Raw genomic sequence first — 144,179 nt, forward strand, 5'->3', positions numbered from 1 at the left:
ATGACGCCGCGGTCACATGACCGTGACGTCACGAAGGTCCTTCTCGGCACAGCATCTTTGGAACCGGACCGCCGCGTGCAGCGCCGAGGAGATCGAGACCTCAGAGGGTGAGTATATAACCAGTTTTTGTTATTTTTAACATTACTATTGTTGATGCATATTGCTGCATATGCAGCATCAATAGTATAGGAGTAAACCCGTAGCGGAAACCGCGGAATAAACCGCGATAAATCTGCAGGGATAACCGCAGCGGTTTTGCCCCCGCAGAGAACCCGCAGAGCACACCGCAAAGTGTGCACATAGCCTAAATGCTTTGTGAGGTTGCCATGCTTAACGAAACACTCCCATCAAATTTGTTATCCTTTTAATATATTGAAATCATATAATAGGGCACTCTTTACTTACAATTGCTCATTTCATCTTTCTACCCAGCTAATTCTTCTCTTTTCCATTAGGTCTGACATCACGTGATTAAAGGGAACCTGTCACCCCCCCAGTCGTTTCAAACTAAAAGAGCCACCTTGTGCAGCAGTAATGCTGCATTCTGACAAGGTGGCTCTTTTAGTTCTGGGTGCTGTAACTAGAGAAATAATCCGTTTTTTAATTTGTAAGAAATACCTGGTCTTCAGTCAAGGAGGCCGGCATTTCCCCCCTGCTTTAGACGCCACACAGCTGTCACTCACATCTTCTTGGCGCCGGGCGCTGCCTCCTCCTCACCGCTGTTTTCAAAATAGCCGGCGCCTGCGCTCTTTTCCCCTGCCTGGTGCAGGCGCAGTGAGCGCTGCCCGTCTTTCATCATATGCAGCCCAGCTGGCTGCGCCTGTGCGGCCGCCCTGCCTGTGAATCCCAGCCCCGCAATGTGAATAAATCATAAGTCACTGCGGGGCTGGGAATCACAAGCAGGGCGGCCGCACAGGCGCAGTCAGCTGGGCTGCATATGAGGAAAGACGGGCAGCGCTCACTGCGCCTGCACCAGGCAGGGGAAAAGAGCGCAGGCGCCGGCTATTTTGAAAACAGCGGCGAGGAGGAGGTGGCGCGCGTCGCCAAGAAGATGTGAGTGACAGCTGTGTGGCGTCTAAAGCAGGGGGGAAACGCCAGCCTCCATGACTGAAGACCAGGTATTTCTTACAAATTAAAAAACAGATTATTTCTCTAGTTACAGCCCCCAGAATTAAAAGAGCCACCTTGTCAGAATGCAGCATTACTGCTGCACAAGGTGGCTCTTTTAGTTTGAAACCACTGGGGGGGGGGGGGGGTGACAGGTCCCCTTTAAAAACGGATGGGCTGAATCCTTCTGAGCTCTATGTAGGAAGAGGAGGTCAATCAATTTCATGAGTCACTGCAGAAGTCAATGGCTGAAAGAGGGGCTGAGCAGCTGTTCAGGAGTTGAAAAAGGGGTCGATTTTTGCAGGGACAAGAGACTTTCTGTTTTTACATAGAGCAGAGAAGACTGAAGAATTAACTTGGTAGAAGGGCAAAATGAACAATTGTAAGTGCACACTGCTATATAATATGATTACAACATAGTAGGAGAAAAACCGATGGGAGTGCTTATATAAAAATGCAATTGTCACACTCTGCAGCTATAGGGCCTATCTCGTATGAACGCTACAGTGAGTGGTTCTTCAAATTGCTCTTGGCAGCTATATGGCCCCTCTCCTGAGCTATGATGTTTAGAGTTCATTCATGGTACAAAAAGTCTTGCTACACTCCTATCAGGAATAAAGCCAGTCTCCTGTGTGAACTCCATGATGTCTTGAGAGGTTGCTCTTTGTAAGAAGGCACTTGTCACACTGAGCAGCTATATGGCTTCTCCCTTGTGTGAATTCTTTAATGGCTTTTCAGATGGCCCTTTCTAACAAAGCACTTGTCACGCTCGGAGCAGCTATATGGCCTCATCTGTGTGAACTCTTTGATGTTTTGTTAGTTCACTCTTAGTACTAACATTTTTGCTACACTCTGAGCAGCCATTATGCCTCTCCCCTGTGTGAACTCTATGATGTTTTGTTAGGTCACGCTTGGTACTAAAAGTCTTGCTACATTCTAAGCAGAAATATGATCGGACCCTTGTGTGAACTTTATGATGTTTTGTTAGGTCGCCCTTTGTACAAAAAGTCATACTACACTCTGAGCAAGTATAAGGCCAATCTCCTGAGTGCACATTTTCATGTTTCTCCAGCCCTTCTTCTGTTAAGTAAGACCTGTTACACTGTAAGCAGAAATAAGGCTTATCCATTGGGTTTTTTTTATGATGATGCTCAAGTTCATCTTGGCTTACTAATGACATATTGCAGGAGCAAGAGTACAGTTTTGTCTGTCTTTTGTGTGCAGAAAGCTCTGATTTGGTCCTAAAAGCGGTCCCACATTTATGACAGAACGCCATTTTTTCCCCAGTGTGGATTGTTTGATGATCAACAAGATTTGCTTGATTCTTAAAAATCTTTCCACATTCAGTGCATTGAGGTAAATTCTGAGCCATGGGGATGCTCTGATGTACAGCAAGGGATGATTTACTAATATATGTTTTCCCATATTCCCAGCAAGAATATGGCTTTGCACCCTTGTGGATTTTAAGGTGTCTGCCAAGGTGATGTTTAAGAGCAAAAGACTTTCCACATACAGTGCACAGGTATGGCTTTTCTCCGGTGTGAACTTTGTGGTGACGAAGGAGATGTGATTTATCCATGAAAGTTTTTCCACATTCACTGCAAGAAAATAAACAGTCTTCACTGTGAATTTTCTGATGGTTTTGAAGAGCAATGTTAGTAGGAAAACATTTTGTACACAGAGAACATTTAAAGGATTTCTCTTCTATATGAGTGCCCTGGTGTTTAGTAAGGTTCCATTCCTGACTGAAACTTTTACCACATTCAGGACAAATGAATGGTTTCTCTCCTGTGTGGACCTTCTGATGTCTTGTTAAATCTGCTTTACAAATAAAGGATTTCTGGCATTCAGAACATCTGTACGGTTTTCTCCCAGTGTGGATAATCTGGTGTCTTAAAAGTTTGGAGTTTTGTTTAAAAGACTTCAAGCATATTGGGCATGTAAACTCTTTCTCCTTCATATTGGTTCTTTGAGGTTTTCCAGTTGTAGCATAGCTAGGAAAATCTGGGGAGAGAAAAAAAAAAAAAGAATCTCACTCTTTAGGTTTACCATCCACCACATGAAGAGACATTACTTATTTAAGTTACATGCCCACCAGTGCCATCAAGAATAGGAGATGCAATGAGTAAGAAGAGTTCAAAACAACTTAGCAATGTGAATGTGAAGCGCTACCAGGACGGTGAGCAGACTGCAAAGTATGTCCTACGAGGAACGGTTAAAGGATCTGGGAATGTTTAGCTTGCAACAAAGAAGACAGGGGACTTAATAGCAGTGTACAAATATCTGAAAGGATGTCACAGTTTAGAGGGATCATTCTTATTCTCATTTGTACATGGAAACACGGTAAACACTGGAATGAAACTGAAAGGGAGAAAATGCAGATTAGATATTAGAAAAAACTTTATGACAGTGAGGGTGATCAATGAGTGGAACAGGCTGCTACCAGAGGTGGCAAGTTCCTCCTCAATGGAAGTCTTCAAACAGAGGCTGGACAGACATCTGTCTGAGATGGTTCAGTGAATCCTGCATTGAGCATGGGGTTGGACACGATGACCCTGGGACGTCCCTTCCAACTCTAACATTTTATGTTTTTATGTTGACATGATGTTTTGTTGAAGAGAACCTGTCATCAGGATCATCCATGTTAAAACTATAGGTATGGGAAGAATTACGCTGACATATTGATGTAATGCCTTTAGTGTAAAAATCTGTAGCCTGGTATTCGTTAAATCATCATGATAAATTTTGGTTTCTTCGGTCCTTCGGGGCGAGACTTGTGGGCAGCTCAGAGGGCTCAACCACGGACCCTCCGCTGCCTGTGTTGCATTCATCATCATACGTTCATTTAAGTTTTGCACTGGCACAGTGTTAGCTCTTGGTGGCATTCTTGCTGGTTGCGGTCTCTATGAAAATGGCGCTGGCACATGTGCAGATCGACCACTAGCAGTCTTCAGGAAAATGTGCTGGAAGAGTACATGCACCATTTTCGGCGCCGTTTTCCTGAAAACCGCCAGAGGTTGATAATCACAAGTGCTGGCACCATTTTCATGAAGACCCCCACCATTGAGAGCTTGCAGAAGTTCAATCAGAGCGGCACCGATAACAGAAAATGATAGCGGCTGTATATATATAATACTAGGGGCAGAGAACTTAAATTTGTGGTGCTTTAAAAGGGTTGTTTCACAAAGTACATTTTAAACACTATATCTGGGAATAAAAATACGTTCCACAATTGGATGCATTTACATTTTATTTCTTGTAGTGAGATAATCTTATACAGTAATTTACTACCTCACAACCAGGAATGTCACTTTTTTGTGGTTTTGCATCAGTTTACGTAAAGAATATGCTTACAACTGAACATTTGGTTTTCTTTTTATATTGTGAATCAAACAACAAACAGGACAAAAGTACTGAAAACTTCAGTGTGCATAGGTATTCTCCCCCTAAAGTCAGTACTTTGTAGAGCCTCCTTTTGCTGTAATTACAGCTGCAAGTCAGTTTGGTTAAGTAACATAGTAACATAGTAAGGCCGAAAAAAGACATTTTTCCATCCAGTTCAGCCTATATTCCATCATAATAAATCCCCAGATCTACGTCCTTCTACAGAACCTAATAATTGTATGATACAATATTGTTCTGCTCCAGGAAGACATCCAGGCCTCTCTTGAACCCCTCGACTGAGTTCGCCATCACCACCTCCTCAGGCAAGCAATTCCAGATTCTCACTGCCCTAACAGAAAAGAATCCTCTTCTATGTTGGTGGAAAAACCTTCTCTCCTCCAGACGCATAGAATGCCCCCTTGTGCCCGTCACCTTCCTTGGTATAAACAGATCCTCAGCGAGATATTTGTATTGTCCCCTTATATACTTATACATGGTTATTAGATCGCCCCTCAGTCATCTTTTTTCTAGACTAAATAATCCTAATTTCGCTAATCTATCTGGGTATTGTAGTTCTCCCATCCCCTTTATTAATTTTGTTGCCCTCCTTTGTACTCTCTCTAGTTCCATTATATCCTTCCTGAGCACCGGTGCCCAAAACTGGACACAGTACTCCATGTGCGGTCTAACTAGGGATTTGTACAGAGGCAGTATAATGCTCTCATCATGTGTATCCAGACCTCTTTTAATGCCCCCCTTGATCCTGTTTGCCTTGGCAGCTGCTGCCTGGCACTGGCTGCTCCAGGTAAGTTTATCATTAACTAGGATCCCCAAGTACTTCTCCCCGTCAGATTTACCCAGTGGTTTCCCGTTCAGTGTGTAATGGTGATATTGATTCCTTCTTCCCATGTGTATAACCTTACATTTATCATTGTTAAACCTCATCTGCCACCTTTCAGCCCAAGTTTCCAACTTATCCAGATCCATCTGTAGCAGAATACTATCTTCTCTTGTATTAACTGCTTTACATAGTTTTGTATCATCTGCAAATATCAATATTTTACTGTGTAAACCTTCTACCAGATCATTAATGAATATGTTGAAGAGAACAGGTCCCAATACCGACCCCTGCGGTACCCCACTGGTCACAGCGACCCAGTTAGAGACTATACCATTTATTGCCACCCTCTGCCTTCTATCACTAAGCCAGTTACTAACCCATTTCCACACATTTTCCCCCAGACCAAGCATTCTCATTTTGTTTTCCAACCTCTTGTGCGGCACGATATCAAACGCTTTGGAAAAATCGAGATATACCACATCCAATGACTCACCGTGGTCCAGCCTATAGTTTACCTCTTCATAAAAACTGATTAGATTGGTTTGACGGGAGCGATTTCTCATAAACCCATGCTGATATGGAGTTAAACAGTTATTCTCATTGAGATAATCCAGAATAACATCCTTCAGAAACCCTTCAAATATTTTACCAACAGTAGAGGTTAGACTTACTGGCCTATAATTTCCAGGTTCACTTTTAGAGCCCTTTTTGAATATTGGCACCACATTTGCTATGCGCCAGTCCTGCGGAACAGACCCAGTCGCTATAGAGTCCCTAAAAATAAGAAATAATGGTTTATCTATTACATTACTTAGTTCTCTTAGTACTCGTGGGTGTATGCCATCCGGACCCGGAGATTTATCTATTTTAATCTTATTTAGCTTTTGGGTTAGATTGGTGACCCTTAATATAGGGTTTTCATTGTTTCTTGGGATTTCACCTAGCATTTCATTTTCCACCGTGAATACCGTGGAGAAGAAGGTGTTTAATATGTTAGCCTTTTCCTCATCATCTACAACCATTCTTTCCTCACTTTTTTTTAAGGGGCCTACATTTTCAGTTTTTATTCTTTTACTATTGATATAGTTGAAGAACAGTTTGGGATTAGTTTTACTCTCCTTAGCAATGTGCTTCTCTGTTTCCTTTTTGGCAGCTTTAATTAGTTTTTTAGATAAAGTATTTTTCTCCCTATAGTTTTTTAGAGCTTCAATGGTGCCATCCTGCTTTAGTAGTGCAAATGCTTTCTTTTTACTGTTAATTGGCTGTCTTTCTTCTTTGTTTAGCCACATTGGGTTTTTCCTATTTCTAGTCCTTTTATTCCCACAAGGTATAGACAGCTTACAGTGCCTATTTAGGATGTTCTTAAACATTTTCCATTTATTATCTGTATTCTTATTTCTGAGGATATTGTCCCAGTCTACCAGATTAAGGGCATCTCTAAGCTGGTCAAACTTTGCCTTCCTAAAGTTCAGTGTTTTTGTGACTCCCTGACAAGTCTCCCTAGTGAAAGACAGGTGAAACTGTACAATATTGTGGTCGCTATTTCCTAGATGCCCGACCACCTGCAGATTTGTTATTCTGTCAGGTCTATTAGATAGTATTACGTCTAAAAGTGCTGCTCCTCTGGTTGGATTCTGCACCAATTGTGAAAGATAATTTTTCTTGGTTATTAGCAGAAACCTGTTGCCTTTATGGGTTTCACAGGTTTCTGTTTCCCAGTTAATATCCGGGTAGTTAAAGTCCCCCATAACTAGGACCTCATTATGGGTTGCAGCTTCATCTATCTGCTTTAGAAGTAGACTTTCCATGATTTCTGTTAAATTTGGGGGTTTGTAACAAACCCCAATGAGAATTTTGTTACCATTTTCTCCTCCATGAATTTCGACCCATATGGACTCGACATCCTCATTCCCTTCGCTAATATCCTCCCTTAAAGTGGACTTTAGACAAGACTTTACATAGAGACAAACCCCTCCTCCTCTCCGATTTTTACGATCCTTTCTAAACAGACTGTAACCCTGTAAGTTAACTGCCCAGTCATAGCTTTCATCTAACCATGTCTCGGTTATTCCCACTATGTCAAAGTTACCTGTAGATATTTCTGCTTCTAGTTCTTCCATCTTGTTTGTCAGGCTTCTGGCGTTTGCAAGCATGCAGTTTAGAGGATTTTGTTTTGTTCCAATCTCCTCGCTGTGGATTGTTTTAAAAATGTTCTTACCTCCCTTCTGAGTATGTTTTCCTGGGTCTTCTTTGTTCGAGTCTAATGTTTTTCTTCCCGTCCCCTCTTCTTCTAGTTTAACGCCCTCCTGATGAGTGTAGTGAGTCTTCTGGCGAATGTGTGTTTCCCAGGTTTGTTGAGGTGTAGTCTGTCTCTGGCGAGGAGTCCATCGTACAAGTAATTCACACCGTGGTCCAGGAATCCGAATCCTTGTTGTTTGCACCATCGTCTTAGCCAGTTGTTCGCATCAAGGATCCTGTTCCATCTCCTAGTGCCATGCCTGACTACTGTCTCTATAAGCTTTCCACATCTTGCCAATGGGATGCAAAACTGCTCCAGCTCCTTCAAGTTAGATGATTTCCTCTGGTGAACAGCAATCTTCTAGTCTGATCACAGATTCTCAATTGGATTAAAGTCTGGGCTTTGACTAGGCCACTCCAAAACATTTACAAAAAGATAGCGGTTGGTATGTATATTACTAGGGTAAGAACTTATATTAGTGGTGCTTTAAAATGGTTGTTTCACAAACAAAGTACATTTTAAAACACCAGATCTGGGAGTAAAAATAAGTTCCAGAATTGGATGGGTTTTAAAAAAATGTCCCTGTGCTGAGATAATCTTATAAATGTGCCCTTGCGGTGTATTGTGTAACGGCTGTGTCTGACCGTGGTCAGATCATAACAGTTCCTGGCTAGGAGAGGAAGCAAAAGAGTACACAGACATTACAGCACAGGATCGCATCTGATTCTTTCTTTGAGTAAAACATTGCTTAAAACAGGCAGGGAAATATTTACAGCTGATTCTTTTTGTTTTGTGAGGTAGTTGTCTGTATACTGCTTTCTCATATAGGGCCTACATTTTTCACATGCCCATAGAAGCAAGAACAAGGTGGAGGTGTGATTTTCAGGTAATCTCTCCCAGTACCCTCGCTTATCTTCCCTTCTCTTGAAGTTAACAAAGTCAGACCTTTCCACCCCCTTCTCTCAGTTGTGTACTACCTCATGGCCAGTCCCACTAGTTCCTAGATCACTTTGCAACTTGGCTTTCTCACTTTCTACCCTGAGACATTACTACTCTTAATATGGAGGACTTTAGCATCCTTACTAATAATCCACTCTCCCCATTTGCCATTCATCATCTATCGCTAACATCATGTATAGGCTTTTCACAACTTACTAACCCTCCATCCAACACATGAAGATGGGAAAAAATGTATATGCTTAGTGTATGATCTTATTAACTCCACTCTCCCACCACTGATTAGCTCTGTCAAAATTTGTCACCTCACTAAGGCCATCCTTACATACTACACATACAAATATCTACGTGCCATCAATACCTAGCAGCTTATTAAGAATTTGCAGTCATCATTGGCCCCACTATCCTCCCTCTCTTTTCCTTACTCAACGTTAACCCCTTCCTGACGTCGGACGGGATAGTACGTCCGACGTCAGGTCCCCTGCTTTGATGCAGGGCTCCGCGGTGAGCCAGCATCAAAGCTGGGACATGTCAGCTGTTTTGAACAGCTGACATGTGCCCGCAATAGCGGCGGGTGAAATCGCGATTCACCCGCCGCTATTAACTAGTTAAATGCCGCTGTCAAACGCAGACAGCGGCATTTAACTACCGCATCCGGCCGGGCGGCCGGAAATGACGTCATCGCCGACCCCCGTCACATGATCGGGGGTCGGCGATGCTTCAGTATTGTAACCATAGAGGTCCTTGAGACCTCTATGGTTACTGATCGCCGGTAGCTGTGAGCGCCACCCTGTGGTCGGCGCTCACAGCACACCTGATTTTCTGCTGCATAGCAGAGATCTGATGATCGCTGTTATGTAGCAGAGGCGATCGAGTTGTGCCTGCTTCTAGCCTCCCATGGAGGCTATTGAAGCATGGCAAAAGTAAAAAAAAAAAGTTAAAAAAAGTGAAAAAAATAAAAAAAAACATAAAAGTTTAAATCACCCCCCTTTCGCCCCAATCAAAATAAATCAATAAAAAAAAAAAAAATCAAACCTATACATATTTGGTATCGCCGCGTTCAGAATCGCCCGATCTATCAATAAAAAAAAAGCATTAACCTGATCGCTAAACGGCGTAATGAGAAAAAAATCCGAAACGCCAGAATTACGTTTTTTTGGTCGCCGTGACATTGCATTAAAATGCAATAACGGGTGATCAAAAGAACGTATCTGCACCAAAATGGTATCATTAAAAACACCAGCTCGGCACGCAAAAAATAAGCCCTCAACCGACCCCAGACCATGAAAAATGGAGACGCTACGAGTATTGGAAAATGGCGCAATTTTTTTTTTTTTTTTAGCAAAGTTTGGAATTTTTTTCCACCACTTAGGTAAAAAATAACCTAGTCATGTTAGGTGTCTATGAACTCGTAATGACCTGGAGAATCATAATGGCAGGTCAGTTTTAGCATTTAGTAAACCTAGCAAAAAAGCCAAGCAAAAAACAAGTGTGGGATTGCACTTTTTTTGCAATTTCACCGCACTTGGAATTTTTTTCCCGTTTTCTAGTACACAACATGGTAAAACCAATTATGTCGTTCAAAAGTACAACTCGTCCCGCAAAAAATAAGCCCTCACATGGCCAAATTGACGGAAAAATAAAAAAGTTATGGCTCTGGGAAGGAGGGGAGTGAAAAACGAATACGGAAAATCCCACGGTCATGAAGGGGTTAAAACACTGTAAAACACTGGAAATTGCCCTCATGTAGCAGCATCCCTTACATACACACAGAAAGAAGAACCAAGACGAGAACACCGGACACTGGTCAAGGAAAGAGTGTGGGACACGGAACAGTAAAGAAAACACCTTTATTAGACAATGGAAAGAAAAAGGAGGAAGTAAATCTCCAGCGTGAAACTTGGATAAAAGTTCAATTTATTTAGACAAATCCATTAAAATCCTTGTTTCATAGTGGTACAGCAAATGATGGGGTATCATCACCCCATCATTTGCTGTACCACTATGAAACAAGGATTTTAATCCTAAAGTGCAGGCCCCTGTAACCAACCTCAGTACCGACGATATGGTCAATTATTTATAAGAGAAAACTGACCATATCTGACTGGAAATTTTTTCTTAATCTCTCAATATCATGGATCCTCTTCCCTCCCGAACATCATCAAGTTCAGGTTCTCTCTTTCAACCGGTCACAAAAGAGGATACCAGGCTCTACAATCTACAACAGTGATTCTAATCCTGATAACGTCCTCCAGTCCCTCTCCCTGGCTATCATTGCCCACCTAATCATTGCGGAAAATGACACATTTTTATTTTTATTTTTTAAAACAACTGTGGATTTTTTTCCACCGTTTAAATAAAAAAGAACCTATACATGTTTTGTACCTATAAATTTGTAATGACCTGGAGAATCAGTTTTAGAAGGTCAGTTTTAGCATTTGGTGAACATGGTAAAAAAAAATAAAAAAAATAGTGGAATTGCATGTTTTTTTAGCAATTTCATAGTAACATAGTTATTAAGGTTGAAGGAAGACTTTAAGTCCATCTAGTTCAACCCATAGCCTAACCTAACATGCCCTAACATGTTGATCCAGAGGAAGGCAAAAAAAAAACATGTGGCAAAGAGTAAGCTCCACATTGGGGGAAAAAATTCCTTCCCAGCTCCACATACGGCAATCAGACTAGTTCCCTGGATCAACGCCCTATCAAGGAATCTAATATATATACCCTGTAACATTATACTTTTCCAGAAAGGCATCCAGTCCCCTCTTAAATTTAAGTAATGAATCACTCATTACAACATCATACGGCAGAGAGTTCCATAGTCTCACTGCTCTTACAGTAAAGAATCCGCGTCTGTTATTATGCTTAAACCTTTATTCCTCCAGACGTAGAGAATGGCCCCTTGTCCCTGTCTCAGATCTATGATTAAAAAGATCAGCAGAAAGGTCTTTGTACTGTCCCCTCATATATTTACACATATATTTATACATTAAAATAAGATCACCCCTTAGCCTTCGTTTTTCCAAACTAAACAGCCCCAAGTGTAATAACCTATCTTGGTATTGCAGACCCCCCAGTCCTCTAATAACCTTGGTCGCTCTTCTCTGTACCCGCTCTAGTTCAGCTATGTCTTTCTTATACACCGGAGACCGGAGACCAGAACTGTGCACAGTATTCTAAGTGTGATCAAACTAGTGACTTGTATAGAGGTAAAATTATGTTCTCCTCATGAGCATCTATGCCTCTTTTAATGCATCCCATTATTTTATTTGCCTTTGTAGCAGCTGCCTGACACTGGCCACTGAATATGAGTTTGTCATCCACCCATACACCCAGGTCTTTTTCATTGACGGTTTTGCCCAGAGTTTTAGAATTAAGCACATAGTTATACATCTTATTACTTCTACCCAAGTGCATGACCTTACATTCATCCCCATTAAAGCTCATTTGCCATTCATCAGCCCAAGCTTCTAGTTTACATAAATCATCCTGTAATATAAAATTGTCCTCCTCTGTATTGATTATCCTGCAGAGTTTAGTGTCATCTGCAAATATTGAAATTCTACTCTGAATGCCCCCTACAAAGGTCATTAATAAATATGTTAAAAAGAAGAGTACCCAATACTGACCCCTGTGGTACTCCACTGCTAACCGCGAACCAGTCCGCGTGTGCTCTATTGATAACCACCCTTTGTTTCCTATCCCTGAGCCAGCTCTTAACTCACTTACACATATTTTCCCCTATTCCCATTATTCTCATTTTATCTATCAGCGCACTTGGATTTTTTTCCCGTTTTTCAGTACACGATATGGTAAAACTAATGGTGTCTTTCAAAAGTAGAACTTGCCCCACAAAAAACAAGCCCTCACATGGCCATATTGATGGAAAAATAAAAAATGCATGGCTCTGGGAAGCAGGGGAGCAAAAAACAAATGCAAAAGAAAATGGGCTGCGGCATGAAGCGGTTAAAGATCTGGCTAGTTCAGATCTTGTCTGATGTATGTAGCCCTTGTAACTAGGGAGATTTAAGTTCTGTGGGATTTCTATATCTTAAAAGGAAAATGACATTGGTCATATGCTCGAAATTCAGGCTAATTAATAGCCCTGGCTTTCACTGGTTGGGAGGTTTAAGTGTAACTTTTGTGTCACGGTTCATACCGTACTGCCAACAATATGTCACGGATCCCAACAATATATCAGGGATCACGGGGAGGATATCTTTATCATCCCCACTACTCACACCAATTTGTCTCGAACCGGGGTTGTTTGATTGCCCCTAGTTCCTTCTGAAGGTGATTTATCTATATCCCTCTTTCCAGTTCCAGTTTGGAACTTGCAGCTCTCTGGTGCCCCCCCCCCCCCCCTCTTACCCTCAGGTCAGTTTAGATACTGCACCTAGGGTAATTAGTCACCTGAAAGGCTGCCTGCTATGTACTGGCTATTGGGCACGCTACTGCGAGGGCGAGATAACTACTCCCTCACAGGCGAAAACAATAATTATCAATGCCGCTGGTCACTGCAAAGAAGCCCAATCGCACAGTACAAAGTCACTGCCACCAGCTCCGATTCCACCAAAGGTTAACGGGTCCGGAGCCAACCCAAATCAGTAGCGTAATTCACCTCAGAGGAAGAGACAGTTCGTTCAGAACTGCAACTAGTTCCTGCAAAAACAAGCCCTCGTACTGCTAATTGGACTGAACTAATTTGTTGTAAGCGTAATGCAACTATTAAGTTACTAACACTCCAGAGAGAGAAGACCACGGGTGGGTTGGCAATACTAGATCCATGCATATACTTTAAAGCTTCACAGATGTAGCATTTTCATGGCTGGGAAACAAGGGATTCTATGGGCAAGGTTGGAAGCCTGGTCTTTCAAGACGAGAAATGCTTTCACCTATTCACATTTTAGAGAGGAAGGGGGGCTGCCGGGAAGGAGATAGACCAACTTTAGCACTAATGTACAAGGTGTGGGATAGGGAAAAGATTATTGGGAATTACCGGTTGTTCCAAATTTACTCCGTTATAGAGTAATCATAAGTTGGGGATGGGAGCTGAGGGGAATACAAACGGTGTTGAAATTTACTAGAAAATGGTACACTTAAGAGCTTCAATAAACTTCAACCAGCGTATGGATTTTCCCGGGCTTCCTTTTTACAATAGAGGCAAGTGTTAGTTTGGTGATGCAGCACCCATACTTCAAAAAAGTTATGCACGCGACCCATTAGTAGCTGCAAAATATACAACGTGTCTAATCTCTAGAATGCATCAGCAACTACTGCAGTCCCGTTCCAGCGGCCATAATTGGACAGTAAAACTAAAATGGGAATAGGATGTGGGGCAGGTTATGGAAGAGCAGTGAAAGGAGTTATTGGAGCATGTTCCTAGACTGTCCCCATGAGAATTTCAGAGACTCTCACAGATATACCTCATGAATGTGGAATGCCCTAGATGTGGTGCAGAGGACGTGCATTTAATGCACATGTTTTGGGAATGTAGATGTTTGGGCTCATATTGGACAAATACCTTGGCCCTAATAGAAAGGATTTCGGGTTGCAACTTCAGGCGGACCCCAAGATATGCGTGTTTGGGTATCTGGGAGAGTCGACAGATTTTGATTTCCCGTTGGCTATTGGATTATCACAAATATTTTACCAAGCTCGCAAACTAATTGCATTGCATTGGTTGGATGCTCAGCCTCTGTCAATTAATGAATTAATAAATAGAATAAATTATAACATATGGTTGGAAAGGGGGTATATAGAAAGAGAAAAGCAATAAAGAAATTTGAAAATATATGGGGACCCAAGTTGAGAGAGAGAGAGAGAGAGAGAGAGAGAGAAAAAATAAATAAAAAAAAATAAAAAAAATAAGGGACGGATCTGGCACAAAGCGGATGAAACGCATGTCCATCAGGCACAATCCGGCACTAATACAACTCTATGAGAAGAAAATGGATCCGGAGTGTAAAAAAAACGGATCAGTTTTTTTAAAAAATTGCCGGCTTGTGCAACAAAAAACCTGATGTGTGAAAGCAGCCTCATCCAACATCTTGCGACCACCTTCCGGGCCATGTAAAGTAGTCTAGCAATCGCCTCCTTCAAGGCATTATCCACCACTATATCCTCCACATACCCCAGAAGGCACACCACCGGCTCTTTTGGAATCACACATCCATATGCCCCCTCAATTCGACTCAGGATAACTATCCAAAAAGAGGCCAGTCTTGGACACGTCCACATCATATGATATATCCCTGCACCATCATTCCTGAAGAAGGTCTCAGGCCAGCTTTAACCCCTTTACCCCTAAGGGTGGTTTGCACGTTAATGACCGGGCCAATTTTCACAATTCTGACCACTGTCTCTTTATGAGGTTATAACTCTGGAACGCTTCAACGGATCCTGATGATTCTGACATTATTTTCTTGCGACATATTGTACTCCATAATAGTGGTAAAATTTCTTTGATATTACCTGCGTTTATTTGTGAAGAAAACTGAAATTTGTTGAAAATGTCGCAATTTTCCAACTTTGAATTTTTATGCCCTTAAATCACAGAGATATGACACACAAAATACTTAATAAGTAACATTTCCGACATGTCTACTTTACATCAGCACAATTTTGGAACCATTTTTTTTTTAGGGAGTTATAAGGGTTAAAAGTTGATTAGCAATTTCTAATTTTTACATCACCATTTTTTTTTTTAGGGACTAGATCACATTTGAAGTCACTTTGAGGGGTATATATGATAGAAAATACCCAAGTGTGATACCATTCTAAAAACTGCACCCCTCAAGGTGCTCAGAACCACATTCAAGAAGATTATTAACCCTTCAGGTGTTTCACAGGAATTTTTGGAATGTTTAAAAAAAAAAATGAACATTTAATTTTTTTTTCACAAAAAATTTACTTCAGCTCCAATTTGTTTTATTTTACCAAGGGTAACAGGAGAAATTGGACCCCAAAAGTTGTTGTGCAATTTGTCCTGAGTACGCTGATACCCCATATGTGGGGGTAAACCACTGTTTGGGCGAACAGCAGAGCTCAGAAGGGAAGGAGCACCATTTGACTTTTCAATGCAAAATTGAGTGGAATTGAGATAGGACGCCATGTCGCGTTTGGAGAGCCCTTGATGTACCTAAACATTGAAACCCCCCACAACTGACACCATTTTGGAAAGTAGACCCCCTAAGGAACTTATCTAGATGTGTGGTGAGCACTTTGACCCACCAAGTGCTTCACAGAAGTTTATAATGCAGAGCCGTAAAAATAAAAAATCTTTTTTTTTCACAAAAATGATCTTTTCGTCCACAATTTTTTATTTTCCCAAGGGTAACAGAAGAAATTGGACCCCAAACGTTGTTCTGCAATTTGTCTTGAGTACGCCGATACCCCATATATGGGGGTAAACCACTGTTTGGGCGCACGGCAGAGCTTGGAAAGGAAGGAGTGCCATTTGACTTTTCAATGCAAAATTGACTGGAATTGAGATGGGACGCCATGTTGCGTTTGGGGAGCCCCTGATGTGCCTAAACATTGAAACCCCCCACAAGTGACACCATTTTGGAAAGTAGGCCCCCTAAGGAACTTATCTAGATGTGTGGTAAAGCACTTTGACCCACCAAGTGCTTCACAGAAGTATATAACGCAGGGCCGTGAAAATAAAAATTCTTTTTTTTTTCTTCCACAAAAATTATTTTTCAGCCCCCAGTTTTGTATTTCCCCCAAGGGTAACAGGAGAAATTGGACCCCAAAAGTTGTTCTCCAATTTGTCCTGAGTACGCTGATACCCCATATGTTGGGGTAAACCCCTGTTTGGGCACACGGGAGAGCTCGGAAGGGAAGGAGCACTGTTTTACTTTTTCAACGCAGAATTGTCTGGAATTGAGATCGGAGGCCATGTCGCGTTTGGAGAGCCCCTGATGTGCCTGAACAGTGGAACCCCCCAATTCTAACTGAAACCCTAATCCATCACACCCCTAACCCTAATCCCAACGGTAACCCTAACCCGGTTTCTCTAACTGTTTCGATCTCGACTTACATCTGCTAATATCTCTAAATAGCAATCCTCTCAAGTATGCCTTCATAGCATCCCAAACAATAGATATGTCAGCACTTCCTTCATTAATAACAAAGTATTCTTCCACTTCCCGCAATATATTCTCTAGATCTAAACTGTGTAACCAAGCAGGGTGAAACTTCCACTCTCCCCTGTGCCCCGCTTGTGTCCCCGCCGACCGCAATTCTACCTCAATCGGACTATGGTCTGAAATAGCTCGAGACAGATATTTCACATCCCTTACCATGGAGTTCAACATCCCATTGCCAAGGGCCTCTCTTTCTTATTGTTAAATAAAAAAGTAAAGTGTGTTTATTTAAAAAAGAAAGGACTTTATTCTGGCTGTGTGTTTATTTACAATACAACTATAGGATTATTAATGAATAGGTGTCTTGCTAAGCAGTGGGCCTTCATGTCACTGGACAATACAAATGTGACCCCACTTGCCACCGCCACAGGGCAAGTGGGAAGAGCCAAAATTGGCACATCTAATACATGCGCCTTTTCTGGGTGGTTGCAGGCTGCTATATATAGGCTGGTAAGGTTGGGGGGGGGGGCAAAATCCATGGCCCCTTACCAGCTTGATAATACCAGACCCCAGCTGCCTGCTTTAGCTTGGCTGTTTGTAAAAAAAATGGGGGACCCCACGTCTTTTTTAAATAATTAAAAAAAAAAAAAAGGCATGGGGACCCCTCTATTCTTGATAACTAACCTTGCTAAAGCTGACAGCTGAGTGTTGCAGCCCGCAGCTGTCAGCTTTGCCTGCTGGTTATCAAAAATACAGTGGAACCCACACGGTTTTCTTCCTTTTGTTTTTAACTTATTTATTTAGAGCACAGACGGCAGCTGATGAATGCTCTCATCAGCCGCCGCCAGCTCTCACTGTGGCAGCAGGTGTAGGCTGATGCGAGTACTTGTCCCATCAGCTGACGTCAGTGACCAGAGATAAACATTTCAACTTCAGTCACATCAGCGGACTCACACTGTCATTTGATGATTTTACCGCCAACCAGAGGCAGTGATTGACGTACTGTCATGCAGTGGTAAACACTGGTTGTTCGGGCCCCTATTCAAGTGAACTGTACTGTTCTGGTATCCGTACCAAACTATTTTTTTGTTTTGTTTTTTAACTGTTTGGTCAAACTTGCCGGACTTGAACATCCAGGGGTCACCCATCACTACTAAGCACTAGTGGTGGGGCGGTGCAGTAGCAGTAGATACTGCATGTACTTAAAACCTGAGCACTGAGGCTGGACAATACGTTTAGGCGCTTTCTCACTACTCAGTGGAAAAGAACATATTAGCACAAAATACAAGTGCTTCTGCGTACGCCTGAACATAGAGAGAGGGCATGAGAGGGAAAAGCTTGTTCCTCGACCTGTTAAACTTAAAACTACTACAGGTACATATCTAGGGAGTACAGCTGAGCTGCAAAGCCTGGGGATTGTGTTCTAGTGGAGGTGAAAACTCATTACTGATTTTTTAAAAAGCAATGTGTTTGCAAACATTAAGAAATGTTTATTTCCAAAGCTATTGCCAAACATTTAAATCTTGAGACAATCACTTTAAATAAAACAGATCATAATATGAATTGTAATTAAATACTTGCTTTTATCTGGTGATGTAGGGAGTCGGTCATTTTCCATCATGACGTCCTTGTACAGATCCTTGTGTCCTTCTATATATTCCCACTCCTCCATGGAGAAATGGACAGTGACATCATCGCTTCTTATAGGAACCTGACACAATGATACAATCATCATCCGGACACATTAACCCTTGTGTTACTTATAATGTCCCACTATTCCCAGCAGCGCTCACCTCTCCAGTCAGCAGCTCAATTATCTTGTTGGCGAGATCTAGGATCTTCTGCTCATTGGTTTTGTCGTGAATTATTGAGTTAAGTTGAGGCTTCGAAATGGACCTGAATTTTTTCCTTCGTTTTCCTGATATTTGGTGGCGAATGCTTGATTTCAAAATTTTACTGTCTTTCTCCAGTATTGGATATTGCTGTGCATAGTAAGAAAAAGGAGTTAATTTCTTTTTCTTATACAGCACTATACCTTTTGTCAATTGTATGCAAAACTATTAAGCCAAACATTTAGCATTGTCTGCAGTTAGATTGAACCCCTTTCTGACATGGTGATTTGTCCTTTCCTTCTTCAAAATGCCGTAACTTTTATTCTTCAGTCCAATTAGCAGTACGAGGGCTTGTTTTTGCAGGAACTAGTTACAGTTCTGATTGACACTATTCATTTTGCCTTTCAATGTACCGACAAAAAGTTCTAAGTGCGATAAAATTGTGAAAAAACAAAAGGCAATTCTGCTATTTTTCTGAGGAGGTAGTTTTAGGGGAGGGGTGGGGAGTTGTTTTGTGACGTTCGTCAAGTGGTAAAGATGAACTGGCAACATGATTCCTGGGTCACTACACTTACAAGGATACCAAAGATATATAGTTTAATTTTTTAAGTTGTGAAAAAAAAATGTGCTGTTATACGAGACTCATAATGTGCTCCTTCTTTGTGGATGAAGATGTAAAGGCTGTTTTTTTGTGTCACCAGCAGATGTTATTACTGATACCATTTTAGTGTAAATGTGACAGATTGCTTCAAATTGCATTTTTTTTCTTTTTTAAGGGGTGTTACGGCCACCGGCAACCAAAAACAGCAATGCTTGTGTTTCCATTTTTTTCCTCTTCACAGCGACCACCAATATGGTAAATTTTATATTTTTGACAAATTGGAATTTTAACCCCTTAACCCCCAGAGCTTTTTTCAGTTTTGCATTTTCGTTTTTCGCTCCCCTCCTTCCCAGAGCCATAACTTTTTTATTTTTCCGTCAATATGGCCATGTGAGGGCTTATTTTTTGCAGGACGAGTTGTACTTTTGAACGACACCATTGGTTTTACCATGTTGTGTAATAGAAAACAGGAAAAAAAATTCCAAGTGCGGTGAAATTGCAAAAAAAAGTGCAGTCCCACACTTGTTTTTTGTTTGGCTTTTTTGCTAGGTTCACTAAATGCTAGAACTGACCTGCTGTTATGTTTCTACTGGTCATTACGAGTTCATAGACACCAAACATGTATAGGTTATTTTTTATCTAAGTGGTGAAAAAAAATTCCAAAATTTGCTAAAGAAAAAAATATATATATTGCGCAATTTTCCGAGACCCGTACGTTTCCATTTTTCAGGATCTCGGGTCGGGTGAGGGCTTACTTTTTGCGTGCCGAGCTGATGTTTTTAATGATACAATTTCAGTGCGGATACGTTCTTTTGATCGCCCGTTATTGCATTTTAATGCAGTGTCGTGGCGACAAAAAAACGTAATTCTGGCATTTTTTTTTTCCTCGCTACACCGTTCATTGATCAGGTTAATTCTTTTTTTTTTATTGATCGGGCAAATCTGAACACGGCGATACCAAATATGTGTAGGTTTGATTTTTTTTTTTTATTGTTTTATTTTGAATAGGGTGATTTTAACTTTTATATTTTTTAATATTTTTTTTTAAACTTTTTTTTATTTATTTTTTTACACTTTTGCCATGCTTCAATAGCCTCCATGGGAGACGAGAAGCTGGCATAGCCTGATCGGCTCTTCTAAATAGAGGCGATGCCTATGTAGCAGAATTACTTCATTGCTATGAGCGCCGACCACAGGGTGGCGCTCACAACAATCTGACATCAACAACTATAGAGGTCTTCAGGAGACCTCTGGTTGTTATGCCAACGCACAGATGACCCCCGTGACGGGGTCAGCGGTGCGTGCATTTCTGGCCAGTTGCGCTTGTGAAATGCCGCTGTCAGCGTTTGACAGCGGCATTTAACTAGTTATTAGCAGCGGGTGGATCGCGATTCCACCAGCCGCTATTCCAGGCACATGTCAGCTGTACAAAACAGCTGACATGTCCCGGCTTTGATGCGGGCTCACCGCCAGAGCCCGCATCAAAGCAGGGGAACTGCCATCGGACGTACTAATAGTATTAATAGCACGTCCGATGGCAGAAAGGGGTTAAGGATTCAGCAATACCACGTACACTTCTCAACATTGAAATTGCAGCCAAGAAGAAATTATGGAAATCACAGGATGTTAAGTATATGCAAATGATGAAAAAAATTTAACCAACTATTTCAAGACATCTCGACTCATTCAGTATTGAAGTTTCTGCACCATGTGTAGAAATACGCTTGCATGTCTTAAGGCATGATATCAATTATGTTATTAACCCCTTCACCCACCAGCCTGTTTTCACCTTCATGACCAGGCCAAATTTTACAATTCTGACCACTATCACTGTGTTAACTCTGGTACGCGTTAACGGGTCCCACTGACTCTGTGACTGTTTTCTCATGACATATTGTACTTCATGATATTGATAACATTTGTTAGATACGACTTGTGTTTATTTGTGAAAAAATTAGGAGATTTGATGAAAAAAAAAAAAAAATCCACAATCTTGAAACTTACGGTAAATTTTCATGCCCTTAAAACAGAGTTAAGGCACACAAAATAGTGAATAAATAAAACATTTCCCACATGTCTACTTTAAATCAGCATAATTTTTAAAGATTTTTTTTTTGGTTAGGAAGTTAGAAGGGTCAGATTTTTTATTCTTAGCTTTTTATGGAACACATCACAGTTACAGAAAATACCCAAAAGTGACACCATTCTAAAAACTGCACCACTCAAGGTGTTCAATACCACATTCAAGAAATTTAATTACCCCTTCAGGTGCCTCACAGGTAGTGAAGCAATATGGAAAGAGAAAATGGACAACACTTTTTTTTTTTTTTAATCCACAAAACTTTTTATTCTATACCCTTATTTTCATAAGGGTAACATGAGAAAATGGACCCCAAAATTTGCTGTGCAATTTCTCCTGAGCATGCCAATACACCGTATGTGGGGAAAATCTCCTGTTTGGGAACAAGGGAGAGCTTAGAAGTGTTAAAGGTTGATCAGGAATTTGTGAAATTAACGGAACATTTTGAAAATGTTGCAATTTTCAAAGTTTTCATTTTTATGCCGTTAAAACGAACCCGTCAGCAGGATTGTGCACAGTAACCTACACAGTGTCAGCACACGGCAGGGCTCGGAAGCGAAGGAGCACTGTTTGACTTTGTTCTTTTAGCCTCCATTTTTTATTTTCACAAAGGTAACCAGGAGGAAATGAACACCAAAATGTGTTGTGCAATTTCTCCTGAGTATGCTAAAACCCCATATGTGGGGAAAAACTCTTGTTTGGACACACTGCAGCGCTCAGGATGAAGTGACGTTTTAGGCTTCTTTCACACTTCCGTCGGTACGGGGCCGTCGCAAACCGTCGGCCCGACGGATGTTGTGCTAAATTTAGCACAACGTGGGCAGCGGATGCAGTTTTACAACGCATCCGCTGCCCATTGTGATGAGCGGGGAGGAGGCGGAGTTCCGGCCGCACATGCGCAGTCGGAAATGGCGGACACGTCGCACAAAAAAACGTTACATTGAACTTTTTTTGTGCGTCGCGTCCGCCAAAACACGACGCATCCGTCGCACGACGGATGCGACGTGTGTCCATCCGTTGCTTATACTAGTCTATGGGCAAAAAAACGAATCCTGCAAGCACATTTGCAGGATGCTTTTTGCCCATAACGACGGATTGCGACGGAGGGCAAAAGACGGAAGTGTGAAAGAAGCCTTAGACACATATTATGATGGAATGTTCTGCGGGTGTCATATCATGTTTGGAGAGCCCGTGATATGCCTAAACCGTAGAAATACACCACAAGTGACCCTATATTAGAATTGATTTAGCGTTATCCCGACAATTTTATAATGTGGTGGCATATATAAATTATGTAGAGTGCATAAGGTTGGTATACGTGAGCTGTGTAGCGTACGTCAGGTTGGCATACGTGAGTTGTGCAAGTCAAATTAATTTAGTAGTCCATGGATGTGTGCAGTTTGAAGCATTCTTTTATACACAAGCCAAGTTTGTAGGGGGGCAGGTCTCACATTGCCAAATGGTATCCTTGTGTACCCCCCCTTCTGTAACACACTCTGCAATTCTTTTGCGACCTTCCTTTCTTTGATGTTTGAGGGACCTCACGGGGGAAAATTTGGCCTGGTACGATACGAGCACCTTCAGTTCTGGAAGTACTGAGGCCCACTCCTTCCTGACTGCCAAATATTATGGTCTTAATTACTACCTCCTGGAATCGACGGTACGACTTATTGGTCTGGCCTGCACATCATGATGGCAGTGTGCAATGCTTTTGTGCCATCTGTACAATGTGCACAGCCAGCTTCTTGTACCACACCTTGGCTTTTTTCATGGAAGTGTACGGCTAGAGGATTGGATCAAAGATCTGTTTTCCCCAAGTTCTTGTTGTACCCTAGTACACAGTGTGATTTGTGAATCTGTGTAGAAGTACCTCATACAGTTGTAGGGATGCGGTCATCACCATGCATGGTGGTCACCCTTTCTGAGCAGCAGCCCAATTACCAGCTTAGGGAGGAATTTCTGATTTTTGCGGACAGTACCGCAGGCTATGGTAGCTCAAGCAGAGAGTAACTTGAACAGTGGGATGCCGGTATAAAAATTAGCTACATAGAGGCAATATCCTTGATCCAGCAAGAAGTGCACCTAATCCCACAAATTTTCCAACTCACTCCCAGGACAGTGGGTATTCAGGGGGTTGAATCTGGGTGTCCCTCCCTTTATAAATTATAAACCTGTGGGTGTACCCCGAGGTACTGTCGCTCAGCTTGTAGAGTTTAATTCCGTACCTGATCCTCTTGCTGGGCATGTATTGTCAGAATTTGAGCCTCCCCTTGAAATGTATTAGGAACTCATCCATGCAGATGTCCCTTTGGGGAATGTACACCTCAGCAAACTTGTTGCTGAAGTGCTCAATGACCGGTCAAACTTTGAAAAGTCGGTCAAAGTTAGTGTAATCTCGGGGATGGCACCGTGCATTATCGTTATAATGCAAAAATTTGTGGATGGCCTCAAAACGTTTATGGGTCACAGCTATGCGGAACAGTGGAGTGTTGTATAAAACATCAACACTCCAATATTGCTGAAGTTCTGGCTTCTTCACTTAGGCCATGTTAAGAAAAAGGCCCCAAAATGTCTTCATTTCTTCTGCATATACAGGGGTCCAGTTACAAAAGAAAGTAATTATGTTTTGGGCCAAAACTTGCTGGGCGTATGAATTTGTAACTATGCCACTTCATACCTTCATAAACTTGGGAGTTGGACTGGTATGATAGAGTTGTGAAGGCCACTTCATGGCGTTGATCACATGTTATGCAGATGTATACTGGAGTCTGGAATAGAGGTCTATCCTCTTCAGCAATGGGTCCTGCTTTTACCTTGGACTCAATGATAGTCAGAAATTGGTCTACAGACCAAGTGGGCAAACAATGAAGAGGCCTTCAAGAGGGAACGTCACATAGGTCCTACTCCTTGGATTATGGTGTGGGGTGAAATAATGTTAGGTAGCCGGACTCATCTTGTCTTCATTGCAGGTACACCAACAGCTGGATGTTACATTGATTTAGTGGCAGAACCAGTGGTCCGAACATTTCTCCACAGTGTTCAAGGATCCATTTTTCAATATGACGACAGGTCACATATTGATCAAGCTACCATGGCCTGTAGCGTCAAAGGACTTGTCTCCCATTGAGCACATCTGGTACGTAATTAAAACCACTAGTGGATCTTGAGGATTTTCGTGTCCCAGTGCTTTCCGTACAGCACCATCCCTCAGGCAACCAGTAAAGGGGTTGTCCGGTGTTTTGTTAAAGGTCTGTATTCACTCATGTGACTGCAGACTCTGGAATCTTTACAGCGTGCGCATCTGTAAAATGGACTCACAGATGGCATACGAATTGCAAAATCCTCTTCTAAACTAAATTTCTGTTCAATTAAAGTAATCCCATTGTTATTCAGACCAAGTTGACAGCAATAAACATCTTCGTTTATATTTTCAGTCATTACAAAAAGCCATAAAGAAGGAACATTTTGGACTAGAGGAACCCACAGATGGAAAACTGGGTCCCATGAGAATGGATAGGTTTACTGGTCTCATAAATCAGGGCTACTAAAGTTGTAGATAAAGTCCTTTACAATTATATCTAGCTATAAGATTTATAACTATGTTATAACCACTAAGCCTCACCTCCCCTGTGAGATGAGCAAATAAGTCCTTCGTGAGATTTAACATCAGCTTTGTCAGGTGACTCCTATTCTTGTTCACCTGTGAGCCACGTGCGACTTTGACACTGTCCACCATAATGAAATCCTTGTATAGACCCTTTTGTCCTTCTATATACTCCCACTCCTCCATGGAGAAATGGACGGTGACATCATCACATCTTATAGGAACCTGACACACAATGATACAGTCATCATCCAGACATATTAACCCTTGTGTTACTGTATAATGCCCCAGTATTCCCAGCAGCGCTCACCTCTACAGTCAGCAGCTCAATGATCTTGTTAGTAAATTCTAGGATCTTCTGATCATGGTTTGCTTCATTTAAGGACAAATGAAGTAGAGACTCCTTTATGATACCATAGGTTTTCTTAGTTATTGTATAATCCTGTGTAGAGAGAAAGACACTGACATAATTATCTATATAAATGCTCAAAAAACACATTTTGTCATGTCCCTGTTTTGGACTATAAGACGAATCACAAATTTAGAGGAGGAATCTAGGAAGAAAAATATTCTTTAATGTAAAAATGGGGTTCCATCTTATAGTCCGAATTTAGCTCACAGGGAGGTGGCAGTGGAGAGGGGGTCACAGGAGTCAGGGCAATATGGTCACTACTGCAGGATTGAGCCGAGATCTAAAATTGTGCATGCGCCGACACCAGTGCCACTTTCCTGAAGCCTTTCCACCGGGAGATCAATATGCGCAGCGGGGAACTCAGTTCCTGCCTCGTACTGCCGACTTATTCCTGAAGCCCACCGAAAGAGATCAATAGCTCCTGCCTCGCACCACCAGGACACCCCCTCCTCCCAGCCCAGTGCCTGCAGCATCGCCCCACTCCTACCGCCAGCTTCTTACAGCAACACCCTGCGTCCTGTGATGCCGCTTTGAAAGACATCAGTAATGATCCTAGGGAATCTTAATTGCTGCTGCCTATCAAGTTGAGAAGGAAATAAAAGACCATTTACAAAACAATTTATATAGTCCATCACTCTACATTGAGGCTATGTGCACACGTCCTGAATTCCGCAACTGTGCCGCGGGTATAATGCATGCGGAATTGGCATGCGTTTTCCCGCTAAACACTAGCGTTTTACAAGTGTAATTAGCTTGCAGATAGCTCAGGATCCATGCTATGAGTTGAAGACTGGGTTGTGGTGGAGAACTGGGCCCTGGTGGAGGAGGTCTCTTCTTAGAAGGAGGAAGGGATCTTCTTCCGTCATTTTCCTCAGCAGAGGGAACCAACTCCTCTTCGGCCAGAAGGGCACCACCAAGACAACCTTCCTCCTGAGTACCCTCGGAACTAGAGAAAGAGGTGGAAATGCATAGGACAGCCCCTATTCCCATGGCTGGGATAGTGCGTCGACTCTTTCTGAACCGCCTAGAGAGTTTAGGGAGAAAAACCTTTTGACCTTCACATTCTCTCTGGCTGCGAACAGATCCACCCTTGGCACCCCCCAGAACTGACATAGCATACTGAGCACTTCGTCGTTCAGCTCCCACTCCGTGGGGGGATAACTTCTGTCTGCTCAAGAAGTCTGCCAGCTGGTTTCTGGACCCCTCTAGGTGTACCGCAGAGACGGATAGAACCGTTGCCTCCGCCCATCCAAAGATCCTCTTGGCCAGGTGTTGCAGTGCAGGATGTTTTGGTCCCCCTTGATAATGTAGGAATGCCACCGCCGTCATATTGTCGGACAGGATCTTTGTGTCTGCCCCTGACTATCAACTGGACCTGAAGTAGTGCCATCCATACTGCATACAGCTCCCTGAAATTCGAAGACATGGATACCATCTCCGAATTCCATTCTCCTTGGAAATATCTCCCCTCTACATGGCCGCCCCATTCTAGCTGACTTGCGTCGGTGGTGACCACGACGCATGGGGAGAGAATCCATGGAACCCCTGCCTGGAGGTTTTCCGGAGCGAGCCACCAACGTAAGGATGCCCTTACCGGGAGGGATAGGGATATTACTTTGTTCAGCGACCATTGACATTTGTCCCAGGTGGAAAGAATTACGCACTTAAGCTCCAGAGAGTGGAACTGACTCCACCGTACACAGGGGATACAAGATGTCATTAGTCCCAAGATTCTCATTGCTTCCCTGATGGAGCAGTGGCTTCCTGTAAACTGGTGCATTCTTTCTACAATGGCGTGCTGTTTTTCTTCTGGCAAGAAAGATGTTGTCTGTCTAGTAGGAACCCCAGGAATTTCTTCCTGGTTTCCGGAACCAGGTCCGACTTTTCCCAGTTTATGACCCATCCCAGCTTCTGAAGCGTGGAGATCGAGATATGGCAATGGTCCCTGAGCTGTTCCTCAGAGCTGGCCATTATCAGGAAGTCGTCTAGATAAGCGACTATGATGATGTCCTGTTTCCTTAGGTAGGCAACTATCTCCGCCACCAGCTTGGTGAATAACCCTGGGTGACGAGGCTAGGCCAAAGGGAAGACATCGGAACTGGTAGTGACGGACCTTCCCTTGGACCCTCAGAGCAAACCTTAGCATGGATAGGAACGTGATAGTATGCGTTCTTCAAATCTACACGTCACCATATTTTTGTCTATATGATGAATTGTAGATCTGATGGATTCCATCTTGAACTTCTTGTATCTGATCCACTAGTTTAAGGGCTTGAGGTTTATCATTATCCTGCTCTCTCCTGAGGGCTTCTTTACCGAGAAGAAACTGGAGTAATGGCACTTGCACCTTTCCTGCTCGGGGACCAGGACTAGCGCTCCGACTTTTAGTAGGTCCTGGACATCCGTCCACATGGGGGGGGGGAAGCGGCTGACTGAAGGCAGGAGTTTGTTATTATGAACCTTTCGGGGGTGAACTCTATTTTGTAGCCACGGGAGACTCTCTCTAAGATCCATACATTTTTTGAGATCTCCTGTCAGCCTCCCAGGAGCTGCCCTATCAGTTCCCCTACTCTCATGGCGTCACTCTACCTGAGCCAAAAGTAGAGTTCTTACCCCTACCTCCCTTGGGGTAGCTCCATCTGTCCGTTTTCCATTTCCCCTTATAGCCTGACTTCTGGCAAGGTTTGGGTCTACGAAAGGGCTGATATTTCTTTGGTTTCTCCTCAGGGAACCCCTTCTTTTTGTCTGATGCATTTTCTAGAATATCATCCAGAACAGGCCCAAACACCTTATTACCAGAGTAGGGAATGAAACAGAGGTTATTTTTGGACTGAGGGTCTCCCGACCAAGTCTTTAACCACATAGCCCTTTGGGCCGCATTGGACAAAGACCCATTCCTGGCTGCCAATCGTACAGAATCTGCAGACACATTAGCCATGAAGCCGGTCGCCAGTTTTAGGAGAGGAAGGGATTTTAGCATGATGTCCCTGGGAGTCTTAGATCTTAAATGTTCCTCTAAGTCTTTAACCCATAAGTGCATGGACCGAGCCACCGAGGCATTGTCGCGATGTTGGCTCGGATTATGGCTGCCGAGGTTTCCTAGGTCCTTTTTAGGAGACCATACGCCTTCCAGTCCATGGGTTCTTTCAAGCTGGAGGAATCTTCAAATGGGATGGAAGTTCTCTTCGCCACTTTAGCTACCGAAACGTCTATCTTGGGGATGTCTTCCCAGGCTTTGATGTCCTCTGGCTCAAAGGGTAGGCGGAGCTTAAAGTCTCTCGGAATGACCAGTCTTTTTTCCGCATCCTCCCATTCCTCCATGATCATAGAACGAATGTGGGCATTGACCTGGAACGCTACTTCTCTGGGATCGTAACCCCCCCAAACATCTCGTCCTGTACGGAGAGGGGTTTGGGGGTTTTCTCCCCTGCATGGTATCTCGTACTGCATGGAGAAGTTCATTCATGTCCTCGGAGGAAAATAGGTACCTCTTTGTTCCCTCTGGTGGGTCAGTAAAGACTTTCCCTTCCTCCTGGTTAGATTCATCTGACATGTCATCTTCAGAGGACACTTCTGTCTCCCTTGGTCTTTTACGGGACCCTCCCTGGGATTCGGATTGCGAGGTATGACAGTATACCATCCCGGAGATGGATGCCCGGACCTCCTCTCTTATTATGGACCTCATGTCAGATAGCAACGAAGTCTGTTCCTCTCTGATGATCTTTGAAGTGCAGGGTTCACATAGGTGATTTTGCCAGGTCTTTGGTAGTTTACAGCGCTACAGATGGAACATTTTTTAGTTCTCCCTGACTTCTTGTTATCCTTCTTTGGGGCCAAGACAGGTGTCCCCCCCCCTAGAATACACAGAGCATATGCCATGTGTTTCTAAGTGTAGGGTAAGGGCTAAGAGTGGCTGTTGCTTTTGTAAGCTTACTCACATGCCCCTGGCTTTGTTCCAAGCCAATATCTGTCTTAGTGGGATCCTCCATGTAGGATTTACTGGTATGCAGTCCTAGCTTACAGTAGGGCAGCCCACACACAAACGGAACATATTTATACGATACCCATGCTTGGCAGTAAGTCTTCGCTGATCCTCTTCCTGCATTCCATCCTGGAACGCACGCTGGAACGCACCCCCGACCACAACCCGGAAGTGCTCTACAATCTGATTGAAAATGGACTGATTTAATGTCCATTCGCCCTGTCTCAATTGATTACGGCTCAGGAAGTCTGCCTTCTGATTCTCTACTCCCAGAATATACAACACTGAAAGGGATAGAAGATTGTCCTCTACCAAATTGAAGATTTTGGAAGTGGTGTCCATTAGGGCTCGGGATCTGGTTCCCCCTGGTGGTTTAAGTAGGGTACCACCACCCGATTGTCGGAGAATACTCGAACATGATGCACTTGTAGGATGTGTAGGAAGGCTGATAAGGTGTGACCCACTGCTCAAAGTGCTTTTTGATTTGAGGATGCCTCATGTTCCTGACCTGTCCATACCCCTTGAGTGACCTTGTTGCCCAGGTGAGCTCCCCACCCCGTGGGGCTTGTGTCTGTGGTAACTATCTAAGATATCTCTATTGCCCAAGGGATTCCTTTTGACAGGTTGTTGATATTCATCCACCAAACTAGGGAATGAGTAGTGGCTGAATTTAGAGTCATGTGACCCTCTAAGCAACCACTTAGTGTAACCTGTTTTTTTTTTTTAAATATCCCACTGGAGATCTCTTGTGTGAAGCTGTGCCCAACTGAACTGCTGGTAGACAGGCAGAAAGGGAACCCAGTAGTAGTTTGATACTAGATTTATAATCTTTTGTTTTTTCTGATCTGGGAGGCGGCATTCTAGTTTTGCAGAGTCCAATGTTAGACCCAAGAATTCCTGAACCCTGCTCGGCTCTAGCCTCGATTTCTGCAGGTTTAGAAGCCAGCCTATATTTATTAGGGTATTCATTACTCTGTCACGCTGCTGTCTGCAGTGCTGGGCAGAGTTGCTCATAATCAAAAAATCGTCCAATTATGGGACTATCAAGATGCCCTGCTCTCTCAGTTGAGCCATCGTCTCCACTATTAATTTGGTAAATATGCGGGGTGTGACTGATATGCCGAAGGGAAGGGCTCTGTATTGGAATTCCCTTATTTCCCCTTTCATGTACACCGCCAGTCTGAGGAATTTTTGTGAGTCTCCGTGAATAGGGACGTGATAATACGCGTCTCAGATCCAATACGACCATGAAACAGTTCGGAAACAGAATTTTGATGGTTGATTTTATTGACTCCATCTTGAATTTTTCATTCTTTACATAACTGTTCAACTTCCATAAGTTTATTATTGTTCGGTAGGACCCATCTGACTTTGGAACTAGAAATAACGGGGAGTAAAACCTCTTCCCTGAGGGACTTCCTGAATGACGGCTTTGTCTATAGGTTTCATTATTTCGTGTTCTTGGGCCTCTTGTTGGGGGGGGGGACCTCCGGGTTGTTACCACATAGCTTTGGGGAGGTAGGGAATTAAAGTCCATCCGAAGCCCCGCCTTGATTAGCTTTAATATCCAGGGGCTGGTTGATATTTTTTCCCAGGCTGGGAGGAACTGAGACAGCCTTCCTCCCACCCTGTAGGAGCTGTCACTTAGGGGTCTTTTTATCTCGGGTGGAATTACCAAAAAGGAAACCCTTGTCTCTCCTCTTTCCTTCGTCCCATCTGTTTTGCTCCCTCGGGGGTCTCCTCCGAAAAAATTTTCTATTCCGAAAGGACTGTTTCAGTAATGGTGGGGCCAAATTAGGGAAATCTTATGATTTCCTTATGATTTATTCACATTGCGGGGCTGGGAATGACAGGCAGGGCGGCCGCGCAGGCGAAGTCAGCTGGGCTGCATATGAGGAAAGACGGCCAGCGCTCACTGCGCCTGCACCAGGCAGGGGAAAAGAGCGCAGGCACCGGCTACTTTTGAAAACAGCGGTGAGGAGGAAGCGGCGCCCGGCGCCAAGAAGATGTGAGTGACAGCAGTGTGCTGTCTGAAGCAGGGGGGAAACGCCGGCCCACTTGACTGAGGACCAGGTACTTCAGACAAATTATAAAACTGATTATTTCTCAAGTTACAGCACCCAGAACTAAAAGAGCCACCTTGTCAGAATGCAGCATTACTGCTGCACAAGGTGGCTCTTTTAGTTTGAAACGACTGGGGGGGGGGGTGACAGGTTCCCTTTAAGGGACTTAAACACAGTCTCGACCTCCGACTTGATTACAGAGCTCAGTTCAGAGGCAAAGTTTGGGGATTCCTCGCAGAGAACCCGTCATATACAGGAGTTGCAAAGCTTCTTATCCCATGTCTTTCCCACTCTTTCCCTAAAATAAAAGGAAGAGAGGGAACCCCAATTACAGTACAGACCAAAAGTTTGGACACACCTTCTCATTTAAAAGATTTTTCTGTATTTTCATGACTATGAAAATTGTACATTCACACTGAAGGCATCAAAACTATGAGTTAACACATGTGGAATTATATACTCAACAAAAAAGTGTGAAACAACTGAAATTATGTCTTATATTCTAGGTTCTTCAAAGTACAAAGTAGCCACCTTTTGCTTTGATGACTGCTTTGCACACTCTTGGCATTCTCTTGATGAGCTTCAAGAGGTAGTCACCGGGAATGATTTTCACTTCACAGGTGTGCCCTGTCAGGTTTAGTAAGTGGGATTTCTTGCCTGATAAATGGTGTTGGGACCATCAGTTGTGTTGTGCAGAAGTCTGGTGGATACACAGCCAGTAGTCCTACTGAATAGACTGTTAGAATTTGTATTATGGCAAGCAAAAAGCAGCTAAGTAAAGAAAAACGAGTGGCCATCATTACTTTAAGAAATGAAGTTCAGTCAGTCCGAACAATTGGGAAAACTTTGAAAGTGTCCCCAAGTGCAGTGGCAAAAACCATCAAGCGCTACAAAGAAACTGGCTCACATGAGGACCGCCCCAGGAAAGGAAGACCAAGAGTCACCTCTGCTTCTGAGGATAAGTTTATCCGAATCACCAGCCTCAGAAATCACAAGTTAACAGCAGCTCAGATTAGAGACCAGGTCAATGCCACAGAGTTCTAGCAGCAGACACATCTCTACAACAACTGTTAAGAGGAGACTTTGTGCAGCAGGCCCTCATGGTAAAATAGCTGCTAGGAAACCACTGCTAAGGACAGGCAACAAGCAGAAGAGACTTGTTTGGGCTAAAGAACACAAAGAATGGACATTAGACCAGTGGGAATCTGTGCTTTGGTCTGGTGAGTCCAAATTTGAGATCTTTGGTTCCAACCACTGTCTCTTTGTGTGACGCAGAAAAGGTGAACGGATGGACTCTACATGCCTGGTTCCCACTGTGAAGCATGGAGGAGGAGGTGTGATGGTCTGGGGGTGCTTTGCTGGTGACACTGTTGGGGATTTATTCAAAATTGAAGGCATACTGAACCAGCATGGCTACCACAGCATCTTGCAGCGGCATGCTATTCCATCCGGTTTGCGTTTAGTTGGAACATCATTTATTTTTCAACAGGACAATGACCCCAAACACACCTCCAGGCTGTGGTGGCAATGCTGCAGCGGTGGCTGATGCGGATGGAGCTGCTTGTCGCTGTCCTCCATGGTTATCACCTGGGACAGCATGGAGCAAGCAGCTCCACAACTCACCACTTTTTTAAACTTGCCACCTATTACTGGCCCCTCCCCCCTGTGGCTGCGTCACTGGGGAAGCGTTTTCTCTCTCTCTCTTTTTTTTTTTTTTTTTACTGCGCATGCGCGCGCTGACCCGCGGCGTCCATCTTGAAACACCCAGGGCACTCTGTTCTTTGTGTGCACCTGCCAGGACCAGGAAGCCCGCCTCCTATCCATCGCGGCGGCTGCGCTTCCCCTCGCTCACCCTGCAGACCCATCGGTCCCAGCAGTGGCGGCTTCGGACACCGCACCAGCCGGGGCAGGGGCCTCCCCGCTGCCAGAACCCGGATGGGCCGGCACCGGAATCCCTCACTGATCTTCGGATGGCGTCTCCTCAGGTACCGACACAGAATAGGTTCCCCGTCAGGGACAGGAAACATAACTGATGTGGGGGAGAGGTACCGCCCTTTTATTCTGTAGGTTTCCTGTCCCTGAAGGGCAAATCCTCTCTCAGTGGTGCTGTCATGGGGGACTGAGAAAATGATTATTTCCAGTTATTGCTGCTAAAGGTGGTTCTACAAGATATTGATTTATTGGGTGTACTTATTTTTTTCACCCACTGTTTCTGCATTTTGGCCTAGTTTTTTGTTAAATAATGGCATGTGTAATTTGTCATGTGCTGTTGTTCATTTCAGGTGTAATTACCTCATTTTACCATAACGCCTCACCTCTCCAGGCAGCAGATGGGTTATTTCCAAGATGAGGTTTAGTATCTTCTTAGTTGTGTCACTTCTCATTCTTTAACAAATGGTTACAACTAAAAAAAGAAAATTAATAATAAGCCTCAAAAACAGGAAAATAGCATTTCCCACTTAACGAAAAACCAATATCACAGAGTAATTTGAAAGAAGCATGATATATAAGAGCCTGATTCCAGCAATGTATCACTCACTGGACTGCGTGTTGTGGTTTCAATAAAATCAGTTTTTATCAGCAGGAAAATTTAATTAGAGAACTAGTTGTCTCCTGCCACATAGTCCTCTTGCTCTGTGCACCCATGCCCCTCCACTGGTTTGCAGCTTTCTGCTATGCACAGTGTACACAGAAAGCCATCAATCATTGGTGGGGGCGGGATTATACAGAAGTCAGCATTCAGAGAACTGGTAGGGCTGAAGCAGAGAAAACAGTGATTTTATCAAAACTGCAGCAAGCAGTCTAGTAAGTGACACATTGCTGGAATCAGGGTCTCTGTCCCTGCATAATACTGCTCCCAGATTGCATAGCAAGAACCTGGTGACAGATTCCCTTTAAGTTAGAGGTCTAGTTTATTAATACGATAAATAATACTGATAAGGTTATTTCAAGTGAAATTGTTACAACTGCAAAGGAGCTTTAACAAACAAGCAACTTTTCAGGTTCTCTCATTAAAAATCCTCCTGATTTTGAAAAAAAAAAAAAAAATAGCAATCTTTAACCCCTTTCTGCTATCGGATGGAATAGTATGTCTGATGGCAGAACCTCCGCTTTGATGCGGGCTCCGGCGGTGAGCCCACCTCAAAGCCGGGACATGTGAGCTGTTTTAAACAGCTGACATGTGCCCGCAACAGGCACTGGCGTAATCGCGATCCACTCACGCCTATTACCTAGTTAAATGCTGCTGTCAAACTCTGACAGCGGCATTTAACAAGCGCTTCCAGCCATCAGGCCAGAAATATTCGCACCACTGACCCCCATCACATGATCGGGGATCATCGGTGCGTTGGCATAATAACCAGAGGTCTCCTTGCAGACCTCTATGGTTGTTGATGCCGGATTGCTATGAGCTCAACCTTGTGGTCGGCGCTCACAGCAATGCAGTAATTCTGCTACATAGGAGCGATCTGAGCATCGCTGCTATGTAGCAGAGCCGATCAGGCTATGCCAGCTTCTAGCCTCCCATGGCGGCTATTGAAGCAAGCCAAAATTAGAGAAAAAAAAAAAAAAAGTTTTTAAAAACATGAAAAAAAATATATAAAAGTTTAACCACTTAATCCCATTGGACGTACTATCCGGTCGAGGTGACCTGGGACTTAATTCCCAGTGACGGGATAGTACGTCCAGCGCGATCAGCCGCGCTCTCGGGGGGAGCGCGGCCGATCGCCGCCGGGTGTCAGCTGATTATTACAGCTGACATCCGGCACTATGTGCCAGGAGCGGCCTCCCGACACACTAACCCCCGGAACACTGCGATCAAACATCCGAGGGGCTCCCTGCGTGCTTCCCTGAGACTGTCGGAGCAAACAGGGGTTTACACCAACATATGGGGTATCAGCGTACTCAGGACAAATTGGACAACAACTTTTGGGGTCCAATTTCTCCTGTTACCTTTGGGAAAATACAAAACTGGGGGCTAAAAAATAACTTTTGTGGAAAAAAAGGATTTTTTTATTTTCACGGCTCTGTGTTATAAACTGTAGTGAAACACTTGGGGGTTCAAAGTTCTCACAACACATCTAGATAAGTTCCTTGGGGGGGTCTAGTTTCCAATATGGGGTCACTTGTGGGGGGTTTCTACTGTTTAGCTACATCAGGGGCTCTGCAAATGCAACGTGACGCCTGCAGACCAATCCATAAGTCTGCATTCCAAATGGCGCTCCTTCCCTTCCGAGCTCTGCCATGCGTCCAAATGGTGGTTCCCCCCCACATATGGGGCATCAGCGTACTCAGGACAAACTGGACAACAATTTTTGGGGTCCAATTTCTCCTGTTACCCTTGGGAAAATACAAAACTGGGGGCTAAAAAAATAATTTTTGTGGAAAAAAAAAAATTTTTTTATTGTCACGGCTCTGTGTTATAAACTGTAGTGAAACACTGGTGGGTCAAAGTGCTCACCACACGTCTAGATAAGTTTCATAGGGGGCTACTTTCCAAAATGGTGTAATTTGGTTGGGGGGGTTTCAATGTTTAGGCACATCAGGGGCTCTCCAGACGCAACATGGCGTCCCATCTCAATTCCAGTAAATTTTGCATTGAAAAGTCAAAAGGCGCTCCTTCCCTTCCGAGCTCTGCCATGCGCCCAAACAGTGGTTTACCCCCACAAATGGGGTATCGGCATACTCAGGACAAATTGTACAACAACTTTTGGGGTTCAATTTCTCCTGTTACCCTTGGTAAAATAAAACAAATTGGAGCTGAAGTAAATTTTTTGTGAAAAAATTAAATGTTCATTTTTTTTTTTAATATTTCAAAAATTCCTGTGAAACACCTGAAGGGTTAATAAACTTCTTGAATGTGGTTTTGAGCACCTTGAGCAGTAAAAATGTAGACATGTGGGAAATGTTACTTATTAAGTATTTTGTGTGACATATCTCTGTGATTTAAGGGCATCAAAATTCAAAGTTGGAAAATTGCAAAATTTTCAAAATTTTTGCCAAATGTCCGTTTTTTTCACAAATAAACGCAGGTAATATCAAAGAAATTTTACCACTATCATGAAGTACAATATGTCACGAGAAAATGTCAGAATCATCAGGATCCGTTGAAGCGTTCCAGAGTTATAATTGGCCCGGTCAATAACGTGCAAACCACCCTTGGGGGTTAAATCACCCCCTTTCACCCCATACAAAATTTAAAAAAAATCAAACCTACACATATATGGTATCACCACGTTCAGAATCGCCCAATGAATAAATAAAAAAAAAAAGTATTAACCTGATCGCTAAATGGCGTAGCAAGAAAAAAAGTAAAAACGCCAGAATTGTGTTTTTTTTTTGTCGCCGCGACATTGCATTAAACTGCAATTACGGGCGATCAAAAGATTGTATCTGCATTGAAATGGTATCATTAAAATCGTCAACTCTGTACACAAAAAGTAAGTCCTCACCCAACCCGAGATCACGATAAAAGGAGACGCTACGGGTATCGGAAAAAGGCACTTTTGGAATTTTTTTCCGCCACTTAGATAAAAAAAGAACCTAGACATATTTGGTGTCTATGAACTCGGAATTACATGGAGAATCACAATGGCAGGTCAGTTTTAGCATTTAGTGAACCTAGTAAAAAAGCCAAACAAAATACAAGTTTTGCAATTTCACCGCGCTTTTTTTTCCTGTTTTCTAGTACACAACATGGTAAAACCAACGGTGTCGTTCAAAAGTACAACTCGTCCCACAAAAAATAAGCCCCACACAGCCATATTGATGGAAAAATAAAAAAAGTTATGGCTCTGGGAATCAAAGGAGCGAAAAACGAAAACGCAAAACCAAAAAAAGATCCGGTCATTAAGGGATCAACCCCTTAGTGACTGAGCTAATCTTGACCTTTATGACAAGGCCAATTTTTTTTATTTTTTTTTTTAAATCTGACCAATGTCACTTTTGTGGTAATAAATCTGGAACGCTCCCAACAGATCCCAGCGATTCGGAGACAAAAAAAAAAAAAAGTGAACATTTCATAATTTTCAAAATGTTAATTTTTATGCCTTTAAATCAAGTACTGTATATACTCGAGTATAAGCCGACATTTTCAGCCCATTTTTTGGGGTTAAAAGTCCCCCGCTCGGCTTATACTCGAGACATACCCAGGGGTTGGCGGGGGAGCGGGGGCTATCTGATTATACTCACCGGCTCCTGGCGCGGTCCCTGCACGTCTTTTCCCAGGCGCTGGCAGCTTCTTCCTGTACTGAGCGGTCACATGGTACTGCTCATTACAGTAATGAATATGCGGCTCCACCTCCCATAGGGGTGGAGACGCATATTTATTACTGTAATGAGTGGTAACGGTGACCGCTCAGTACAGGAAGAAGCTGCCGGCGCCGGGAAAGCAGGTTATTATAACGGGGAGCGCTGCGCGATATTCACCTGCTCCTCGTTCCGGTGTTGCTCTGTCTTCAGCGTCTTCTGCAGTGACGCTCAGGTCGGAGGGCGCGGTGACGTAGTTAGTGCGTGCCCTCTGCCTGAACGTCAGTGCAGAAGACGCTGAAGATGGAGCGGCGCCAGAACGAAGTCAGGTGAATATTGAAAGTGCCGGGGGCCTGAGCGATGGAGAGGTGAGTATGTGATTTTTTTTTTTTTTATCGCAGCAACAGCAAATGGGGCAAGTGTCTGTATGGAGCATCTTATGGGGCCATAACGTTTGTGCAGCACTAATGCAGCAAGTGTCTGTATGGGGCCATAATCAACGTTTGTGCAGCACTATATGGCGCAAATATCTTTATGGAGCATCTTATGGGCCATAATTAACGTTTGTGGAGCACTATATGGGGCAAGTGTCTCTATGGAGCATCTTATGGGGCCATAATCAACATTTGTGCAGCATTATATTGGGCAAATGTGTCTATGGAGCATCTTATGGGGCCATTATTAACCTTTATGCAGGATTATATGGGGCATATTTTAATATGGAGCATCTTATGGGGCCATCATAAACTTTATGGAGCATTATATGTGGCTCCTGATTCAATATCAATATTCAAAAACACAACCTACTGATGTCTCAATTAATTTTACTATTATTGGTATCTATTTTTACTTTTGACATTTACCGGTAGCTGCTGCATTTCCCACCCTAGGCTTATACTCGAGTCATTAAGTTTTCCCATTTTTTTGTGGCAAAATTAGGGGGGGGTCGGCTTATACTCGAGTATATACGGTATTAACATTACACATAATTGTTAATAACATTTCCCACATGTCTACTTTTCATTTGCATAATGTTTACAAAATAATTGTTATTTTTGTTAAGAAGTTAGAAGGGTTCAAAGTTATTGCGAGCGCTCGAGTGACACGCTCGATTCCCCCCCCCCCAATATGTTTAGTGGCTATTAGACCCCCCCCAAAAAAAAAAAAAAAGATGCAGTGATCGCCCGTTTATGGCATGCAATCACCAAATTTTTTTGGCTAACAGCTGCAACACATGCGACTCGAGTATGTGACTCGATTACCCGCGAAACTGTTCAAAACAGCTGACATGTTTCTCACTATTTTCAGCACTTGTGGTGGAGTAGTTGGATAGCGAGATGAGGCCGTGCTAAGCCAGTAGATTTAAAAACGTACATGTCTCTCTAGCAAGTAATGGCGTCCTCAGTTGTTATCACGCCTAGGTGCCTTCAAGATGGCTACCGAGGGCAGAAAACTGCAGAGGAAGAGTGTCCGGGTCCCCAACTATTCCGCTTGATCTCTCGGGTGGAGCAGAGGAGGCAACCACAAAGCAAGAAGAGGAAAAAAACCATCAGCCAAAACAGTGAAGAGTCACAGAAGAGGGGGGAGTCCTTCACAGATAAGATGCGACGCACATGCTGGCAGTCGCACGGGCATCCACGCGCAATACTGTGCTGGATCTTGCCCTGCTGGCACAGAGAGACAGGGACTCACCCAGCAAGGGTGTCCAGTTTTAGCCCTTGCACAACCAGGGCCACCATCAGAGAATTACTGCTCTTACTAGTGTATGGGGCCCAGTGAACAGGCGAAAATAGGGGGGCACCGGACACACTGGCAGCCCAGGCCTCCCCCCCTTTGCTTCCTGTCACTGGGACCCAGGGGCAACAGTAATCAGGGCGGCCGCACGCTAGGTGCATAACAACACTGCAAAGTTAAACCTACGGTGATTTAAAGACACAGCTAGTAGGGTGTTAACGCACCCGGTGGCCGGAATTGGGCACTGTACCTTTCAGTCATGGTCGGGTGCATCATGGTCCTGACATAGCACTATCATGTGATTGATTTTGGACTCGGCGCAGCATGTCATATGCGCAGCGTGGAAGTCAGAGATCGGCACCATAGGAGGCTGCGGCTGACCGTGTGAGAAAGCGGCGGGTGGGCAGTGAGGCTGTAGGCAGGCTGAGGCAGCCATTAGATTCTTCTTGACTTGATGGCGGCACCACTGGCTGTGTGAGTAACTAACTTAAGTCCATGTATTAATTTATGCACCATTTCAGTACATGATTGTATGATACAATCATTCCCTCCCCTCTTCCCTTCCATCCCCCAACCAAAATGTATAAGCTACTGGATGATCCTGAGCGCTGCTGCAAAAATCAAATGCCCAATTACAACATCAGGTAGCAGCGCCCAGGAACTTGTACATTTTGGTTCGAGGTTCATTTTTTTCCTTCCACATTGCTTTATTTCCCTTGAAGCACCTGAAGGGTTAATCAATTTCTTGAATGTGGTTTTGAGCACCTTGAGGGGTGCAGTTTTTAGAATGGTGTCACTTTTGGGTATTTTCTGTTATATAGGCCCCTCAAAGTCATTTCAAATGTGATGCGGTCTGATAGCTGCTACTGCGCATGCGCTAGTGGTGCCATCTTGGAGGAGGATTTTTTTTTTTATGGCACTGCCTGCAAAAGGGATTTCTATTTTTTTTTTTAAGTAAGTACGTATAATATTCATTATGTAAACTAGGGGGCAGGTCAGTGAGGGATCAGTGACCTGTTGGCAGTCTGCATTATGAACACCTAATCAGAGCACCACATGAAGACCCCCCACAGGCCGCCCCCGGCCACGAGCATATCATTAACTCAAAACTGAAAATAAAGATTACACAACAACCACAAGATGGATTTCATTGACCCGGGTATCATTGTAATGGCGCCGACCTGACAGCGACTGTAGGTAGCTGTGCACAATCCTGCTCACAGGTTCCCTTTAACCCCTTACCGACATCGGACGTACTATCCCGTCCGATGTCGGCTCCCCTGCTGTGATGCAGGGCTCCGCGGTGAGCCCGCATCAAAGCGGGGATATGTCAGCTATTTTGAACAGCTGACATGTGCCCGCAATAGCGGCGGGTGAAATCGCGATTCACCCGCCACTATTAACTAGTTAAATGCCGCTGTCAAACGCAGACAGTGGCATTTAAAGGGAACCTGTCACCACGTTTTTGGAAGATGGGATAAAAATAGCGTTAAATAGGGGCAGAGGTGGGCGTTACATTAGTGTGTGTGTTATGCGTTTATTACCCACCTAAGTTGCCGAAATAACTTTGCAAAGTCTCCGTTTTCGCCTGTCAATCAGGCTGGTCAGGTCACATGGGCGTGGTGTCTTCACCCAGATTTGGCGTAGTTTTCCGTTGGTGGCGTAGTGGTGTGCGCATGCCCAAAGTCCGGAATCCTCTTCCAGGGGATTTAAAATAGCGCGGTGTTCGTTATTGCATTGGTGATCGGTGGGCGCGGCCATCTTCCTTTGGCCGCGCGTGCGCAGAAGCGGCGCTCTGCTGGCCGCGGCTTCAGGAAAATGGCCGCGGGATGCCGCGCGTGCGCAGATGGATATCGCGGCGGCCATTTTCCTGAAGCCGCGGCCAGCAGAGCGCCGCTTCTGCGCACGCGCGGCCAAAGGAAGATGGCCGCGCCCACCGATCACCAATGCAATAACGAACACCGCGCTATTTTAAATCCCCTGGAAGAGGATTCCGGACTTTGGGCATGCGCACACCACTACGCCACCAACGGAAAACTACGCCAAATCTGGGGGAAGACAACGCCCATGCGACCTGACCAGCCTGATTGACAGGCGAAAACGGAGACTTTGCAAAGTTATTTCGGCAACTTAGGTGGGTAATAAACGCATAACACACACACTAATGTAACGCCCACCTCTGCCCCTATTTAACGCTATTTTTATCCCATCTTCCAAAAACGTGGTGACAGGTTCCCTTTAACTACCGCATCCGGCCGGGCGGCCGGAAATGACGTCATCGCCAAAGTTATATGTCCACTTTTCTCCCACATTCCAAAAATTCCGGTGAAGGATGTGAAGGGTTAATAAACTTCTTAAATATGGTTTTGAGCACCTCGAGGGGTGCAGTTTTTAGAATGGTGTCACTTTGGGGTATTTTCTGTTGGAAAAAGAAGAAATTGCTGGTCAACCTTTAACCCTTATAACTTCATAACGAAAAAAAAAAAGTTGAAAAAATTGTGCTGATATAAAGTAGACATGTGGGAAATGTTATTTATTAACTAATTTTGTGTGACATGACTGTGATTTAAGGGCATAAGAATTCAAAGTTTGAAAATCGCACAATTTTTCAAATTTTAACAAATGCAAGATCTATTGAAGAAATGATACCACTAACATGAAGTACATTATGCTTATAATAATATTATTATTATTATTATTATTATTATTATTAAGTCACAAAAAAAAATAATCTCAGAATCACCGGGGATCCATTGAAGCGTTCCAGAGTTATAACCTCAGAAAGTGACAGTGGTCAGAATTGTAAAAATTGGCCTGGATGGGGAGGTAAAGTGGTTAAGCAGGTCTGAAAATGTTGCCATTATGGGGCCCTGAAATTCCTAGTGGCAGACAGGCTTTACATAACAATTGTAATAGTATGTGTATGAGGCCATCCTTTATGACTAATACAGGGTGTAGTGATGTCCGTCTTCCTTCAAATGTTTGCATTGTCCACATAGGCTTTGTGAGTTTCAGAGCAATCCTTCATAAATGAATCAGGATGTGTCTCACCATGTCACACACCCCACATGTCTAGATAAGGTAGGAAAATGTTAAAATGACATTTACTGATGACTACTGGTGGGTGTAATTTTATTTCACCTGCTACTATGCCATGGGTGACGGGGGAAATACGGTGAGAGATGGCCTGGCTATTAAAGCTATGTTCACACGCTGCATTTTTGCAGCATCTTTTCATGAGTTTTATGCTAATTAAAAACAGCTTTTTACAGTCCCAGCAAAATCTAAGACTTCAGAAATCTAATGCACACGATTGCTTCCCCCCCAAATGAAATGGAATACTGCTGCATTTTTTGAAAGAAGCAGCATGTCAATTCTTACAGCATTTTTTCACTGTTGAAAGCAATGAGAAAAAAGCAAAAATGCAACAAAAATACCACGTGTGAACGTAGCCTAAGGGGTGGAGTAGGCAGGTTTGTTTTCGCTTTTTAATTTTGCCTTATATACAAGTCATTATACAGGAAAGAATGTTTCCTAACACTTTTTCCTGCAAAATATTTTTTTAGCTTCAGTTTTAACTGTCACTCTTATAAAAGTGGAGTAAGACTCTGACAACATTGTTCCCAGCAGCGACCTGGGAGTCAGATGGGTCTTCCCCATGCTGTTCCCATTCCATTTGAGCGATGTTTCCATCCATTCTATTTTCCTGCCTCTCCAACCCACCAGTTAGAGTCTTCCGGATAAATGCTTGAGTGTCCCATTGACTTCCGTTCTACTCGTTACTTGAATTGAGCCTGTCCAGGTTAATCTGCAGGTTAATAGAATACCAATACGGTTAGGCTGTCTTACTCAAAGTGCGGCTTCTGTAAGAAAATGAACTTTATTCCTTCTGGGAGCCGTCGGCTTTCAGTCACACGTGTACCCAAAGCAAATAAACAACAAAAGACTGTCACTTCCAAACAGAAAACCTGGTGTGTACAGGTGCAAACTAGGAGAAGCCATCTCTATACATAACTCTGTAGCGCTATAGCATGTGAACATGAAATTATGAGATATGAATTGCATTCCTGATCTAGATAATAGGAAAAAATGGAGATGCTTAGCAGATAATTTGGCCAATTCATGCATGCCCAGCAGACAAGTCGATTTCCATTTTTTTGGAAACCTATCTAATGTGAATCCTCTCCTAGGCTGAAGCCATTACAGTCACCGGACAGTGGGTGGCAGTTGTACGCATAGCGCCCAGTCTGCGGCACATCTGTGCAGTGTAAGATATCGATCACAGTGCTGGCGTGCTCATACAGCTGTAAGGGGTGACTGCAGATACTCCGGGCTCTCCTGCATAACTGAAAGCCAGTGGCTCCCGGGAGGAATAAAGTTCGTTTTCTCCAGGTAGCCGCACTTTCTGTATGGCGGCAGAACTGTATTGTAACGCTATTGACCATATACCTGCAGGTACGCAGCGATTGGAGGCTGGACAGTTTCCCTTTAACATTTTTGGGCCATGCTAATTAAAGCTACAGTACATTAGTGTGAGCGAATACAACTAGTGCCATGTACTGTATGTGGTTGGTGTGTACAATCACATCTTCAGCACCAAGGCCGTGAGCCGACAGACTACTCAGAGCGGACATGTGAGGTTTAGTGGCGCTAGCATTAGGTTTGGGGTAGGGGAAAGATCACACAACAGGGTGCAGCCATATTTACGTCTGTGTTCCCACCCATTATGAGGTTGCACTAGCTTTCTGCTCATTATAACACGTAATCCATTGCTACTGGACCCCTACACAGGGGACAACCATCCTACTGTCACCCCAAAACTATCACTATGCAGGGATCCCACTTATGGAAACAAGAGCACTAATAATCTCAGCAAGGAATGCTGGAAAGTGCACGAGTGGGAGGCAAGGAGTGGGCACACAATGCTGGGTAACAAAGTTGCCATTACCTGGGGTGCTGGCATGTGTAGTGAAATATTGGCACATGTAGGAAGCTGGGGTGTAACTGGGACCTGCAGAGTCTGGGGAATAAGGTGACAGGACAAACAGACCCACCGGAATCTCTGCAGAACTTTCCCCAGGACATTGCTGCATCCAGAAACAAGTCACCAGCGATGTCTGATGATGCGATCTGCGCTCTACTGTCTGTCCTGTGGAATAGCTGTGAGCAGCAAAGCCTGAGTAATAGAGCGCCGATCAGTAATTAGGCAGGGCAGAGTAATAGAGCTCCAGCATGCAGCCACTAGCAGTATATTAGCGAAGTGTACTCCTGTCCTCACTGATCACCGACAGTGAGCTCAACCAGAGCCTGTCTCCTATGCCAGCTTGACTTTTTGTTTGGCTGTTGATCAGTAATCTCCCAGAAACTCTTTTGGTGTCCATTTTTAAATGTCATTTTCTATAAACCACACAATCTATGACTCCTGTCTTCAATTGATTGTTCCATAGTGGGGTGTGATGTTCCAGTGTATAATCAGTAATCCAAACCTGCTTGCTGTGCTTGTTTTTCCCTCCTCCTTAGGCCGGCGTCACACTGGCGAGTTTTACGGACGTATGAGCGCAGAAAATACGTCCAGAAAATACGCATTGCACACGGCCCAATGATTCTCTATGGGGCATCTATCTGCCGAATATTACGCATCCGTAATATACGGTATGTTACGGGCGTAGAAAATCGCAGCATGCTGCGTTTGTCAGCGTATTGCGCAAAAAATCCGCCAATGAAAATCTATGGGGTGAGAAAATTACGGATTACACACGGACCATGTGTGTGACTTGCGAGAAATACGCACCGGTGTTCTATAGAAAAGCCGGCAATTCAGTGCGGTGTACAGTAAAATCACACTGACAGGTTAGAATAGAATAGGTAGAATAAATGTGTACACGTAGAATAGGTATATATATATATATATGTCAGTGAGACACATATATATATTTATATTTAACTGTAGTTACCTCAAGTCGCGGTGATGCGCCCTCTGCTGGATGAACTCATGAACTCGAGCCTGGGAACTTTTCTGAATATTTTCCCACGCTCAAGTTCATCTGAGTTCATCCAGCAGAGGGCGCATCACCACGACTCGAGGTAACTACAGTACATTCCCCTGCATTCCATTCATTCACCGAGTTTTACAGGCAGGAGCACAGCTGCATTAGCAGAGCTCCTGGGTGTAAAATGATTTAACCCCTTTAGATGGATTTACAGCGTGGGACAAGACTGAACGACGGAAAGTATGGAATATTGTTGTTTGTTTTTTTTAACTTTATTTCAGGTGACAAGGGTCTTCAGGTGGATTAAGAGTATAATAAAATATTAAAACACCATATGTCTATTTCATTAAAATACTTTTTAATAATGTGTGTGTGTTTTATTAACCATTTCGTACTATTGGATTAATAATGGATAGGTGTCATAATTGACGCCTCTCCATTATTAACCTGGCTTAATGTCACCTTACAATAGCAAGGTGACATTAACCCTTCATTACCCCATATCCCAGCACTACACGGGAGTGGGAAGAGAGAGGCTAAGTGCCAGAATAGGCACATCTTACAGATGTGCCTTTTCTGGGGTGGCTGGGGGCACATGTTTTTAGTCAGGGGTGTCCTATAACCATGGTCCCTCTCTAGGCTATTAATATCTGCCCTCAGTCACTGGCTTTCCCACTCTGGCGGAGAAAATTGCGCGGGAGCCCACGACAATTTTTTCTGGGATTTAACCCTTTAATTTAATAGTTGAAGACCCCAAACGTAACACACATACACTTCCTACATTAGTAAAGAGGAATATGTAATAAAAGAAGGGATATGAGATGGTTTACTGTATGTAAACCATGTCTCATATCATGTCGGGTTTGTGAAGGAGATAGGAAAAGCCGGCAATTGAATTACTGGCTTTTCTGCTACCTAGCGCTGTATTAAACATATATATATATATATATATATATATATATATATATATATATATATATGTCTCACTGACATATATGTATACATATATATATATATATATAGACTGTATATATGTTTTTAAGAATATTTGAGCCGATGGATCCATGATATGTCCATTTTGCAAGCCTGCGCAAAAAAATTGCCGTACGGAAGCCATACGGATGACACACGGATAAATTTGTGCGTACAAATCGCATCCTCGCATTGAATACGGAACAGTGTTTTGAGACAATTACTGCGTATTACGGCCATAAAAAACGGACCGTATTTTCATACGCTGAGTGTGACGCCGGCCTTAGACCTCGCGTACACTGTAGTATACAACAGGAACTCTATTATAAGACTTCTGAGTCTGAAGAGATGTCCATTTTCAGATTTTTCAATGCTCAGCATAAATGAGTACACCCCAACAGATTTGTCAGACAGCATGTAGGCCTCATTCACATGTCAGTCTTTTTAAATCAGTATTTTATCAGTATGAGGAGTGTATCCGAAACACACAACACGCGTCAATCTTTCAATTATAGTTTTTCTCTGTAAGTTCCACTCCTGGCTTTGACATTCAAACAGTGATGCAAAATACTGATGTGAATGAGGTCTTAGTTTCCTTTAAAAATCAACATTTTTTATTTTTTATGGGATACGATACTACAAAATATTCCCACAAATGTAGGCCATTGATTGCAAACAAGATTTATTATTTTGCACACCCAAAAAGTAATCTTCCTAACAAATTCATTCAAGACCACGTGGCGAAATGAGTAAACCCCCAATGAAAGCATTCGGAGCAAATCTAACTTTAGACTACAAAACCTTAAATAAGTTGTCCACTACTGAGGCAACTTCTCATACCCCTTGCTTGACCCCGATAAAATAATAAATCTTATACTCCCCTCCCGTGTTGGCGCCATTCCCGCGTTGTCAGCACTCGCTCTCCCGGGCTGCTCCAGTGCTGTTGTTGTTACACACGACCCCAGCGCCCAATCAGCGCTGGAGTCACTGTCCCCAACTCTGAACACGAAGAGTAAGTGAAAGAGCAGCTACAGTCCGGACTTCCTCTTCATGTTCAATTTGTTCAAAGGCAAGGAATGTGACGCCGACGCTGATTAGGTAACAGGGTCACATGTCGCAATAACAATGATAACCCCGAAACCGCGAGTGCTGATGCAGCTGGAACGGTGCCAGCACGGGAGGTGAGCATAAGTTTTTTTTTCATTTAGATCAAGAAGGGGTTGTCCAAGAACTGGACAACCCCTTTAAGTAAGAAGAATCCAACCACAAGTAAGTCTAATTGATTAAACAGGTGGCCATCAGACAGATGACTATAAAAGGGTCTTACTTAACAAAGAAATCCCTTTCCGTTTCATTCTGTTTTCAATGGCACCACATGGAAGAGAAATGTCACAAGACCTGAGAAAGAAAATAAGTTATTTACTCAAGAAAGGTGATGGCTATAAAAATATAATCAAAGCTTTACTTATCAGTCAGAATACTGTAGCAAAAAGTGATAACAAATGTAACTAAGATTGAACTGCAACCATCTCACCGTGACGTCCAGGCTGACCACGAAAGGTTGAAGAAAATCAACATGAAAGTTAACTGCAGTTAGCTAAAGAATTAGAAAGCAAAGTCGAGGTGAGTGTTTCCTGTGACTTAATACGTCGTACACTGCAGAGTAATGGCATGAATGGGTGTCATCCACATGTGAAGTCTCTCCTAAAGCCCATGCACAAAAAAGCCCATCTACAGTTTTCTAGGGCCCATGCTGAAAAAATATGTTTTTGGTACTAATGGGCTCAAAACTGAATGGTGTCGCAAAGGTGAGGAATACAAAGAAAAATGCATGGTGCCTACAGTAAAACATGGTGGTGATAGTGTCCTTATGTGGGACTGCATGAGTCCTGCTGATGCTGGGGAGTTACATTTCAATGATGGTATCATGAATTCACAGATGTACTACACTATATTGAAAGAGAAGGTGTTACCATCACTCCGTGCCTTTGGTAGACATGCAGTTCTCTAACATGAGAATGTGTCAGGAGTCTGAAAGTTTTTGGTTACCTTTTGGGCATGCCTGCCCTTTTCCAATATGGCGTCCTTTGTTTCATGTGCCCCTTGTCTTCCTGCCTTATAACTCCACGCCATACTATAGTCTGTGCTAGAGTATTCTGCTGAAGTGTCTTGCTCCTAGGGCTTCCTGGCTGCCCCTGCAAACCTGTGCGAATATTCTGCTCCTCGCTCTCTGAGATCCTGCTGCATTCATCTGTACCAGCGCACCTCCTGCTCTTGACTGCTCGTGATATTTCTTCTATGCCGCTGACCTACACCTGCAAATGCTAAACACGTAAGCTGGTTGCTGCTCTGTTGTGCCTCTTTTAATTAGCTGCAAAGCTTTGGTCTGCTCTGCTTCATCTAAGACTTCTACCCAGGCCTTCCTGGATAATTTAACACCTTGCTTGGACTTGCTTACCCGTGCATGGACTAGACACGGACTTATTTGCTCCAGCGTTCTCAAGTATAGACTGTGCTTTAGACTGTCTGCTGATTGCATTTCTCTCTGAGATTTCCTAGAGACTTGTTAAGTTGTTTTAGTGTTATGGACTTGAGTTTTCTCTGCATTTGTTTGAAGCACCGTGTGTTTTCAATATAGACTTTTTCACATACAAACTGTGTTTAGTATTGTCTTGTTCCATGCAAAGAGACTTCTGAGTTCTCCAGTATAAGTGTTACAGGATACTCTAGCCATAAAAGGAGTCTGCTGGAACAATGTCTGCATAAAGCAAATTGGAGCAGGTGTTTTCCATGATTAGATCTCTGCAGAAAGATGTGGAAGGTCTGTAAAAGAAACTTGGAAGCAATGAACAAGTGTTTGGACAGTCTTTACAGGATTTAAGTACCCGAATGGCGTTCCAGGAAAACGAACTTGCAGGTGTGGAGTCCCTGTACAGACAGGCTTTCCAGAACTTAAGTACGCAAATAGTGGCACAAGTGACTTTACCCTCTGGGCAACCTCCACCAGTTAACCCAGTTAGGGCAAGTTAATGGAGCGCCCCCACTGCCGCAGGGCCGAGGGGTACCCGGTACCGGGCCTCTCTGTCTCAGTTCTGGGGTTGTCACGGTGGCTAGACCCGGTCTGTGACCCTGCTGAGGGGCGTCCAGTGAAAGTTGAGAATGTGATGATGTTGTGGTGTGGTGCAGGTCGCGGTGAATAATGAGGACACCAGGTTGCAGTCTCTTTACCTCTTTACTGAAGGCTTCAGGATCCTCAGTCCGGAATATGGTTAACCGGGCTACCTGAGTCCGGCCGGTCCGATGGCACCTCCAGAGTTCCCTTTGCAGGTGGAAATCTGTGCCTACCTTCTAGCGCTTGTGTGTTGTAGTCCTTCCCTGCTGTGCTTACGGGATAGTCCTCACAACTGTTGTGTCTGTTTCTGAAGTTCCCTCACAACTCGATTATGATGTTCTTCTTCGTCCTCCAGATGATATGGCTAGGACGCACCCGTATGATGGGTAGGCTCGGAGGTCTTCCGGGACCCTAGAGTCGCCCCTCTCCAAATGTTGCCCCCTGTGTCTGCTTAGGTGATTTTGGGTGAGACAGCCCGCCTATAACTGACTGTCCTGCCGTAGGTTTGAAGTAAGGCCTGGAGCTCAATACTTCCTCGGCGTTTCCGGCCACCGGCTGCACACCTCAGTAGGATGTTGCCTCGTCTTACAGCACGACTCCTACTGGTGATTCTCCTTGTGCGTTGATCTCGTTTCTCACTCAGCACAATAAACCTCGCTTCTTGTCCTTTCTTGGGGTACCGCCGCAATGAAGTGCAGGCGCGGTCCCGTAACGTTCTTTCCGTTCGCTAGGCCTCTGTCAGGATCCCACCCCTGACAGGGACCCCCCTGAATCTTCCCCTGCAACACCCTCTGCCACAGGATGTTGCCTGGTTCCAACCCAGTCAGCTTCTGTCTAACTTCCTATCTAACCCCCAGTTTTACCAGATTGTGAGGAGTGGCCTAATACATAGCACCCTTAGCTCCCCCTGGAGGCCAGACTGTGAAGTGTATTGGTGTCTGTGATACCTGGTCAGGTGAACTCCTTCTGTGCCATCAGACGTACCATAGCCCCCCTTAGCGGCGGAGCATCAGTACTGCAACGACCAGGACTCTGGGGCGCTGCACTCCCCCCCCCCCCCCCGGTTAAATCCAGTACTCCTGGACTGGGAAGAAAACAACAATACATGTCAGCAAAAAGACATACAATTTTTGAAATGCAATAACAGGTAAATTTGAACAGAGCTTCCCTTTATGGGAGGTGAGGACACTTGAACGTTACAAACATGGTTAAATATTTTAAATAACATACTATAAATAACTTCTCTTACCCAACCGGGTATTCTACTAAGTGCAAATTTCTGAACAATAATTTAACATTGCCTTTAAGGACGTATGAGCTGAATCCACTAAAGACCTTCTTATAAAACGCTATAAGGGTAATCAACTTTTCTTCATTTTCCACCTTTACATCTGCAGGACCGCCTGTCTATCTGCCCCAGGCCTACTGCCTGTCGCTCTGTTGCAGGACCGCCCCATTCCTCATCCGGGCCTACTGCCTTTCTGCTACTATACACAGTATAGAACTTATCAACCTTCTCTCAGTTCAAGATCACTGAGCCACCTCTGTATGACTCACCGACTAACCCCGTACGGGTTCACTTCCTGCCCTCATTCTCTAACACATTATTAAACATTCCTTACAATCAACTGACTGACTACATATAACTTTTACATGTAAGCATTATTCTACTTTAAGTGCTATTGGTGAACGTCCCCTTTAAGAAGGGACCGAGTCTCTCGGAGGTAGTGCAACTTCTCAAGCTGCAAGTTCGTATACAGCAAGGACTCCGGTGCTGTTTCCAGGAACAGTTTCTTCGCAAAGAGTCCTTTTCTTTGTAAAATCAGTAGAGGGCACCTTTAAGAAGGTGCGAACTATTTACAATAAGTTTGTAATCATGCAGTGTTCATGATCCAGCAGTTCTTTTCAACAATGATGAACGAGAAACAAAAACAAAAAGCAAAAGTAGGGATCCCGGGTAAACTAAGGGATCCCTTTAAGAGTTAACCCTAATCGGGTTGCAGCAGCAGAAGACACATAGAAAGATGGACAGTTAACTATATACATTCTGTAAAGCATTTTTGCTTACTCAGTTTCTGGTTGAGCAGGAGGCGGCCTCCTTCCGGGCCTCACCTGGCAAATAGGTCGTGGTGGTGTAACAAGGACCGGTTCCGGCCTCAGCAACGACAGGATCCCTCGTCGGGACACCCTCCTTGCTCGTGGGTGAGCACGACCCATTGCTACACGGTGGGCCTGGGTTTCCTGGGGTTCCGCGGGGACAGGTTCCGGCGCTTTCCCTGCAGGAGGCTCGTCCCCCGACGTTCCGGCAGCGGCCTGGAGTGCGACGCACCGCTGGACGCCCCGAGCGATCAAGCCGACCTCTCTCCTCCACCGGGTGCAGGTTACTGCGTCTCCGGGCTCCAGGTCGCGATCTGTTGTGAATTTGCGTTTTGCTCCCTCTAGTGGTCATTAGTGATTTGACACTGGAGCTTCTATCTTCTCCTATATGCTCACCTGGGCCGTTAGTTCAGGGGCGTTGCTATATAAGCTCTCTGGACCTTCAGTTCTATGCCTGGCATCGTTGAATTCAGAGCTAATCTGTTGTGCTCTTGTCCTTTGATCCTGGTTCCTGTATTTCTAAGCTAAGTCTGCTTCTTTGCTTTTTGCTTTGGTTTTGTTTTGTATTTTTGTCCAGCTTGTTCCAATCTGTATCCTGACCTTTGCTGGAAGCTCTAGGGGGCTGGTGTTCTCCCCCCGGACCGTTAGACGGTTCGGGGGTTCTTGAATCTCCAGCGTGGATTTTTATAGGGTTTTTGTTGACCAGATAAGTTATCTTGCTTTATTCTGCTATTAGTAAGCTGGCCTCTCTTTGCTGAACCTGGTTCATTTCTGTGTTTGTCATTTCCTCTTACCTCACCGTTATTATTTGTGGGGGGCTTGTATCTTGCTTTGGGGTCCCTTTCTCTGGAGGCAAGAGAGGTCTTTGTTTTCTTCTCCTAGGGGTAGTTAGATTCTCCGGCTGGCGCGAGTCATCTAGCGATCACCGTAGGTATGATCCCCGGCTACTTCTAGTGTTGGCGTTAGGAGTAGCTATTTGGTCAACCCAGTTACCACAGCCCTATGAGCTGGATTTTTGTATCTCGCAGACTTACACGTTCCTCTGAGACCCTGTCCACTGGGGTCATAACAGTATGCCAGGCCAGTATTGAATGTTTGATGCGTTGCAGAAGTGGGATTATAAGAAAGAAAATTTTGAGTTTTTTTTTTTTTTTTCTCCTCTCTCATTTTTTTTTTTTTTTTCTTTTCCCCTTTACCTCAGAGTGGCTTAAGCTTGCTGCAGACATGAATGTCCAGACCTTGATTACAAGTGTGGACCAGCTTGCTGCTCGTGTGCAGGGTATACAAGATTATGTTATCAGAAATCCTAGGTCTGAACCCAAGATACCGATTCCTGAACCGTTTTCAGGAGACCGATTTAAGTTTAGGAATTTCAGGGATAATTGTAAATTGTTTTTGTCCCTGAGACCCTGTTCGTCTGGAGACTCTGCTCAACAAGTAAAAATTGTTATTTCATTCTTACGGGGTGACCCTCAAGATTGGGCTTTTTCGTTGGCGCCAGGAGATCCGGCATTGGCTGATATTGATGCGTTTTTTTCTGGCGCTCGGTTTACTTTATGAGGAACCCAATCTTGAGATTCAGGCTGAAAAAGCCTTGCTGGCTATGTCTCAGGGCCAGGACGAGGCTGAAGTGTATTGCCAAAAATTTCGGAAATGGTCCGTGCTGACACATTGGAACGAGTGTGCACTGGCTGCTAATTTTAGAAATGGCCTTTCTGAAGCCATTAAGAATGTTATGGTGGGTTTTCCTATTCCCACAGGTCTGAATGATACCATGGCCCTGGCTATTCAAATTGACCGGCGGTTGCGGGAGCGCAAAACCGCAAATTCCCTCATGGTGTTGTCTGAACGGACACCTGATTTGATGCAATGTGATAGAATCCTGACTAGAAATGAGAGGAAAATTCATAGACGCCGGAATGGCTTGTGCTACTACTGTGGTGATTCTACACATGTTATCTCAGCATGCTCTAAACGTATATCTAAGGTTGTTAGTCCTGTCACCGTTGGTAATTTGCATCCTAAGTTTATTCTGTCTGTAACTTTGATTTGCTCACTGTCATCTTATCCTGTCATGGCGTTTGTAGATTCAGGTGCTGCCCTGAGTCTTATGGATCTCTCATTTGCTAAGCGCTGTGGTTTTATTCTTGAACCATTAGAAAATCCTATACCTCTTAGGGGTATTGATGCTACGCCATTAGCAGAAAATAAACCGCAGTATTGGACACAGGTTACCATGTGCATGACTCCTGAACACCGCGAGGTGATACGTTTTCTTGTTTTGCATAAAATGCATGATGTGGTTGTTTTGGGGCTGCCATGGTTACAGACCCATAATCCAGTCCTGGACTGGAAGGCTATGTCAGTGTCAAGTTGGGGCTGTCGTGGTATTCATGAGGATTCCCTGCCTGTGTCTATTGCTTCTTCTACGCCTTCGGAAGTTCCGAAGTATTTGTCTGATTATCAGGATGTCTTTAGCGAGTCCAGGTCCAGTGCATTGCCTCCTCATAGGGAATGTGACTGTGCAATAGATTTGATTCCAGGCAGTAAGTTTCCTAAGGGAAGACTGTTTAATCTGTCGATACCTGAACATACCGCTATGCGTTCATATATCAAGGAGTCTCTGGAGAAAGGACACATCCGTCCGTCTTCTTCCCCTCTTGGTGCGGGATTCTTTTTTGTGGCTAAAAAGGACGGATCTTTGAGGCCTTGTATTGACTATCGGCTTTTAAATAAGATCACTGTCAAATTTCAGTATCCTTTGCCGCTGTTGTCTGACTTGTTTGCCCGTATTAAAGGTGCCAAGTGGTTCACCAAGATAGACCTTCTTGGTGCGTACAACCTTGTGCGCATTAAGCAAGGTGATGAATGGAAAACCGCATTCAATACGCCCGAAGGTCATTTTGAGTACTTGGTGATGCCTTTTGGGCTCTCTAATGCCCCTTCAGTTTTTCAGTCCTTTATGCATGACATTTTTCGGAACTATCTGGATACATTTTTGATCATTTATCTGGATGATATTCTGGTTTTTTCTGATAATTGGGACTCGCATGTGGAGCAGGTCAGGATGGTCTTTAAAATTTTGCGTGAAAATTCTTTGTTTGTCAAGGGCTCAAAGTGTCTTTTTGGTGTACAGAAGGTTCCCTTTTTGGGGTTCATTTTTTCCCCTTCTGCTGTGGAGATGGACCCAGTCAAGGTCCGAGCTATTCTTGATTGGACTTAGCCCTCGTCAGTTAAGAGTCTTCAGAAGTTCTTAGGTTTCGCTAACTTCTACCGTCGTTTTATCGCTAATTTTTCTAGCATTGTGAAACCTTTGACGGATATGACCAAGAAGGGCTCCGATGTGGCTAATTGGGCTCCTGCTGCCGTGGAGGCTTTCCAGGAGTTGAAACGTCGGTTTACTTCGGCGCCTGTTTTGTGCCAGCCTGATGTCTCGCTTCCCTTTCAGGTTGAGGTGGATGCTTCAGAGATTGGAGCAGGGGCCGTTTTGTCGCAGAGAGGCCCTGGTTGCTCTGTTATGAGACCTTGCGCCTTTTTCTCTAGGAAGTTTTCGCCTGCTGAGCGAAATTATGATGTGGGCAATCGGGAGTTGTTGGCCATGAAATGGGCATTTGAGGAGTGGCGTCATTGGCTCGAGGGTGCTAAGCATCGTGTGGTGGTCTTGACTGATCACAAAAATCTGATGTATCTCGAGTCTGCTAAACGCCTGAATCCTAGACAGGCCCGCTGGTCATTGTTTTTCTCCCGTTTTGACTTCGTTGTCTCGTATTTACCAGGTTCAAAGAATGTGAAGGCCGATGCTCTTTCCAGGAGCTTTGTGCCTGATGCTCCTGGAGTCGCTGAACCTGTTGGTATTCTTAAGGATGGAGTTATCTTGTCAGCTATTTCTCCAGATCTGCGACGTGTGTTGCAGAGATTTCAGGCTGATAGGCCTGATTCTTGTCCACCTGACCGACTGTTTGTGCCTGATAAGTGGACCAGCAGAGTCATTTCCGAGGTTCATTCCTCGGTGTTGGCAGGTCACCCAGGAATTTTTGGCACCAGAGATCTGGTGGCCAGATCCTTTTGGTGGCCTTCCTTGTCAAGGGATGTGCGGTCATTTGTACAGTCCTGTGGGACTTGTGCTCGAGCTAAGCCTTGCTGTTCTCGTGCCAGCGGGTTGCTCTTGCCCTTGCCTGTCCCTAAGAGACCTTGGACACATATCTCCATGGATTTCATTTCTGATCTTCCGGTGTCTCAAGGCATGTCTGTTATCTGGGTGATATGTGATCGCTTCTCCAAGATGGTCCATTTGGTTCCTTTGCCTAAGCTGCCTTCCTCTTCCGATCTGGTTCCTGTGTTTTTCCAGAACGTGGTTCGTTTGCACGGCATCCCTGAGAATATTGTGTCAGACAGAGGATCCCAGTTCGTTTCCAGATTCTGGCGATCCTTTTGTAGTAGGATGGGCATTGATTTGTCGTTGTCGTCTGCTTTCCATCCTCAGACTAATGGACAGACGGAGCGAACTAATCAGACTTTGGAGGCTTATTTGAGGTGTTTTGTCTCTGCTGATCAGGACGATTGGGTGACCTTCTTGCCGTTGGCTGAGTTTGCCCTTAATAATCGGGCTAGTTCCGCCACTTTGGTTTCGCCGTTTTTCTGCAACTCTGGTTTCCACCCTCGTTTTTCTTCGGGTCATGTGGAACCTTCTGACTGTCCTGGGGTGGATTCTGTGGTGGATAGGTTGCAGCGGATCTGGAATCTTGTGGTGGACAACTTGAAGTTGTCACAGGAGAGGGCTCAGCGCTTTGCCAACCGCCGCCGCGGTGTGGGTCCCCGACTACGTGTTGGGGATTTGGTGTGGCTTTCTTCCCGCTTTGTTCCAATGAAGGTTTCCTCTCCCAAATTTAAACCTCGTTTTATTGGTCCTTACAAGATATTGGAAATCCTTAATCCTGTATCCTTTCGTCTGGATCTTCCTGTGTCGTTTGCTATCCACAACGTGTTTCATAGGTCCTTGTTGCGGCGGTACGTTGTGCCTGTAGTTCCTTCTGCTGAGCCTCCTGCTCCGGTGTTGGTTGAGGGCGAGTTGGAGTACGTGGTGGAGAAGATCTTGGATTCTCGTCTCTCCAGGCGGAGGCTTCAGTACCTGGTCAAGTGGAAGGGCTATGGTCAGGAAGATAATTCCTGGGTGGTCGCCTCTGATGTTCATGCGGCCGATTTAGTTCGTGCCTTTCACGCCACTCATCCTGATCACCCTGGTGGTCGTGGTGAGGGTTCGGTGACCCCTCACTAAGGGGGGGGTACTGTTGTGAATTTGCGTTTTGCTCCCTCTAGTGGTCATTAGTGATTTGACACTGGAGCTTCTATCTTCTCCTATATGCTCACCTGGGCCGTTAGTTCAGGGGCGTTGCTATATAAGCTCTCTGGACCTTCAGTTCTATGCCTGGCATCGTTGAATTCAGAGCTAATCTGTTGTGCTCTTGTCCTTTGATCCTGGTTCCTGTATTTCTAAGCTAAGTCTGCTTCTTTGCTTTTTGCTTTGGTTTTGTTTTGTATTTTTGTCCAGCTTGTTCCAATCTGTATCCTGACCTTTGCTGGAAGCTCTAGGGGGCTGGTGTTCTCCCCCCGGACCGTTAGACGGTTCGGGGGTTCTTGAATCTCCAGCGTGGATTTTTATAGGGTTTTTGTTGACCAGATAAGTTATCTTGCTTTATTCTGCTATTAGTAAGCTGGCCTCTCTTTGCTGAACCTGGTTCATTTCTGTGTTTGTCATTTCCTCTTACCTCACCGTTATTATTTGTGGGGGGCTTGTATCTTGCTTTGGGGTCCCTTTCTCTGGAGGCAAGAGAGGTCTTTGTTTTCTTCTCCTAGGGGTAGTTAGATTCTCCGGCTGGCGCGAGTCATCTAGCGATCACCGTAGGTATGATCCCCGGCTACTTCTAGTGTTGGCGTTAGGAGTAGCTATTTGGTCAACCCAGTTACCACAGCCCTATGAGCTGGATTTTTGTATCTCGCAGACTTACACGTTCCTCTGAGACCCTGTCCACTGGGGTCATAACAGCGATCGTGCCTTCCCCCGCAGGGCTCCACCTCTTCCCGGTCAACACGGACCTGCAGTGGCTCTCCAATTTCTTGGATAACTCCCCTTCCTTCCCGGGAGTTAAAGAACACCACAACACCCCAGTGTGACGGTGGAGTCTCCTCAATGCCCGTCAAATCGACCTGGGCCGCGGATTGGGGTCTGTTCCGCCACGCCGTCATCAGGCGCCGCAGGTGTTCGGCCTCTGGCAGGATCCTCAGGCCCTGTGCCTGCAGCTCGCATTCTGCTGCGGCCTGGATGGAGGAAGCAGGGGACACCGGAGACAGGCAGACCTCCGTGGGCTGGCCTAACCGAGCGTTCACACGAACATCGGCCTCCCGGCGGCGTGCTATCTGCCGGGCCTCGGCTGCGGCCACACACTCCTCAGACGGCGGCCAGTTGGGCCTGCCCATCGGTAGCTCCGTAAGGGCCAGTCCCTGCAACGATGGCGCATCTGGGGCTGTGTCGGGTGGTGCAGCCTCATGTTGAGTCGGGTCGTCCCCACGCGGTGCTCCCGGCGTCGCCATCTTTGCTTCCTCTCCAGTGTCTTCTTCCCGCGGTCTCTTTCGTGGGCGGCCCCGTCTCCATGGTCTCCACCCTCCAAAGAGGATGAGAAGGCGAACCTCAGCTGCTGACGGGCACGTCCTCAAGATACAGAGATATTTGGACTGGGCGGCCATTGCTTTTCGCGCCCTTCAGTTTAGCTGCGCCCACTCCACGCCCCTCTTCTCTTCCTGCGCTCTCCTCAGCGCTGTAATGGCGGTGGTTTTGGCGGCAAGTGGCAATACACAGTCTTTGTAATAAGTCACAGTCCAAGCACAATAAATCACAGTTCCAAGGCACACATGACCTGACTCTTCAGGCTTAAGTAGATCCTGTTTGTGACGCCAAAGTTGGAGCGCCCCCACTGCCGCAGGGCCGAGGGGTACCCGGTACCGGGCCTCTCTGTCTCAGTTCTGGGGTTGTCACGGTGGCTAGACCCGGTCCGTGACCCTGCTGAGGGGCGTCCAGTGAAAGTTGAGAATGTGATGATGTTGTGGTGTGGTGCAGGTCGCGGTGAATAACGAGGACACCAGGTTGCAGTCTCTTTACCTCTTTACTGAAGGCTTCAGGATCCTCAGTCCGGAATACGGTTAACCGGGCTACCTGAGTCCGGCCGGTCCGATGGCACCTCCAGAGTTCCCTTTGCAGGTGGAAATCTGTGCCTACCTTCTAGCGCTTGTGTGTTGTGGTCCTCCCCTGCTGTGCTTACGGGATAGTCCCCACAACTGTTGTGTCTGTTTCTGAAGTTCCCTCACAACTCGATTATGATGTTCTTCTTCATCCTCCAGATGATATGGCTAGGACGCACCCGTATGACGGGTAGGCTCGGAGGTCTTCCGTGACCCTAGAGTCGCCCCTCTCCAAATGTTGCCCCCTGTGTCTGCTTAGGTGATTTTGGGTGAGACAGCCCGCCTATAACTGACTGTCCTGCCGTAGGTTTGAAGTAAGGCCTGGAGCTCAATACTTCCTCGGCGTTTCCGGCCACCGGCTGCGCGCCTCAGTAGGATGTTGCCTCGTCTTACAGCACGACTCCTACTGGTGATTCTCCTTGTGCGTTGATCTCGTTTCTCACTCAGCACAATAAACCTCGCTTCTTGTCCTTTCTTGGGGTACCGCCGCAATGAAGTGCAGGCGCGGTCCCGTAACGTTCTTTCCGTTCGCTAGGCCTCTGTCAGGATCCCACCCCTGACAGGGACCCCCCTGAATCTTCCCCTGCAACACCCTCTGCCACAGGATGTTGCCTGGGTCCAACCCAGTCAGCTTCTGTCTAACTTCCTATCTAACCCCCAGTTTTACCAGATTGTGAGGAGTGGCCTAATACATAGCACCCTTAGCTCTCCCTGGAGGCCAGACTGTGAAGTGTATTGGTGTCTGTGATACCTGGTCAGGTGAACTCCTTCAGTGCCATCAGACGTACCATAGCCCCCCTTAGCGGCGGAGCATCAGTACTGCAACGACCAGGACTCTGGGGCGCTGCATTAACACAGGGTGTTTTTGCTGCATTTTTTTGCTGCCTTTTTTATGCTAATTTTCAGCTGCTTTTTACAATGCCAGCAAAGCCTATGACATTTCAGAAATCTCATGCACACACATTGGTTTTTTGTTTGATCAGTATTTTGTGCTTTGCTGCTTTTTTTGGACATAGAGCATGTCACTTCTTTCAGCGTTTTTGCTGTGTTTTTTTCACCCATTGACTTAAATGGGTGTCGAGAAAAACGCAGGTATCATTTTTTGCTGCTGAAAATCCAAGGACATTAGCATGGACAAAGAGAAAAAAAATGTGCACCAAAAACACAACAAATATGCAACGAAATACGCACCTAAACCTGCATTTTTGACGCAGCTTCTTTCCTGCCAAGATGATCAGGTTTTGCTGCGGAAAAAAAGCAGCAAAAACGTTGTGTGAACTTACCCTAAATGGCGCTCGCGACAAATTTCATGGTTTTATATATCAATGTATGCTATATTTTGATGTGCATGCTGACCGCTTCCCCAATGATAGATCTAAAATATTATGTGTAATAATGCTGCTGACCGCACGAGCACTCGCCTGGGCCAATCCTATGATTGAGTCTTGTGACCCATATTTAAATAATTTGGATGATTTCTTTGCCGCTATGGCATTAATGTTTGACGAGCCTAATCGCCGTGCAACTGCTGAATCTGCTTTACTGTCTTTACGCTAGGGTAAACGTTCTGTTATTGAATATGCCACAGAATTCAGGAGATTAGCAGTAGATACCAATTGGGACAGTTATGCACAATTGCCTATTTTTAAGAGGGGTCTGTCTAGTATTGTAAAGGATGATTTAGCTCGCTCTGAGTCACCACAAGAGCTAGAAACGTTTATACAGCATTGTGTGCGCATTGATATTCGCCTTACTGAGCGCAGGCAGGAAAAATTGGCTGTATTTAACCATATGTCTAATTTTTCCCATCCTTCCAAAGAGCCTGCAGGAAAAACTTCTCGGGACATAGAGGAGGTGCCTATGCTAATTGATTCCGTTCAGAGGCGCGAGAGTAATGAGCGCCGGGAGCACCGCCTTCGTGAAAGTCTATGTTTCTACTGCGGCCATTCTGACCACTTCCTGATCAATTGTCCTAAGTGTCCCAGACGGCCTAACAAGGTGCTAGCAGCAGTAGGGGAGTATGACAACTGTGATGAGGAATCTGACATCTCTGAATGTAGCCTGCCACTAAATGCTGTATTCCATTCTGTTTCTATGACTTCACCTCCCAGAGAGCTGAAGGAGAAGAACTCTCACTGTTCACAGCCTATTAAGATCTTGTGTTCAAGACAGTGGATTTCCAGTGCAGCTATGATTGACTCTGGTGCAGGGGGCACCAATTTTATGGACATTACCTTTGCCAAATAACACGGTATTGAGATTCAGCAGAGAGCCTCTCCAATTACCATGGAAACAGTGGATGGGTCACCTTTAATCTCTGGGCCTGTGGATCAGGAGACTGTCCCCCTTGAGATTCTGTTAGAGCCTAATCATCAGGAGCAAATTTCTTTCTTGTTAATTTCCTCTCCTCATTTTCCTGTGTTTCTAGGCATCCCTTGGTTGCGTTCTCAGAACCCGATTATCAACTGGGAGACCAAGGAGATTATCTGTTATGATCCTGGTGGTAGGATCTCAAACTGACCTGACACATATACCCTGAATATATAGGACAAGTTCTGGGGATGTGGAAGCTATACTGACCGCAATCCTGATCCTATCCAAACACACTAAAGGCAGCTGTGGAGCGTGACCTGAAAACCTAGACGCCTCGTCACAGCCTGAGAAACTGACTACCCCTAGAGAGAAAGCAAAGACCTCACTTGCCTCAGAGAAATATCCCCAAAGTTTTAGATAGCCCCCCACAAATAATAACGGTGAGTTAAGGGGAAAACACAAACGTAGAGATGAAACAGGTTTAGCAAATGAGGCCCGCTAATACTAGATAGGCAGATAATAGATAGGTGTCTGTGCGGTCAGTACAAAAGCTATCAAAAGTAAACCACGCAGAGAATACAAGAACCCCCACACCGACTCACGATGTGAGGGGCGCACTCTGCACCCCAGAACTAACCAACAAGCAAAAAATCACATAAAAGCAAGCTGGGCTGAACTCATAATATAATGAGAAACATTTTCAAGGAAATAATGAGAAACTGAACAAGCAAACTTAGCTTCTCATAGCAGGAGACTGGTCACAAGGAATATTCAGGAGAGCACAGGATCAGGACTGACCACACCGACAGCAGGCGACAAGTAAAGGTCCAGGTGAGTTAAATAGGCCCAGCCTAGCAGGAGATGAAACAGCTGAGCCCAGTCAAGACCAGCCATATCGCTAAAGGCCACCAGAGGGAGCCCAAGAACAAACTCACACAGTACCACTCATGACCACAGGAGGGAGCCCGAGAACGGAATTCACAACAATTATCTTTCCAACAAGAAGCAACTCAGCGTTAACTGAAGCTATCCCTGAGTCCATGGTTATGGAACCACCTGTACAGGTATTTACTTTAACTTTAGCATACAAAGAATTCTCTGACATCTCTGACAAGAAGAATGCAGATCAGCTTCCTCCACATGGGCATTATGACTGTCCCATTGAGCTGCTTCCTGGGGCAGCTATTCCTTTCGGAAACGTATACCCTTTGGCAGTGCCTGAGCTTCAAGCCTTAAAGGAATACATTGATGAGAATCTGGCCAAAGGCTTCATACGTCCTTCTTCCTTACCAGCAGGGGCACCTATATATTTTTTTTTTTAAAAAAAGAAGGATGGGACTCTGAGACCCTGTGTTGACTATCGGGAACTGAATAAGGTAACCGTATGAAATCGAAACCTTTGCCTCTAATTCCCGAATTACTAGAAAGAGTCCGCCATGCTAAGGTGTTCTCTAAACTGGATTTCTGTGGGGCTTATAATTTGGTGCGTACTCGTCCAGGGGATGAGTGGAAGACAGCATTCAGATGCTGGTATGGACACTTTGAATATCTTGTGATGCCCTTCGGGCTTTGTAACGCCCCTGCAATATTTCAACATCTTGCTAATGACATTTTCAGAGATTTGTTGGACCAGTTTGTGGTGATCTATTTGGACGATATTCTAATCTTTTCTGACTCTCTGCAGGAACATGAAGAACATGTCAAAGCTGTTTTAAGACGTCTGAAAGAGAACCATCTGTATAGCAAGCCAGAGAAATGCGAGTTCCATCGTTCAGAGATACAATTCTTAGGTTATGTCATCTCTCCCCAGGGGCTGAACATGGAATCTGGTAAGATTCAGGCTATTCTTGACTGGCCGGTACCCAAGAACATTAAGGAGGTCCAATGTTTTATCGGTTTTGCAAATTTCTACAGACATTTTATTCAAAATTTTTGTCTGTCCCATTACTTGCTTGACAAAGAAGGAAAAGCCCTTTAAGTGGTCATCACATGCTCAAGAAGCTTTTGATCGGCTTAAGATCTGTTTCACCTCAGCACCGCTGTTGATACACCCAGATCCAACACTTTCTTTCATTGTGCAGATGGACACTTCTGATAATGCTTTGGGGGCTATTCTCTCCCAAAGAACTGGAGAGAAGGGTCTGCTACATCCTTGTGCTTTCTTTTCCCGTAGACTAACCTCAGCAGAGAAGAACTACGATGTGGGAGACAAGGAACTGCTGTTTATTATTGCAGCTTTCAAGGAATGGAGGTATCATCTGCAAGGAGCTGCACAACAGATCGTAGTGCTAATTGACCATCGCAATTTAGAGTTCCTTAGATCCGTTAGATGTCTTTCTCCTTGTCAGGCTCGTTGGAATTTATTTTTAAATCAAATTAATTTTGTTATCTCGTACCGTCCAGTTTCTCGTAATGGGAAGGCTGATGCTTTATCCCGAATCCATGCTGCGGATTCCGTACCTAGAGCCCGTCCAAGACCATTCTATCTGATGCCAACTTCATCGGCGTTATCCACGATCAGGACGTGTGGAAAGAGAGCAGGGAGGCTTATGACGGTGATGTATTTCTGGCCAACCCACCTGTTGATATTAATCTTGTCTTTAAGGGTGGCATGTGGTTCAGAGATCGACGTATCTACGTCCCTGAGGCCGTCCGTCTGCAGATCCTCAAGTTGGTACATGACTCCAAGTTGGCTGGTCACAGGGGAGTACAGAAGACACAAGAGTTCCTAAGCCGATTTTTCTGGTGGCCAACTTGCCTGAAGGATACTAAGGACTATGTTCTCTCTTGCGAGGTATGTGCTCGTTACAAGACTCCTCATGTGGCACCTACGGGTCTTCTGCAACCATTACCTGTTCCGTCCCGCCCTTGGGGGTCTATCTCAATGGACTTTATTGTGGAGCTGCCTACATCGGGGGGCATGAATACAATCTTGGTGGTAGTTGATCGCCTGACTAAAGCTGCTCATTTTGTTCCGTGCACCGGCCTCCCCTCTGCTAAAGATACAGTGAACTTGGTTATACAGAATGTCTTTTGGCTGCATGGGGTCCTGGATGAGATCATCTCTGACCGTGGAGTACAGTTCACTTCAAGATTCTGGAAGGGGTTTTGCTCTTCACTCAATATTAATGTCTGTCTGGCAAAATCTGGAGGTTCTGAAGGAATCCCTGACCACGGCTCAAGAACGTTATAAGAGATTGGCTGATAGATTCCGTAAACCTGCTCCCATGTTCAAGGTAGGAGATTCCATGTGGTTATCAACTAAAAATCTGAAGTTAAACGTTCCTTCACAAAAACTTGGACAGAAATTCATTGGCCCTTTCAAGATCAATGGTATTGTGAGCTCTGTGGACTGCCGTCTGAAGCTGCCTAAGACTATGAAGGTACACCCAGTTTTTCTGAAGAAGACTCTTGGGATCCTGTGGAAAACATCAATGCCCAACAGAAAATTTCTCGTTTCCATCAGAGATTCCCTGAGAAACCAGGTCCAGAGTTGTCCTGAGGCCGCTTCTAAGGAGGGAGTAATGTCAGGACTCTGAAAGTTTTTGGTTACCTTTTGGGCATGCCTGCCCTTTTCCAAGATGGCGTCTTTTGTATCATGTGCCCCTTGTCTTCCTGCCTTATAACTCCACCCCATACTATAGTCTGTGCTAGAGTATTCTGCTGAAGTGTCTTGCTCCTGGGGTTTCCTGGCTGCTCCTGCAAACCTGTGTGAATATTCTGCTCATCACTCGCTGAGATCCTGCTGCATTCATCTGTGCCGGGGCACCTTCTGCTCCTGACTGCTTGTGTTGCTTCTATGCCGCTGACCTACACCTGCAATTGCTAAACACGTAAGCTGGTTGCTGCTCTGGCTGTGCCTCTTTTAATTAGCTGCAAAGCTCTGGACTGCTGTGCTTCAGCTAAGACTTCTACCCAGGCCTTCCTGAATAATTTAACACCTTGCTTGGACTTGCTTATCCGTGCATGGACTAGACACGGACTTATTTGCTCCAGCGTTCTCAAGTATAGGCTGTGCTATAGGCCGGAGTCACACACAATGTATAAAAATATGGTCCGTTTTTCATGGCCGAGATACGCAGAAAATTTCCTGAACCATGATCCGTATTCAATGCAAGGATGCAAATTTTTTTTTTTTCTCCTCCAAAAATTATCCGCTTGTCATCCGTATGGCATCCGTACGCGGCTTGCAAAATGGACATAGAATGGATCTATGGCCTCAAATATTCGTAAAAACTTATATACAATCAGTGAGACTCATATATATACATATATTTATATTTCATATAGCGCTAGATAGCAAAAGCAATTGAATTACCGGCTTTTCTGCTATCTCCTCCCCAAACCCGACAGGATATGAGACATGGTTTACATACAGTAAACCATTTCATATCCCTTATTTTTTTACATATTCCGCACTACTAATGTTAGAAGTGTCTGTGTGCAAAATTTGGGGGCTCTGTTAAAATAAAGGGCTAAATCACAGAAAAAACTGGCGTGGGCTCCCGCGCAATTTTCTCCGCCAGAGTGGGAAAGCCAGTGACTGAGGGCAGATGTGGGTGGGAGATAGGAGTTCAAAGGGTGGGGGGAGGGGTTAGACAGCTCAGGTTCTGGAGTAGGATTTCCTGGATGACACGATGGGGGACCGTATTAAAATACTGAGTTGGAACATTAGAGACCTAGCGGATAAGACCGGCCTAGCGGATAAGACCAGACGAGCGGCGGTGCTGCAATACACATGAGACTCAAAGGCCTCATTGATATGTCTGCTAGAGACACACTTGGTTCGTGAAAAGGTGGACGTCTTACGTAGGCACTGGTTGCAAAAAACGTATCATTCTACCTTCTCTACATACTCAAGGGGAGTATCAGTATTGGCCCCAACAGGTGTGCGCTATGAGGAGGTGAAGGTTTATGTTGATGTGGATGGACAATATGTGGTAGTGAAATGCAGAATGCTTGGTGTTTTTTAATGTGTGTGGTAGCTATGTACATTCCCCCCCCTTATTCGAGCAAAAAACTTAGAGAAGCGTTGGAATTGATTGGACGGGGAGATCCAATGCCGTTTTAATTATTGGAGATCTCAATAACATATGTGATGATTTCTGGGATAGAAACAAAAATTATTATTATTATTATTATTATTATTTATTATTATAGCGCCATTTATTCCATGGCACTTTACATGTGAGGAGGGGTATACATAATAAAAACAAGTACAATAATCTTGAACAATACAAGTCACAGCTGGTACAGGAGGAGAGAGGACCCTGCCCCCGAGGGCTCACAATCTACAAGGGATGGGTGAGGATACAGTAGGTGAGGATAGAGCTGGTCGTGCAGTGGTTTGGTCGACCGGTGGTTACTGCAGGTTTTAGGCTTGCCGGAAGAGGTAGGTCTTCAGGTTCTTTTTGAAGGTTTCGATGGTAGGTGAAAGTGCAGCGCCCCAGAGTCCTGGTCGTTGCAGTACTGATGCTCCGCCGCTAAGGGGGGCTATGGTACGTCTGATGGCACTGAAGGAGTTCACCTGACCAGGTATCACAGACACCAATACACTTCACAGTCTGGCCTCCAGGGGGAGCTAAGGGCGCTATGTATTAGGCCACTCCTCACAGTCTGGTAAAACTGAGGATTGGATAGGAAGTTAGAGAGAAAGCTGACTGGGTTGGAACCAGGCAACATCCTGTGGCAGAGGGTGTTGCAGGGGAAGATTCAGGGGGGGTCCCTGTCAGGGGTGGGATCCTGACAGAGGCCTAGCGAACAGAGAGAACGTTACGGAACCGCGCCTGCACCTGATCGCGGCGGTACCCTAAGAAAGGACAAGAAGCGAGGTTTATTGTGCTGAGTGAGAAACGAGATCAACGCAACAAGGAGAAACACCAGTAGGAGTCGTGCTGTAAGACGAGGCAACATCCTACTGAGGCGCGCAGCCGGTGGCCGGAACGCCGAGGAAGTATAGAGCTCCAGGCCTAACTTCAAACCTACGGCAGGACAGTCAGTTATAGGCGGGCTGTCTCACCCAAATCACCTAAGAAGACATAGGGGGCAACAACAGGAGAGGGGCGACACTAGGGTCCAGGAAGAGCTCCGAGCCTACCCGTCATACGGGTGCGTCCTAGCCATATCATCTGGGGGACGAAGAAGAACATCATAATCGAGTTGTGAGGGAACTTCAGAAACAGACACAACAGTTGTGGGGACTATCACGTAAGCACAGCAGGGGAGGACCACAACACACAATCGCTAGAAGGTAGGCACAGATTTCCACCTGCAAAGGGAACTCTGGAGGTGTCATCGGACCGGCCGGACTTGCGCAGCCCGGTTAACCGTATTCCGGACTGAGGATCCTGAAGCCTTCAGTAAAGAGGTAAAGAGACTGCACCCTGGTGTCCTCGTTGTTTACTGCGACCTGCACCGCACCATAACATCCTCACCACCCACACCTTTCATTGGGCGTCCCTCAGCAGGGTCACGGACCGGGTCTAGCCACCGTGACAACCCCAGGACAGAGACTCAGAGGCCCGGTACTGGGTACCCCTTGGCCCTGCGGCAGTGGGGGCGCTACAACTTGGCGTCACGAACAGGATCTACTTAAGCCTAAAGAATCAGGTCATGTGTGCCTTGGAACTGTGATTTATTGTGCTTGGACTGTGACTTATTGTAAAGACTGTGCATTGCCATTTACCGCCAAAAACCGCCGCCATTACAGCGCTGAGGAGAGCGCAGGAGGAGAAGAGGGGCGTGGAGTAGGCGTGGACCAGCTGAAGAGCGCGAAAGACAATGGCCGCCCAGTCTAAATATTTCAGTGTCCGTCAGCAGCCGAGGTCCGCCTCCTCATCCTCTTTGGAGGGTGGAGACCATGGAGACGGGGCCGCCTGTTATGACCTGGTGGTTAGGAGCACCCGAAGTGACCTGATGGTTAAAACAGAAAACCTGGGAGAAGCTCTGAGGAAGTGGTAACTCTACTGACCGCAATCCCTAATCCTATCACATACACTAGAAATAGCCGTGGAGCATACCTAACACTCCCTAGACGCCTCTTCACAGCCTAAGAGCTAACTACCCCTAAAGATAGAAATAGCAGCCTACCTTGCCTCAGAGAAATTCCCCAAAGTAAAGGTAGCCCCCACAAATATTAACTGTGAGTTAAGAGGGAAGTGACAAACACAGGAATTAAACAGATTTTAGCAAAGGAGGCCGAATCTTCTCTAGAAAGACAGAGGATAGGAAAGGGAACTATGCGGTCAGTACAAAAAACTACAAAAACCACGCAGAGTGTGCAAAAAGACCTCCACACCGACTCACAGTGTGGAGGTGCAGCTCTGCACCCCCAGAGCTTCCAGCTTGCAAGGAAATATCATAATAGCAGGCTGGACTGAAACATAACATGTACTGAAAAATATATTCAAAAACCAATGAACAGCAAATGACTAGCAAGGACTTAGCTTCTGCTGGAGTAGTCAGGTCATCTGAGAATTCCAAGAGAGATCTGAACCAGTACTGAGACATTGACAGCTGGTATGGACTTACGACCTGGGCAGAGTTAAATAGGGAAGCCAGCAGCAGCAATAAACGAGGGCAGCTGAGAAAGCCAACCTCAAAGATCAGCAGTTCCACTCAAAGCCACCAGAGGGTGTCCAAGGACAGAACTCACCAAAGTACCATTCACGACCACAGGAGGGAGCCCGAGAACGGAATTCACAACAGTACCCCCCCCTTGAGGAGGGGTCACCGAACCCTCACCAGAGCCCCCAGGCCGATCAGGATGAGACAAATGAAAGGCACGAACCAAATCGGCAGCATGGACATCGGAGGCAACAACCCAGGAATTATCCTCCTGACCATAGCCCTTCCATTTAACCAGGTACTGAAGCTTCCGTCTTGAAATACGAGAATCCAAAATCTTCTCCACCACATACTCCAACTCCCCCTCAACCAACACCGGAGCAGGAGGATCAACGGAAGGAACCATAGGCGCCACATATCTCCGCAACAACGACCTATGGAACACATTATGGATGGCAAAAGAAGCTGGAAGGGTCAAACGAAACAACACAGGATTGATAATTTCAGAAATCTTATAAGGACCAATGAAACGAGGCTTGAACTTAGGAGAAGAAACCTTCATAGGAACATAACGAGAAGACAACCAAACCAAATCCCCAACACAGCGACGGCGGTTAGCAAAACGTTGCGCCTTCTCCTGAGACAACGTCAAATTGTCCACCACGTGAGTCCAAATTTGTTGCAACCTGTCCACCACACAATTCACACCAGGACAGTCAGAAGGCTCAACCTGCCCTGAAGAAAAACGAGGATGAAAACCAGAATTACAAAAAAAAGGCGAAACCAAAGTAGCAGAACTAGCCCGATTATTAAGGGCGAACTCGGCCAATGGCAAGAAGGTCACCCAATCATCCTGATCAGCAGAAACAAAGCATCTCAGATAGGTTTCCAAGGTCTGATTGGTTCGTTCGGTTTGGCCATTTGTCTGAGGATGGAACGCTGAAGAAAAAGACAAATCAATGCCCATCTTAGCACAAAAGGACCGCCAAAACCTAGAAACAAATTGGGAACCTCTGTCCGACACAATGTTCTCCGGAATGCCATGCAAATGAACCACATGCTGAAAAAATAATGGAACCAAATCAGAGGAGGAAGGCAACTTAGGCAAGGGTACCAAATGGACCATCTTAGAAAACCGATCACAAACCACCCAGATGACAGACATCCTTTGAGAGACAGGAAGATCAGAAATAAAATCCATGGAAATATGTGTCCAGGGCCTCTTCGGGACAGGCAAAGGCAAAAGCAACCCACTGGCACGAGAACAGCAAGGTTTGGCCCGAGCACAAGTCCCACAGGACTGCACAAAAGAATGCACATCCCGTGACAAGGAAGGCCTCCAAAAGGACCTGGCAACCAAATCTCTGGTACCAAAAATCCCAGGATGACCAGCCAACACTGAACAATGAACCTCAGAAATAACCCTACTATTCCATCTATCAGGGACAAACAGTTTCTCCACTGGGCAGCGGTCAGGTCTATCAGCCTGAAACTCCTGCAGCACCCGCCGCAAATCAGGGGAGATGGCAGACAGAATCACCCCCTCTTTAAGAATACCAGCCGGCTCAGGGACTCCCGGAGAATCAGGCAAAAAACTCCTAGAAAGGGCATCAGCCTTCACATTCTTAGATCCCGGAAGGTATGAGACCACAAAATCGAAACGGGAGAAAAACAGTGACCATCGAGCCTGTCTAGGGTTCAACCGCTTGACGGACTCGAGGTAAATCAGATTCTTGTGATCAGTCAGGACCACCACGCGATGTTTGGCTCCCTCAAGCCAATGTCGCCACTCCTCAAATGCCCACTTCATAGCCAACAACTCCCGATTGCCGACATCATAATTACACTCGGCAGGCGAAAACTTTCTAGAAAAGAAAGCACACGGCTTCATCAAGGAGCCATCAGAACTTCTCTGAGACAAAACAGCCCCTGCCCCAATCTCAGAAGCATCAACCTCGACCTGAAAAGGGAGCAAAACATCTGGCTGACGCAACACAGGGGCCGAAGTAAAACGACGTTTAAGCTCCTGAAAGGCCTCAACGGCCGCAGGGGACCAATTCACCACATCAGCGTCTTTCTTCGTCAAATCAGTCAAAGGCTTAACCACACTAGAAAAATTAGCGATGAAGCGACGGTAAAAATTAGCAAAGCCCAGGAACTTCTGAAGACTCTTCACAGATGTAGGTTGAGTCCAATCATAAATGGCCTGAACTTTAACAGGATCCATCTCGATAGTAGAAGGGGAAAAAATGAAGCCCAAAAAGGAAACCTTCTGAACTCCAAAGAGGCATTTAGAGCCGTTCACAAACAACGCATTAGCACGAAGGACCTGGAACACCATCCTGACCTGCCTTACATGAGACTCCCAATCATCTGAAAAGACCAAAATATCATCCAAATATACGATCATGAACCTATCCAGATACTTCCGGAAGATGTCGTGCATAAAGGACTGAAACACAGATGGAGCATTAGAAAGCCCGAATGGCATCACCAGGTACTCAAAATGGCCCTCGGGCGTATTAAATGCTGTTTTCCATTCATCGCCCTGTTTAATATGCACAAGATTATACGCCCCTCGAAGGTCAATCTTGGTAAACCAACTAGCCCCCTTAATCCGAGCAAACAAATCAGACAACAGAGGCAAAGGGTACTGAAATTTGACCGTGATTTTATTGAGAAGGCGGTAATCTATACAGGGTCTCAAAGAGCCATCCTTCTTGGCCACAAAAAAGAACCCTGCTCCCAACGGCGACGAAGACGGGCGAATATGCCCTTTCTCCAAGGACTCCTTTACATAACTCCGCATAGCGGCATGTTCTGGCACAGATAAATTGAACAGTCGGCCCTTAGGGAACTTACTACCAGGAATCAAATTAATAGCGCAATCACAGTCCCTATGAGGAGGTAGGGCACTGGACTTGGGCTCATCAAATACATCCTGGTAATCCGACAAAAACTCAGGGACTTCAGAAGGAGTGGAAGAAGAAATTGACATCAAAGGAACATCACCATGTATCCCTTGACAACCCCAACTAGACACAGACATTGATTTCCAATCCAGTACTGGATTATGAACCTGTAACCATGGCAAACCCAACACAACAACATCATGCAAATTATGCAACACCAAAAAGCGAATATTTTCCTGATGTGCGGGAGCCATGTACATGCTCAGCTGAGTCCAGTACTGAGGTTTATTCTTGGCCAATGGCGTAGCATCAATCCCCCTTAAGGGAATAGGACTCTGCTAAGGCTCCAAGAAAAAACCACAGCACCTGGCAAACTCTAAGTCCATCAAGTTCAGGGCAGCGCCCGAATCCACAAATGCCATAACAGAGTAGGACGACAGTGAGCAAATCAGAGTAACAGATAAGAGAAATTTAGGCTGCAAAGTACTAATGGTGACAGACCTAGTGAACCTCTTAGTGCGCTTAGGACAATCAGAGATAGCATGAGAGGAGTCACCACAGTAAAAACACAGCCCATTCTGACGTCTGTGTTCTTGCCGTTCAGCTCTGGTCAAAGTCCTATCACATTGCATAGGCTCAGGCCTCCGCTCAGAGGACACCGCCAAATGGTGCACAACGTTGCGCTGGTGCAAACGCCGATCAATCTGAATGGCCAAAGACATTGAATCATTCAGACCAGCAGGCGTGGGGAACCCCACCATAACATCCTTAAGGGCTTCAGAAAGACCCTTTCTGAAAATTGCCGCCAGGGCACACTCATTCCATTGAGTAAGCACAGATCACTTTCTAAACTTCTGGCAATATACTTCTGCCTCATCCTGACCCTGACATAGAGTCAGCAAGATCTTTTCTGCCTGATCCACAGAATTAGGTTCGTGATAAAGCAATCCAAGCGCTAGAAAAAATGCATCCACATTAAGCAATGCAGGATTTCCTGGCTCAAGGGAGAATGCCCAGTCCTGCGGGTCACCACGCAACAAAGAAATAACAATCTTTACTTGCTGAATGGGATCACCAGAGGAGCGGGGTTTCAGAGCAAGAAACAGTCTGCAATTATTTTTGAAATTCAAAAATTTAGATCTATCCCCAGAAAACAAATTAGGAATTGGAATTCTAGGTTCTAACATCGGATTCTGAACTACATAATCTTGAATACTCTGTACCCTAGCAGTGAGTTGATCCACACAAGAGGACAAACCTTGAATATCCATATCTACACCTGAGTCCTGAACCACCCAGAGGTTAAGGGGAAAAGAAAGACAAAACAAGCTGCAAAGAAAAAAAAATTGACTCAGAACTTCTCTTATCCCTCTTTTGAGATGCATTAACACTTTGTTGGCCAGCTGTACTGTTATGACCTGGTGGTTAGGAGCACCCGAAGTGACCTGATGGTTAAAACAGAAAACCTGGGACAAGCTCTGAGGAAGTGGTAACTCTACTGACCGCAATCCCTAATCCTATCACACACACTAGAAATAGCCGTGGAGCGTACCTAACACTCCCTAGACGCCTCTTCACAGCCTAAGAGCTAACTACCCCTAAAGATAGAAATAGCAGCCTACCTTGCCTCAGAGAAATTCCCCAAAGTAAAGGTAGACCCCCACAAATATTAACTGTGAGTTAAGAGGGAAGTGACAAACACAGGAATGAAACAGATTTTAGCAAAGGAGGCCGAATCTTCTCTAGAAAGACAGAGGATAGGAAAGGGAACTATGCGGTCAGTACAAAAAACTACAAAAACCACGCAGAGTGTGCAAAAAGACCTCCACACCGACTCACGGTGTGGAGGTGCAGCTCTGCACCCCCAGAGCTTCCAGCTTGCAAGGAAATATCATAATAGCAGGCTGGACTGAAACATAACATGTACTGAAAAATATATTCAAAAACCAATGAACAGCAAATGACTAGCAAGGACTTAGCTTCTGCTGGAGTAGTCAGGTCATCTGAGAATTCCAAGAGAGATCTGAACCAGTACTGAGACATTGACAGCTGGCATGGACTAACGACCTGGGCAGAGTTAAATAGGGAAGCCAGCAGCAGCAATAAACGAGGGCAGCTGGGAAAGCCAACCTCAAAGATCAGCAGTTCCACTCAAAGCCACCAGAGGGTGTCCAAGGACAGAACTCACCAAAGTACCATTCACGACCACAGGAGGGAGCCCGAGAACGGAATTCACAACAGCCGCCCACGAAGGAGAGAGCGGGAAAAGGACGAGGAAAAAGAAGTGAGCCGCGTGGGAGACGCCATGGCCAGCGGCCCGGAGCGTGGGGTCGGAGCAGAGGACTCCCCCAGCTACCCAGAGAGATACCGCGGCCAGGCATCACCTGTTGGCTCTGACTTCCTGCAGGCCGGAGTGGACGAGCTCAGCGACCAACTCCTGCGGACGCAGCTGAGCACTGAGGCCGGGTGGAAGAAGACCTTCATCGGGAGCCTCACCAGACGCCTGTCGGCAGCCTCGTCTGGTCCGGAGCAAGAAAGAAGTTCCAGCGCTCCGAAGCCAGAAAGCAAGGCCCTGCCGGAAAGCGAGATGCTGCAAGCAGAGATGACAACGTCGCAGCACGAGGCCCTGCAGCCAGCATTCCAGACCCCAGCGGAGGAAGAGCGGACCGGCACCGGAGGGACCGTATCTGAAGCAGGTATGAAGGACGACCCTGCCCTGACGACCGACACCACTCCAGTGACTGCTAGTGCCACAACTGCTGACTCCATTCCGGTGACTGATCTTGCAGCGGCCGCTACCTCTGCTGCAGCAAATGCCCATACTCAAGCTGCGCAGACCTCCATCGCTGCGCATGATTTAACCGTACATGGAAGACGGATTAACGGCGTTTGTCCAGCACTGGGTGTAACCCTGGACCTCACCCTTCCCAGGCCAAGAAGGGTTAAGTGCCAGGTGCAGCCCTGGAAGCCGTCCAACTAAACCTCGGAACCACGAGTATGTAAATAGTTAACTGTTTGTTTTCCTGCTGTTTTGCTGCTTAAAACCCGACTAGGGTTATTCTTAAAGGGATCCCTTTGTTTACCCAGGATCCCTATTGCTTTTATTTTTGCTTTTATTTTCCTTTTTTCTCCCTGTTCACCCATGTTATAAAGACTACCGAATCATGGACGGTGAATGATTCACAAACTGTTTTGTAAATAGTTTGCACCTTATTAAAGGTGCCCTCTACTGGTTTTACAAAAGAAAGGACTCTTTGAAAAGAAACTGTTCCTGGAAACAGCACCGGAGTCCTTACTGCATACGGACTTGCAGCTTGAGAAGTTGCACTACCTCATTGAGACTTGGTCCCTTTTTAAAGGGGACGTTCATCGATAGCACTTAGAGAATGATGATACTTTAACAGAAGAAGTAATAATGCTGACATGTAGCAGTTATATGTAGTTAGCTAGTTAATTGTAAGGAATGTTTAATAATGTGTTAGAGAATGAGGACAGGAAGTGAACCCATACAGGGTTAGTCGGTGAGTCCTCCTAGGAGCCATACAGAGATGGCTCGGTGATCCTGAACTGAGAGATGGATGATACGTTCTATACTGTGTATAGTAGCCGAAAGGCAGAAGGCCCGGGCGGAAAGGGGCGGTCCTGCAACAGAACGAGAGGCAGTAGGCCTGGGGCAGATAGACAGGCGGTCCTGCAGATGTAAGGATGGAAAATGAAGGAAAAGTTGATTAGCCTTATAGTGTTTTATAAGAAGGTCTTTAGTGGATTCAGTGTGTACGTCCTTAAAGGCAATGTTAAATTATTGTTCAGAAACTTGCACTTAGTAGAATACCTGGTTGGGTAAGAGAAGTTATTTATAGTATGTTATTTAGAGTAATTAACCATGTTTGTAACGTTCAAGTGTCCTTACCTCCCATAAAGGGAAGCTCTGTTCAAATTTGCTTATTGTTACTGCATTTCAAAATTGTATGTCTTTTTGCTGACATGTATTGTTGTTTTCTTCCCAGTCCAGGAGTACTGGATTTAACCGGGGGGGAGTGCAGCGCCCCAGAGTCCTGGTCGTTGCAGTACTGATGCTCCGCCGCTAAGGGGGGCTATGGTACGTCTGATGGCACTGAAGGAGTTCACCTGACCAGGTATCACAGACACCAATAGACTTCACAGTCTGGCCTCCAGGGGGAGCTAAGGGCGCTATGTATTAGGCCACTCCTCACAATCTGGTAAAACTGGGGGTTGGATAGGAAGTTAGAGAGAAAGCTGACTGGGTTGGAACCAGGCAACATCCTGTGGCAGAGGGTGTTGCAGGGGAAGATTCAGGGGGGGTCCCTGTCAGGGGTGGGATCCTGACAGAGGCCTAGCGAACAGAGAGAACGTTACGGGACCGCGCCTGCACCTGATCGCGGCGGTACCCTAAGAAAGGGCAAGAAGCGAGGTTTATTGTGCTGAGTGAGAAACGAGATCAACGCAACAAGGAGAAACACCAGTAGGAGTCGTGCTATAAGACGAGGCAACATCCTACTGAGGCACGCAGCCGGTGGCCGGAACGCCGAGGAAGTATAGAGCTCCAGGCCTAACTTCAAACCTACGGAAGGACAGTCAGTTATAGGTGGGCTGTCTCACCCAAATCACCTAAGAAGACATAGGGGGCAACAACAGGAGAGGGGCGACACTAGGGTCCAGGAAGAGCTCCGAGCCTACCCGTCATACGGGTGCGTCCTAGCCATATCATCTGGGGGACGAAGAAGAACATCATAATCGAGTTGTGAGGGAACTTCAGAAACAGACACAACAGTTGTGGGGACTATCCCGTAAGCACAGCAGGGGAGGACCACAACACACAAGCGCTAGAAGGTAGGCACAGATTTCCACCTGCAAAGGGAACTCTGGAGGTGCCATCGAACCGGCCGGACTTGCGCAGCCCGGTTAACCATATTCCGGACTGAGGATCCTGAAGCCTTCAGTAAAGAGGTAAAGAGACTGCACCCTGGTGTCCTCGTTATTTACTGTGACCTGCACCGCACCATAACATCATCACCACCCACACCTTTCATTGGGCGCCCCTCAGCAGGGTCACGGACCGGGTCTAGCCACCGTGACAACCCCAGGAAAGAGACTCAGAGGCCCGGTACCGGGTACCCCTTGGCCCTGCGGCAGTGGGGGCGCTACAAAAGTCTGATATGTTGTGGTAGAGAGTTCCAGAGTAGGGGTGATGCGCAGAACATGCACAGAATAGGTTGGAAAGCCATACTACAGCGTTTGGAACATATAGTCGAGAGATTGGTATGACTGATTTGTGGAGAGTGTGACACATTGGGGAGAGGGGATATTTTTGCTATTCACCGGCTCATGATACTTTATCCAGAATAGATATGGCGCTCGGAAACAATATGTTTGATTAAATGGTGGGAGAAGTGAGGTACTTGCCACGGGCATTCAACAATCATAATCCAATAGAGGTAGAGCCATGGCCAATGGGGACACAAACACGGCACAGGGAAGAGTGGAAAATTCACCCTAACTAGATGCATAATGTGAGTTTGGAGAACATAAAGCGGGAAGTAGAGGAATTCTTTGAGATTAATGAGGGCAGTGCGGATATACCCACTATATGGGAGACTATGAAGGCATATTTAAGATGTTTGCTGTTCAGGGATATCAGTAGATGTAAGCGGCGATCAAAGCAGGCGGAGAATGCTGCGAGGGAAAGGCTGAGAATTGCTGAAGATGAGTTGGCCACACTGGGTACCCAAGAGGCTGGAAAAGGGTTAAGAGAAGTCCAGAATAATATGGATAACATTCTTTTGGAGAGGGCAGGGAGGAAGAGAGAGTTCCAACGACTGGCCTTTTACCAGGAGTGGGAGGTAGTAGGGCATATGCTCTCAATGGTGGCTTCTGCACAGAGGGGTACATCATTTGTCCATACACTGGAAGTTGACAATGGTATGAAAGTGTCAGAAACCTCTGAGATCTTATGGGTCTTTATGGACTTTTACGCAAATCTGTACTCCTCTGGTGTGGTCCCATCGGGGGGCGACAATGTGGCATTTTTAGAAGGTATTGTCTTACCTAGTTTGAGTGAGGAGGATAGGGAAAGTTTGGAGGGACCTAACACAGACGAAGAACTAAGTCGCGCTTTAAGGGCTATGGCAAGAGGTAAGGCGCCAGGAGCAGATGGACTACCAGCTGACATTTCTAAGGAGATGGAGGAGGTGTTGATACCCAGATTACGAGCAGTCTTGGAGGAGGATAAGAATAAGAGGATTCTCCCAGCCTCCATGAGGGAGGCCATAATAGTTGTAATCCCACAGGAAGATAAAGATCTACGACTGCCTGAATTGTATTGCCTGATTTCTTTGCTCACCACGGACGTTAAACTTCTGGCTGGAGTGTTAGCGACCTGATTGACGGGTGTTATTTCTAAGTTAATTCATCCAGATCAGTCTGGCTTTATAATAAAAACAAGTACAATAATCTTAAACAATACAAGTCACAACTGGTACAGGAGGAGAGAGGAGCCTGCCCACGAGGGCTCACAATCTACAAGGGATGGGTGAGAATACAGTAGGTGAGGGTAGAGCTGGTCGTGCAGCGGTTTGGTCGATCGGCGGTTACTGCAGGTTGTAGGCTTGTCGGAAGAGGTGGGTCTTCAGGTTCTTTTTGAAGGTTTCGATGGTAGGCGAGAGTCTGATATGTTGTGTAGGGGTGATGTGCGAGAGAAATCTTGTATGCGATTGTGGGAAGAGGAGATAAGAGGGGAGGAGAGAAGGAGATCTTGTGAGGATCGGAGGTTGCGTGCAGGCAAGTACCGGGAGACGAGGTCACAGATGTATGGAGGAGACAGGTTGTGGATGGCTTTGTATGCCATGGTTAGGGTTTTGTACTGGAGTCTTTGGGCAATGGGGAGCCAGTGAAGGGAATGACAGAGGGGAGAGGCCGGAGAATAGTGGGGAGACAGGTGGATTAGTCAGGCAGCAGAGTTTAGAATAGATTGGAGGGGTGTGAGAATGTTTGAGGGGAGGCCACATATTACTCAGGAATAGAGCAGGGGGTGTACATATATACATTATAGGGGTATACAGCATGGTGTGTATATATTACTCAGTTATATAGCAGGGGGTGTACATATATATACATTACAGGGGTATACAGTAGGGAGTGTATATATTACTCAGCTATAGATCAGGGGGTGTACATACACTATATATACATTATAGGGGTATACAGCGTAGTGTGTATGTATTGCTCAGGTATAGAGTAGGGGGTGTCCCCATATATATACATTATAGGGGTATACAGCATAGTGTGTATATATTACACAGGTATAGAGCAGGGGGTGTACATCTATATACACTATAGGGATATACAGCAGGGTGTGTATATATTACTCAGGTATAGAGCAGGGGGTGTACATATATATACTTTATAGGGGACAGCATGGTGTGTATATATTAATCAGGTATACAGTAGGGGGTGTACATATACTTATGTGTCATGATAATGTGAATATGCCATGTTTGAGTATCTACCTCAAAGTTCCATGACTTTTCAGATACACGCTGTGGGCCTTTCCGACCCCCCTCTTCCCACTCTGCCTGAGTGTGTAATCCAAAATCCCTAATTTTCCCTCTCCCTCAAGAATTTATATGGCTTCAAAGTGAAAGTACAAGTAGAAGCAAATGGGAAAAAAAACAGGTTTCTTTGTCCTTGCAAATGTAAATATCATAGCATTGATTAATGATAGAAGTGGGACAAATATATTTTTGACATGGGCTTTGGTAGAACTATCAGCCAGTGAGTTTTCTAGGTTCTAGTTTCTAGGTTCCAAAACCAGCACAATTGAGAAACGGATTACTACGGAACTTGGTCAACCAGCTACCCCATGTCTATACTTAAACGAATCCCTATGGCACGCTGAGCATAACGACACGGGTGTCATCTTTCTATGAGGTTCCTACGCCAAGATAAGTGGGATGATGGGTTTTCATAATGCTAAGACAGGGGAGTATCCTGCTTCTAAGTGAGGTCACCACAGGGGGAGGGCTTTGGTTTTAGGTTAGGAAATAATTGAGTGAAGCGGCAGTCTTCATGTGTCTTTGTCTGGGGTCTAGCTGCTATACAGGGGTGATGCATCTGGATATATGCTCGTCTTTCCCCACAGCACATGGTCGGCCAGGAGATGATATAACATAACGAAATGAAAGTGTTTTTCAATTTTAATCCCATTTTATTTGTAATGATATTGTACATATGATATTTGTCTTCTTTATAATATCTTTTTATACTTTGCAAGCACTGCCTATCTTTTTTGGAGTAAAATATAAAACTACTAGCTTGTTGTTCCTTGCTCTATAACGAACTGTCACGTCCTCTGAAGTGAATTGCGCTACTGATTTGTGTTGGCTTCGGACCCGTTAAGGATTACGAAATCAGAGCTGGTGGCAGTGGATTTGTCCTGTACATTTGGGAGGCCTTGTAGCGACGACAGCGTTGATAATTATTGTTCCCGCCTGTGTACAAAGGAAGGCAGCCTTTCTGGCAACTAATTATCCTAGGTGCAGTACCCTGACTGACCTGAGGGTAAGGGGGGCGCCAGAGATCTGCAAGTTCCAAACTGGAACTGGAAAGCGGGATATAAATAAATCCCCTTCAGAAGGAACCAGTGGCAACCAAACAACCCCAGTTCATGACAAATTGGTGTGAGTGGTGGGGATGATAAACGTATCACTCCCCGTGAACCGTGACATATTGTTGGCATATTGGTGGGATCCCCGGACATACAGTGGGATTCCTGACAAAATATATATATATATATATATATATATATATATATATATATACATACACATTCTAGGGGTATACAGCAGGGTGTGTATATATTACCTAGGTATAATGCAGGGAAGTACATATATATACTGTACATTATATGGGTATACAGCAGGGTGTGTATATATTACACAGGTATGTAGCAGGGGTGTACAGTACATACTGCACAGCAGCTGATGGATGGAACCCCGCACACCACACGGTATGATGTCATGTGATTGTGATGTCACAATAGACTCCAGAGACCGGAACTCAGAGATAAGGTGACGTGAAGTCAGAACACAGAGACCAAGTGACCAGGACAGCAGCTCAGGTAACAGAGGGATGAGAGAAAGAAAGGTAAATCCACAAGAGCTTCTCTGGGGCAGGTGGTTCTCATGACAGGGACTTTGAAGTATTGGACAACTAGTAATGGGCAGTGTGGATTTCTGGCAGTCAGTTTCATCAGCCGCCGACAACAGCCATTTTAATCCCCATGAGACTGCAAGCGGCTCTTACTGGGTCACCGACACACATCGTTCATATATACAGGTCCTTCTCAAAAAATTAGCATATAGTGTTAAATTTCATTATTTACCATAATGTAATGATTACAATTAAACTTTCATATATTATAGATTCATTATCCACCAACTGAAATTTGTCAGGTCTTTTATTGTTTTAATACTGATGATTTTGGCATACAACTCCTGATAACCCAAAAAACCTGTCTCAATAAATTAGCATATCAAGGAAAGGTTCTCTAAATGACCTATTACCCTAATCTTCTGAATCAACTAATTAACTCTAAACACATGCAAAAGATACCTGAGGCTTTTAAAAACTCCCTGCCTGGTTCATTACTCAAAACCCCCATCATGGGTAAGACTAGCGACCTGACAGATGTCAAGAAGGCCATCATTGACACCCTCAAGCAAGAGGGTAAGACCCAGAAAGAAATTTCTCAACAAATAGGCTGTTCCCAGAGTGCTGTATCAAGGCACCTCAATGGTAAGTCTGTTGGAAGGAAACAATGTGGCAGAAAACGCTGTACAACGAGAAGAGGTGACCGGAACCTGAGGAAGCAGTGGACTGAGTCTGGTGTGGAAACATCCAGAGCCACCGTGCACAGGCGTGTGCAGGAAATGGGCTACAGGTGCCGCATTCCCCAGGTAAAGCCACTTTTGAACCATAAACAGCGGCAGAAGCGCCTGACCTGGGCTACAGAGAAGCAGCACTGGACTGTTGCTAAGTGGTCCCAAGTACTTTTTTCTGATGAAAGCAAATTTTGCATGTCATTCGGAAATCAAGGTGCCAGAGTCTGGAGGAAGACTGGGGAGAAGGAAATGCCAAAATGCCTGAAGTCCAGTGTCAAGTACCCACAGTCAGTGATGGTGTGGGGTGCCATGTCAGCTGCTGGTGTTGGTCCACTGTGTTTCATCAAGGGCAGGGTCAATGCAGCTAGCTATCAGGAGATTTTGGAGCACTTCATGCTTCCATCGGCTGAAATGCTTTATGGAGATGAAGATTTCATTTTTCAGCACGACCTGGCACCTGCTCACAGTGCCAAAACCACTGGTAAATGGTTTACTGACCATGGTATTACTGTGCTCAATTGGCCTGCCAACTCTCCTGACCTGAACCCCATAGAGAATCTGTGGGATATTGTGAAGAGAAAGTTGAGAGACGCAAGACCCAACACTCTGGATGAGCTTAAGGCCGCTATTGAAGCATCCTGGGCCTCCATAACATCTCAGCAGTGTCACAGGCTGATTGCCTCCATGCCACGCCGCATTGAAGCAGTCATTTCTGCCAAAGGATTCCCGACCAAGTATTGAGTGCATAACTGAACATTATTATTTGATGGTTTTTTTGTTTGGTATTAAAAAACACTTTTATTTGATTGGTCGGGTGAAATATGCTAATTTATTGAGACAGGTTTTTTGGGTTATCAGGAGTTGTATGCCAAAATCATCAGTATTAAAACAATAAAAGACCTGACAAATTTCAGTTGGTGGATAATGAATCTATAGTATATGAAAGTTTAATTGTAATCATTACATTATGGTAAATAATGAAATTTAACACTATATGCTAATTTTTTGAGAAGGACCTGTATATTCATAGGGATATACAGCAGAGTGTGTATATATTACACAGGAGGAAAGCATGGGACGTACATATACACACATTATAGGGGTATACAGCAAGGTGTGTATAATTCACACATGTATACAGCAGGAGCTTACATATATATACATTATAGGGGTATACAGCAGGGTGTGTATATTACACAAGTATACAGCAGGGTGTGTATATATTACTCGGGTATATAGCAGAGGTGTACATATATATACTGTACATTTTAGGGGTATACGGCAAGGTCTCTATATGTTACTCAGGTATATAGCAGGGGTGTAATAATAATAATAAATAATAATAATTTTATTTATATAGCGCCAACATATTCCTTAGCGCTTTACAAATTATAGAGGGGACTTGTACAGGCAATAGACATTACAGCATAACAGAAATCACAGTTCAAAATAGATACCAAGAGGAGTGAGGGCCCTGCTCGCAAGCTTACAAACTATGAGGAAAAGGGGAGACACGAGAGGTGGATGGTAACAATTGCTTTAGTTATTCAGACCAGCCATAGTGTTAGGTACCTTCACACTAAGCGACTTTACAACGATAACGATAGCGATCCGTGACGTTGCAGCGTCCTGGCTAGCGATATCGTTGTGTTTGACACGCAGCAGCGATCAGGATCCCGCTGTGAGATCGCTGGTCGTTGCTGAAAGTCCAGAACTTTATTTCGTCGCTGGATCTCCCGCTGACATCGCTGAATCGGTGTGTGTGAACCGTCTCGTCCCACGAAGTAATCCATCTGAAGGGGTTAATTAATATTACAGGCACGAGCTGCGATAAACCACTCACTCGTACCTGTAATCCCCGGGTGCTGAAAGGAAAGCTGGATCTGTACTTACATTGAGTCGCGGTGAGGCGCCCTCTGGTGGATGTTCTCATGAATTGCAGCCTGGGACTTTTTCCCACGCTCCAGGTCATATGAGGACATCCACCAGGGGGCGCATCACCGCGACTGAAGGAAATGTAGGTCAATGACCTTACATTTCATTCATTCGCCGGGGATTACAGGCACGGAGCACAGCTGCATTTAGCAGGGCTCCTGCCTGTAATATTAGTTAACCCCTTCAGATGGATTACTTCGTGGGACGAGACGGTTCACCAGAAGGTATGTATCTTGTGCGTTTATTATTTTTCCAAGCGAGGGTGTTCCTGATGGATTGAGAGAACAATAAATTATTACAACAACCGCTGTGTTTATTTCATTAAACTACTTTTTAATCATGTGTGTGTGTTTTTTTAACCCTTTCCAACAATTGGATTAATAATGGATAGGTGTCATAATTGACGCCTCTCCATTATTAATCTGGCTTAATGTCACCTTCCAATAGCAAGGTGACATTAACCCTTCATTACCCCATATCCCACCGCTACAGGGAGTGGGAAGAGAGTGGCCAAGTGCCAGAATAGGCGCATCTTCCAGATGTGCCTTTTCTGGGGTGGCTGGGGGCAGATGTTTTTAGCCACGGGGGGGCCAATAACCATGGACCCTCTCCTGGCTATTAATATCTGCCCTCAGTCACTGGCTTTACCATTCTGGCGGAGAAAATTGCGCGGGAGCCCACGCCAATTTTTTCCGCCATTTAACCCTTTATTTCAGCAGCTACAGCGCTGAAATTTTGCACATACACACTACTAACATTAGTAGTGTGGAATATGCAAAAAAAAGGGGATATGAGATGGTTTACTGTATGTAAACCATGTCTCATATCCTGTCGGGTTTGTGCAGGAGAAATGAAAAGCCAGCAATTGAATTACCGGCTGTTCACAGATATCGCGCTGAATGAAATCTAAATACAGAATATATATATATGTGTCTCAATGACATATATATATATATATACTGTATATATGTTTTCCCGAACATTTGAGCACATAAATCCATTAGATGTCGGTTTTGCAAGCCTGCGTGAAAATCTCGCAGTACGGATGCCATACGGATTACATACGGAGGATGCTATGCGCAAAATACGCTGACACACCCTGACTACGGATCAATATTTTGGGAACATTTCTCCGTATTACGGTCGTAGTACGGACGTATAATACGTGGCGTATTGTCTTATGCCATGTGTGACTCCAGCCTAAGTGTGTAGCAGCACAGACACAGAGGGCTATTAACTGCATAAAGTGTATGAGAACATGATGCGAGGAACCTGATTATGTCTTTTTTTTTTTCTTTTTTTTTTTTTAATGGGCCACACAGGGATAGTTAGGTTAATGCGTTGAGGCAGTAGGCCAATCAGAACAAATGAGTTTTTAGGGCACGCTTAAAACTGTGGGGATTGGGGATTAATCGTATTAACCTAGGTAATGCACATATGTATACATACATTATAGGGTTATACAGCAGGGTGTTTTTTATATTACACAGGTGTTTAGAAGGGGTTTATCTATATATATACTGTACATTATATGGGTATAGAGCAGGGTGTGTATACATTACACAGGTATATAGCAGGGGTGTACATATATATATTGTACATTATATGGGTATACAGCAGGGTGTGTATATATTACACAGGTGTATAGCAGGGGTGTACATACTGCACAGCAGCTGGTGGATGGAACCCCGCACACCACACGGTATGATGTCACGTGATTGTGATGTCACAATAGACTCCAGAGACCGGAACTCAGAGATAAGGTGACGTGACATCACTGGAAGTCAGAACACAGAGACCAAGTGACCAGGACAGCAGCTCAGGTAACAGAGGGATGAGAGAAAGAAAGAAAGAAAGGTAAGTCCACAAGAGCTTCTCTGGGGCAGGTGGTTCTCATGACAGGGACTTGTGAAGTATTGGACAACTAGTGATGGGCAGTGTGGATTTCTGGCAGTCAGTTTCATCATCTGCCGACAACAGCCATTTTAATCCCCATGAGACTGCAAGTGGCTCTTACTGGGTCGTCGGCACCCATCGTTCATATATATATTTACGGGGATATACAGCAGAGTCTGTACATATTACACAGGAGTAAAGCATGGGACGTACATATATATACATGCAGCGCCCCAGAGTCCTGGTCATTGCAGTAACGTCGCTCTGCCGCTAAGGGGAGTGATGTTACGTCTGATTGCACTAAAGGAGTTCACCTGATCAGGTAACACTCACATTACACTTCACACTCCGGCCACCAGGGGGAGTGGTTCTATCTAGTAGGCCACTCCTCACACTCTGGTAAAACTGGGGGTTGGACAGGAAGACAGGGAGAAGTAACTGGGAAGAGCTAGTGAGAGGACCTGTCAGGGATGGGATCCTGGCAGACTCCTAAGAATAGCACAAACCAGTGAGCAACGGGGACACAGCAAAGAAGTGATAGAACCAGAAGGAGTCGTGCTGTAAGATCGAGGCAACATCCTTCTGAGGGGCAACAGTCGGTGGCCGGAACGCCGAGCAAGTAAGAGACTACAGGCATTACTTCAAACCACGGCCGGACAGCCAATTATAGGTTGGCTGTCTCACTAAAACACCTAAGCAGACAACGGAGGCAGCTGTGGGAGAGGGGCGACTCTAGAGTCCCGGAAGAACTCCAGGCCTACCCCATCATACGGGTGCGTCCTAGCCATATCATCTGGGGGACGGAGAGAACGAGCATCAGAGACAGACAGAAGCAGTTGTGAGGACTATCCCGGGGTGCTCAGCAGGGAAGGACTACAACACACAGGCGCTAGAAGGTAGACGCTGATTCCCACCTGTGAAGGGGACTCCTGATGTGCCTTCGGACCGGCCGGTCTCAGACAGCCCGGTTAACAGTGCCCTGGATTGGACACCTGAAGCCTTCAGTAAAGAGGTAAAGAGACTGCAACCTGGTGTCCTCGTTATTTACTGCACCGCACCACCACCATCATCCACATCTATCACTGTGCGCCCCTCAGCAGGGTCACGGACCGGGTCTAGCCACCGTGACAACTCCAGAGCAGAGACTCAGAGGCCCGGTACCAGGTACCCCTCGGCCCTGCGGCAGTGGGGGCGCTACAAATTTGGCATCACGAACAGGATCTACTTAAGCCTGAAGAATCAGGTCATGTGTGCCTTGGAACTGTGATTTACTGTGCTTGGAACTACTGTGACTTATTGCAAGGACTGTGTATTGTCATTTACCGCCAAAATTCGCCATTGCCGCGCACGGAAGGAGGAGCCTTAGCTTCGTGGGCGGAACCGGCCAAAAGAAGCGCGGAACGGAAAAGCGCGGTAAGGCGCCAATCCCGGAAGAGGAACTCCGACCTCCAGCAGGTTAGTGGGAGGAAGGGACAGCCATGTCCGAGTCGGGAGGAGAGGAGGTGGCGGCCGCAGCCGTGGACGCAGGGGCACCTCCGGTCCCCGCAGCGGGTGAAGCCGCGGCCCTAATACCACCACTGGCAGCCCCAGAGCCCGTTGCCCCCATCAGCCAGTCGGACACCGCCGCTACCGCAAAGGCTATAATGCCCTTCTCTATGCCATACCTGCCCGGGGCGGCCTGGCTCCCACGATACTCCGGGGATTCACATACATTCACTGACTTTAAAGAAGGGATCTGCAGCCTGCTCGAGTTCTATCCCCTGACAGAGCCTCAGAAAGTTCATCTGATAACAAACCAACTCTTTGGGGCGGCTCTGAGAGAAATGAAATCCTGGCCCGCCGCGGATAAGGGAACTGCACAGCAGGTTTTTGCAAAGCTTAAAGCCACCTTTGATACCCGCACTGCTACCGAAATTAAACTGACTTTCTATGGGTGCAAGCAGAGGCCGCAGGATAGCTTACGGGATTATGCCCTTAATCTTCAGGAGGCGATGCGGGCCATTAAGCAGAGTGTCCCTGACAGCATGCAGGATGAGGATAAACTCCTGAAGGAGCGGTTCATTGAGGGACTCCTGTGCAGCCACCAAAGGGGTCAACTGCACTTCCTGGCCATGCAGAATCCAGACCTGACTTTTGCGCAATTCAAGGATAAAGCTATCCAGGCATGGCAGGAGCGACAGTCTAGCCGTGCAGCACCTCCTAGGCGTCCCGCTCTCACATACCACCAGGAGGTGGCGTCGGATGTTCCAGTCGCCGCCGAGGCCGATGCCCAGAGCCTAGAAGACGACTCCCCTGCAGGACTCCACCTTCAGATGCAGGAGCTGACCAAGAGCGTTGCTGCCCTGGCCCGGACGGTGCGGTCTGTTGTGAATTAGACTTTTTTGGCTCCCTCTTGTGGTCACTAGTGATATGACTCTGGGATTGTCTTTCCTCAGTTTGGCACCCACCTGGGTCGTTAGTCCAGGGGTGTTGCTATATTAACTTCCTGAATTCTCAGTCTGGTGCTTGGCATCGTTGTAATCAGTCCTTTCTGTTTGCTCCTGTCTGCTGATCCTGGTTCTTGCAAAATTAAGCTAAGTCTTGCTTCCTTGATTTTTGGTTATTTGCATTGCTCTTATTTTTTGTCCAGCTTGTACTAAATGTGATTCCTGATTTTGCTGGAAGCTCTAGGGGGCTGGTATTCTCCCCCCGGGCCGTTAGACGGTTCGGGGGTTCTTGACTATCCAGTGTGGAAATTTTGATAGGGTTTTTGCTGACCGTATAAGTCTATAAGTCATCTTACTATATTCTGCTATTAGTCAGTGGGCCTCTCTTTGCTAAATACCTAGTTCATTCTTACGTTTGTCTTTTCTTCTTACCTCACCGTTATTATTTGTTGGGGGCTTGTATCCAACTTTTGGGGTCTTTTCTCTGGAGGCAAGAAAGGTCTATCTTTTCCCTTCTAGGGTTAGTTAGTTCTCCGGCTGGCGCGAGACGTCTAGAACCAACGTAGGCACGTTCCCCGGCTGCTGCTATTTGTGGTGCTAGGATTAGATATACGGTCAGCCCAGTTACTACTGCCCTATGAGCTGGTTTTTTGTGTTTGCAGACTTGGTATTTATTTCTGAGACCCTCTGCCATTGGGGTCATAACAGTATGCCAAGCCAACATTGAATGTTTAATGCATTGCAGAAGTGGGATAATAAGAAAGGAAATTCTGATTTTTTTTTTTTTCTCTCTTCCTCCCCTTTACCTCTGAGTGGCTTATGCTTGCTGCAGACATGAATGTCCAGACCTTGATTACAAGTGTGGATCAGCTTGCTGCTCGTGTGCAGACCATACAAGATTTTGTTACCAGTAGTCCAATGTCTGAACCTAAAATACCTATTCCTGAACTGTTCTCTGGAGACCGATTTAAGTTTGGGAATTTCAGGAATAATTGTAAATTGTTTCTATCTCTGAGACCCCGTTCGTCTGGAGACTCAGCTCAGCAAGTTAAAATTGTTATCTCTTTCTTGCGGGGCGACCCTCAGGATTGGGCTTTCTCGCTAGCGCCAGGAGATCCGGCATTGGCGAATATTGATGCGTTTTTTCTGGCGCTCGGATTGCTTTACGAGGAACCCAATCTTGAAATTCAGGCAGAAAAAGCCTTGCTGGCTATTTCTCAGGGCCAGGATGAAGCTGAAGTGTATTGCCAAAAATTTCGGAAATGGTCCGTGCTTACTCAGTGGAATGAGTGTGCTCTGGCCGCAAATTTCAGAAATGGCCTTTCTGAAGCCATTAAGAATGTGATGGTGGGTTTCTCCATTCCTACAAGTCTGAATAATTCCATGGCGCTGGCTATTCAAATTGATCGGCGTTTGTGGGAGCGCAAAACTGCTAATCCTATGGTGGTGTTGTCTGAACAGACACCTGATTTAATGCAATGTGATAGAATTCAGACTAGAAATGAACGGAAAAATCATAGACGTCAGAATGGGTTGTGTTTTTACTGTGGTGATTCTACACATGTTATATCAGCATGCTCTAAACGCCTAACAAGGGTTGTTAGCCCTGTCGCCATTGGTAATTTGCAACCTAAATTTATTTTGTCTGTGACTTTAATTTGCTCATTGTCTTCCTACCCTGTTATGGCGTTTGTGGATTCAGGTGCTGCCCTGAGTCTTATGGATCTGTCATTTGCCAGGCGCTGTGGTTTTGTTCTTGAGCCATTGGTAAATCCTATCCCTCTTAGAGGTATTGATGCTACGCCATTGGCGGAAAATAAACCGCAGTTTTGGACACAGGTAACCATGTGTATGACTCCTGAACATCGGGAGGTGATTCGTTTTCTTGTTCTGCATAAAATGCATGATTTGGTCGTTTTGGGTCTACCATGGTTACAGACTCATAATCCAGTCTTGGATTGGAAGGCAATGTCTGTGTCAAGTTGGGGCTGTCAAAGAATTCATGGTGATTCCCCGCCGGTGTCTATTGCTTCCTCTACTCCTTCGGAAGTTCCTGAGTATTTGTCTGATTTTCAGGATGTATTCAGCGAGTCCAGGTCCAGTGCTCTGCCTCCTCATAGGGACTGTGACTGCGCTATAGATTTGATTCCAGGTAGTAAATTTCCTAAGGGAAGACTATTTAATCTGTCGGTACCTGAGCATACCGCAATGCGTTCATATATCAAGGAATCTCTGGAGAAGGGGCATATCCGTCCATCCTCTTCCCCTCTTGGTGCGGGATTCTTTTTTGTGGCCAAGAAGGACGGATCTTTGAGACCTTGTATTGACTATCGGCTTCTGAATAAAATCACTGTTAAATTTCAGTATCCTTTGCCTCTGTTGTCGGACTTGTTTGCCCGGATTAAAGGTGCCAAGTGGTTCACCAAGATAGATCTTCGTGGTGCGTACAACCTTGTGCGCATTAAGCAGGGAGATGAATGGAAAACTGCATTTAATACGCCCGAAGGTCATTTTGAGTACTTGGTGATGCCTTTTGGGCTCTCTAATGCTCCTTCAGTGTTTCAGTCCTTTATGCATGATATTTTCCGGAAGTATCTGGATAAATTTATGATTGTTTATCTGGATGATATTCTGTTTTTTTCTGATGATTGGGACTCGCATGTAGAGCAGGTCAGGATGGTGTTTCAGGTCTTGCGTGAGAATGCCTTGTTTGTTAAGGGCTCAAAGTGTCTCTTTGGAGTACAGAAGGTTCCCTTTTTGGGTTTTATTTTTTCCCCTTCTGCGGTGGAGATGGACCCAGTCAAGGTCCGAGCTATTCATGATTGGACTCAACCACGTCAGTTAAGAGTCTTCAGAAGTTCTTGGGTTTTGCTAACTTCTACCGTCGTTTTATCGCTAATTTTTCTAGCGTTGTTAAACCTTTGACGGATATGACCAAGAAAGGTTCTGATGTTGCTAACTGGGCTCCTGCAGCCGTGGAAGCTTTCCAAGAGTTGAAGCGCCGGTTTACTTCAGCGCCTGTTTTGTGCCAGCCTGATGTCTCACTTCCCTTTCAGGTTGAAGTGGATGCTTCTGAGATTGGGGCAGGGGCCGTTTTGTCGCAGAGAGGCCCTGGTTGCTCTGTTATGAGACCATGTGCTTTTTTCTCTAGGAAGTTTTCGCCTGCTGAGCGGAATTATGATGTTGGCAATCGGGAGTTGCTGGCCATGAAGTGGGCATTTGAGGAGTGGCGTCATTGGCTCGAGGGTGCTAAGCATCGTGTGGTGGTCTTGACTGATCACAAAAATCTGATGTATCTCGAGTCTGCTAAACGCCTGAATCCTAGACAGGCCCGTTGGTCATTGTTTTTCTCCCGTTTTGACTTTGTGGTCTCGTATTTACCAGGTTCAAAGAATGTGAAGGCTGATGCTCTTTCAAGGAGCTTTGTGCCTGACTCTCCTGGAGTCGCAGAACCAGTTGGTATTCTTAAAGAGGGAGTAATCTTGTCAGCCATTTCTCCGGATTTGCGACGTGTGTTGCAGAGATTTCAGGCTGGTAGACCTGACTCTTGTCCACCTGACAGACTGTTTGTTCCTGATAGGTGGACCAGCAGAGTCATTTCCGAGGTTCATTCCTCGGTGTTGGCAGGGCATCCGGGAATTTTTGGCACCAGAGATTTGGTGGCTAGGTCCTTTTGGTGGCCTTCCTTGTCACGGGATGTGCGGTCATTTGTGCAGTCCTGTGGGACTTGTGCTCGAGCTAAGCCTTGCTGTTCTCATGCCAGCGTGTTGCTCTTGCCCTTGCCTGTCCCGAAGAGGCCTTGGACACACATTTCCATGGATTTCATTTCAGATCTTCCGGTGTCTCAGGGCATGTCTGTCATCTGGGTGGTATGTGATCGCTTTTCCAAGATGGTCCATTTGGTATCTTTGCCTAAGCTGCCTTCCTCTTCCGATCTGGTTCCTTTGTTCTTTCAGAATGTGGTTCGTTTACACGGCATTCCTGAGAATATCGTGTCTGACAGAGGATCCCAGTTTGTTTCCAGGTTCTGGCGATCCTTTTGTGCTAAGATGGGCATTGATTTGTCGTTTTCGTCTGCCTTTCATCCTCAGACTAATGGACAAACGGAACGAACTAATCAGACTCTGGAGGCTTATTTGAGGTGTTTTGTTTCTGCAGATCAGGATGATTGGGTGACCTTCTTGCCATTGGCTGAGTTTGCCCTTAATAATCGGGCTAGTTCCGCTACTTTGGTTTCGCCATTTTTCTGCAACTCTGGTTTCCATCCTCGTTTTTCCTCGGGACATGTGGAGCCTTCTGACTGTCCTGGGGTAGATCCTGTGGTGGATAGGTTGCATCAGATTTGGAATCATGTGGTGGACAACTTAAAGTTGTCACAGGAGAAGGCTCAGCGTTTTGCCAACCGCCGCCGCGGTGTGGGTCCCCGACTTCGTGTTGGGGATTTGGTATGGCTGTCTTCTCGATTTGTTCCTATGAAGGTCTCCTTTCCTAAATTTAAGCCTCGCTTCATCGGTCCTTACAAGATTTTGGAAATCCTTAATCCTGTGTCCTTTCGCTTGGATCTTCCGGTGTCGTTTGCCATTCACAACGTGTTCCATAGGTCTTTGTTGCGGCGGTACGTTGTACCTGTGGTTCCTTCTGTTGAGCCTCCTGCTCCGGTGTTGGTTGAGGGCGAGTTGGAGTACGTGGTGGAGAAGATCTTGGATTCTCGTCTCTCCAGGCTTCAGTATCTGGTCAAGTGGAAGGGCTATGGTCAGGAGGATAATTCCTGGGTGGTTGCCTCTGATGTGCATGCGGCCGATTTAGTTCGGGCCTTTCACGCTGCTCATCCTGATCGCCCTGGTGGTCTTGGTGAGGGTTCGGTGACCCCTCCTTAAAGGGGGGGTACTGTTGTGAATTAGACTTTTTTGGCTCCCTCTTGTGGTCACTTGTTGTGAATTTGCTTTTTGCTCCCTCTAGTGGTTACTAGTTTTTTGACTCTGGTTTTTCTGTCATTCCTTTTATCCGCACATGGGTCGTTAGTTAGGGGTGTTGCTATATAAGCTCCCTGGACCTTCAGTTCAATGCCTGGCAACGTAGTTATCAGAGCTAGTCTGCTGTGCTCTTGTCTACTGATCCTGGTTCCAGTTATATCAGCTAAGTCTGCCTTTTGCTTTTTGCTATTTGTTTTGGTTTTGTATTTTTGTCCAGCTTGTTCCAAATCTATATCCTGACCTTTGCTGGAAGCTCTAGGGGGCTGGTGTTCTCCCCCCGGACCGTTAGACGGTTCGGGGGTTCTTGAATTTCCAGTGTGGATTTTGATAGGTTTTTTGTTGACCATATAAGTTACCTTTCTTTATTCTGCTATCAGTAAGCGGGCCTCTCTGTGCTAAACCTGGTTCATTTCTGTGTTTGTCATTTCCTCTTACCTCACCGTCATTATTTGTGGGGGGCTTCTATCCAGCTTTGGGGTCCCCTTCTCTGGAGGCAAGAAAGGTCTTTGTTTTCCTCTACTAGGGGTAGCTAGATTCTCCGGCTGGCGCGTGTCATCTAGAATCAACGTAGGAATGATCCCCGGCTACTTCTAGTGTTGGCGTTAGGAGTAGATATATGGTCAACCCAGTTACCACTGCCCTATGAGCTGGATTTTTGTATTCTGCAGACTTCCACGTTCCTCTGAGACCCTCGCCATTGGGGTCATAACAGTTTGCCAGGCCAGTATTAAATGTTTAATGCATTGCAGAAGAGGGATTATAAGAAAGAAGATTCTGAGTTTTTTTTTTCTTCTTCCCCTTTACCTCAGAGTGGCTATGCTTGCTGCAGACATGAATGTCCAGACCTTGATTACAAGTGTGGACCAGCTGGCTACTCGTGTGCAGGGCATACAAGACTATGTTATCAGAAATCCTAGGTCAGAACCTAAAATACCGATTCCTGAACTGTTTTCCGGAGACAGGTTTAAGTTTAGGAATTTCGTGAATAATTGTAAATTGTTTTTGTCCCTGAGACCCTGTTCATCTGGAGATTCTGCTCAGCAAGTAAAAATTGTTATTTCGTTCTTACGGGGCGACCCTCAGGATTGGGCTTTTTCGCTGGCGCCAGGAGATCCGGCATTGGCTGATCTTGATGCGTTTTTTCTGGCGCTCGGTTTACTTTATGAGGAACCCAATCTTGAGATTCAGGCAGAAAAGGCCTTGCTGGCTATGTCTCAGGGGCAGGACGAGGCTGAAGTGTATTGCCAAAAATTTCGGAAATGGTCCGTGCTGACACATTGGAACGAGCGTGCACTGACCGCTAATTTTAGAAATGGCCTTTCTGAAGCCATTAAGAATGTTATGGTGGGTTTTCCCATTCCCACAGGTCTGAATGATTCTATGGCCCTGGCTATTCAAATCGACCGGCGGTTGCGGGAGCGCAAAACCGCAAATTCCCTCATGGTGTTGTCTGAACAGACACCTAATTCGGTGCAATGTGATAGAAAAACCGCAAATTCCCTCATGGTGTTGTCTGAACAGACACCTGATTTAATGCAATGTGATAGAATCCTGACTAGAAATGAGCGGAAAATTCATAGACGCCGGAATGGCTTGTGCTACTACTGTGGTGATTCTACACATGTTATCTCAGCATGCTCTAAACGTATAGCTAAGGTTGTTAGTCCTGTCACCGTTGGTAATTTGCAACCTAAATTTATTCTGTCTGTAACTTTGATTTGCTCACTGTCATCTTATCCTGTCATGGCGTTTGTAGATTCAGGTGCTGCCCTGAGTCTCATGGATCTCTCATTTGCTAAGCGCTGTGGTTTTACTCTTGAACCATTAGAAAATCCTATTCCTCTTAGGGGTATTGATGCTACACCATTGGCAGCTAATAAACCGCAGTATTGGACACAGGTTACCATGTGCATGACTCCTGAACACCGCGAGGTGATACGTTTCCTGGTTTTACATAAAATGCATGATTTGGTTGTTTTAGGGCTGCCATGGTTACAGACCCATAATCCAGTCCTGGACTGGAAGGCTATGTCAGTCTCAAGTTGGGGCTGTCGTGGTATTCATGGGGATTCCCTGCCTGTGTCTATTGCTTCTTCTACGCCTTCGGAAGTTCCGGAGTATTTGTCTGATTATCAGGATGTCTTCAGTGAGTCTGAGTCCAGTGCACTGCCTCCTCATAGGGACTGTGACTGTGCTATAGATTTGATCCCAGGCAGTAAATTTCCTAAGGGAAGACTGTTTAATCTGTCGGTACCTGAACATACCGCTATGCGTTCATATATCAAGGAGTCTCTGGAGAAAGGACATATTCGTCCGTCTTCTTCCCCTCTTGGTGCGGGATTCTTTTTTGTGGCAAAAAAGGACGGATCTTTGAGACCTTGTATTGATTATCGGCTTTTAAATAAGATCACTGTCAAATTTCAGTATCCTTTACTGCTGTTGTCTGACCTGTTTGCCCGGATTAAGGGTGCCAAGTGGTTCACCAAGATAGACCTTCGTGGTGCGTACAACCTTGTGCGCATTAAGCAAGGTGATGAATGGAAAACCGCATTCAATACGCCCGAAGGTCATTTTGAGTACTTGGTGATGCCTTTTGGGCTCTCCAATGCGCCTTCAGTTTTTCAGTCCTTTATGCATGACATTTTCCGGAAGTATCTGGATAAATTTTTGATTGTTTATCTGGATGATATTTTGGTTTTTTCTGATAATTGGGATTCGCATGTGGAGCAGGTCAGGTTGGTCTTTAAAATTTTGCGTGAAAATTCTTTGTTTGTCAAGGGCTCAAAGTGTCTCTTTGGTGTACAGAAGGTTCCCTTTTTGGGGTTCATTTTTTCCCCTTCTGCTGTGGAGATGGACCCAGTCAAGGTCCGAGCTATTCTTGATTGGACTCAGCCCTCGTCAGTTAAGAGTCTTCAGAAGTTCTTGGGCTTCGCTAACTTCTACCGTCGTTTTATCGCTAATTTTTCTAGCATTGTGAAACCTTTGACGGATATGACCAAGAAGGGCTCCGATGTAGCTAACTGGGCTCCTGCTGCCGTGGAGGCTTTCCAGGAGTTGAAACGCCGGTTTACTTCGGCGCCTGTTTTGTGCCAGCCTGACGTCTCACTTCCCTTTCAGGTTGAGGTGGATGCTTCGGAGATTGGGGCAGGGGCCGTTTTGTCGCAGAGAGGCCCTGGTTGCTCTGTTATGAAACCTTGTGCCTTTTTCTCTAGGAAGTTTTCGCCTGCCGAGCGAAATTATGATGTGGGCAATCGGGAGTTGTTGGCCATGAAATGAGCATTTGAGGAGTGGCGTCATTGGCTCGAGGGTGCTAAGCATCGTGTGGTGGTCTTGACTGATCACAAAAATCTGATGTATCTCGAGTCTGCTAAACGCCTTAATCCGAGACAGGCCCGCTGGTCATTGTTTTTCTCCCGCTTTGATTTTGTTGTCTCGTATTTACCAGGTTCAAAGAATGTGAAGGCCGATGCTCTTTCTAGGAGCTTTGTGCCTGATGCTCCTGGAGTCGCTAATCCTGTTGGTATTCTTAAAGATGGAGTTATCTTGTCAGCTATTTCTCCGGATCTGCGACGTGTGTTGCAGAGATTTCAGGCTGATAGGCCTGAGTCTTGTCCACCTGACAGACTGTTTGTCCCGGATAAGTGGACCAGCAGAGTCATTTCCGAGGTTCATTCCTCGGTGTTGGCAGGTCACCCGGGAATTTTTGGCACCAGAGATCTGGTGGCCAGGTCCTTTTGGTGGCCCTCCTTGTCAAGGGATGTGCGGTCATTTGTGCAGTCCTGTGGGACTTGTGCTCGAGCTAAGCCTTGCTGTTCTCGTGCCAGCGGTTTGCTCTTGCCCTTGCCTGTCCCGAAGAGACCTTGGACACATATCTCCATGGATTTCATTTCTGATCTTCCGCTATCTCAGGGCATGTCCGTTATCTGGGTGATATGTGATCGCTTCTCCAAGATGGTCCATTTGGTTCCTTTGCCTAAGCTGCCTTCCTCTTCCGATCTGGTTCCTGTGTTTTTCCAGAACGTGGTTCGTTTGCACGGCATCCCTGAGAATATTGTGTCAGACAGAGGATCCCAGTTCGTTTCCAGGTTCTGGCGATCCTTTTGTAGTAGGATGGGCATTGATTTGTCGTTTTCGTCTGCTTTCCATCCTCAGACTAATGGACAGACGGAGCGAACCAATCAGACTTTGGAGGCTTATTTGAGGTGTTTTGTCTCTGCTGATCAGGACGATTGGGTGACATTCTTGCCGTTGGCTGAGTTTGCCCTTAATAATCGGGCTAGTTCCGCCACCTTGGTTTCGCCTTTTTTCTGCAACTCTGGTTTCCATCCTCGCTTTTCTTCGGGTCATGTGGAGCCTTCTGACTGTCCTGGGGTGGATTCTGTGGTGGATAGGTTGCAGCAGATCTGGAATCATGTGGTGGACAACTTGAAGTTGTCACAGGAGAAGGCTCAGCGCTTTGCCAACCGCCGCCGCGGTGTGGGTCCCCGACTACGCGTTGGGGATTTGGTATGGCTTTCTTCCCGCTTTGTTCCTATGAAGGTCTCCTCTCCCAAATTTAAACCTCGTTTTATTGGGCCTTACAAGATATTGGAAATCCTTAATCCTGTATCTTTTCGTCTGGATCTTCCTGTGTCGTTTGCTATTCACAATGTATTTCATAGGTCCTTGTTGCGGCGGTACATTGTGCCTGTAGTTCCTTCTGCTGAGCCTCCTGCTCCGGTGTTGGTTGAGGGCGAGTTGGAGTACGTGGTGGAGAAGATCTTGGATTCTCGCCTCTCCAGGCGGAGGCTTCAGTACCTGGTCAAGTGGAAGGGCTATGGTCAGGAGGATAATTCCTGGGTGGTCGCCTCTGATGTTCATGCGGCCGATTTAGTTCGTGCCTTTCATGCCGCTCATCCTGATCGCCCTGGTGGTCGTGGTGAGGGTTCGGTGACCCCTCACTAAGGGGGGGGGTACTGTTGTGAATTTGCTTTTTGCTCCCTCTAGTGGTTACTAGTTTTTTGACTCTGGTTTTTCTGTCATTCCTTTTATCCGCACATGGGTCGTTAGTTAGGGGTGTTGCTATATAAGCTCCCTGGACCTTCAGTTCAATGCCTGGCAACGTAGTTATCAGAGCTAGTCTGCTGTGCTCTTGTCTACTGATCCTGGTTCCAGTTATATCAGCTAAGTCTGCCTTTTGCTTTTTGCTATTTGTTTTGGTTTTGTATTTTTGTCCAGCTTGTTCCAAATCTATATCCTGACCTTTGCTGGAAGCTCTAGGGGGCTGGTGTTCTCCCCCCGGACCGTTAGACGGTTCGGGGGTTCTTGAATTTCCAGTGTGGATTTTGATAGGTTTTTTGTTGACCATATAAGTTACCTTTCTTTATTCTGCTATCAGTAAGCGGGCCTCTCTGTGCTAAACCTGGTTCATTTCTGTGTTTGTCATTTCCTCTTACCTCACCGTCATTATTTGTGGGGGGCTTCTATCCAGCTTTGGGGTCCCCTTCTCTGGAGGCAAGAAAGGTCTTTGTTTTCCTCTACTAGGGGTAGCTAGATTCTCCGGCTGGCGCGTGTCATCTAGAATCAACGTAGGAATGATCCCCGGCTACTTCTAGTGTTGGCGTTAGGAGTAGATATATGGTCAACCCAGTTACCACTGCCCTATGAGCTGGATTTTTGTATTCTGCAGACTTCCACGTTCCTCTGAGACCCTCGCCATTGGGGTCATAACAGTCACTAGTGATATGACTCTGGGATTGTCTTTCGTCAGTTTGGCACCCACCTGGGTCGTTAGTCCAGGGGTGTTGCTATATTAACTTCCTGAATTCTCAGTCTGGTGCTTGGCATCGTTGTAATCAGTCCTTTCTGTTTGCTCCTGTCTGCTGATCCTGGTTCTTGTAAAATTAAGCTAAGTCTTGCTTCCTTGATTTTTGGTTATTTGCATTGCTCTTATTTTTTGTCCAGCTTGTACTAAATGTGATTCCTGATTTTGCTGGAAGCTCTAGGGGGCTGGTATTCTCCCCCCGGGCCGTTAGACGGTTCGGGGGTTCTTGAATATCCAGCGTGGAAATTTTGATAGGGTTTTTGCTGACCGTATAAGTCATCTTACTATATTCTGCTATTAGTCAGTGGGCCTCTCTTTGCTAAATACCTAGTTCATTCTTACGTTTGTCTTTTCTTCTTACCTCACCGTTATTATTTGTTGGGGGCTTGTATCCAACTTTTGGGGTCTTTTCTCTGGAGGCAAGAAAGGTCTATCTTTTCCCTTCTAGGGTTAGTTAGTTCTCCGGCTGGCGCGAGACGTCTAGAACCAACGTAGGCACGTTCTCCGGCTGCTGCTATTTGTGGTGCTAGGATTAGATATACGGTCAGCCCAGTTACCACTGCCCTATGAGCTGGTTTTTTGTGTTTGCAGACTTGGTATTTATTTCTGAGACCCTCTGCCATTGGGGTCATAACAGCGGTCCCTACAGGAGGCCCCCAAGGAGAAGATCCAGCTGGCCACCAGACCGGAGGATGTTCCTTGGATGCGACAGAGGAGGACCCCGCCGACCAGAGGCCGGTCCAACGATCGCTTCCATGAAGATGGACGACCCATCTGCCGCCGCTGTCATCAGGTGGGCCACCTTGCAAGGTACTGTCCTTTAAACGAGCAACCCCTGGGGCAAAGGGCCAACCCCCAGGAATAGGACGGTCAGGCCCACAGCATTGGAGAGCCAAATACATTGGAGGGCGACCAGTTCTTCCTGTAGTGGTTGACGGCATCCCCCTGAATGCTTTGCTGGACACCGGTTCTCAGGTGACGACTATGCCTTATGTACTCTATAAACGGTATTGGGAGGACACCGATATTACTCGTGGCCCCGATGACGATTTCACCATAATAGCCAGTAATGGTCAGCCATTGCCACAAGTGGGGTATAAAGAGGCCACTATCAAAGTGGGGCGGGTGGAATTGAAAGCTCAGGGGATTGTGATTGTTGATATTGACCGCCGAGAATGTAATCCCATGATGACTATCGTTACCAATGTTATAGAAAATTGTCTTGCAGAAGTTATTGTTTTGTTGCAACAGGTAGCCGAAACCGCTGGCCACAGCGAACAACGTGCCCTGCAAAAAGAAATCAGAGTTCTGATGCAGAGACAGCAGGTAGAGCTGACTGGTGGTGAGATTGGCCGTGTCACTGTGAGTGATTCAAACCCCATTGCGATACCCCCCAGGAGTGAAATGTTAATATGGTGTCGGGCAGCCATAGGCCTCAGGGGAAAGGACTACCAGGCCTTGGTAGAACCCGTGTATTCAGACGATAGGCCTACTATTCTGACAGCCCGGGGGGTGGTCGACGTGCGCCAGGGGAGGGTGCCCGTACGTGTCCTCAATTGTGGGGAGGAAGAGGTTCATCTCACCAAGTATGCCACGCTCGCCAAACTGTTCACTGTCAACAATAGTGTGATAAGGACACCTGAACCCTTGGTCCCGTCAAACGTGGCGGAGGACAACGGTTGTGCAGGGCACACGAAAGATTGGTGTGGGAATTGCATGTGGGCACTGACTCTACCCCATCCCATCAAAAACAAGGGGCTTACAGGGTGGTTCACGAGTACGAGCGGGTATTTAGCAAACACCCCTTAGATTTTGGACAGGTGAAAGGGATCCAACACCATATCCCCACGGGAGATCACCGGCCCATAAAAGAGAGATACCGCCCTGTACCCCCAGCTCATTACCAGTGTGCCAAGGACATGTTGCGAGAAATGAAGGAGGCTGGGGTGGTGAGAGACAGTTGTAGCCCCTGGGCAGCTCCATTAGTCCTGGTTAAAAAGAAGGATGGTACAATGAGGATGTGTGTTGATTATAGACAGTTGAATCGCATTACACATAAGGACGCATACCCACTGCCCAGGATAGAGGAGTCTCTGGCTGCCTTAAAATCTGCTAACTACTTCTCTACCTTAGATCTCACCAGTGGGTACTGGCAGGTTCCCGTGGCGGAGGCGGACAAAGAGAAGACGGCCTTCACGACACCGATGGGTCTCTGCGAATTACAACTACATGCCCTTTGGATTGTGCAATGCCCCGGGGACGTTCCAGAGGATGATGGAGTGCTGTCTGGGACACAAGAACTTTGAGACCTTACTGCTGTATTTGGATGATGTCATTGTCTTCTCTAAGACCTACGAAGACCATCTGAAGCACCTGGCTGAGGTGTTCGAAGCCCTGTCCAACTTTGGATTAAAGGTGAAACCGTCCAAATGTCATCTGCTGAAACCCAAAGTGCAGTACCTGGGCCATGTGGTGAGTGCCGAAGGAGTGGCCCCAGACCCCGACAAGGTCACGGTGATCCAAGACTGGCCGAAGCCCAGCAACCTCCACGAAGTCCGGCAGTTCCTCGGATTGGTAGGCTACTACCGAAGGTTCATCAAGGACTTCACCAAGAAGGCCGCACCCTTGCAAGACCTGTTGGTGGGCCAATCAAAGAAGGCCAAGGGGAAGAACGCCCCATTTGACTGGAACGAGGGGCTGGAAGGGTCCTTCACGTGTTTGAAGTCGGCACTGACGGGAGAAGAGGTACTGGCCTATCCTGAATACGACCAACCGTTTGTGCTGTACACGGATGCCAGCAATGTGGGATTGGGAGCCGTGCTGTCCCAGGTCCAGAAAGGCAAGGAGAGGGTGATCGCTTACGCCAGCAGGAAGCTTTGTCCCACAGAAAGGAACCCTGACAACTATAGTTCCTTTAAACTGGAGTTCCTTGCCATCGTCTGGGCAGTGACAGAGAGGTTCAAACACTACCTGGCCTCTGCGAAATTCACCGTCTTCACAGATAACAATCCGCTAACGCATCTGGATACAGCCAAGCTCGGGGCCTTGGAGCAGCGGTGGATGGCCCGGCTGTCCAACTACAACTTCACCATCAAGTACCGGGCAGGACACAAGAATGCGAATGCCGATGCCTTGTCTCGGATGCCCAATTTGCCAGAAGCAGAGGAAGACCCGGAGGCACTTGAAGAGGTGGAGCTGCCCGCATTCCATCGCCCTAAAGCCACTCAGAATTCCCATCATGTGAGGAACAGGCATAAGAACCAACCGGGTGCTACGCTGAACCCCCTGCCCCATCACGGGTGGGCGCAAACCCAGGATGGTGACCCCGCGGTCCGTCGGGTGAAAGAGCTCTTGACGCAGGCAGGGTTACGTCCCGGCCCAGATGACCCACAGGAAACCCAACAGCTGTGGAAGGGGAGAAGCAAACTGTTTATCCATGATGGCAAGCTGTGCAGGAGAAGCATCGACCCACGTACTCATGAATTGGTGTGGCAGATAGTGGTGCCAAGGCGAGATGCGCCCATGGTTCTGGGAGCCTACCACGATGGAGCTGGACACTTCGGATGGAGGAAGCTAGAGAGGCTGCTCCGAGGGAGGTTCTATTGGATTGGCATGAAGAGAGCCATTGAGAAGTGGTGTCGGGAGTGCGGTCCATGTAGCCTACGCCGGAAGGACCGTGACAGCCAACGGGCTCCCCTGCGGCCTATCATCACCAAACAGCTGCTTGAACTGGTCGCGCTGGATCATGTGAAGCTGACACCTAGCCGGTCAGGCTATATCTACGCTCTTACCATCGTAGATCACTACTCCAGATTTTTGGTGGTTGTACCAGTCAAGGATCTAACGGCCAGGACTGCCGCCAAGGCCTTCCAGCAGTACTTTTGTAGGCCCCATGGCTACCCGGAGAAGGTACTGACCGATCAAGGACCAGCTTTCGAAGCAGAAGTGTTCCAAGAGTTCTGCCAACTGTACGGGTGTAAGAAGATCAGAACTACACCGTACCATCCTCAAACCAATGGGATGTGTGAAAAGATGAACCAAGTGGTGATTGACTTATTGAAAACCTTGCCCGTAGAGGAACGGAACCTGTGGCCGACAAAGTTGCCTGACTTGGTGGATATATACAATCACATCCCAGTAAATTCTACCAACTGCACTCCAGCGTACCTGATGCGAGGAAGGTCTAGCTAGTTACCCGTTGATCTGGACATGGGGGTCCTAGTCCCCGAAGATACCTCACCGGATGGAGATTGGGATGTAGAAAGACAGCAAAGGTACCGCAAGGCACAGGAGTGCGTAGAGAGGAGTCTCGCCCAGGCTAGGCAAAAACAGGAAAGGGACTACAACCAGCACGCGCCTGCGATTCCCCTGTCACCTGGTGAGCAAGTACTCAAACGAAAGAGGAGATTACACAAGCTCGATGACCAATGGGAAGCGGAACCGTATACCATCCTGCCATCTGATTTCGACAACACGAAGGTCTGTCTCATCAGCAAGGACGGAGGGGAGACCTCAACGGCGATATCCAGGGATCACCTTAAGGTCTGCCCTGATAAGCTGAGAGAGAGGGAAACGGCTCCAGGAATCTCCCCACCTGAAGAAAAGGAGAAGATGATCCACACTGTCCTCGGTGACTTTCCCCAGTCCTGGACGCAGATAAATCAGGCCATCGTGGTACCTGTTCTAATGTTCCAACAGCCGGATCCACCAGAAACAATGGTGGTACCAGATCATCCGGCCCCGCAGCCTCAGCCAGCTCAGCAGATCCAATCTGAAGATGCCATGCCAACCGTTGAACCGGCAAGTCCTCCCTCTGCTATCGGCGAATCTGTCGTACCCACTGTTGGTAGCAGCAGCCCTGAGAGCTCTAGCCTGCCAGTGCTACCCAGACTCACTAGAAGTGTAGCCAGAAGACAGTGCACTACACCAGCGGTAGCAAGCATAGCGGGCCCTGTTAGGTCAATAGCGACCACTGCGCTGCGAAGGTCCACACGCAGCACTCAGAATCAAACTCCACTCCGCTACAAAACTTGGAGGTATTAATGAGGGCTGCTATTTAGTTGAAAATGTTTGTGTGCATATCTTCTGTTACAGGTTTTAAAAATGGACAACGGGGTAATGGACAGTGAATTGCTCCAAAAACTTCTAAAAGGGGACCCCTTTGTTTACCCGGGGTCCCCGCTGTTTCAACAACTGAACTGAGAGTCATAAACTGTGCATGACCTAACTTTTGCAACGTTCAAGAGTCCTCACCTCCCCTAGAGGGAAGCAATGTTATGTTTAATTGTGTATAATCTTTTAAAATGTTGTGTATTTTCCTGTTAACATGTATTGTTGTTCTTATTTTTCCAGTCCGGGAGTACTGGATTTAACCGGGGGGGAGTGCAGCGCCCCAGAGTCCTGGTCGTTGCAGTAACGTCGCTCTGCCGCTAAGGGGAGTGATGTTACGTCTGATTGCACTAAAGGAGTTCACCTGATCAGGTAACACTCACATTACACTTCACACTCCGGCCACCAGGGGGAGTGGTTCTATCTAGTAGGCCACTCCTCACACTCTGGTAAAACTGGGGGTTGGACAGGAAGACAGGGAGAAGTAACTGGGAAGAGCTAGTGAGAGGACCTGTCAGGGATGGGATCCTGGCAGACTCCTAAGAATAGCACAAACCAGTGAGCAACGGGGACACAGCAAAGAAGTGATAGAACCAGAAGGAGTCGTGCTGTAAGATCGAGGCAACATCCTTCTGAGGGGCAACAGTCGGTGGCCGGAACGCCGAGCAAGTAAGAGACTACAGGCATTACTTCAAACCACGGCCGGACAGCCAATTATAGGTTGGCTGTCTCACTAAAACACCTAAGCAGACAACGGAGGCAGCTGTGGGAGAGGGGCGACTCTAGAGTCCCGGAAGAACTCCAGGCCTACCCCGTCATACGGGTGCGTCCTAGCCATATCATCTGGGGGACGGAGAGAATGAGCATCAGAGACAGACAGAAGCAGTTGTGAGGACTATCCCGGGGTGCTCAGCAGGGAAGGACTACAACACACAGGCGCTAGAAGGTAGACGCTGATTCCCACCTGTGAAGGGGACTCCTGATGTGCCTTCGGACCGGCCGGTCTCAGACAGCCCGGTTAACAGTGCCCTGGATTGGACACCTGAAGCCTTCAGTAAAGAGGTAAAGAGACTGCAACCTGGTGTCCTCGTTATTTACTGCACCGCACCACCACCATCATCCACATCTATCACTGTGCGCCCCTCAGCAGGGTCACGGACCAGGTCTAGCCACCGTGACAACTCCAGAGCAGAGACTCAGAGGCCCGGTACCAGGTACCCCTCGGCCCTGCGGCAGTGGGGGCGCTACATACACACATTATAGGGGTATACAGCAGAGTGTGTAATATATTACACATGTATAGAGCAGGAGGTGTACATATATATACATTATAGGGTATACAGCAGGATGTATATATATTACTCAGGTATATAGCAGGGGGTGTACATATATATACACATTATAGGGTTATACAGCAGGGTATGTATATATTACTCAGGTATATAGCAGGGGTGTACATATATATACTGTACATTAAAGGGGTATACGGCAGGGTCTGTATATATTACTCAGGTACAGTATATAGCAGGGGTGTACATATATATGTATACATTATAGCGGTATACAGCAGCGTGTGTATATATTACTCAGGTATATAGCAGGGGGTGTATATATATATACATTCTAGGGGTATACAGCAGGGTCTGTGTATATTACTCAGGTATATAGCAGTGGTGCACATATATGCTGTACATTATATGGGAATACAGCAGGGTGTGTATATATTACTCAGGTATATAGCAGGGGTGTACATATATATATTGTACATTATATGGATATACAGCAGGGTGTGTTTATATTGCTCAGGTATATAGCAGGGGTGTACATATATATACACACATTATAGGGGTATACAGCAGGATGTGTTTATATTGCTTAGGTATATAGCAGGGGTGTACATCTATATATATAATTGTCTAAGGGTTTTTCTGTCTGTCTGTCCTGGAAATCCCGCGTCTCTGATTGGTCGAGGCCGCCAGGCCTCGACCAATCAGCGACGGGTACAGCATGGCTACGATGATGTCATAAAGGTTGCCTCGACCAATCAGCGACGGGCACAGTCTGCCGCGAATTCGCCTCGACCAATCAGCGACGGGCACAGTATCGACGTAGATGTCATAATGGTTGCCATGGCGGCGATGATGTCATAAAGGTTGCCTCGACCAATCAGCGACGGGCACAGTCTGCCGCGAATTCTGGAATCATCATTGTCCATATACTACGGGGACTCGCCTGGGCCTCGACCAATCAGCGACAGGCACAGTATCGACGTAGATGTCATAATGGTTGCCATGGCGACGATGATATCATAAAGGTTGCCTCGACCAATCAGCGACGGGCACAGTCTGCCGCGAATTCGCCTCGACCGATCAGCAACGGGCACAGTATCGACGTAGATGTCATAATGGTTGCCATGGCGACGATGATGTCATAAAGGTTGCCTCGACCAATCAGCGACGGGCACAGTCTGCCGCGAATTCTGGAATCATCATTGTCCATATACTACGGGGACATGCATATTCTAGAATACCCGATGCATTAGAGTCGGGCCACAGTCTAGTATATATATATATACACACATTATAGGGGTATACAGCAGGGTGTGTATATATTACACAGGTGTATAGCAGGGGTGTACATATATATACTGTACATTATATGGGTATACAGCAGGGTGTGTATATATTACACAGGTGTATAGCAGGGGTGTACATATATATACTGTACATTATAGGGGTATACAGCAGGGTGTGTATATATTACACAGGTGTATAGCAGGGGTGTACATATATATACTGTACAATATATGGGTATACAGCAGGGTGTGTATATATTACACAGGTATATAGCAGGGGTGTACATACTGCACAGGAACTGGTGGATGGAACCCCGCACACCAAACAGTATGATGTCACGTGATTGTGATGTCACAATAGACTCCAGAGATCGGAACTCAGAGATAAGGTGACGTAACATCACAGGAAGTCAGAACACAGAGACCAAGTGACCAGGACAGCAGCTCAGGTAACAGAGGGATGAGAGAAAGAAAGGTAAGTCCACAAGAGCTTCTCTGGGGCAGGTGGTTCTCATGACAGGGACTTGTGAAGTATTGGACAACTAGTAATGGGCCGTCCGGCCATTTTTGGAGAGATGGATCATTTGAATTCAAAACAGATCCCAATTTATTATATTCTAACCTGTGTATACCAAGTTATGGTAAAATCAACGAAATCAAATGTGGAAGAAACTCAGTCCACCGACAGCCAGCCAATAGCAGCATTATTGAGGGTGGATGTCCAACATTCAGTTTCATCAGTCACCGACAACAGCTATTTTTATCCCCATGAGACTGCAAGCAGCTCTCACTGGGTCGCTGGCAGCCATCACTAAGGCCGACTCCTTTAAGTTTGAGAAAAATGTGACTATATTGACTGTAATATGGACGGATGTGTCCTGGTAATGTAGTAGTGTGCCCGATACCAGACGCACAGGAGTCGCTCAGGTCTGTGCACTCAGTATAAAGAATTCCTCCATTATTGGTGAACCCTGTGCAGGATCCAGGTTACAAAGTGTGAACTGAAAGACGTCACTGATATTCTGCTCCAGACGCCAAGAAGGTCTTCTCAGAAGCTGAAGTTTTCTCTGCAAGATTAAAGGGTTTTTCCACAAACAAAGTATATTTTAATTAATAGATCTTGGGATAATAATAATTTCCACAATTGGATTTGTTAAAAAAACGTTCCTGTGCTGAGATAATCTTATACATGTGGCCCTGCTGTGTACTGTGTAATGTTAGCCCCCCCCGCTCAAACATATGAAATACAGCGGTGGTCTCATGTCCACATAGACCTTAATGACCTCATCTATTAGGCTGGAGTCACACTTGGCGTAAGACAATACGCCACGTATTATACGTCCGTACTACGGCCGTAATACGGAGAAATGTTCCCAAAATATTGATCCGTAGTCAGGATGTGTCAGCGTATTTTGCGCATGGCATCCTCCGTATGTAATCCGTATGGCATCCGTACTGCGAGATTTTCGCGCAGGCTTGCAAAACCGACATCTAATGGATTTATGTGCTCAAATGTTAGGGAAAACATATATACAGTATATATATATATCTGTCATTGAGACACATATATATATATTCTGTATTTCGATTTCATTCAGCGCGATATCTGTGAACAGCCGGTAATTCAATTGCCGGCTTTTCATTTCTCCTGCACAAACCCGACAGGATATGAGACATGGTTTACATACAGTAAACCATCTCATATCCCCTTTTTTTTTGCATATTTCACACTACTAATGTTAGTGGTGTGTATGTGCAAAATTTCAGCGCTGTAGCTGCTGAAATAAAGGGTTAAATGGCGGAAAAAATTGGCGTGGGCTCCCGCGCAATTTTCTCCGCCAGAGTGGTAAAGCCAGTGACTGAGGACAGATATTAATAGCCAGGAGAGGGTCCATGGTTATTGCCCCCCCCCCTGGCTAAAAACATCTGCCCCCAGCCACCCCAGAAAAGGCACATCTGGAAGATGCGCCTATTCTGGCACTTGGCCACTCTCTTCCCACTCCCTGTAGCGGTGGGATATGGGGTAATGAAGGGTTAATGCCACCTTGCTATTGGAAGGTGACATTAAGCCAGATTAATAATGGAGAGGCGTCAATTATGACACCTATCCATTATTAATCCAATTGTTGGAAAGGGTTAAAAAACACACACATTATTAAAAAGGATTTTAATGAAATAAACACAGCGGTTGTTTTAATAATTTATTGCTCTCTCAATCCATTTCCAGGCCCTCGCTTGGCAAAATAATAAACGCACAAGATACATACCTTCTGATGTCAGATCACGTCCCACGAAGTAATCCATCTGAAGGGGTTAACTAATATTACAGGCACGAGCTGCGATAAACCACTCGCTCGTGCCTGTAATCCCCGGGTGCTGAAAGGAAAGCTGGATCTGTACTTACATTGAGTCGCGGTGAGGCGCCCTCTGGTGGATGTTCTCATGAACTGCAGCCTGGGAACTTTTTCCCACGCTCCAGGTCATATGAGGACATCCACCAGGGGGCGCATCACCGCGACTGAAGGAAATGTAGGTCAATGACCTACATTTCATTCATTTGCCGGGGGATTACAGACACGAGCACCGCTGCATTTAGCAGGGCTCCTGCCTGTAATATTAGTTAACCCCTTCAGATGGATTACATCGTGGGACGTGATCTGACATCAGAAGGTATGTATATTGTGCGTTTATTATTTTGCCAAGCGAGAGTTTGCAAATGGATTGCGAGAACAATAAATTATTACAACAACCGCTGTGTTTATTTCATTAAAATCCTTTTTAATCATGTGTGTGTGTGTTTTTTAACCCTTTCCAACAATTGGATTAATAATGGATAAGTGTCATAATTGACGCCTCTCCATTATTAATCTGGCTTAATGTCACCTTCCAATAGCAAGGTGGCATTAACCCTTCATTACCCCATATCCCACCGCTACAGGGAGTGGGAAGAGAGTGGCCAAGTGCCAGAATAGGCGCATCTTCCAGATGTGCCTTTTCTGGGGTGGCTGGGGGCAGATGTTTTTAGCCACGGGGGGGATCTGATCAAGATTACCTTGACGTTTTGGTGAATGGGCTCACAACGTTTGCAAATCTTGTGCTAAAAATCTCATGTGTTTGTTCATAAAGTTCATAAGCCAGTATGCTATTCACATTTCACATATTTCACATTTCCTTAGTTTTTAGCACAGACGAATGTGGCCATTGATCTATTTTTGTATTTGACTTTTTTTGGCTACAAATTATTTATATATATATATATTGTTCGGTCAGTTGATCTATTTTACTATATACTATTTTCTAACTTGAACGTCCCGCCCTTCTCCAGGTTTTAATTACATCTCAACACAGTTGGTTCTGAGCCTCCTATATAAGTAGGCTTTATCCTGTTATTAGCCATAGGTAAGTGTTCACATTAGGCAGTCAGCTCAGATACCATAGGTAAGTGTTCACACCAGGCAGTCAGTGTAGTTACCCATTCGATCTGAGATTACCTTGACGTTTTGGTGAATGGGCTCACAACGTTTGCAAATCTTGTGCTAAAAATCTCATGTGTTTGTTCATAAAGTTCATAAGCCAGTATGCTATTCACATTTCACATATTTCACATTTCCTTAGTTTTTAGCACAGACGAATGTGGCCATTGATCTATTTTTGTATTTGACTTTTTTTGGCTACAAATTATATATATATATATATATATATATATATATATATATATATATATATATATATATATATATATATATATATATATTGTTCGGTCAGTTGATCTATTTTACTGTATGTAAACCATGTCTCATATCATGTCGGGTTTGTGAAGAAGAAGGAAAAAGCCGGCAATTGAATTACCGACTTTTCACTAACACCGCTGCGTATTTCTCGCAAGTCACACTGCAGGTCCGTGTGGAATCCGTATTTTTCTCACCCCCATAGACTTTCATTGGCGTATTATTTGCGCAATACGCTGACAAACGCAGCATGCTGCGATTTTGTACGGCCGTAGAAAGCCGTATAATACTGAACCGTAATATACGGCTGATAGGAGCAGCCCCATTGAGAATAATTGTGCCGTATGTAATGCGAGTTTTACGGACGTAGGTTCTGCGCTCTTACGTCCGTAAAACTCGCATGTGTGACCCCGGCCTTAGTATCTAGGGGTCATAGTAGGGTCAAGTTTCAGCTGTTGCTAGCGTAAAAGTGGTCAAAACTGGTTCTGGCAGGTTTTTGCGCGCCCTTTTTCCCCGCAATTTCATTGGCCGTTAGGCTGTTTGGCGGTCTTTTTTTAAACTATATAATCCCTGGTTCTGTCGGTATTTGCACACTCCACTGGCGCTTGAAGAAAGAAGAGCCCACCCTCCCTCCCGCTATGTTATCATCTTTATCTGTCGTTCGGTTTTATTTGTGGGGTAAAATCACTCATCTATGGGTGGATTTGGTCACTGGATGTTTGGAAATTTGGACTTATTCAAGTTGTATGTAACCCAAAATAAAACCTCACGGCCATTTTTATTCCATTCAATAAATGTGTCTTGTTATTATTTTAGTTATAGGTCTTATGGGGACATGTGTCTGACCGTGCACAAACCATACCACATCATACCACAGCTCCTGGGTTATTTCATTGCCTATTTTTAAAGACTCAAAGAAAGAGTCAGCTGTGATCCCCGGCTATAATGTATGTATACTCTTTTACTTCCGCCCCTACAGGATATGTAGCATGATCAGACTATGTCAGTACATAGCAGGGGCACATTTATATGATTATATCAGCACAGGAACATTTTTTTTAAACACATCCAATTGAGGAACTTATTATAATTCAAAGATCTATTAATTCAAATGTTAATTGAATGAACTTTGTTGGTGAGAAAACCCCTTTAACCCCTTTCTGGCATTGGATGTACTATTCCATCCATGTGACCTGGGACTTAATCCCCATGGATGGAATCGTACGTCTAATGCGATCACCCGCGCTCACGAGGGAGCGCAGCTGATCGCAGCCGGGTGTCAGCGGATTCTCACAGCTGACACCCGTCCCTAAGTGCCAGAAGCGGTCACGGACTGCTCCCGCCACTTTAACCCTGGTACACTGCAATCAAACATGATCGCACCGTTCCAGAGTCAGCAGAGGGGCTTGATCGGTGACCCCGTGGCATGACGCGGGGTCCCGATCGCTCCCATGGTAACCCAATGTTGTCATGACGACATCCGGGTTACCAGAGCTGTGAGACTTTCAGTCATGCGCAGTCCATGTCAGGAAGTCTCTGAGGTCAGTGTGCACAGAGTGCAGCGCTGGCAGCTTATATGGCATGCAGATGTGCATGCCATATAAGCGATTAGCCTGCACAAAATGAGTGTCCCTTTTAAAAAATAAAAAAATAATAATTGTAAAAATATTTTAAAAATAATAATTAAAAAAAAAAATCAATATTTATTCTATCAAAAAATAAATATTTGAATAAAAAAAAAAATCTAACCAATAAAAGTACACATATTTAGTATCGCGGCATCCGTAACGACCCGACCTATAAAACTGTCCCACTAGATAACCCCTTTATTGAACACCATTAAAAAAAGGAAAAAAAACAATGCTTTATTATCATACCACTGAACAAAAAGTAGAATAACACGTGATCAAAAAGACGACTATTGATAAAAGTTGTACCACTGAAAGCGTCATCTTGTCCTGCAAAAAAACAAGCTATGATATGGCTCCATCACTGGAAAAATTAAAAAGTTATAGTTCTCAGAATAAAGCGAAGCAAAAATAATTATTTTTTATATAAAATAGTTTTTGTTATATAAAAGCACCAAAATATAAAAAAATGATAAAAATGAGGAATCGCTGTTATCGTACTGACCCAAAGAATAAAACTGCTTTATCAATTTTACCACACGTGGAGCAGTATAAACGCCCCCCACAAAAGAAATTCGTGAATTGCTGGTTTTTGTTCATTCTGCCTCACAAAAATCAGAATAAAATGCGATCAAAAAATGTCATGTGCCTGAATATGGTACCAATAAAAATGTCAACTCGTCCCACAAAAAAACAAGACCCCACATGACACTGTGGACCAAAATGTGGAAAATTATAGCTCTCAAAATGTGGTTATGCAAAAACTATTTTTTGCAATAAAAAGCGTCTTTTAGTATGTGAGAGCCACCAAACACAAAACCCCGCTAAAAACTCCCGCTATAAATAGAAAATCAAACCCCCCTTTATCACGCCCTTAGTTAGGAAAAATAATAAAATAAAAAAAATGTATTTTTTTCTATTTTCCCTTTAGGGTTAGGTTAGGGCTAAAGATAGGGTTGGGGCTAAAGTTAAGAATAGGGTTGGGGCTAAAGTTAGGGTTAGGGTTGGGGCTAGAGTTGGGGTTAGGGTTGGGGCTAGAGTTGGGGTTAGAGTTTGGATTACATTTATGGTTGGGGTTAAGGTTGGAATTAGGGTTAGGGGTGTGTTTGGGTTAGGGGTGTGGTTAGGGTTATGGTTAGGGTTGGGATTAGGGTTAGGGGTGTGTTGGGGTTAGGGTTGGAGTTAGAATTGGGGGGTTTCCACTGTTTAGGCACATCAGGGGCTCTCCAAACGCGACATGGCGTCCGATTTCAATTCCAACCAATTCTGTGTTGAAAAAGTAAAACGTTGCTCCTTCCCTTCCAAGCTCTGCTGTGTGCCCAAACAGTGGTTTACTCCCACATATGGGGTATCAGCATGCTCAGGATATATTGGACAACAACTTGTGCAGTTCTCCTGTTACCCTTGTGAAAATAAAAATTTGGGGGCTAAAAAAATCATTTCTGTGAGAAAAAAATGATATTTTATTTTCACGGCTCTGCGTTATAAACTTTAGTGAAACACTTAGGAGTTTGAAGTAATCACAACACATCAAGATAAGTTCCTTGGGGAGGGTATAGTTTCCAAATTAAGATCACTTGTGGGGGGTTTCTACTGCTAAGGCACATCAGTAGCTCTGCAAACGCAACATGATGCCCGCAGACCATTCCATCAAAGGCTGCATTACAAAATGCCACTACTTCCCTTCCGAGCCGCGACGTGTGCCCAGACAGTAGTTTTATCCCACATATGGGGCATCAGCATACTCAGGACAAATTGGACAACAACTTTTGGGGTCCAATTTCTCCTGTTACCCTTGGAAAATGCAAAACTGGGGGCTTAAAAATAATTTTTGTGGAAAAAAATGATTTTTTATTTTCACGGCTCTGTGTTATAAACTTTAGTGAAGCACTTGGGGGTTCAAAGTTCTCACTGTTCATCTAGATAAGTTCCTTGGGTGGTCTATTTTCCAAACTGGGGTCACTTGTGGGGGTTTCCACTGTTTAGGCACATCAGGGGCTCTCCAAACGCAACATGTCTTCTGATCTCAATTCCAGCCAATTCTGCGTTGAAAAAGAGAAATGGTGCTCCTTCCTTTCCGAGCTCTGCCATGCGCCCAAACAGTGGTTTACTCCCACATATGGGGTATCAGCGTACTCAGGACAAATTGCACAACAACTTTTGGGGTCCAATTTCTCCTGTTACCCTTGGGAAAATAAAAAATTGGGGCAAAAAAAATCATTTTTGTGAAAAAATATGATTTTTTATTTTTGCAGCTCTGCATTATAAACTTCTGTGAAGCACTTGGTGTTTCAAAGTGCTCACCACACATCTAGATAAGTTCCTTAGGTGGTCTAGGTTCCAAAATGGTGTCAACTGTTGGGGTTTCCACTGTTTAGGCACATCAGGGGCTCTCCAAATGCGACATGTGTCCTATCTCAGTTCCAGCCAATTTTGCATTGAAAAGTCAAACGACGCTCCTTTCCTTCCGAGCTCTGCCATGTGGCCAAACAGTGGTTTACCCCCACATATGGGGTATCAGCATACTCAGGACAAATTGCACAACTTTTGGGGTCCAATTTCTCCTGTTACCCTTGGTAAATAATTAAATAAATTGGATCTGAAGTAAATTTTTTGTGAAAAAAAGCTAAATGTTCATTTTTTTTAAACATTCCAAAAATTCCTGTGAAGCACCTTGAAGGGTTAATAAACTTCTTGAATGTGGTTTGAGCACATTGAGGGATGCAGTTTTTAGAATGGTCTCACTTTTGTGTATTTTCTATCAAATAGGCCCCTCAAAGTGACTTCAAATGTGATGTAATCCCTAAAAAAAATGGTGTTGTAAAAATGAGAAATCGCTGGTCAACTTTTAACCATTATAAATTCCTAACTAAAAATGTGGGTTCCAAAATTGTGCTGATGTAAAGTAAACATGTGGGAAATGTTACTTATTAGGTATTTTGTGTGACATATCTCTGTGATTTAAGGGCATGAAAATTCAAAGTTGGAAAATTTCCGTTTTTTTCACAAATAAATGCAAGTCATATCAAAGACATTTTACCACTATCATGAAGTACAATATGTCAAGAGAAAACAATGTCAGAATCACTGGGATCCGCTGAAGCGTTCCACAGTTATAACCTCATAAAGGGACAGTAGTCAGCATTGTAAAAATTGGCCTGGTCTTTAACATGCAAACCACTCTTAGGGGTAAAGCAGTAGTCAGCATCGTAAAAATTGGCCTGATCTTTAACATGCAAACCACCCTTAGGGGTAAAGGAGTTAAATTATTCCTGGAGTGAAAAACCATACAGCTCAGCTCAGAGGGGATCGGAGGCCGCACCCCAGCGAAGAGGGGACAGGAGGCCACACCCCAGCTCGGAGGAGACCAGAGGCCATACCCCAGCTCAGAGGGGACTGGAGGCTGCACCCCAACTCGGAGGGGACCGGAGGCGGAACTGCAGCTCGGAGTGGACCAGAGGCCACACCCCAGCTCGGAGGGAACCGGAGGAATTATGCCACCTCAGAGGGCACCCCAGCTCAGAGGGGACTGGAGGCCACACCCCAACTCAGAGGGCACCCCAGCTCGGAGGGGACCGGAGGCCGCAACCCATCTCGGCGGAGACTGAAAGGCCGCATCCCAGCTCGGAGGGGATGAGAGGCCGCACCCCAGCTTGGAGGGGACTAGAGGCTGCACCCCAACTTGGAGGGGACCAGAAGCTGCACCGCAGCTCGGAGTGGACCGGAGGCCGCACCCCAGCTCGGAGGGGACTGGAGGACACGCCACAGCTCGAAGGGACCGGAGGCCATACCACAGCTCGGAAAGCACTCCACCCCAGCTCGGAAAGTACTCAACCCCGGCTCTGAGAGCACTCCAGCTTGGAGGGGACTGAAGGCTACGCCCCAGCTTGGAGGGGACCCGAGGCCACACTCCAGCTCTGAGGGGACCGGAGGCTGCACCCCACCTCAGAGGGAGCGGAGGCAGCACCTAATCTCGGAGAGAACCGAAAGCCGCACCCCTGTCCAGAGGGAACCAATCAGAGGCCACACCCCAGCACGTAGGTGATCGGAGGCCACACCCGAGCTCGGAGGGGACCTGAGGTCACATCATAGCTCAAAAGGGACCGGAGGCAACACCCCAGTTCGAAGGGGACTGGAGGCCATACCCCAGCTCAGAGGGCACCAGAGGCCACACCCCAGCCCTGAGGGAACTGTAGGCCACACCCCAGCTTGGAGGGGTCCCCAACTAGGGGGAGACAGAAGGACACACCCCAGCTTGGAGGGTACCAGAGGCCACACCCCAGCTTGGAAAGCACTACACCCCAGCTCAGAGGGGACTGGAGCTCACACCCCAGCTTGGAGGGGAAAATAGGCCACACTCCAGCTCTGAGGGAACCGGAAGCCTCACTCCTGCTTGGAGGGGACCGGAAGCTGCACCCCAGCTTGGAAGGGACCGGAGGCCACACCCCAGCTCGAGGGGACTGGAGGCCACACCCAGATCAGAGGGTATCGGAGGCCACACCCCCGCTCAGAAAGCAGTCGACCGTAGCTCGGAGGGGACTGGAGGCCACACCCCAGCTTGGAGGGGACCGGAGGCCACACTCCAGCTCTGAGGGGACCGGAGGCCACACCTCAGCTTAGAGAGAACCAGAGGACAAATCCCAGCTCTGAGGGGACCAGAAGCCACATGCCTGCTCAGATTTGACTGGAGGCCGCACCCCAGCGTGGAAGGAAATGGATGCCCCACCCCAGCTCGGAGCGAACCAGAGGCCACACTCCAGTTCGAAGGGGACTGATTGGAGTCCACACCCCCGCTCGGAGGTGACCTGAGGTCACACCACAGCTCGAAAGGGACTAGAGGCCACACTCTAGTCTGAAGGAGATCGGAAGCCACACCCCAGCTCGGAGGGGACAAGAGGTCACACCCCCACACCCCAGCTCGGAGTGGACTGGAGGCAACACCCCAGCTTGGAGAGTACCCCAGCTAGGAGGGGACTGGAGCACACACCCCAGCTCGAGGGGATCGGAGGCCACTCCCCAGCTCGGAAAGCACTCCACACCAGCTTGGATGGTACCCCAGCTCGGAGGAGATTTGAGCCCACACCCCAGCATGGAGGGGACGGGAAGCCACACTCCAGCTCTGAGGGGACCAGAGGCCGCACCCCACCTCAGAGGGGACCGGAGGCCAAATCCCAGCTCGGAGGGGACCGGAAGCCGCACCCCAACTCACAGTTGACCGGAGGCCACACCGCAGCTCGGAAGGGAATGGAGGCCACATCCCAGCTCGAGGGGATCGGAGGCCACATGGAAGCTCAGAGTTGACCGGAGGCTGCACCCCAGCTCGGAAGGGAGCAGAGGCTGCACCCCAGCTTGGAGGGGACCGGGGGCTGCACCCCAGCTTGGAGGGGAACGGAGGCTCCACTTTAGCTTGGAGGGGACCAGAGGCTGCACCCCAGATTGTAGGGGAACAATCGGAGGCCACACACCAGCTCGGAGGGGATCGGAGGTCTCACCCCAGCTCGGAGGGTACCAGAGGTTGCACCACAGTTAGGAGGGAACGGAGGCCACACCCCAGCAGGGAGGGAATCAAAGGCCGAATTCCATCTCGGAGGTGACCGGATGCCACATCCCAGCTCGGAGGGGACCAGAGGCCACACCCCAGCTCGGAGGGGACCCCAGCTTGTAGGGGACCGGAGGCCACATCCCAGCTCAAAGGGACCAAAGGTCACAGCTCGGAGGGTCTTGGAGGCCACACCCCAGCTCGGAGGGGACCAGAGGCCACACCCCAGCTTGGAGGGCGCAGCTCAGAGGGGACAGGAGGCCGCACCCCAGCTCAGAGGGGACCGGAGGCCACATCCCAGCTTGGAGGGGAATGGAGTCCACACCCCAGCTCTGGGACCTACTTCCACACCCCAGCTCGGAGGGGACAGGAGGCCACACCCCCAACTCGTACGGGACCGGAGGTCACACACACCTCAGGTCGGTGGGAACCAGAGTCCACACCCCAACTCGGAAGGGACCACAGCTTGAGGGGAACCCAACTCAGAGATGATCGGAGGCCACAACCCAGCTCGGAGGGGACCTGAGGTCACATCATAGCTCGAAAGGGACCGGAGGCCACACCCCAGTCCGAAGGAGACTGGAGGCCACACCCCAGCTCGGAGGGGACCAGGAGCCACACCCCAGTTCGGAGGGGACTGAAGGCCACACCCTAGCTCATAGGGGACCCCAACTAGGAGGGGACCGAAGGACACACTCCAGCTCGAGTGGACCGGAGGCCACACCCCAGCTCGGAGGGCACCAGAGGCCACAGCCCAGCTCGGAAAGCACTCCACCCCAGCTCGGAGGGCACCCCAGCTCGGAGGGGACAGGAGCCCACACCCCAGCTTGGAGGGGACAGGAGGCCACACTCCAGGTCTGAGGGGACTGGAGGCCACACTCCAGCTTGGAGGGGAACGGAAGCCGCACCCCAGCTCGGAAGGGAACGGAGGTCACACTCCTGCTCGGGAGCAGAGGCCACACCCCAGATCAGAGGGTATCGGAGGCCACACCCCAGCTCAGAAAGCAGTCCACCACAGTTCAAAGGGGACTGGCGGCCACACCCCAGCTTGGAGGGGACCAGAAACCACACTCCTCATCTGAGGGGACCGGAGGCCACACCCCAGCTTAGAGAAGACCGGAGGCCAAACCCCAACTTGGAGTGGACCAGAAGCCAAACCCCTGCTCAGAGTTGACCGGAGGCCGAACCCCAGCTTGGAAGGGAATGGATGCCGCACCCCAGCTCGGAGCGAACCGGAGGCCACACTCCAGTTCGAAGGGGACCGATTGGAGGCCACACCACGCTTGATGGTGATCAGAGGCCACACCCCAGCTCGGAGGGAACCTGAGGTCACAACACAGCTCAAAAGGGACCGGAGGCCAAACCCCAGTCCGATGGGGACCGGAGGCTGCATCCCAGCTCGGAGGGGAACAGAGGCTGCACCCCAGCTTGAAGGGGACCGGGGGCTGCACCCTAGATCGTAGGGAAATGATCGGAGTCCACAACCCAGCTCGGAGGGCACCTCACCCCAGCTAGTAGGGAAACTCAGGTTGGAGGGGTCTGGAGGCTGCACCCCAGCTCGGAGGGGACAGAGGCCACACCCCAGCTCGGAGGGGACCAGAGGCCAAACCCCAGCTTAGAGGGGAGTGGAAGCCGCACCCCAGCTCACAGTTGACCGGAGGCCGTACCGCAGCTCGGAAGGGAACAGAGGCCACATCCCAGCTCGAGGGGATCGAAGGCCACACAGAAGCACAGTTGACCGGAGGCTGCACCCCAGCTCAGAGGGGAACGGAGGCTGCACTTTAGCTCGGAGGGGACCGGAGGCTGCACCCCAGATCGTATCAGAACGATCGGAGGCCACACATCAGCTCGGAGGGGATCGGAGGCCTCACCCCAGCCCGGAGGGTACCAGAGGTTGCACCACAGTTAGGAGGGGATCGGAGGCCAAACCCCAGCAGGGAGGGAACCAGAGGCCACATCCCAGCTCGGAGGGGACCAGAGGCCACACCCCAGCTCGGAGGGGACCCCAGCTTGGAGGGGACCGTAGGCCACATCCCAGCTCAAAGGGACCAGAGGCCACAGCTCGGAGGGTCTTGGAGGCCACACCTCAGCTCGGAGGGGACCAGAGGCCACACCCCAGCTTGGAGGGCGCAGCTCAGAGGGGACAGGAGGCCACACCCCAGCTCGGAGGGGACTGGAGGCCACATCCCAGCTTGGAGGGGAATGGAGTCCACACCCCAGCTCTGGGACCTACTTCCACACCCCAGCTCAGAGGGGACAGGAGGCCACACCCCCAACTCATACGGGACCGGAGGTCACACACACCTCAGCTCGGTGGGAAGCAGAGTCCACACCCCAACTCGGAAGGGACCCCAGCTCGGAGGGGAACCCAACTCAGAGGTGACCGGAGGCCACAACCCAGCTCGGAGGGACCTGAGGTCACATCATAGCTCGAAAGGGACCGGAGGCCACACCCCAGCCCGGAGGGCACTGAAGGCCACACCCTAGCTCATAGGGTACCCAACTAGGAGGGGACCGAAGGACACACCCCAGCTCGAGTGGATCAGAGGCCACACCCCAACTCGGAGGGTACCAGAGGCCACACCCCAGCTCGGAAAGCACTGCACCCCAGCTCGGAGGGCACCCCAGCTCGGAGGGGACTGGAGCCCACACCCCAGCTTGGAGGGGACTGGAGGCCACACTCCAGCTCTGAGGGGACTGGAGGCCACACTCCAGCTTGGAGGGGACCGGAAGCCGGACCACAGCTCACATTTGACCGGAGGCCGCACCCCAGCTTGGAAGGAAATGGAGGTCACACCCCTGCTCGGGAGCAGAGGCACACACCAGATCGGAGGGTATCGGAGGCCACACCCCAGCTCGGAGGGGACCAGAGGCCACACCCCAGCTTGGAGGGCGCAGCTCAGAGGGGACAGGAGGCCACACCCCAGCTCGGAGGGGACTGGAGGCCACATCCCAGCTTGGAGGGGAATGGAGTCCACACCCCAGCTCTGGGACCTACTTCCACACCCCAGCTCAGAGGGGACAGGAGGCCACACCCCCAACTCATACGGGACCGGAGGTCACACACACCTCAGCTCGGTGGGAACCAGAGTCCACACCCCAACTCGGAAGGGACCCCAGCTCGGAGGGGAACCCAACTCAGAGGTGACCGGAGGCCACAACCCAGCTCGGAGGGACCTGAGGTCACATCATAGCTCGAAAGGGACCGGAGGCCACACCCCAGCCCGGAGGGGACTGAAGGCCACACCCTAGCTCATAGGGTACCCAACTAGGAGGGGACCGAAGGACACACCCCAGCTCGAGTGGATCAGAGGCCACACCCCAACTCGGAAAGCACTGCACCCCAGCTCGGAGGGCACCCCAGCTCGGAGGGGACTGGAGCCCACACCCCAGCTTGGAGGGGACTGGAGGCCACACTCCAGCTCTGAGGGGACTGGAGGCCACACTCCAGCTTGGAGGGGACCGGAAGCCGGACCACAGCTCACATTTGACCGGAGGCCCCACCCCAGCTTGGAAGGAAATGGAGGTCACACCCCTGCTCGGGAGCAGAGGCACACACCAGATCGGAGGGTATCGGAGGCCACACCCCAGCTCGGAAAGCAGTCCACCCCAGCTCAGAGGGGACTGGAGGCCACACCCCAGTCTGAAGGGGACCGGAGGCTGCACCCCAGCTCAGAGGGGAACGGAGGCTGCACCCCAGCTTGAAGGGGACCAGGGGCTGCACCCTAGATCATAGGGAAACGAACAGAGTCCACACACCAGCTCGGAGGGTATTGGAGGCCACACCCCAGCTCGGAGGGCACCCCACCCCAGCTAGTAGGGAACCTCAGGTCGGAGGGGTCTGGAGGCTGCACCCCAGCTCGGAGGGGACAGAGGCCACACCCCAGCTCTAAGGGGACCAGAGGCCAAACCCCAGCTCAGAGGGGAACGGAAGCCACACCCCAGCTCAAAGTTGACCGGAGGTCGTACCGCAGCTCGGAAGGGAACAGAAGCCACATCCTAGCTCGAGGGGATCGGAGGCCACACAGAAGCACAGTTGACTGGAGGCTGCACCCCAGCTCGGAAGGGAGTGGAGGCTGCACCCCAGCATGGAGGGGACCGGAGGCCGCACCCCAGCTCGGAGGGGACCTGAGGTCACATCATAGCTCAAAAGAGACCAGAGGCCACACCCCAGTCCGAAGGAGACTGGAGGCCACACCCCAGCTCGGAGGGGACCAGAAGCCACACCCCAGCCTGGAGGGGACTGAAGGCCACACCCTAGCTCATAGAAGACCCCAACTAGGAGGGGACCGAAGGACACACCCCAGCTCAAGTGGACCGGAGGCCACACTCCAGCTCGGAGGGCACCAGAGGCCACACCCCAGCTCGGAAAGCACTGCACCCCAGCTCGGAGGGCACCCCAGCTTGGAGGGGACTGGAGCCCACACCCCAGCTGGGAGGGGACAGGAGGCCACACTCCAGCTCTGAGGGGACTGGAGGCCACACTCCAGCTTGGAGGGGACAGGAGGCCACAATCCACCTCTGAGGGGACCGGAGGCCACACCCCAGCTTAGAGAGGACCGGAGGCCAAACCCCAACTTGGAGGGGACCGGAAGCCACACCCCTGGTCAGAGTTGACCGAAGGCCGCACCACAGCTTGGAAGGGAGTGGATGCCGCACCCCAGCTCGGAGCTAACCGGAGGCCACACTCCAGTTCAAAGGGGACCTGAGGTCACAACACTGCTTGAAAGGGACCGAAGACAACACCCTAGTCTGTAGGGGACCGGAGGCTGCACCCCAGCTTGAAGGGGACCGGGGGCTGCACCCTAGAAAATAAACGATCGGAGTCCACACACCAGCTCGGAGGGTATTGGAGGCCACACCCCAGCTCAGAGGGCACCCCACCGAAGCTAGTAGGGAACCTCAGGTCGGAGGGGTCTGGAGGCTGCACCCCAGCTCGCAGGGGACAGAGGCCACACCCCAGGTTGGAGGGGACCAGAGGCCAAACCCCAGCTCAGAGGGGAACGGAAGCCGCACCCCAGCTCACAGTTGACCGGAGGCCATACCGCAGCTAGGAAGGGAACAGAGGCCACATCCCAGCTCGAGGGGATCGGAGGCCACACAGAAGCACAGTTGACCGGAGGCCATACACCAGCTCGGAGGGGATCGGAGGCCTCACCCCAGCTCGGAGGGTACTGGAGGTTGCACCACAGTTAGGAGGGGACCGGAGGCCACATCCCAGCAGGGAGGGAACCAAAGGCTGAATTCCAGCTCGGAGGTGACCGGATGCCACATCCCAGCTCTCCCCATATCGGAGGGTGTTGTGAACTATACTTCTTGGCTCCCTCTTGTGGTCACTAGTGGTTTGGCACTTGGATTGTTTTTTCCCAGGTTGGTACTCACCTGGTTCGTTAGGCCTGGGGTGTTGCTATTTAAACTTCCTGGATTCTCAGTCCAGTGCCTGGCATCGTTGTAATCAGTTCATTTCTGTTTGCTCCTGTCTTCAGGTCCTGGTTCCTTGCAAGATAAGCTAAGTCCTGCTTTCTTATTTTTGTTTATTTGCATTGTTCTTATTTTTGTCCAGCTTGCACAAAATGTGATTCCTGATATCTCTGGAAGCTCTAGGGGGCTGATATTCTCCCCCCTCACCGTTAGTCGGTTCGGGGGTTCTTGGATATTCAGCGTGGATATTTTTTGTAGGGTTTTTTGCTGACCATATAAGTCATCTTACTATCTTCTGCTATTAGTCAGTGGGCCTCTCTTTGCTAAAATCTAGTTCATTCTTACGTTTGTCTTTTCTTCTTACCTCACCGTTATTATTTGTTGGGGGCTTGTACTATAACTTTGGGGTCTTTCTTCTTGAGGCAAGAGAGGTCTTATTTTCCCTGACAGGGTTAGTTAGTTCTCCGGCTGGCGCGAGATGTCTAGAATCAACGTAGGCACGTTCCCCGGCTACTGTTAGTTGGTTGTGCTAGGATCAGGTATATGGTCAGCCTAGTTACCACTTCCCTATCAGCTGGTATTTATGTTTGCAGACTTTGCTGTAATCTCTGAGATCCTCTGCCATTGGGATCATAACAGTATGCCAGGCCCGAGAGTGAATTGCTGAAGCGGGATTAAAAGAAAAGAAGTTCTGAGTTTTTTTTTTTTTTTTCTTCTTCCCCTTTGTCTCTGAGTGGCTTGAAGCTTTGCTGCAGACATGAATGTTCAGACCTTGATTACTAGTGTGGATCAGCTTGCTGCACGAGTGCAGAGCATTCAGGATTTTGTTGTTAGCAGTCCTATGTCAGAGCCTAAGATACCTATTCCTGAGCTGTTCTCTGGAGATCGATTTAAATTTAGGAATTTTAGGAATAATTGTAAATTGTTTCTATCTTTGAAACCTCGTTCGTCTGGAGACTCAGGTCGGCAAGTTAAAATTGTTATCTCCTTCTTGCGTGGCGACCCTCAGGATTGGGCTTTCTCGTTGGCGCCAGGAGATCCGGCATTGGCGGATGTTGATGCGTTTTTTCTGGCGCTCGGATTGCTTTATGAGGAGCCTAATCTTGAAATTCAGGCAGAAAAAGCTCTACTGGCTATCTCTCAGAGCCAGGATGAAGCTGAAGTGTATTGCCAAAAATTTCGGAAATGGTCCGTGCTTACTCAATGGAATGAATGTGCTCTGGCCGCAAATTTCAGAAATGGCCTTTCTGAAGCCATTAAGAATGTGATGGTGGGTTTCACAATTCCTACAAGTCTGAATGATTCTATGGCGCTGGCTTTTCAGATTGATCGGCGTTTGCGGGAGCGCAAATCCGCTAATCCTCTGGCGGTGTTGTCTGAACGGACACCTGTCTCAATGCAATGTGATAGAATCCTGACTAGAACCGAACGACAAAATCATAGACGTCAGAATGGGCTGTGTTTTTACTGTGGTGATTCTACACATGTTATATCAGCATGCTCTAAACGCCTAACCAAGGTTGTCAGTCCGGTCACCATTGGTAATTTGCAGTCTAAATTTATTTTGTCTGTGACTTTAATTTGCTCATTGTCTTCCTACCCTGTTATGGCGTTTGTGGATTCAGGTGCTGCCATGAGTCTTATGGACTTGTCGTTTGCTAAGCGCTGTGGTTTTGTCCTGGAGCCTTTAAAAATTCCTATTCCTCTCAGAGGAATTGATGCTACGCCACTGGCGGAAAATAAACCGCAGTATTGGACACAAGTGACCATGTGCATGACTCCTGAACATCGGGAGGCGATTCGTTTTCTTGTTCTGCATAAAATGAATGATTTGGTCGTTTTAGGTCTGCCATGGTTACAGACCCATAATCCAGTTTTGGATTGGAAGGCTATGTCTGTGTCGAGTTGGGGTTGTCAGGGAATTCATTGCGATTCTCCGCCGGTGTCTATTGCTACTTCTACTCCTTCAGAGGTTCCTGAGTATTTGTGTGACTATCAGGATGTATTCAGTGAGTCCAGGTCCAGTGCTCTTCCTCCTCATAGGGACTGTGACTGCGCTATAGATTTGATTCCTGGTAGTAAATTTCCTAAGGGACGATTATTTAATTTGTCTGTACCCGAACATGCCGCGATGCGTTCTTATGTCAAGGAGTCTTTGGAGAAGGGGCATATTCGTCCATCCTCTTCCCCTCTTGGTGCGGGATTCTTTTTTGTGGCCAAAAAAGACGGGTCTTTGAGACCTTGTATAGACTATCGGCTTCTGAATAAAATCACTGTTAAGTTTCAGTATCCTTTGCCACTATTGTCGGACTTGTTTGCTCGGATTAAGGGTGCCAAGTGGTTCACCAAGATAGATCTTCGTGGTGCGTACAACCTTGTGCGCATCAGGCAGGGAGATGAATGGAAAACTGCATCTAATACGCCCGAAGGTCATTTTGAGTACTTGGTGATGCCCTTTGGGCTCTCTAATGCTCCTTCAGTGTTTCAGTCCTTTATGGATGATATCTTCCGGAAGTATCTAGATAAATTTATGATTGTTTATCTGGATGATATTCTGTTTTTTTCTGATGATTGGGATTCTCATGTAAAGCAGGTCAGGATGGTGTTTCAGGTTTTGCGTGATAATGCTTTGTTTGTGAAGGGCTCAAAGTGTCTCTTTGGAGTGCAGAAGGTTTCTTTTTTGGGTTTTATTTTCTCCCCTTCTGCTGTGGAGATGGACCCAGTCAAGGTCCGAGCTATTCATGATTGGACTCAACCCACGTCTGTTAAGAGTCTTCAGAAGTTCTTGGGGTTTGCTAATTTCTACCGTCGTTTTATCGCTAACTTTTCTATCGTTGTTAAACCTTTGACGGATATGACCAAGAAAGGTTCTGATGTGGCTAATTGGGCTCCTGCAGCCGTGGAGGCCTTCCAGGAGCTGAAGCGCCGGTTTACTTCGGCGCCTGTTTTGTGCCAGCCTGATGTCTCACTTCCCTTTCAGGTTGAAGTGGATGCTTCTGAGATTGGTGCTGGGGCTGTTTTGTCGCAGAGAGGCTCTGGTTGCTCTGTGATGAGACCATGTGCTTTTTTCTCTAGGAAGTTTTCGCCTGCTGAGCGGAACTATGATGTTGGTAATCGGGAGTTGTTGGCCATGAAGTGGGCATTTGAGGAGTGGCGTCATTGGCTCGAGGGTGCTAAGCATCGTGTGGTGGTCTTGACTGATCACAAAAATCTGATGTATCTCGAGTCTGCTAAGCGCCTGAATCCTAGACAGGCTCGTTGGTCATTGTTTTTCTCTCGTTTTGACTTTGTGGTCTCGTACCTGCCTGGTTCGAAGAATGTTAAGGCTGATGCTCTTTCTAGGAGCTTTGTGCCTGACTCTCCTGGAGTCTCGGAGCCAGCTGGTATTCTTAAAGAGGGAGTAATCGTGTCGGCTATATCTCCTGATTTGCGACGTGTGTTGCAGAGATTTCAGGCTGGTAGACCTGACTCTTGTCAACCCGACAGACTGTTTGTTCCTGATAAATGGACCAGCAGAGTTATTTCCGAGGTTCATTCCTCGGTGTTGGCAGGGCATCCGGGGATTTTTGGTACCCGAGATTTGGTGGCTAGGTCCTTTTGGTGGCCTTCCTTGTCACGGGATGTGCGGTCATTTGTGCAGTCCTGTGGGACTTGTGCTCGGGCTAAGCCTTGTTGTTCTCGTGCTAGCGGGTTGCTTTTGCCCTTGCCCGTCCCGAAGAGGCCTTGGACACACATTTCCATGGATTTCATTTCTGATCTTCCGGTGTCTCAAGGTATGTCTGTCATCTGGGTGGTGTGTGATCGTTTTTCCAAGATGGTCCATTTGGTGCCCTTGCCTAAGTTGCCTTCCTCTTCCGATCTGGTTCCTTTGTTTTTTCAGAATGTGGTTCGTTTACACGGCATTCCTGAGAATATCGTGTCCGACAGAGGATTCCAGTTTGTGTCCAGATTCTGGCGATCTTTTTGTGCTAAAATGGGCATTGATTTGTCGTTTTCATCTGCCTTTCATCCTCAGACTAATGGCCAAACGGAGCGAACTAATCAGACACTGGAGGCTTATTTGAGATGTTTTGTTTCTGCGGGCCAGGATGATTGGGTGACCTTCTTGCCATTGGCTGAGTTTGCCCTTAATAATCGGGCTAGTTCCGCTACTTTGGTTTCGCCATTCTTCTGCAACTCTGGTTTTCATCCTCGTTTTTCCTCGGGTCATGTTGAGTCTTCTGACTGTCCTGGGGTGGATTCCGTGGTGGATAGGTTGCAGCGGATTTGGAGTCATGTGGTGGACAACTTGAAGTTGTCACAGGAGAAGGCTCAGCGTTTTGCCAACCGCCGCCCGCTGTGTGGGTCCCCGACTTCGTGTTGGGGAGTTGGTTTGGTTGTCTTCTCGGTATGTCCCTCTGAAGGTTTCCTCTCCTAAGTTTAAACCTCGCTTTATTGGTCCTTATAAAATTTTTGAAGTTCTTAACCCGGTTTCTTTTCGTTTGGATCTTCCGGTGTCATTTGCCATTCACAACGTGTTCCATAGGTCTTTGTTCGGCGGTACGTTGTGCCTGTGGTTCCTGCTGTTGAGCCTCCTGCTCCGGTGTTGGTTGAGGGCGAGTTGGAGTACGTGGTGGAGAAGATCTTGGATTCTCGTCTCTCTAGACGGAGGCTTCAGTATTTGGTCAAATGGAAGGGCTATGGTCAGGAGGATAATTCCTGGGTGGTCGCCTCTGATGTTCATGCGGCCGATTTGGTTCGTGCCTTCCACGCTGCTCATCCTGATCGCCCTGGTGGTCTTGGTGAGGGTTCGGTGACCCCTCCTTAAAGGGGGGGTACTGTTGTGAACTATACTTCTTGGCTCCCTCTTGTGGTCACTAGTGGTTTGGCACTTGGATTGTCTTTTCCCAGGTTGGTACTCACCTGGTTCGTTAGGCCTGGGGTGTTGCTATTTAAACTTCCTGGATTCTCAGTCCAGTGCCTGGCATCGTTGTAATCAGTTCATTTCTGTTTGCTCCTGTCTTCAGGTCCTGGTTCCTTGCAAGATAAGCTAAGTCCTGCTTTCTTATTTTTGTTTATTTGCATTGTTCTTATTTTTGTCCAGCTTGCACAAAATGTGATTCCTGATATCTCTGGAAGCTCTAGGGGGCTGATATTCTCCCCCCTCACCGTTAGTCGGTTCGGGGGTTCTTGGATATTCAGCGTGGATATTTTTTGTAGGGTTTTTTGCTGACCATATAAGTCATCTTACTATCTTCTGCTATTAGTCAGTGGGCCTCTCTTTGCTAAAATCTAGTTCATTCTTACGTTTGTCTTTTCTTCTTACCTCACCGTTATTATTTGTTGGGGGCTTGTACTATAACTTTGGGGTCTTTCTTCTTGAGGCAAGAGAGGTCTTATTTTCCCTGACAGGGTTAGTTAGTTCTCCGGCTGGCGCGAGACGTCTAGAATCAACGTAGGCACGTTCCCCGGCTACTGTTAGTTGGTTGTGCTAGGATCAGGTATATGGTCAGCCTAGTTACCACTTCCCTATGAGCTGGTATTTATGTTTGCAGACTTTGCTGTAATCTCTGAGATCCTCTGCCATTGGGATCATAACAGGAGGGGACCAGAGGCCACATCCCAGCTCGGAGGGGACCGGAGTCCACACCCCAGCTCGGAGTGGACCCCAGCTCGGAGGGGACCGGAGGCCACATCTCAGCTCAAAGGGACCTGAGGCAACAGCTCGCAGGGTCTTGGAGGCCACACCCCAGCTCAGAGGGCACTCCACCCCAGCGCGGAGGGAACCTCAAGTCGGAGGGGACTGGAGGCCGCACCCCAGCTCGGAGGGGACCAGAGGCCACACCCCATCTCAGAAGGCGCAGCTCAGATGGGACTGAAGGCCGTACCCCAGCTCAGAGGGGACCGGAGGCCACACCCCAGCTCGGAGGGGAATGGAGTCCACTCCTCAGCTCTGGGACCTACTTCCAAACCGCAGCTCAGAGGGGAAAGGAGGTCAAACCCCAACTCGGATGGGACCGGAGGTCACACACACCTCAGCTCGGTGGGAAGCAGAGTTCACACTCCAACTCGGAAGGGACCCCAGCTCAGAGGGGACCAGAGGCCACCTCCCAGCTCGGAGGGGAACCCATCTCAGAAGGGACCGGAAACCACACTGCAGCTCGAGGGGATCGGAGGCCACAACCCAGCTGGGAGGGTGCAGGAGGCCACACCCCAGCTCTGAAAGCACTCCATCCTATCTTGGAGGGCACCCCAGCTCGGCAGGCAATAGAGACCACATGCCAGCTCGGAGGGGAGCGGAGGCCACACCCCAGCTCTGAGGGGATTGAAAGCTGCACCTCAGCTCGGAGGAGACCAGAGGCCGCATCCCAGCACAGAGGTTACAGTAGGCTGCACCGCAGCTCAAATGGGATTGGAGGCCACACCCCAGCTCGAATGGGACTGGAGGCGACACCCCAACTGGAAGGGGACCGGAGGCCACAACCCAGCTCAGAGGAGACCGGAGGCCTCACCCCAGCTCGGAGGAGACCTGAAGCCACACCCCAGCTGGGAGGGGACTGTAGACCCCTCCCCAGTTCGGAGGGGATCGGAGGCCACACCCCAACTCAGAGGGTAGCGGAGGCCACACCCCAGCTTGAAAGAGAACAGAGGCCGCACCCCAGCTTGGAGGGGATCAGAGGCTGCACTCCAGCTCGGAGGGGGCTGGAGGCTGCACCCCAGCTTGGAAGGGAAAGGAGACCGCACAACAGCTCAGAGGAGACCAGAGGCCTCACCCCAGCTCGGAGGGAAATGGGAGCCACACCCCAGCTCAGAAGTGAATGGAGGCCACACCCCAGCTCGCAGGGGACCGGAAGCCACACCCCAGCTTGGAGGGGACTCCAGTTCGGAGTTCACTCCACCTTAGCTAAGAGGGCAGGCACCCCAGCTCAGAGGGTACCGGAGGGAGGCCACACCCCAGGCTTGGAGGGGACAGGAGGCCGCACCTCAGGACAGAGGGTCGGATGCCGCACCCTAGCTCGGAGGCCAAACCCCAGCTCAGAAGGAACCCGGTGAACTGGGCCTGGGTGGGGTGTTGACTCTGGTACCCTCTAAGCTGGGTCTGGGGTGTGGCATCCGATACCCTCCGAGCTGGGGTGTGGCCTTTGGTACCCTCCAAACTGGGGTGTGGCCTCCGATACCCTCCAAGCTGGGGTGTGGCCTCCATTTCCATCCAAGTAGGGGTGTGGCCTAAGGTACGCTCCGAGTTGGGGTGTGGCCTAGGGTCCCCTCCGAGTTGGGGTGTGACATCCGGTCCTCTCTGAGTTGTTGAATTGCCTCCAAGGTTCCCTTTGAGTTGGGGTGTGGCCTCCGGTACTCTCCGAGTTGTAGTGTGGCCTCCGGTACCCTCTGAGTTGCGGTGTGGCCTCCAGTCCCCTTTGAGTTGGGGCCCTTGTTGTGAACTCTATTTTTGGCCTCCCTCTAGTGGTCACAAGCGGTACTGTGTAGTGTTGTCTTTCTGCAGGTTGGCAGCATCAGCTGGTTCGTTATCCTTGGTTGGTTTCCTATTTAGCTCACCTGGATACTCAGTTCCTTGCCTGCTCTCAATGTATTCAGTGCTCTTCAGATTCCTTGTGACTACCTTGCTCCCAGTCTCTCCAAGACAAGCTAAGTTTTTGTTTGTTTATTTTTTGATTATCAGCATTCATCATGTTTCTTGTCCAGCTTGCTAAAATGTGATTTCCTCGCTTGCTGGTTGCTCTAGGGGACTGAGTTTCTCCCCCCACACCGTTAGCTGGTGCGGGGGTTCTTGAAATCTCAGTGTACACAACAGTAAAATATTGTGTCTGATAGAGGATCCCAGTTTGTGTCCATGTTTTGGCGGACTTTTTGTGCTAAGATGGGCATTGATTTGTCTTTTTCGTCGGCCTTCCATCCTCAGACTAATGGCCAAACCGAGCGAACTAATCAGACATTGGAAACTTATTTGAGATGTTTTGTTTCTGCTGATCAGGATGATTGGGTGACTTTTTTGCCATTGGCCGAGTTTGCCCTTAATAATCGGGCTAGTTCTGCTACTTTGGTTTCACCTTTTTTCTGCAATTCTGGTTTCCATCCTCGTTTTTCCTCGGGTCAGGTTGAGCCTTCTGACTGTCCTGGGGTGGATTCTGTGGTGGATAGGTTGCAGCAGATTTGGAACCATGTGGTGGACAATTTGAGGTTGTCACAGGAGAAGGCTCAGCGCTTTGCCAACCGCCGCCGCGGTGTGGGTCCCCGACTTCGTGTTGGGGATTTGGTGTGTTCCTATGAAGGTCTCCTCTCCTAAATTCAAGCCTCGCTTCATCGGTCCCTATAAGATCTTGGAAATCCTTAACACGGTGTCTTTTCGTTTGGATCTCCCAGCATCGTTTGCCATTCATAATGTGTTCCATAGGTCTTTGTTGCGGAGGTATGTGGTACCTGTGGTTCCTTCTGTTGAGCCTCCTGCTCCGGTGCTGGTCGAGGGCGAATTGGAGTACGTGGTGGAGAAGATTTTGGATTCTCGTATCTCTAAACGGAGGCTTCAGTATTTGGTTAAGTGGAAGGGCTATGGTCAGGAGGATAATTCCTGGGTTGTCGCCTCTGATGTTCATGCAGCCGATTTGGTTCATGCCTTCCACGCGGCTCATCCTAATCGCCCTGGGGGTCTTGATGAGGGTTCGGTGACCCCTCCTCAAGGGGGGGTACTGTTGTGAACTCTATTTTTGGGCTCCCTCTAGTGGTCACAAGCGGTACTGTGTAGTGTTGTCTTTCTGCAGGTTGGCAGCATCAGCTGGTTCGTTATCCTTGGTTGGTTTCCTATTTAGCTCACCTGGATACTCAGTTCCTTGCCTGCTCTCAATGTATTCAGTGCTCTTCAGATTCCTTGTGACTACCTTGCTCCCAGTCTCTCCAAGACAAGCTAAGTTTTTGTTTGTTTATTTTTTGATTATCAGCATTCATCATGTTTCTTGTCCAGCTTGCTAAAATGTGATTTCCTCGCTTGCTGGTTGCTCTAGGGGACTGAGTTTCTCCCCCCACACCGTTAGCTGGTGCGGGGGTTCTTGAAATCTCAGTGTGGATATTTTGTAAGGATTTTTTACTGACCGCACAGACCCCTTTTCTATTTTCTGCTATCTAGTATTAGTGGGCCTCATTTGCTGAATCTGCTTTCACCCCTGTGTATGTGCCTTCCTCTTACCTCACCGTTATTATTTGTTGGGGGCTTCTATATCTTTGGGGATTATTTCTCTGGAGGCAAGTGAGGTCTTTCTTTCTCTCTAGGGGTAGTTAGTTCCTCAGGCTGGCTCGAGACGTCTAGGATTTTAGACACGTTCACCGGCTACCTTTAGTGTGTTGGATAGGTTCAGATTTGCGGTCAGTCCAGTTTGCCACCTCTCTAGAGCTTGTCCTATGTTTTGTTACTTAGCTGGAGTATTTTGTGATCCTCAACCACTAAGGATCATAACAGGCCCTCCAGTCCCCTCTGACTTGGAGAGTGCAGCCTCCGGTCCTCTCTGAGTTGGGGTGTGGCCTCTGGTCCCCTGGTCCCTGCTGAGTTGGTGAATTGTCTCTGGTCACTCTGAGTTGGGTTGTGGCCTACGGTACTCTCCGAGTTGTGGTAAGTACCCTCTGAGTTAAATAGGCCGCACCCTAGCTCGGAGGGGACTGAAGGCCCCAAACCAGCTCAGAGGGGACGGAGGCCAAACCCCAGCTCAGAAGGAACCTGGTGAACTGGGCCTGGGTGGGGTGTTGACTCTGGTACCCTCTGAGCTGGGTCTGGGGTGTGGCATCCGATACCCTCCGAGCTGGGGTGTGGCCTTTGGTACCCTCCAAACTGGGGTGTGGCCTCCGATACCCTCCAAGCTGGGGTGTGGCCTCCGTTTCCATCCAAGTAGGGGTGTGGCCTAAGGTACGCTCCGAGTTGGGGTGTGGCCTAGGGTCCCCTCCGAGTTGGGGTGTGACATCCGGTCCTCTCTGAGTTGTTGAATTGCCTCCAAGGTTCCCTTTGAGTTGGGGTGTGGCCTCCGGTACTCTCCAAGTTGTAGTGTGGCCTCCGGTACCCTCTGAGTTGCGGTGTGGCCTCCAGTCCCCTTTGAGTTGGGGCCCTCCAGTCCCCTCTGACTTGGAGAGTGCAGCCTCCGGTCCCCTCTGAGTTGGGGTGTGGCCTCTGGTCCCGTGGTCCCCGCTGAGTTGGTGAATTGCCTCTGGTCACTCTGAGTTGGGTTGTGGCCTACGGTACTCTCCGAGTTGTGGTAAGTACCCTCTGAGTTAAATGGGTTGTGGCCTCTGGTCCCCTCTGAGTTAGGGTCCTCCGGTCCACTCTGACTTGGAAGGTGCAGCCTCTGGTCCCCTCTGAGTTGGGATGTGGCCTCCAGGCCCCTCTGAGTTGAGGTGTAGCCTCTGGTCTACTTTGAGTTGGGGTGTGGCATCTGAGTTACGGTTTGGCCTTCGGTACCCTGTAAGTTGTGGTGTGGCCTCCGCTACCCTCTGAGTTGAGGCGTGGCCTCCTGTATCCTTTTGAGCCTATAGTACCCTCTGAGTTGGGGTGTGCCCTCTGCGTTGGGCACAGCGTGGCCTCCGTTCCCCTCTGAGTTGGGGTGTGGCCACCGGAACCCTCTTAGTTGTGATGTGGCCTCCGCTACCCTCTGAGTTGGGGTGTAGCCTCCGGCATCCTTCTGAATTGGGGTGTGACAGCCTCTGGTACCCTCTGAGATAAAATGTGGCCTTTGGTACTCTCTGAGTTGGGGTGTGGCCTCTGGTACCCTTTGAGTTGGAGTGTGGCCTCCGATACCCTCTGAGTTTGGGTGTACCCTCACAGATGGGTTGTGGCCTTCAGTAGCTTCTGAGTTGGGGTGTGGCCTCCGGTAAACCCTCTGAGTTGGAGGTGTGGCCTCCAGTCCCCTCTGAGTTGGGGCCCTCCGGTCCCCTCTGACTTGGAGAGTGCAGCCTCCGGTCCCCTCTGAGTTGGGGTGTGGCCTCTGGTCCCCTGGTCCCCACTGAGTTGGCAAATTGCCTCTGGTCACTCTGAGTTGGGTTGTGACTTACGGTACTCTCCGAGTTGGGGTTAGTACCCTCTGAGTTAACTGGGTTGTGGCCTCCGGTCCCCTCTGACTTGGAAAGTGCAGCCTCTGGTCCCCTCTGAGTTGGGGTGTGGCCTCCAGGCCCCTCTGAGTTGAGGTGTAGCGTCTGGTCCCCTGTGAGTTGAGGTGTGGCCTCAGAGTTAGGGTTTGGCCTCCGGTATCCTGTAAGTTGTGGTGTGGCCTCTGCTACCCTCTGAGTTGAGGTGTGGCCTCTGGTATAATTCTGAGCCTCTAGTACCCTCTGAGATGGGGTGTGCCCTCTGAGTTGGGCCCAGCGTGGCCTCCGTTCCCCTCTGAGTTGGGGTGTGGCCTCCGAACCCCTCTGAGTTGGGCTGAGGCCTCCAGTACCCTCTGAGTTGGAGTGTGGCCCCTGGAACCATATACGAGTGTGGACTCTGGTACCCTCTGAGTTTGGGTGTACCTTCAGAGTTGGGGTGTGGTCTTCAGTACCTCCTCAGTTGGGGATGGCCTCTAGTTTGGCCTCCAGTACCCTCTAAGTTGGGGTGTGGCTGGTATCCTTTTGAGTTGGGGTGTGGTCTCTGAGTTGGGGTGTGGCCTCCGTTCCCCTCTGAGTTGGGGTGTGGCCTCTGGTAAACCGTCTGAGTTGGAGGTGTGGCCTCCGATATCCTCTGAGTTGGGGTGTAGCCTCCGGCATCCTTCTGAATTGGGGTGTGACAGCCTCTGGTACCCTCTGAGATAAAATGTGGCCTTTCGTACTCTCTGAGTTGGGGTGTGGCCTCTGGTACCCTTTGAGTTGGAGTGTGGCCTCCGATACCCTCTGAGTTTGGGTGTACCCTCACAGATGGGTTGTGGCCTTCAGTAGCTTCTGAGTTGGGGTGTGGCCTCCGGTAAACCCTCTGAGTTGGAGGTGTGGCCTCCAGTCCCCTCTGAGTTGGGGCCCTCCGGTCCCCTCTGACTTGGAGAGTGCAGCCTCCGGTCCCCTCTGAGTTGGGGTGTGGTCTCTGGTCCCCTGGTCCCCTCTGAGTTGGCAAATTGCCTCTGGTCACTCTGAGTTGGGTTGTGACTTACGGTACTCTCCGAGTTGGGGTTAGTACCCTCTGAGTTAACTGGGTTGTGGCCTCCGGTCCCCTCTGACTTGGAAAGTGCAGCCTCTGGTCCCCTCTGAGTTGGGGTGTGGCCTCCAGGCCCCTCTGAGTTGAGGTGTAGCGTTTGGTCCCCTGTGAGTTGAGGTGTGGCCTCAGAGTTAGGGTTTGGCCTCCGGTATCCTGTAAGTTGTGGTGTGGCCTCTGCTACCCTCTGAGTTGAGGTGTGGCCTCTGGTATAATTCTGAGCCTCTAGTACCCTCTGAGATGGGGTGTGCCCACTGAGTTGGGCCCAGCGTGGCCTCCGTTCCCCTCTGAGTTGGGGTGTGGCCTCCGAACCCCTCTGAGTTGGGCTGAGGCCTCCAGTACCCTCTGAGTTGGAGTGTGGCCTCTGGAACCATATACGGGTGTGGACTCTGGTACCCTCTGAGTTTGGGTGTACCTTCAGAGTTGGGGTGTGGTCTTCAGTACCTCCTCAGTTGGGGATGGCCTCTAGTTTGGCCTCCGGTACCCTCTAAGTTGGGGTGTGGCTGGTATCCTTCTGAGTTGGGGTGTGGCCTCTGAGTTGGGGTGTGGCCTCCGTTCCCCTCTGAGTTGGGGTGTGGCCTCTGGTAAACCGTCTGAGTTGGAGGTGTGGCCTCCGATATCCTCTGAGTTGGGCTGTGGCCTCCTACATCTGAGTTGGGGTGAGGCCTCCAATACCCTTTGAGTTTGGAGTGTGGCCTACGGTACCCTTTAAGTTGGGGTGTGACCTCTGATACCCTCTGAGTTTGGGTGTACCCTCACAGTTGGGTTGAGGCCTTCAGTAGCTTCTGAGTTAGGGTGTGGCCTCCGGTAGCCTCTAAGGTGGGGTGTGCACCCTCTGAGTTGGCCGGTACCCTCTGAGTTGGGGTGTGGTCTCCAGTACCCTTTGAGTTAGAGTGTGGCCTCCGGTACCCTTTAAGTTGGGGTGTGGCCTCCGATACCCTCTGAGTTTGGGTGTACCCTCACCTTGGGTCGTGGCCTTCAGTACCCTCTAAGTTGGGGTGTGGCCTCCGGTAAATTCTGAGTTGAGGTGTGGCCTCCGATATCCTCTGAGTTGGGGTTTGGCCTCCGGTACTCTCTGAGTTGGGGTGTGGCCTGAGTTTGGGTGTAGCCTCCGGTACCCTCTGAGTTGAGGTGTGGCATCTGGTACCCTCTGAGATGAAATGTGGCCCCCTGTACCCTCTGAGTTGGGGTGTGGACTCCGTTACCCTCTGAGTTGGGGTGTGGTCTCTGGTACCCTCTGAGTTAGGGTGTGGCCTTCAGTAGCTTCTGAGTTAGGGTTTGGCCTACGGTAGCCTATAAGTTGGGGTGTGGACTCCGCCGCTACCCTTTTGAGTTGGCCGGTACACTCTGAGTTGTGATGTGGCCTACGTTACCCTCTGAGTTTGGCTGTGGCCTCCTACCTCTGAGTTGGGGTGTGGCCTCAGCACCCTTTGAGTTGGAGTGTGGCCTCCGATACCTTATGAGTTTGGGTGTACCCTCACAGTTGGGTTGTGGCCTTCAGTAGCTTCTGGGTTAGTGTTTGGCCTCCGGTACCCTCTAATTTGGGCTGTGGCCTCCTACCTCTGAGAAAGGGGTGTGGCCTCCAGTACCCTTTGAGTTGGAGTGTGGCCTCCGGTACACTTTAAGTTGGGGTGTGGCCTCCGATACCCTCTGAGTTAGGATGTACCCTCACAGTTGGGTTGTGGCCTTCAGTAGCTTATGAGTTGAGGTTTGGCCTCCGGTACCCTCTAAGTTGGGGTGTGGACTCTGGTACCCTCTTAGTTGGGGTGTGGCTTCCGGTAAAATCAGAGTTGGGGTGTGGCCTCCGATATCCTCTGAGTTGGTGTGTGGCCTCGGGTACTCTCTGAGTTGGGGTGTGGCCTCTGAGTTGGGGTGTGGCCTCTGAGGTGCGCATGGAGGAGCACCATGTGGTTCTGCCTCCGTAGCGCAGACCAAAAGGGGGAGGTGTCACAATATTGTATGAAATATAATATGATTTTGTATCTTTGCCTGTCAGACCCATGCTGCAGGCTAAAAAACCCCCTTCTCTCTGTGTTTGTGTTTGCTGAGATGTGGATGTGTAGAAAAGGTTTTATTGCTCTAGTCGTAAATTCCAGGCTTTGGGCAACTTCCTCATCTCTCCCCCCATCTAGAAGCAGCTAGAACTGGTAAAGAAGTTTTCCAAAATCCATGAAGTCCTTTGTTCCAATATTGTAAGATATTGGACCAACGATTTTGGCTAGGAAAATAATAAATCCATTTTGCGAATCTCCATCAGCGGGTTTATCAGCCACTCTAAGCGTGAGCCTCTAGTTCAAACAGGGACAGAGTACAGATTTCTCTGGAATGCAGTGTCTCTACAAGCCCAAATTTAATATCTATAGAGAGCAAATCTTAATACAAGATGAATGAGGGGTGTATTATGACTCTGCCAGATTCTCCAGCGAAGATATGACAATCATAAGAATAGTTGGAGAAAACTGTACAGCTGAGGAAAGAGGAGGGCGATCTTAACTCAACCCCTTTAGTGATGTCACGAGGCTGGAGCTTAAACGTCTTTACCTCTTAACCCAGCCGGCAGTCTTAGAGATAATTACCTTGTACATTTTCAATTGTCTCATATTGTAACATCTTATATGCCTTTTTATAAACACTGCCTTCTTTCGGAGTAAAATATATAAATTACTAGTGTTCGTTCTTCATGCTCTAAAACGTACCTTAAGCCTTCTGAAGGGAATTACGCTACTGTTTTGCACCAGTTAGCTTCGGACCCGCTTAATCGAAGCTGGTGGCAGCATACCTTTGTACTGGGTAGTTGGGAGTCGTTGTAGCGACTGCGGCATTGATAATTATTGTTCCTGCCTGAGTGGGAGTAGTTATATCGCCTCACTGCAGCGTGCCCAATAGCCAGTACATAGCAGGCAGCCTTTCTGGCGACGCAGTACCTAATCTGACCTGAGGGTAAGGGGGGCACCAGAGAGCTGCAAGTTCAAGCAGAGCTGTAAAGCGGGATATACATAAATCCCTGCAGCTCGTGGTATATTGAAGAGCAGTGGGATACCTAAAATAAGCCCCTGCTGTAAACTAAGAGGTCAATAACCTTGTGTGTGTTATTTCATCACATTGTAGCAGTGGAGGGATAACTAAGATAAGCCCCCCTGCACATGTGATAGCTGTCTGTTGGCCTAAAGTCACCTCGAACCGTGACGTAGGGTTGATGGTCACGGTGTGAATTGTGACAAATTGGTGGCAGCGGTGTGGATTCATGACAAATTGGTGGCAATGCGGTGGGATCTTAGAGCATTAGTGATTTGGTTTGAGCAATCATTCCACTCACTAAAAACTTGCAAAGTTCTTGCGAGGAATCTGCGCAAATAAGTTTGGAGAACGAACTCAGTGTTTATTAGTCCTGAGACAATTGTGTGTACTGGTAATTATCCCTTCCCTTTCTCTTTGTTTTTCTATCCTATCTTTTATTTGGCAACCATGGCTGCGAAAGGAGAAGCCTGGTACGCCCAGCAGAAGAAGGACACTCTTGCTGGGATATGCACGTACCATGGCCTGAACTCCCAGGGCAAGACCAAGGCTCAAATGGTCGCTGAACTGGTGCAATTTGAAGCAGACCAAGCCAGGCCACAGAGCCCAGAGGCCGCAGAAGCCAGCAGAAATGAACCTTGTGCTGCAGCAGAGGTCCAACCACTGAATACGGGCCCTACTAGCAACCAGGGCGGTTTGAACCCCAGTCTGCTGGCGGTCTTGGAACTACTCCCCGCCGATGACCGTGATGGACGTCGGCAGCTGATCCAGCAATACCTGGAGCGAGCCGAGCGGGAGGCCCGAGCCGAGCGAGAGGCCTAGGTCCAGCAAGCGGAGCGGGAGTACCAGCTGCAGTTAGCTGCAAATGCAGGGGTCGTCCCAGTCCAGCCGTGAGCCCAGAAGCGCTCAGATACCAAAGCCCCAGCCCGAGCACTTTCCTGTGATGGAAAAGGATGGGGACTTGGACACTTTTCTGCGGGCCTTTGAGAAAGCCTGCAGGCAGTACCAGCTGCCTACACAAGAATGGGCATGATACCTGACCCCAGGGCTGAGAGGCAAAGCTCTGGAGGCGTTTGCTGCCCTCCCTCAAGAACAAGATGGTGACTATGAGGCCATCAAGCAGGCCCTCATAGCCAAGTACCAGCTTACACCTGAGGTTTACCGTAGAAAGTTCCGGAACCTCCAGCGTGGCCCAAATGACAGCTACGGCGATGTGGCGCATGGACTGGGGACCCACTTTGACCAGTGGACCCAAGGACTGTCAGTGACCACCTTTGCACAGCTGCGAGACGTGATGATCAAAGACCAGTTCTTACATCTTTGCCCAGCTGAGGTGCGACAGTTCGTGATGGACAGAGAGCCCAAAGATGTGACGAAAGCAGCGCAGATTGCCGATGCCTATGAGGCCAACCGTAGATCGGAAGTGCGGAAGCCAGTCACCACCAGCTGGAGAGGGGGTAAGCCTGCAACCAACAGCATCAGACCTACCACCGAACCTCGCCAGTGTTACGTCTGCAAGCGGACTGGTCATATCAGTGCCCACTGTCCATACAAGCTGAAGAAACCCCCATCCAAGGCCCCCGGGCCTAATGCAGCAGTTCTTTTGGTGGGTGGTGTGCCTGGGAGGGTGTGTGACAACGTACAGCACGTCACCTTGGGAGGCCATGTTGCTACAGGCCTCAAGGACACCGGGGCTGAACGAACCCTCGTCCGACCCGAACTGGCGGCCCCTGAAGAAATCATTCTGGGGAAAACCCTAACTGTCACTGGGATTGGGGCATCAGCTGTCCCTTGCCAATGGCCCGGGTTTATATTGATTGGGGTGCCAGGAGCGGGGTAAAGAAAGTGGGGCTGTCTGATAATTTGCCCACTGATGTTTTGTTGGGGACTGATTTGGGGAGGATGGTTGCCTACTACGTCCCTGACACCCCTCTCCAATCTGCTAATAAGGGTAACGTTAACCCTGATGATGATGATGATGATGATGGGAAATCGCATGCGTTACCTGACCATGCTTTATCCAGTAATGATGCCTCTGATAACTATTTTTTCCCTAGGATTGATGGCGAAAATGTTGTACCTGTGCCAACAGAACCTGACAATGATTTTTCTGTGAAAGTTGATGTGTCCATAGGTACAGGAGTGCTCAGCCACGTCGCTCTGTGGAGTGAGACAGCTGAGGAACCCCTAGCAGGGGCAATTGTCGGTGCTACAGGAAATGGGGAGATACATGGGAACCGTGAGGAAGTTGATGCCATGCAATTGACCAGTGCCACCGAGGAAGGTAACTGGCCCATAAGTAGCACTGCTCCTGAGGTAATGGGGGTGGATGGGGAGGTAGAACCCATAGCAGCACCGGCTGATGGGTCTGTAGAAATCCCCGGGGAGACAGCCTACGTAGCTGCTGTCACCCGCAGTCAGAGTGCCCGGAACACAGATAACTGTCTGCCTTCCAGACCCTCCTCAGTCATCATTGTGACTGAACCAGAGGTGGACCCAGAGCAGGTCCCAGAGGGTTCCCGTTGGGAAGGGACCCTGATGTCGCTTCTGGCTTCCCCTAGCCAGGAGTTTCAGGCCGCTCTGCACACAGATGCGAGCCTAGAGAGTTTGAGACAAATCGCCGAGACGCCCACCTCCGTGACTGATAAGGAGAGGGTGTTCTGGGAACGAGGAAGGTTGTACCGGGAGACAGTACCCGGAAAATCGCAAAAGGAGTGGTTGAGGGAAAGACAGCTGGTCGTCCCGCAGCAATTCCGGGGTGAGCTGTTACGGATTGCCCATGAGATCCCGCTAGCTGGACACTTGGGGATCAGCAAAACAAAGGCCGGCTCTCTCAACACTTCTATTGGCCTAAGATGGGGACAGATGTGTCAAACTACTGCCGCTTCTGTATCACCTGTCAAAGAGTGGGGAAGGCAGGGCCTGCTCTTAAGGCTCCCCTGATCCCTTTGCCAGTGATAGAGGAGCCTTTCCATAGAATCGCGGTGGACATTGTGGGCCCGCTGGCCGTCCCCAGCAGCTCTGGAAAGCAATACATCCTTACTGTGGTAGACTACGCTACCTGGTACCCAGAGGCAGTAGCTCTATCGTCAACTAGGGCAGATATGGTGGCGAATGCCCGGTTGGCTATCTTTTCACGTGTAGGATTTACCAGGGAGATGCTTACCGATCAAGGGACCCAATTCATGTCTCGCCTAATGGAAGCTCTCTGTAAGAGAATGCAGGTGAAGCACCTGGTATCAAGTGCGTACCACCCACAGACCAATGGCTTGTGTGAACGCTTCAATGGTACCCTCAAACAGATGCTACGCATGCTGGTTGAGACACAAGGGCACGACTGGGAGCGGTACCTCCCACACCTGCTGTTCGCTTAGCGAGAGGTTCCGCAGGCCTCGACGGGGTTCTCCCCCTTCGAGCTCCTGTACGGCAGGCGAGTCGGGGACCCCTTGGGTTGGTCAACGAATCCTGGGAAGAGGAGCCGAACCCTTCCGAAGTGTCCATAGTGGAGTATGTCATGCTCTTCCGTGAAAAGATGCAGACCTTGACGCAGTTGGTGCATGACAACATGACGCAGGCTCAGGCTGATCAGAAGCACTGGTACGACCAGAACGCCCGGGAGAGGACCTACCACGTGGGTCAAAAGGTGCGGGTGCTGGTCCCCATACCAACGGATAAGCTTCAGGTAGCCTGGGAGGGCCGGTACGTCATCCACCAACAGCTCAACCCGGTCACCTACGTGGTCACACTTGACCACGCTCGGGGTAGGCGAAAGGCCTTTCACGTCAACATGATGAAGGCTCATCACGAACGTGAACCTTTCGTCCTACCGGTTTGCAGCTTACCCGAAGACGGGGAGGAAGACACCCTCCTGGACATGCTGGCCCAAGCCAAGGCCGGTGGGGCCATTGAGGACGTGGAGGTAAGCGCCTCGCTAACTGAACCACAGCGGTTGCAGTTGCAAACCACACTTGAACCCTTCCGGGTCGTGTTCTCCAACCGACCTGGAAGGACTGAGTTAGCAGTCCACGAGGTGGACACCGGGAATCATGCCCCACTACGGCAAACACCCAATCGAATCTCCAACCAGTTGCAGCAGGTTATGCGCCAGGAGATCGATGAGATGTTACAGCTGGGGGTGATTCGACGGTCAAAGAGCGCGTGGGCCTCACCCGTAGTTCTTGTGCCAAAGAAGGAACGGACCACCCAGTTCTGCGTGGACTACAGGGGGCTCAACGCCATTACAGCCTCTGACGCGCACCCAATGCCGCGCATCGAGGAGCTCCTTGAGAGGTTAGCTGGCGCAAAATACCTGACAATAATGGATCTGAGTCGAGGATACTGGCAGATTCCCCTGAGCCCCGAGGCGCAGGAGAAGTCCGCCTTTATCACACCCTTTGGACTGTACGAGTCCACGGTCATGCCCTTCGGCATGAAGAATGCCCCTGCCACTTTCCAGCGGATGGTCAACCTCCTGCTTCAGGGACTGGAGGAGTACGACGTGGCGTACTTTAATGACATTGCCATCTTCAGTTCCTCCTGGAAGGAACACCTGCAGCATCTCGAGGAGGTGCTCAGGCGAATTCACCGAGCAGGACTGACTATCAAGCCGGGAAAGTGCCAGATGGGCATGAGGGAGATCCACTACCTGTGGCATCGGGTAGGCGGAGGCACCCTAAAGCCAGAGCATGGCAATGTTGATGGGTTGGCCCACCAGGGTGAACCTGCTGAGTTTGGGTGTGGCCTCCGGTACCCTCTGAGTTGGGGTGTGGCCTCTGGTACCCTCTGAGATGAAATGTGGCCCCCTGTACCCTCTGATTTGGGGTGTGGACTATAGTCCCCTTTCAGTTGTGGTGTGGCCTCTGAGTTAGGGTTTGGCCACCGGTACCCTCTTAGTTGTGATGTGGCCTCCGCTACCCTCTGAGTTGGGGTGTGGCCAACAGCATCCTTATGAGTTGGGGTGTGACAGCATCTGTTACCCTCTGAGATAAAATGTGGCCTCCGGTACCCTCTGAGTTGGGGTGTAGCCTCTGGTACCCTCTGAGTTGGGTTGTGGCCTCCATACCCCTCTGAGTTTGGGTGTGGCCTCCGATACCCTCTGAGTTGGGGTGTGGCTTTCTGTCTCCTGTGAGTTGGGGTGTGGCCTCATAGGAACCTCTGAGATGTGGTGTGGCTTCTGGACCCTCTAGTACCCTCTGAGTTGGGGTGTGACCTCTGAGCTGGGGTGTGGTCTCTGGTACCTTCTAAGTTGGGGTGTGGCCTTTGGTACCCACTGAGTTGGATTGTTGCCTCTGGTACCCTCTGAGTTGGGGTGTGGCCTCCGGTAACCTCTGAGTTGGGAGTGGCCTCCAGTACCCTCTGAGTTTGCCCAGGGTGTATCCATCAGTACTCTCTGAGTTGAGGTGTGGCCTCTTGTACCTTCTAGGAGTCCTCTGAGTTGAGGTGTGGTCTCTAGTACCTTCTGAGTTGGGATTGGCCTCTAGTTTGGCCTCTATGAGTTGAGGTGTGGCCTCCGGTACAATCTGAGTTGGGGTGTGGCCTCCAAAACCCTCTGAGTTGGGGTGTGGCCTCTAAGTTGGTGTGTGGCCTTGGCTACATAAATGAGTTGGGATGTGGCCTCCGTTCCCCTCTGAGCTGGGGTGTGGCCTCTGGTAAACCCTTTTAGTTGGGGTTTGACCTCCGGTACCCTCTGAGCTAGGGTCTGGTCTCCGGTACCTTCTAAGTTGGGGTGTGGCCTCCATTCCCCTCTGAGTTGAGATGTGGCCTTTGGTCCCCTGAGTTGGGGTGTGGCTGGCCTCAAAGGAACCTCTGAGGTGGGGTGTGGCTTCAGGACCTTCTAGCGCCCCCTGAGTTGGGGTGTGACCTCCGGTACCCTCTGAGCTTGGGTCTGGTCTCCGGTACCTTCTAAGTTGGGGTGTGGCCTCCGTTTCCCTCTGAGTTTAGGTGTGGCCTCCCGTAAACCCTCTGAGTTTGAGGTGTGGCCTCCGATATCCTTCTTAGTTGGGGTGTGTCCTCTGAGTTGGGGTGTGGCCTCGGATACATCTATGAGTTGGGGTGAGGCCTCCGTTCCCCTCTGAGTTGGGTTGTGGCCTCCGATAAACTCTGTGAGTTGGGGGTGTGGCCTCCGATATCCTCTGAGTTGGGCTGTGGCCTTCTTCCTCTGAGTTGGGGTGTGGCCTCCAGTACCCTTTGAGTTGGAGTGTGGCCTCTGTTACCCTTTAAGTTGGGGTGTGGCCTCCGATACCCTATGAGTTTGCGTGTACCCTCACAGTTGGGTTGTGGCCTTCAGTAGCTTCTGAGTTAGGGTTTGGCCTCCGGTAGCCTCTAAGTTGGGGCGTGGACTCCGGTACCCTCTGAGTTGGCCGGTACCCTCTGAGTTGAGGAGTGGCCTCCGTTACCCTCTGAGTTGGGCTGTGGACTCCTACCTCTGAGTTGGGATGTGGCCTCCAGTACCCTTTGAGCTGCAGTATGGCCTCCGATACTCTCTGAGTTTGGATGTACCCTCACAGTTGGGTTGTGGCCTTCAGTAGCTTCTGAGTTGGGGTTTGGCCTCCTGTAGCCTCTAAGTTGGGGTGTGGACTCTGGTACCCTCTAAGTTGGGGTGTGGCCTCCGATACCCTTTGAGTTGGGGTGTGGCCTTCAGTCCCCTGTGAGTTGGGGTGTAGCCTCATAGGAAGCTCTGAGTTGGGGTGTGGCCTCTGAGTTTGTACCCTCTGAGTTGGGGTGTGGCCTCTGGTA

General features: G+C 47.6%; 1 protein-coding gene across 6 annotated transcripts; it reads right to left on the minus strand.

Moving 5' to 3' along the window:
• Positions 1-1,247: 1,247 nt before the first annotated feature.
• LOC143764897 (uncharacterized) lies at positions 1,248-44,356 on the minus strand. 6 transcript variants are annotated; one of them, XM_077250981.1, is made up of 8 exons: positions 44,230-44,288; positions 42,899-42,983; positions 33,511-33,599; positions 25,049-25,180; positions 24,757-24,963; positions 18,415-18,603; positions 18,203-18,332; positions 1,248-3,111 (listed from the first exon to the last, which is right to left on the minus strand). In XM_077250981.1, exons 3-8 carry the CDS (start codon positions 33,577-33,579, stop codon positions 1,886-1,888), a joined length of 1,953 nt encoding a protein of 650 aa, XP_077107096.1. In that variant the 5' UTR covers positions 33,580-33,599; positions 42,899-42,983; positions 44,230-44,288; the 3' UTR covers positions 1,248-1,885. The 6 variants fall into 6 exon arrangements, with proteins under 6 accessions (XP_077107096.1, XP_077107093.1, XP_077107098.1 ...); XM_077250978.1 differs by lacking the exon at positions 42,899-42,983 and having other exon boundaries at positions 44,230-44,356; XM_077250983.1 differs by lacking the exon at positions 42,899-42,983 and having other exon boundaries at positions 33,488-33,599; positions 44,230-44,284.
• Between the last annotated feature and the right edge of the window lie 99,823 nt (positions 44,357-144,179).

Source organism: Ranitomeya variabilis, chromosome 4 (assembly GCF_051348905.1).
Source record: "Ranitomeya variabilis isolate aRanVar5 chromosome 4, aRanVar5.hap1, whole genome shotgun sequence".
NCBI classification, from domain to species: Eukaryota; Metazoa; Chordata; class Amphibia; order Anura; family Dendrobatidae; genus Ranitomeya; species Ranitomeya variabilis.

What these genes read in the sequence shown, in the direction of transcription:
- LOC143764897 (XM_077250978.1), bottom strand. Translation starts at nt 33,579, where the DNA reads ATGAGAAGTGACACAACTAAGAAGATACTAAACCTCATCTTGGAAATA. An exon ending in TTGCTCATCTCACAGGGGAG is followed by an intron (nt 18,604 to 24,756) that starts GTGAGGCTTAGT and finishes TACTATGCACAG; the next exon opens with CAATATCCAATACTGGAGAA. An exon ending in TTGAGCTGCTGACTGGAGAG is followed by an intron (nt 18,333 to 18,414) that starts GTGAGCGCTGCT and finishes TCATTGTGTCAG; the next exon opens with GTTCCTATAAGAAGCGATGA.